Source organism: Phaseolus vulgaris, chromosome 1 (assembly GCF_051622355.1).
Source record: "Phaseolus vulgaris cultivar YP4 chromosome 1, ASM5162235v1, whole genome shotgun sequence".
Lineage (NCBI taxonomy): Eukaryota > Viridiplantae > Streptophyta > Magnoliopsida > Fabales > Fabaceae > Phaseolus > Phaseolus vulgaris.
Window position 1 is genome coordinate 6,975,614 of NC_143498.1, and position 144,179 is coordinate 7,119,792.

At 33.7% G+C, this 144,179-nt stretch overlaps 7 protein-coding genes and 3 pseudogenes across 48 annotated transcripts; 3 read left to right on the plus strand and 7 right to left on the minus strand.

Annotated features, from left to right (window-relative positions):
- Positions 1-11,154: 11,154 nt before the first annotated feature.
- On the minus strand, positions 11,155-12,060 carry LOC150029481 (uncharacterized). Its single transcript, XM_090298079.1, has 3 exons — positions 11,794-12,060; positions 11,459-11,598; positions 11,155-11,269 (listed from the first exon to the last, which is right to left on the minus strand). The coding sequence occupies exons 1-3, from the start codon at positions 12,058-12,060 to the stop codon at positions 11,155-11,157; spliced, it is 522 nt and encodes a 173-aa protein (XP_090154205.1).
- Positions 12,061-26,224: 14,164 nt separating this feature from the next.
- On the plus strand, positions 26,225-27,855 carry LOC150029482 (transcription factor MYC2-like; annotated as a pseudogene). Its single transcript, XR_016519010.1, has 2 exons — positions 26,225-26,886; positions 27,305-27,855. The product of XR_016519010.1 is annotated as a transcription factor MYC2-like (transcript).
- A 2,229-nt stretch (positions 27,856-30,084) lies between these two features.
- LOC137815371 (uncharacterized) lies at positions 30,085-34,680 on the plus strand (annotated as a pseudogene). Its single transcript, XR_016518419.1, has 13 exons — positions 30,085-30,158; positions 30,523-30,586; positions 30,641-30,789; positions 30,874-31,369; positions 31,529-31,660; positions 31,872-31,882; positions 32,443-32,879; positions 32,962-33,036; positions 33,119-33,394; positions 33,491-33,585; positions 33,651-33,658; positions 33,708-33,837; positions 34,010-34,680. The product of XR_016518419.1 is annotated as an uncharacterized LOC137815371 (transcript).
- A 3,360-nt stretch (positions 34,681-38,040) lies between these two features.
- LOC137815372 (uncharacterized) lies at positions 38,041-38,421 on the minus strand. The gene has a single exon (XM_068618515.1). The coding sequence runs from the start codon at positions 38,419-38,421 to the stop codon at positions 38,041-38,043; it is 381 nt and encodes a 126-aa protein (XP_068474616.1).
- A 1,490-nt stretch (positions 38,422-39,911) lies between these two features.
- On the plus strand, positions 39,912-69,428 carry LOC137813333 (P-loop containing nucleoside triphosphate hydrolases superfamily protein). 21 transcript variants are annotated; one of them, XR_011081416.2, is made up of 34 exons: positions 39,912-40,106; positions 40,181-40,270; positions 40,356-40,474; positions 42,354-42,467; positions 42,567-42,648; positions 42,958-43,025; positions 43,107-43,181; positions 43,336-43,481; positions 43,561-43,663; positions 43,975-44,055; positions 44,353-44,421; positions 44,539-44,598; positions 44,675-44,836; positions 47,445-47,501; positions 52,480-52,722; positions 52,804-52,872; positions 52,954-53,136; positions 53,806-53,910; positions 58,106-58,192; positions 58,319-58,468; positions 58,646-58,759; positions 58,828-58,914; positions 59,014-59,217; positions 59,310-59,483; positions 59,883-60,089; positions 60,904-60,993; positions 61,099-61,239; positions 62,053-62,106; positions 64,314-64,411; positions 65,812-65,893; positions 65,973-66,113; positions 66,254-66,364; positions 66,824-66,895; positions 69,030-69,428. XR_011081416.2 is itself a non-coding variant. In XM_068615492.1 (33 exons), the coding sequence occupies exons 1-33, from the start codon at positions 39,986-39,988 to the stop codon at positions 69,234-69,236; spliced, it is 3,912 nt and encodes a 1,303-aa protein (XP_068471593.1). In that variant the 5' UTR covers positions 39,912-39,985; the 3' UTR covers positions 69,237-69,428. The 21 variants fall into 21 exon arrangements, 13 of the variants coding, with proteins under 13 accessions (XP_068471593.1, XP_068471597.1, XP_068471595.1 ...); XR_011081418.2 differs by having other exon boundaries at positions 58,106-58,177; XR_016519022.1 differs by having other exon boundaries at positions 52,807-52,872.
- LOC137813334 (large ribosomal subunit protein uL16 pseudogene) lies at positions 56,379-57,094 on the minus strand (annotated as a pseudogene).
- Positions 69,429-72,305: 2,877 nt separating the features above from the next.
- LOC137813335 (uncharacterized) lies at positions 72,306-79,310 on the minus strand. 11 transcript variants are annotated; one of them, XM_068615503.2, is made up of 16 exons: positions 79,156-79,296; positions 78,405-78,522; positions 78,275-78,329; positions 77,946-78,034; positions 77,768-77,816; positions 77,619-77,643; positions 77,451-77,499; positions 76,923-76,961; positions 76,687-76,804; positions 75,929-76,056; positions 75,385-75,739; positions 74,948-75,066; positions 74,521-74,725; positions 73,209-74,429; positions 73,042-73,113; positions 72,306-72,877 (listed from the first exon to the last, which is right to left on the minus strand). In XM_068615503.2, exons 3-16 carry the CDS (start codon positions 78,280-78,282, stop codon positions 72,580-72,582), a joined length of 2,775 nt encoding a protein of 924 aa, XP_068471604.1. In that variant the 5' UTR covers positions 78,283-78,329; positions 78,405-78,522; positions 79,156-79,296; the 3' UTR covers positions 72,306-72,579. The 11 variants fall into 11 exon arrangements, with proteins under 11 accessions (XP_068471604.1, XP_068471607.1, XP_068471605.1 ...); XM_068615506.2 differs by having other exon boundaries at positions 77,608-77,643; positions 79,156-79,290; XM_068615504.2 differs by having other exon boundaries at positions 79,071-79,205.
- Positions 79,311-82,992: 3,682 nt separating this feature from the next.
- Positions 82,993-91,299, minus strand: LOC137813337 (uncharacterized). 7 transcript variants are annotated; one of them, XM_068615514.2, is made up of 15 exons: positions 90,799-91,299; positions 90,453-90,580; positions 90,305-90,359; positions 90,017-90,105; positions 89,698-89,722; positions 89,533-89,581; positions 87,925-87,963; positions 87,690-87,807; positions 87,001-87,128; positions 86,409-86,763; positions 85,974-86,092; positions 85,073-85,274; positions 83,810-84,985; positions 83,641-83,712; positions 82,993-83,521 (listed from the first exon to the last, which is right to left on the minus strand). In XM_068615514.2, the coding sequence occupies exons 5-15, from the start codon at positions 89,698-89,700 to the stop codon at positions 83,230-83,232; spliced, it is 2,553 nt and encodes an 850-aa protein (XP_068471615.2). In that variant the 5' UTR covers positions 89,701-89,722; positions 90,017-90,105; positions 90,305-90,359; positions 90,453-90,580; positions 90,799-91,299; the 3' UTR covers positions 82,993-83,229. The 7 variants fall into 7 exon arrangements, with proteins under 7 accessions (XP_068471615.2, XP_068471614.2, XP_068471613.2 ...); XM_068615513.2 differs by having other exon boundaries at positions 86,409-86,766; positions 90,799-91,064; XM_068615512.2 differs by lacking the exon at positions 89,533-89,581 and having other exon boundaries at positions 90,799-91,244.
- Positions 91,300-99,462: 8,163 nt separating this feature from the next.
- Positions 99,463-106,664, minus strand: LOC137813339 (uncharacterized). 4 transcript variants are annotated; one of them, XM_068615519.2, is made up of 14 exons: positions 106,562-106,664; positions 105,885-106,002; positions 105,731-105,785; positions 105,380-105,468; positions 105,049-105,073; positions 104,344-104,382; positions 104,115-104,232; positions 103,373-103,500; positions 102,796-103,147; positions 102,388-102,506; positions 101,636-101,840; positions 100,446-101,546; positions 100,280-100,351; positions 99,463-100,054 (listed from the first exon to the last, which is right to left on the minus strand). In XM_068615519.2, the coding sequence occupies exons 2-14, from the start codon at positions 105,960-105,962 to the stop codon at positions 99,748-99,750; spliced, it is 2,688 nt and encodes an 895-aa protein (XP_068471620.1). In that variant the 5' UTR covers positions 105,963-106,002; positions 106,562-106,664; the 3' UTR covers positions 99,463-99,747. The 4 variants fall into 4 exon arrangements, with proteins under 4 accessions (XP_068471620.1, XP_068471619.1, XP_068471621.1 ...); XM_068615518.2 differs by having other exon boundaries at positions 106,279-106,644; XM_068615520.2 differs by having other exon boundaries at positions 106,370-106,611.
- Positions 106,665-112,947: 6,283 nt separating this feature from the next.
- On the minus strand, positions 112,948-118,859 carry LOC137813340 (transmembrane protein, putative (Protein of unknown function, DUF642)). Its single transcript, XM_068615522.2, has 3 exons — positions 118,692-118,859; positions 116,823-117,323; positions 112,948-113,801 (listed from the first exon to the last, which is right to left on the minus strand). The coding sequence occupies exons 1-3, from the start codon at positions 118,762-118,764 to the stop codon at positions 113,275-113,277; spliced, it is 1,101 nt and encodes a 366-aa protein (XP_068471623.1). The 5' UTR covers positions 118,765-118,859; the 3' UTR covers positions 112,948-113,274.
- Positions 118,860-144,179: the final 25,320 nt, after the last annotated feature.

The following is a 144,179-nucleotide window of genomic DNA, read 5'->3' on the forward strand; positions in this document are numbered from 1 at the left end:
TGGACATGCTCTATGGCCTTTCACACTATAACCTGACAAGTTCTCATATGCAGGGAAGTCATTGATAGTACAAAACAACATCGCATGCAATCGGAAAGATTCATTTTTAAACGCGTCAAACACATCAACCCCTTCATTCCACAATAATTTCAAATCTTCAATCAATGGATTAAGATAAACATCTATGTCATTTCCAGGTTGTTTTGGACCAGAGATCATCATAGATAACATCATGTATTTGCGCTTCATACACAACGCAGGAGGTAAGTTGTAAATCACTAACAAAACGGGCCATGAACTATGATTACTACTTAAATTTCCAAAGGGATTCATTCCATCAGTTGCCAATCCAAGTCTTAAGTTTCTTGATTCTTTTCCAAATTCAGGAAATTCTTTATCAATATTCTTCCACTGCAAAGAATCAACAGGATGACGAAGTAATCCATCACATTTTCTATTATCTGCATGCCACCTAAGGTTTTTAGCGTCATCTGCATTTGCAAACAAACGCTTAAGCCTTGGAATTATCGGAAGATACCAAACAACCTTAGCAGGAGGACCTTCCTTTGTCAATTCATCAATTTCATCATTCTGACCAACCTTAACCTTATAGCGTGACAAACCACACCTGGGACATCTTCTTAAATCTTCATACTCATTTCTGTATAAAATACAATCGTTAGGACATGAATGTATTTTTCTATACTCCATACCCATTGGACAAAGTATTTTTTTCGCCTCATAATTTCGATTGGGCAAGGTATTTCCTTCTGGAAGCATGTCCTTAAGCAATTGAAGCAATTCTGTAAAACTTTTGTCGGTCCATCCATTCATTGCCTTCAAATTCATCAACCTTAACACTGCTGATAATCGTGTGAAGTTAGTTGAACCAGGATACAAAGGAGTCTCTGCATCATTAGACATATTTTCAAAAACTACATTAGCAAATGATTCTGCTCCCACGTCACGAATCATGTCTTCTAATCTATCATCCATTGAGAAATGAACTTCCTCCGAACCTCCGTGCACACTTGGCAAGTCTAACAATTCACCATGCCACGTCCATGTCGTATAACTTTTCAAAAATCCATCACACAAAAGATGTTCTCTAATTTCAGAAACAGTCAATATCCTTCCATTTAAACAATTGATACAAGGGCACCTTATCCTTACTCCATTATTATAACTAACGGCATTATGTTCTGCGAATTGTATGAACTCTTCCACCCCTTTTTCGTAAGTATCACTTATTCGTGATGTATTAATCCAACTCTGATCCATAGAACTGTTAAACTAAGAACCAGTGTGAACTCAGAATCAATACGCTCAATATGTAATCATTAAAAAATAAATCAAAATTGCCGAAGGTCGGACACCTCCGGACTCAGAACCAGGGCGTTCAATATGTTAAAACAATATAGAACCATTAAAAAATAAATCAAATTTGCCGAAGGTCGGATACCTCCGGACTCAGAACCAATGCGTTCAATATCTCAAAACACTATATAATCATTGAAAATTAAATCAAAACTGCCGAAGGTCAGACACCTTTGGACTCAGAATCAGTTTGTTCAATATATAGAATCAATAACTCCAAACAAACACTTCTAAAATATAGTAAAAAATAAATAAAAATATACTAACCTCAAAATGGGTGGCGGTCGCGGTCGAAGGTCACAATGTCGCGGCTTGGAGGGCACGGTGGGAACGGTGGCACGCCTTAGAGGTCACGGATTGCTCCTCGGCGGTCGCAGGGCGTGGGTCAGCGGTCACTGGAAGCAGGGGTTGGGCGGTTGCGCCTATCGAAGGTCAATGCAAGCGGGACGACGGTCGGGGGCGGTTGCGCGCGGTCGTGCAGTGGGGTGTGGGTCGCGGAGGTCGCACGGAGCAGTGGCGGAGGTCAAACGGTGGCGGAGGTCGCACGGTGGTGGAGGTTGTGCGGTGGTGGAGGTCGCACTGTGGTGGAGGTCGCACGGTGGTGGAGGTCGTGCGGTAGTGGAGGTCGCGCGGCGTCGGTCGTGGTGGTCGCGGTGCAGGGCAAAGTCGCGGCAGCAGATTTGGTAAGAGGGAAGAAAGGAATAGCTGTGTGAAAGAAGAAGAGTGAAGAAGCAAAGTTCAGCGCTGGAATTTTGAAAAGGGGACCCACTTTTAACGACGGTTCAGTGTGAACCGTCGTGGAATATCTACTTTTAACGACGGTTCCAAGGAGAACCGTCGTCAATTCCTACACGCTCCGCTTTTAACGACGGTTTAGGCGGCAACCGTCGTTAAAAGTGTAAAAAAATTTCAAAAAATTTACGAAGTTGCCACCGCCTCGTTTATTACGATGGTTCTTTCAAAACCGTCTTTAAAGACTGTCGTTAATGAGATATTTTGTACTAGTGCCTTAACACGATTATGCACGGGGTGATCAATCGTCACTAAAGAGGCTTATTAACCTTAAACAATTATGTACAAGGTGATATATCGATTACGAAGAGACCTATCTACATTAATACAATTATACACAGGGTGGCCTACTAGCCCCAAAAAATTTTATTAGCTTTAATACAATTATGCGTAAGGTGGTCCAATGGCCCCAAAAGCCTTAATTTATTTGTTTATGTACGAGGTTCTTATCGGTTTCGAAGTGGCTTATCAGCCTTAATTTATTAGTTTATGTGCTAAGTGGCCTATTGGCCAAAGTGACCTATTGAGCGTAACGTAGCTTCTCGATCGTGATGCATTAACTTAAATGCTTTGATTTAATTGTATTAATATACTTTAATGAGGTTTTGCTCCGATTCGTTCACATTAATCTAGTGTTCTTCCATAAACTTATGTGATTAGGAGCCTAACTGTCCTTCAAGAAGCTTAGGTATCGTGTACATAAAAAAGTGATGTTTTAATTTGTTTGATATTGTTTTGAAATATCATGTTGTTTTAAAATTGTTTTTATCTCTTTATTTTTCGTTTAAAATATACTATATTGTTTGACTTAACAAACTTTTAAGGCCTAACTCGCCAAAAATTCTATAATTAGACTTTTGTCTTAAAAGAATTGCATTGTGTATTATTAGTTAGTTTGATTTTAAGAAAAAATACAAAGTTTAAGTATTAGATAATATTAGTTAAGATCTAATGGATAACAAAAAAATTAATTATGCCTTATAAAATACATTTCTTTTTATGAACAAATATGCTTAATTTAGGACCTTCTAGCTAGAAGCCCTAAGAATTATACCAAGATACCTAGAATATATATATATATATAAATTTGAAAATATAAAAAATAATAATTAAGAGGAAAATTCATTTATCTATTAACATGACTGACTTAGATTTTTAACCTTTATGTCAACTCAAACTAACTTTTCTCGTTGAATCGGGTTAAAAAGAGCGGGGGTACATTCCGCTACTCCTAACCTTATTCACCTAGATCCTATGCACACATTGTTTGGTAAAAATGAAATGCGAATTAAAGCACAAAATAAAAAAATGAGTTGTGGATGATGATGGATCTAAATTGAAAGTCATGTGAACAGAAAATATATTTTTATTTCACTTGTACTTTTCAAATGGAGAATACAATTCACATGTTCTCTTATAACATGTATGCTATAAATTGCATTTAAAATCATACTATAAATGACATTCAAAACTAGAATTAAAGCTGATAATTATTAACCATTCAAATTTCTAAATAAAACTGATGATTGTTTTGAGTTTAATGTTTAACAAATTCCTCCATTTAACTCAAATCTTTCATATTCTTCATTTAACTTGCTTTTCTGATTGTCATTACCCACACTTCCAATTTTATGTTTTGTCTGACCCCAACGGCCTCCAACATATTACAGCAGCCACCACAGTGTTCTAGATTAGAAGTAACTTCAATCTTCTTCACTGCAGCAACCCATGCAGAGTTATGGTTTGAACTACTTTTAGTTTCCCAAACAAAATCTTGTGCACTTTTATCCTGAGAATTGAAATGATTTAAGGAAGGCACTGACTTCAATGAGCTTGGAGCATAATGATTAGACCATATATCCCTTTCAGATGATGTCTCGACAACATTCCATTTATTGTCTTTACCCTAATCAGAACTACTATTTTCAAGTACAACACATGAACCAAGTTTCTTATTGCCACAAAAAACTTTACTATACCACATAGTCAGACAATCTGAAGTATTTCCTAACCTCTCATCAATAATAACAAATATATGGCAGATACTTGTCATTGGCTTTTGGTTCTCTGCCCCTAGCTTCTTCATAAGGGGCTTCTAATTTGGATTGTAATTCATTCACCTTTTCATTTTGTGTCAAAAGTAGTAAATGAAGTTCTTCTACTTGATTGACTATAGTCTCTTTGTCTTTCTCCATATCAACATATTTTTCTTCCAAATTTGTAAACCTTCTTTCCAGGTTACCAAAATTTGCTTCAACATTCTCCAAATTGAGATACCAGGACACTCCTTTCATTTAGAAGATTCTACTTTTCATTATTCAGTAAATTGCATAATTCTTCGAAACTACTTGATTTTTCCCTTAAACCTTCAAGCTCAAGTTTTTCATCAATGGACTTCTCTGGCAATGTACTTTTTAAGTTGAGTTTGAACATCCGATTCTTCGTCATCTCCACGTGTGCGATAACTCGTCAATTTTTGTAGTGCAAAATTCAATCTTTCATGAAAATCGAACAACCTTTCTCCAGTAATTGTCCCATACTAAGAATATTACTTTTCAAGTCAGGTACATAATAGACGTTCTCCACAGTACCTTCTTTTCCGTTCTTTTGGGAAAAACATATTTTTCCTCGGCCTTTGTCTAAAACCTTAGTTGAGTCTCCAAAAGACACATATCCATCTTCTACGTCTTGTATATCAATAAAGAGGTGTTTGTGTCCACACATATGATTACTAGCACCAGTGTCTAGATACCATACCATGTCTCTATCCAGAGTGACGCCTTCATTGCTCATCATGAGAATTCCTTCATGTTTTGTCTCATCTTCCTCAACTAAATTTTCATTTTCTTCCACTTTCTTCTCATCATAACACTCCTTTGCATAGTGTCCATATTTTCCGCAATTGTGACATTCAACATTTGGACGATTTGAACGACCACCTATTCCACGATCACGACCCTGTCCATGTCAGTTTGTTGGTCCATTTGTCCCCTCTCTTCATTGTGATTAAAACCGTAACCTCTACGTCCATGTCCTTTTCCTCGGTTATGTTGCACGTACACCACCTTGTCTTCTTTGATGGTCATCTTCGTTTGTAAGGCTTCCTCCAAGACTTCTTGTTTCTTTTTCCTTCTTTTGTTGTTTATGTGCTTCAAGAGAACCTGCAAGATCATCAATGATTATCTCTTCCATATTTCTTGACTCCTCGATTGCACATACAACATTTTCAAAGTCATCGGCCAATAACCGAAGAATTTTCTCCACGACCCTTGCATTCGTGAGAGTTTCTCCATTGCATTTGAGTTTATTGACTACTGTTTGTACACGAGTAATGTAACTAGATACATCTTCTAAATCCTTCATCTTCATGGCCTCCAACTCACCTCGTAAAGTTTGAAGACACATTTGTTTAACTCAAATGACACCCTTGAACACCTTTTCCAGAATGTCTCATGCGTCCTTTGAAGTGGATGCACCAACAATCTTCTCAAAAATTGTCTCATCAACAACTCGATACAAGATGTACAAAGTTGTCTTATCTTTCGACTATGTCTCTTTCAATGTTTTGTTTTGGGTTGTTGAGTAAGTTGTGGTATTTCCTGCTTCTTCAAAACTTTCTTGAACCACCTCCCAAGAATCTTGAGATCCAAAAAGGACTTTCATTTGAATGCTCCAATTGTCATAATTGGTCATCTTTGTTAGTCAAGACATTGATAGATTAAATCCAATACCAATTTGTGAACAAAAAATGTATTTTTATCTCACCGCTCTTTTTCAAATGGAGAATATAATCTTTCTAAATAGTATCATATTCTTTCATATCATCTATAATATATATTGTATTTAAAATCATAGTATATAAATTACATTCAAAACTAGAATTAAATTCAACATCCAAATTTTCAAATAAAACGGATCAGGTCAGAGTTTAATGTTTAACAACTCATTCTTCTAAAAATTATCTTATATATGAATGTGTTCTTCATTCAATAATATTTTATTGATGCCGAGTAACAAACGCGTTGAGAAAAGTAAAATAAAAGAGTACCGATATTTAGACACCTCCATTTGCATTGCTCTAGAATACATCCCTCTGACGTGGCGATTTTAATATTAAACAAATAGTGTGTGGGTCCCAGTTGCTGAGGTGGAAAAATTGAAACGAAAATTGCATTTGAAGAGTGCATTTCATAAATGAAGAACGTTTGAAAGGTGCATTTCAAAGGTAGGATTCGGAAGGTGCATTTTAAAGGGAGACCATTTGCGTTTGAGGGTGTTGGTTGCGAACGAAGACGTCCGATTCTGTGTGTGCCGTTCAACGAAAGCACGAGCGAGATTTGGAAGGATTAGGGTTTTCGATTGGGGCATTTTCGATTGCGGCGGTTTTTGAAGGGAAAAGGAAGCATAAGAGAGGTGTGTTGCCATCTTGAGGTGTTTAGGGCTTTCGTTTAAGAGTGCGATTTCCATTTTGAGGTATGTATTTTGCTTTCCGTTTAGGGCTTTGGTACAGGGTTATTTGTTTATTGCTTTGCTTTCCGTTTTTTAGCATTGAGTGTAGTGTAATTTCGTTTGTTTGTTTGATGTGTGGTTTTTGAGTTTTGAAGTTTGAATGCATTTGGATTTCATTGTTTTTTGGTATGGGAATTTGGGACTGGTTTTGAAGTTTATGTTTCATTTGTAAAATGGTAGAGTGTGGACAAAACACACGCCAAATTGTACCATTATGATAAATTCATGGCAAAACACAATGAGAGCAATAATTGTTTTGTATCAAAGTTCAAGTTTGAGTCATGCCCTCAGTGTCGGACATACTTTATTTAGTACATCTAAGATTAAGTAAGCAACTAGATGCTTTGTGAACGACATATGCTTTGGAGTCAAAGGTATATTTAGTTAAGAGTAACCACAGAGTATATGAGTATAATTTTAATGAAAAATGAGGATTACAGCTTATAAGAATTCAGAAGTTGCATGGTTTAATCTTGAAAGATATGAGAAAGTGCTATCAAACCATGATTTGTGTCTGCAATAAGGAAAAGATTTCTTAAACAAAAAAAATTAAAACACCCATACATTGACAAATTATTATAATAATATAATAATATTTTAAATTAAAAAAAATTAAATATGATTAAGATTAGAATATTAGTTTATTGGAGTGTGAAGTATATGTTTTGTTCTGTGTATCTGGTGTTAAGATATCATCATCTAAAATGAAAGGTAGTCTGGTTAAAAGGATAGATTAAAACCTAAGAAAATATTTCTATTTTGAGAGATGAACTGTGTCAATAATCCGTGTCTCAAAACCTTGTCTATTGGGATTTTTTTATTGGCTTGATTGCTCCCATTTGTAAGTGTATGTTGTCCTGTTTGATGAGCTGAAGACAAGTGTCAATTGATGCCACTTTTCTGATGATACTGCTTACTAATTGCTTGGAATTAAATTGTAGTGTATAGTAATTGTGATCCTTAACTCTTCTTCCAATATTTAAAATTGATAACATCCATTCTGTAATAACCTCCTGACAATCTTTTACAAATTATTTGTTACTAGCGACATTGAAATAGAGATATGATTCCTCTTTGTATGGAGAAAACTTTATTAGAAGAAGTGTATGTTGGTTTGGTTCTGAACACGAAACATTCACACAAATTATTTTTTCTTAATTTTAAATCAACCAAAGTTAGGATTATGATAGTCATTTTTGTGTGTTGTTTGCAAAGTCCTAAAGGAGGAATTGTTTGGGGTATCATATGTATATATATATATATATATATATATAGGTTTATATTATTGTTTTAATTTTTTTAACATTGGGACTTCAACTGTGTCTATTTTACAATGTTCATATTTACCCAGGAAGATCAAAATATAGTATAAGACCACGACTGAAACTAACTAGGAGTAAGGTGTTGGTAGTCCTTGACATTATTTGGGTTGAGAAATTTAATCCCTATGATTTGGAAAGCCTTCTATTATTAAACATTCTACTTTTTAGTCCTTGTTGAGTGCAAAACAACAATGAAAACAGAGCTTAAAAAAAGTGAATGACTTTTTTAGGTCATCCAAAATGTATTTTGGTGCCTTCAGATTTTGAAATAAAGATTTAAAATCATTTGTAGAATTATGCTTCACTGCCCAATCCTCAAGGGCCTTTCTTTGAGGCACCACCACTGCCACAAAAAAAGATTAAAAACGTTTCAAGAGTGTTGTTTTGAAAACACCTTGGACCACATATTCAAGGAGGAAGCCAAAAAAACCCAAAAACTGATGCTTCATTAATGGATATGTTTTTAGGTGCTTTCTGTTTTTAAGTTAGTGGATTTATGCTTTATTGACATTGTTGAAACCATTGTAATTTGTAGTATTGCACCAATAATTTTGTTCAGGAGTAATTATTATGGAAACTCTGAATGTGTAAGTGGATTAATTTTGTTATTCATTAATAGTATTGTTATTGATTAATTATGTAGAATTGTTTTTATTATTGAACTTTGTACTGAATGGTGGCAATTATATTGTCAACCCTGTTTGCATCCAAAAAAACCCAAAAATTATATAGTCTTTCACCAATGAATGGGTTGAACCTCCAATGAGGTCCTTGGACTCCCATGTGAACCCTCTTTGCATCCAAAAAACCCAATAGTAAGCTGTCACTTGCAGGACCAAATGATAGTGCAAGAAGTTGAACATAGGTCCCCAACTAAAATCAAAGGGGTCACCACTTACATTAAAACACCAGAATTTGAGGTAGTCTTTCACGAATGAATAGTCTGAACCTCCAATGAGGTCCCTGGACTCCCATGTGAAGCATGTTTGGATCCAAAAACACCCAAAACTAATCACTCACTTCGAGGACGAAATGAGTGTGCAAAAAGTTGAACATAGGTTCCCAATTAAAATCAAAGGGGTCCCCACTTACATTAAAACACCAGAATTTGAGGTAGTGTTTCACCAATGAATGACATGAACCTCCAATGAGGTCCTTGGACTCCCATCTGAACCCTCTTTGCAGCCAAAAAACCCAAAACTAATCACTGAGTTGCAAGATTAAATGAATGTGCAAAAAGTACAATATAGGTCCCCAGTTAAAATGAAAGGGGTCCCCACTTACATAAAAACACCAAAAGTTGTTCTTGGGTCCCCACTTACAGTACAAGGGTTTCTATGACCACCACATCATGGTAAAACCCACCCAAATAACATTCATACACTGCAACTATGTCTCACTTACACATAACATTCACTTCCATTTACAGGAATCCAAAAAAATATTTCAAAACAATGACCATGCAGAAAGTTGTTCTTGGGTCCCCACTTATTAACACATGGGTCCCCACTTACAATATAAGGGTTTCTATGACCACCACATCATGGTAAAACTCACCCAATTAACATTCATACACTGCAACTATGTCTCACTTACACACAACATTCACTTCCATTTACAGAAATCCAAAAAAATATTTGAAAACAATAACCATGCAGAAAGTTGTTCTTGGGTCCCCACTTATTAACACATGGGTCCCCACTTACAGTATAAGGGTTCCAATGACCACCACATCATAGTAAAACCCACCCAATTAACATTAATACAGTCTAACTATGTGTCACTTACACACAACATTCACTTCCATTAACAGGAATCCAAAAAAATATTTTAAAACAATGACCATGCAGAAAGTTGTTCTTGGGTCCCCACTTATTAACACATGGGTCCCCACTTACAGTATAAGGGTTCCAATGACCACCACATCATGGTAAAACCCACCCAATTAACATTAATACAGTCCAACTATGTGTCACTTACACACAACATTCACTTCCATTAACAGGAATCCAAAAAAATATTTTAAAACAATGACTATGCAGAAAGTTGTTCTTGGGTCCCCACTTACACTATAAGGGTTCCAATTAATTTATTAACAAAGACCTTCACATTCATGTGCTCCAATGACAACTTTCTGCCCAAAATATGATATAAAAGAATACTTAAACTAAATAAGTTAAGTGAAATTGAGAATGCTTCCATTCATGAAATAAAAGTATCTACATTGTTCACATCAGCTCATAATAACTAACACTTTTTTTTTTTTTTGCTCAGCAATGAATTAATTAATTAAATGGGACACTTATGGGGTGTCCCAACCCTTGTACAAACCTACCGTGTTACATGTAAAACTAGAATTAGACCTTATACAGCACATAATTAGTTTAAAACTATTACACTTAGTTCGTACTGTAACACACAGGTGTAGAAGAAACCTCCTTCAAAAGCAATTTAACCATAAAAGTTAAAGTCTACTTAAATCCCAGCGTCCTACACAGGATACCCTATACCCTTCACAACTACTTCATACAGAATTATGCAGCACAAAGCACCCAAACAGGTCATGTTATGAGAGGTCTATGAGTGCCAACCATCCAAGTTGTTTCGTGGCCTCAAGTTCCAGCAGAAGATGAACTGCCCCCTACACTTTTTTTAGCATACTGTGGTAGTGTACTGCCGCCTAAGATACTTTAGTATTCCTCCCCTGTAATTCCTCACAGCAAGCAACGCACCTCGAGACCAAGAAACACACCCTTGGTCCTTCACCATCTGAACTGGACGTTGACTGCCTTAGCAACCATACCAGAAAAATTGTACCTGTGCTACACAAGCTGGGATGAATCCATCAAAAAAAAAATGACTCTGCACTTTTAGATAGCAGACCCCTAAAGCTTACTCGCCAACCACGTATCCTGCATGAGAATACCATAACCATAGAGAGAAGTGAACCGGACACGTCCCTGAACTCCTACCTCCTAAGGGGACTATACCTTGCTACCTCTTCGGCATTCCTCCGTTAACTCCCTACACTCTTGTGCTGCCCCTCAAAATGGCCGATTTAATACTCTACCACAGAGTACTCTTCCCATTCGTAATTTTACAAGTCCAGCATAGAGAGCATTCTACACATATGCCCTTGTTTCGTGCCTCGCAATCACTGGTTTATCATTGCAGCAGACCAGACCATGGCTCTTTTCATAAACGCCAAAGACAACCCCAGACCACTACAAAAGCGTAGAGATCCCCTGTTCCACTCCCTCCCACTCTTCCTGCACCAATAACCAACATACCAGACAAACTTACAGAGCAATGCTGTTAAAGCTAAAGTAACTCGTCCAGTACCTACTCCTGCAAGGCCTAACGAAGTTTGTAGCACTGCACCTCCTCTTTAGCAACTTTGCAAACACTGACCAGGGTTAAGAACCCAGTCCGAAAAAGCATAGCTTAAGGAAACTTGCCCGAACTTCAGTTTTAACCATATAGATAGTTGAGCAAGGTGGAATATCTCTTCAGCATCAGCAGTCCCTTGCTTGAATATAACCTGATTTCTCTGGTCCCAAATGCTTCGGACTATAGCAGCCCAGATGCCCTTCCAAATCTGATTTTGTTTAGCATTAAAATGAAGAAGGTAAAAATTCTCGAAGTGGTGAAATAAATCCTTATGTTGGACAAACAAAATGCCTATCCACCTTAAGCATAGGGACCAGACACGCTGCGCACAAACACATTCTACAAATAGATGCTGGTTTGTTTCTTGGTATTCATTGCACATCACACATAAAGGAGAATTTACAAGCACTCCTCTGTTTATCAGATTATCTAATGTTGGCAATCTACCAAGCAATATCCTCCATGCTGTAGTTAGCACTTTGGGTGTTGCTACTGCATGCCACAGAAGGGAGAAGACACTGTGATGGGCATAATTTCCTTGGTTATTCAGAGATGTGTAAGCAGATTTCACAGAAAACTTACCAGCTTGATCCTCCTTCCATATTAGCCTGTCCGTGCTTTCCAGGGACTCAATCTTTCCTGCTATAAGGTTTAACAAATCTTCCTCCATAGGACTTTCCCAACAAAACCTATGTCTTCTCCACCTTAGCCTCCAGATCCATCCTCCCAGTTTCCCACTTCAGCCACCTTCTTTCCTTGATCCAATGAAATAAAAAACAGCCTTGGAAACAAAGTTGAAAGTTTGTTGTTTTCCAACCATGTATCTTCCCAAAATCTAACTTTGTCACCAGCTCCAACTTTCCAAGCAATCGAATTCTGGAACCAGTCATCACCTTCTCCCATTTTGCAGACCTTAGACAGGTCTCTCCACCACCACGAGCAGTAACGATTCGACACTTGAAAACTTCCTCCCGCCAAACAGTACTTGGATGCAAGGATCTCCTTCCATTTCTCTTTTTCATCACTCAACAACCGCCAATACCATTTTGCTAGCAATGCAGTATTGAAAACACTGATATCCTTAATCCCCAAGCCCCCTTCCTCCTTATCCTTACAGACTTTTCCCCACCGAACCCAGGAAATACACTTTTGATCAACTCCCCAGGCCCAAATAAACCTCCTCTGAATACTAGCAATCTTTTTGCAAACAGATGACGGGGCTTTGAAGACTGATAAATAGAACAGAGGTATGGAAGTTAAAACCGATTTGACCAAACATACTCTACCTGCTAATGACAGTCTCCTCCCTTTCCAGGCACTGAGTCTAGCTTGGATTTTGTCCACTATTGGGTCCCAAAACTGCGTTCTCCTTGGGTTTCCACCTACTTGCAACCCCAGATATTTAAAAGGAACCTGCATTACACCACAATTTAAAGTTCTCATATAAGTTTCTAGCGCGTTCCTTTCAACCTTGATTCCTGCTAGCTTTAACTTATGGAAATTAACTTTGAGACCTGATGCCAGCTCGAAAACCCTAAGAATTGCCTTGATAGTGAAGATGTTAGCATAAGAGTCTTCACACATAAACAGGGTATCATCTGCAAACTGAAGCATACAACATTCGGTCTCAGCTCTCCCCACTTTCACACCCCTTAGAAGATTCTCCCTTAAAGCACTACGGACTAGGCCGGCCAAACCTTCAGCAACTACAAGGAAAAGAAAGGGAGCCATGGGGTCTCCTTGCCTCAGACCCCTAGAAGGTCTAAACTCTTCCGTCGGGCTACCATTAACCAGGACCGACACTGATGCCGACTCCAAGCAACCTTGTACCCACTTAATCCAGGTCGAATGGAATCCCATCCTATGTAACATATCCAGGAGAAAGCTCCACCTGACTGAATCGTATGCCTTTTCAAAGTCCACCTTGAAAAACACTCCACTCTTCCGACTTCTTCGAACCTCTTCAATCACCTCATTGGCTATCAAAACACTCTCCAACATTCCCCTATCTTTCAGGAAAGCTGATTGATTTTCATCAATGACCATTGATATAACAGCCCTTAAGTGACCCGACAACACCTTTGTAATGATCTTATACAAGGCTCCCACAAGAGAGATAGGTCTGAATTGATCTATCAGAATAGGATCTTTCACCTTTGGTATCAGAGCAATAAAGGATGCATTGCTCCCCTTCGGAAAACTTCCTAATACATAAAAAGTGCGTACCGCTTCCATAATGTCATCCTTTAAAGTTTCCCAGTTTGCTCTGATGAAGTTAAAGTTAAAACCGTCTGGACCCGGGCTCTTAGATCCCTCGCATTGCCATACTGCCTCCCTTACTTCCTCCTCAGAGAACACTTCTACCATCCTTAAGCTGACCTCCTCGGGCAAAGTTTTAAAGGCCACAGATCCGAACCTCACTCCCAAATCGGGTGTGGCCTTAAATCTGTGTTCAAAGACACGCTTTGCTTCCCTTCGTACTGCATCAGGTTCTTCACACCACTGATCATTTAGCTCAACTCCTTTAACTTCATTCCTAGTTCTTCTCCACCTTATGATTGAATGGTAGAAACGTGAATTAGAGTCACCAAATTTAAACCAATTTGACCTGGCTTTTTGTCTATAGAGAGATTCCAGCTTTTTCTCTAGTACTCTCTGTTGGCTAAGCAGCTCCATTCTTCTTAACTTTTCACCTTCCGATAAATCACGAAGGGCATCTTTTACGTCTAACTCCTCAACCTCCCTCATGATTTGCCTCTTGCTAACCTCAAGGTTACCAAAAACACTCTTATTCCACTCCTTCAGATCAAATTTTAAGAGCTTTAGTTTGTCCTTGACTTTGGATATGCCATTACCCTGTACCTCATAAGCCTTCCACTTGTCTTTCACCAACTCCTTAAAGCCAGGTTCCATTAGCCATGCATCAATCGTCTTGAAGGGTTTTGGACCCCAATCTTTTATCGAAGTCTTCACCAGTATTGCACAATGATCCGAAACCACCCTGGCTTGGACGTATTGCTTGCTCGCAGGCCACACTTGGAGCCATTCTTCAGATACCAACACTCTGTCTAACCTGCTCTTTGCGGATCCATCTGCTTTATACCAAGTATACTTCTTGCCTACAATAGGCAAATCATCCATCAAATTCCTTCCAATAAAGTCGTTGAAGCCTCTGATTTCGTTTTTATTACTAGCATTCCCTCTGATTCCTCTCCTTTGTTCAGCACACCTAACTGCATTAAAATCACCGCAGCAGCACCACACCTTATCCTGATGAAGACTTCTAAGGTTAGACAACGCTTCCCATAACTCTATTTTATCGCTTAGGGAGCATGCAGTGTATACATTAACTATAACACATAAGATGTTTGCTTTTACATGTTTGCCCGTAACAGCAATAAAGCCTCTCCCAATGATGTGAGAGCCATAGATGAACGCTTCCTTGTGCCACATAGATAACGTACTGCCAGCCCCATTCACGCCTTCGTTATGCACCCACCCCACCTTATTATCCCCCCAAAGAGAAAAGCATCTACTATCAGAGAAAACCACTGTCTTAGTTTCTTGTAGACACACAAACTCAACACCCTCAGTAGCAATGATATTCTTGATATAATTAGCTTTCGCTCCCCCCCCCCAAACCTCTGACATTGAGATTGGCAATTATCATGGGACACCTGCTCTAATCCCCCCCTCTGACTTACTCCAAACTTCGTTGTCCCTTTCCTCCAGTGTCTCCATTTCTTTAATTAGCATGCTGACATTCCCTGGACTTGTCGTCCCCAACCTCTTGCCGAGTTCCCATATTCTAGTGGCTTCTGATTGAGTAGCTTCCCTTCTAAGTCGATTATTGCATTCAACAATTTCAGAGTCAGACGTAGCATAGGTCTTAGAGTTTAACCTGGTTGAGTACTTGTTTCCCTGATGCAGGGATCCCAGTCCCCCCTTTGAACGCCACCGTCGCTGGACTTTGAGAGCTCCCTGCTCCCCGAGCAATCTCAGTTGCCGCACTCGCTCTGGTGTTAAACGGGTTTCCTCTTGAGTTTGTCCTTTCTTCCTGTTGACAGAGCTAGGCTTCTCGCTTCCCCCTTCACCTTCGTCGCCCTCCTCGTTATCCACTTCCCAGCTACGGGTTACATCAGTCCTGGAATCTTCGTCAGCCATGAGAGAGACTGCGTCTTCGTCGTTATGCTAGGTCCCCTCCATTGATCATAAGTTGATCTCTTTACTGCTTCCGCGTACGATTGCATACCGTTGTCTGTCCTATCATCATCCTTCCCCCTTTTTTCCCTCCACACCTCCTTACTCTTTCTCTGGATGCGATGGTGATATGCTCCTCCACTTGTCTTAACTTCACTCAATTGCACACCTCCTACTCTACGTACATCCCCGTCTCTTCTATACCTTGGAAGATTGACATAAAGCTTCATTTTTCCAATATAACTTCTGTCTAGCTCCCTTTCGAAGCTGACCGCATTTTCTACACCGAAAAATCTCACAAACCCGAACCTTCGGCCCCATCTATTCTGTTTCCTTGAAATGAACACTTCCTTGACTCTAGCCCATTTCTGGAAGAATTTCAGCATCTCGTACTCCCCGTGGCTATCCGAGAAATTGGAGAAGAAGAAAGTTGTGAAGGATTTGGCATATGATGGGTTGTTTCTCATCCCATTTTTCCTCCATGGCGCCTCCATTAAATCTTATGGAATATGATGATAAAAGATGTGTGATATCAGATCAAACTACTTGGTGGATTTCATACTGACTTAGCAGTAGAAGTGTAACTAACACTTTTTTTGTTACAATTGAAAGTGTACAATTACATTCAAAATAAGTCCAATAAAAATCAAGGGCAATCTACTTCCAAATCTGTTAATACGGCTTTTCGTTGAACGTTAGACTCATGCAGCACCCACGAAAATAGCATCTCTTGACGAAAGCGTAAGAGCTCCTTCTAAATAATATATCATGGAATCAGTTTGCAATCACCAAACTATAAATAAAACGTGTTAAGTAATCAAAATAACTCTTACCGTGGTGTAATTGGGAAAGGTATTCCCTTCCAAGTGTTGTGAACCATCCCACAACTCCATATATATCACAACTAAAATACCACAGTCATAATTGCATCAACCAAAATAAATTTAACCCTAAAGAACAATTCAAAATATTAACTCCAAACCAAATTAGAGAAAATATCAAATCAAAATAAATATGAATATTACTGTCAATACTAACCTATTCGGTTGTAAGGGAACATTTTCTTTTACCAATGAAATTTGAGCACCACTCTTTCCAGAAAATCCGTCAAGAATTTCAAAAAGGTGTTGTACACGATCAACCTACAACATGCAATTTAACAACAATGATAAAGAAATCCAAACCAAATATGTTCATAAGTATTCAAGAACATCCAGGTATTTACCATTGCTTTATCAATCTTGAATCGATCTTCAATTCCATGACCAATGGAGTCCAATACATGCAATTGCCTGGTTCGACAATTGAGTGCGTACAACCACCAGTGCTCCTTGAACACGGTTGGGACAAACACCTACAAAACGTTGCAAAGTTACAAACACCGACAAATTTCATAGAAAACATCAATAATATTAACCTACATAATCACAATAAGATATTCCCTGATATGGGAATAAAGCATTCTCATAAAATGACATGTAATCCAAACTGGACCATGAATTTTGTCCCCCATTGTTGATCATCTCCTCAATTACACGAGTCTGCAACAACAAACACTATTATTAGTAATAACAAAAACTTAAAAGAAATCAAAATCAATTTAAATCAACACTAACCGCAAAAAACGGATTGAATGAAAAGCGATTCACCACTCCAAAATGAATTTAAGAAGCCGGTTACAAATAGCATAACCTACAAACACATTCAACATAACTAAGTAAATATTACAAGTAAATAGAACAACTACTACAATATGTACATTTTTACCATATTGTCAACTCTTGACCGCGGCCTTAATGATTGCAAATCTAGCCTCGTCAACATGTTTTGTATATCCACAATGACACTACATCAACATTTAACACCAACTCAATAATCAAGCAATAACAACAAATGAAGTAATGGCTACAATTATATGTAATTATCGTTTCATGTCAAACTTGAATGCAAAAAATGTTTTATAAATTTTTGAAATATCCAAACTGCATGAGCTTGGACCAGCACTGGTTGCTCCATGAGAGGTTGGGTTGGTTCCACGCACAAATCCAACTGACCACTCGTTTTCTTTAACAAGCATTTGTCGGACCTCTTTAATTTGCTTATCCAAACGATCAATTTTTAATTCGTTATCTGCAACTTTCTTCTCAGAAAGTTTGTGTTGGTAAAGTAAGTCGTCCCACTCACTTTTACCACCACTACCTTCCCCAACACCCTCATCAGAATCTACTAAGGCTTCTTTCAAAATTTGGATTCCTTCCTCTTCAGCACTTACTGGTCAATCCCATACAATCTGAAAAAACAATTACTTTTGAGTTAATATAAATTTTCTGCAATAACATGCACCAAAAACTAAACAATTCGCAAATATACCTCAACAGATAAAAAAACTTCATGTAACCTTCTTCCACGATTATTAACACTCGACCAATGCAAAAATCGTGGAAAACCAATACACTGGGCACGGTCGCCAACACCCACATGGTGGACCGCCCACACCTATTTCCAAAAACATAATACACAACTAATTAACAATTAAACAAAATCACTAATAATTTAAGACAACATAATTTTACAAATTTTAACTAACCTGCAAAACAGCAACACAACCTGCCAAATATATTTCACTAGCATTCTTCTCTTCATAGTAAACTTGGGATGCCCTCGTCAAACTTGTAACTAAGACATTATACACTGCACCCCCCCCCCCCCCAATTATATAATTGTAATGCATCTAAATTGTCTAAACACTTAAAAGCAAAAGAAGTAAATGTTTTAGAAGTTCTAGGAACATAAAATACATATAACCCTAGCAATATGTATAACCTAACAAAATCATCAACATTTTTTTTTCTGTTCAAATTTTTATCCTCCAACTTTTTAAAAATTGTTGATAAATTCATTTCCTCCCCTTCATCAAACAATGTATTCACAACACCACCCCGTCATTCTCAATTTTCACCTCCTCCCCCACAACTGGCAATCCTAATGCAAAACACACATCAAGAGTTGAAAATGGAACCATACTTTTTCTAATCCTAAATGTTTCCTTATCGGCTGCCCATCTACTTAATAGTTCTCTCATGAGGCTGTTAGAAATCTCCAACACTTTGTCCATTTCAAGCATCCACTTAAATGGAGTTTGTTTAATCCTTTCTTGTTGAAACCTACTAAGTTTATGGTTGACATCAACAATATATTGAGTCAACACATTGTGCCTAACTCGTACCTACAACATCAGAACATAAACCAATAACAACAACTTTATTTATTCAACCATGTCAATTCACAAAATATTCAACTATTATGAACAAAATGTAAAATTAGTACCTTCACATCAGCTTTTGCATGAGGGACAGAATTCTTGGACTGTGAAGTTTCCATTCTCTAAACCTTCAAAAAACCAATGACCACCACATCATGTTAAAACCCACCCAATTAACATTAATACAGTCCAACTATGTGTCACTTACACACAACATTCAATTCCACTTACAGAAATCCAAAAAAAAATTTGAAAACAATGACCATGCAAAAAGTTATTCTTAGGTCCCCACTTACAGTATAAGGGTTCCAATAACCACCACATCATGTTAAAACCCATCCAATTAACATTAATACAGGTTTATATTGTTGTTTTAATTTTTTTAACACTGGACTTCAACTGTGTCTATTTTACAATGTTCATATTTACCCTTATAGTGTAAAGGGGTGGGGTTTGGCATGATGTGGTGGTCATTGTAACCCCTATAGTGTAAGTGGGGACCCATGTGTTAATAAGTGGAGACCCATGAATAACTTTCTGCATGGTCCCATTGTCTTAAATTTTCTTTTTGGATTCCTGGAACTAGAAGTGATTGTTGTATGTAGTTTGAACATAGTTGGATGGTATCAATGTTAATTAGGTGGGTTTTAGCATGATGTGGTGGTCATTGGAACCCTTATAATGTAAGTGGGGACCCATGTGTTAATAAGTGGAGACCCATGAATAACTTTCTGCATGGTTATTGTCTTCAATTTTGCTTTTGCATTCCTGTAAGTGGAACTGAATGTTGTGTGTAAGTGACACATAGTTGGACTGTATTAATGTTAATTGGATGGGTTTTAACATGATGTGGTGGTTATTGGAACCCTTATACTGTAAGCGGGGACCCAAGAATAACTTTTTGCATGGTCATTGTTTTCAAAAAAAAAATTGGATTTCTGTAAGTGGAACTGAATGTTGTGTGTAAGTGACACATAGTTGGACTGTATTAATGTTAATTGGGTGGGTTTTAACATGATGTGGTGGTCATTGGTTTTTTGAAGGTTTAGAAAATGGAAACTTCACAGTCCAAGAATTATGTCCCTCATGCAAAAGCTGATATGAAGGTACTAATTTTACATTTTGTTCATAATAGTTGAATATTTTGTGAATTGACATGGTTGAATAAATAAAGTTGTTGTTATTAGTTTATGTTCTGATGTTGCAGGTACAAGTTAGGCACAATGTGTTGACTCAATATATTGTTGATGTCATCCATAAACTTAGTAGGTTTCAACAAGAAAGGATTAAACAAACTCCATTTAAGTGGATGCTTGAAATGGACAAAGTGTTGGAGATTTCTAACAGCCTCATGAGAGAACTATTAAGTAGATGGGCAGCCGATAAGGAAACATTTAGGATTAGAAAAAGTATGGTTCCATTTTCAACTCTTGATGTGTGTTTTGCATTAGGATTGCCAGTTGTGGGGGAGGAGGTGAAAATTGAGAATGACGGGGTGGTGTTGTGAATACATTGTTTGATGAAGGGGAGGAAATGAATTTATCAACAATTTTTAAAAAGTTGGAGGATAAAAATTTGAACAGAAAAAAAAAATGTTGATGATTTTGTTAGGTTATACATATTGCTAGGGTTATATGTATTTTATGTTCCTAGAACTTCTAAAACATTTACTTCTTTTGCTTTTAAGTGTTTAGACAATTTAGATGCATTACAATTATATAATTGGGGGGGGGGGGGGGGGGGTGCAGTGTATAATGTCTTAGTTACAAGTTTGACGAGGGCATCCCAAGTTTACTATGAAGAGAAGAATGCTAGTGAAATATATTTGGCAGGTTGTGTCGCTGTTTTGCAGGTTAGTTAAAATTTGTAAAATTATGTTGTCTTAAATTATTAGTGATTTTGTTTAATTGTTAATTAGTTGTGTATTATATTTTTGGAAATAGGTGTGGGCGGTCCACCATGTGGGTGTTGGCGACCGTGCTCAGTGTATTGGTTTTCCACGATTTTTGCATTGGTCGAGTGTTAATAATCGTGGAAGAAGGTTACATGAACTTTTTTTATCTGCTGAGGTATATTTGCGAATTGTTTAGTTTTTGGTGCATGTTATTGCAGAAAATTTAGATTAACTCAAAAGTAATTGTTTTTTCAGATTGTATGGGATTGGCCAGTAAGTGCTGAAGAGGAAGGAATCCAAATTTTGAAAGAAGTCTTAGCAGATTCTGATGAGGGTGTTGGGGAAGGTAGTGGTGGTAAAAGTGAGTCGGATGACTTACTTTACCAGCACAAACTTTCTGAGAAGAAAGTTGCAGATAACGAATTAAAAATTGATCATTTGGATAAGCAAATTAAAGAGGTCCGACAAACGCTTGTTAAAGAAAACGAGTGGTCAGTTGGATTTGTGCGTGGAGCCAACCCAACCTCTCATGGAGCAACCTGTGCTGGTCCAAGCTCATGCAGCTTGGATATTTCCAAAATTTATAAAACATTTTTTGCATTCAAGTTTGACATGAAACAGTAAGTACATATAATTGTAGTCATTACTTCATTTGTTGTTATTGCTTGATTATTGAGTTGGTGTTAAATGTTGATGTAGTGTCATTGTGGATATACAAAACAACATGTTGACGAAGCTGGTTTGAAATCATTAAGGCCGCGGTCAAGAGTTGACAATATGGTAAAAATGTACATATTGTAGTAGTTGTTCTATTTACTTGTAATATTTACTTAGTTATGTTGAATGTGTTTGTAGGTTATGCTATTTGTAACCGGCTTCTTAAATATGAATCAAATTGTTCATTTTGGAGTGGTGAATCGCTTTTCATTCAATCCGTTTTTTGCGGTTAGTGTTGATTTAAATTGATTTTGATTTCTTTTAAGTTTTTGTTATTACTAATAATAGAGTTTGTTGTTGCAGACTCGTGTAATTGAGGAGATGATCAACAATGGAGGACAAAATTCATGGTCCAGGTTGGATTACATGTCATTTTATGAGAATGTTTTATTCCCATATCAGGGAATATCTTATTGTGATTATGTAGGTTAATATTATTGATGTTTTCTATGAAATTTGTCGGTGTTTGTAACTTTGCAACGTTTTGTAGGTGTTTGTCCCAACCGTGTTCAAGGAGCACTGGTGGTTGTACGCACTCAATTGTCGAACCAGGCAATTGCATGTATTGGACTCCATTGGTCATGGAATTGAAGATCGATTCAAGATTGATAAAGCAATGGTAAATACCTAGATGTTCTTGAATACTTATGAATATATTTGGTTTGGATTTCTTTATCATTGTTGTTAAATTGCATGTTGTTGGTTGATCGTGTACAACACCTTTTTGAAATTCTTGACGAATTTTCTAAAAAGAGTGGGGCTCAAATTTCATTGGTAAAAGAAAATGTTCCCCTACAACCGAATAGGTTGGTATTGACAGTAATATTCATATTTATTTTGATTTGATATTTTCTCTAATTTGGTTTGGAGTTAATATTTTGAATTGTTCTTTAGTGTTAAATTTATTTTGGTTGATGCAGTTATGACTGTGGTATTTTAGTTGTGATATATATGGAGTTGTGGGATGGTTCACAGCACTTGGAAGGTCTTTGTTAATAAATTAATTGGAACCCTTATAGTGTAAGTGGGGACCCAAAAACAACTTTCTGCATAGTCATTGTTTTAAAATATTTTTTTGGATTCCTGTTAATGGAAGTGAATGTTGTGTGTAAGTGACACATAGTTGGACAGTATTAATGTTAATTGAGTGGGTTTTACCATGATGTGGTGGTCATTGGAACCCTTATACTGTAAGTGGGGACCCAAGAACAACTTTCTGCATGGTCATTGTTTTAAAATATTTTTTTGGATTTCTGTTAATGGAAGTGAATGTTGTGTGTAAGTGACACATAGTTGGACTCTATTAATGTTAATTGGGTGGGTTTTACCATGATGTGGTGGTCATTGGAACCCTTATACTGTAAGTGGGGACCCATGTGTTAATAAGTGGGGACTCAAGAATAACTTTCTGCATGGTCATTGTTTCCAAATATTTTTTTGGATTACTGTAAATGAAAGTTAATGTTGTGTGTAAGTGAGACATAGTTGCAGTGTATGAATGTTAATTGGGTGGGTTTTACCATGATGTGGTGGTCATAAAAACCCTTATACTGTAAGTGGGGACTCATTTGTTAATAAGTGGGGACCCAAGAACAACTTTGTGCATGGTCATTGTTTTGAAATATTTTTTTTGGATTCCTATAAATGGAAGTGAATGTTGTGTGTAAGTGAGACATAGTTGCAGTGTATGAATGTTAATTGGGTGGGTTTTACCATGATGTGGTGGTCATAGAAACCCTTATACTGTAAGTGGGGACCCATGTGTTAATAAATGGGGACCCAAGAACAACTTTTGGTGTTTTTATGTAAGTGGGGACCCCTTTCCTTTTAACTGAGGACCTATGTTGTACTTTTTGCACAGTCATTTAATCTTGCAACTCAGTGATTAGTTTTGGGTTTTTTGGCTGCAAAGAGGGTTCAGATGGGAGTCCAGAGACCTCATTGGAGGTTCAGGTCATTCATTGGTGAAACACTACCTCAAATTCTGGTGTTTTAATGTAAGTGGGGACCCCTTTGATTTTAATTGGGGACCTATGTTCAACTTTTTGCACACTCATTTCGTCCTCAAAGTGAGTGATTAGTTTTGGGTTTTTTGGATCCAAACATGCTTCACATGGGAGTCTAGGGACCTCATTCGAGGTTCAGACTATTCATTCGTGAAAGACTACCTCAAATTCTGGTGTTTTAATGTAAGTGGTGACCCCTTTGATTTTAGCTGGGGACCTATGTTCAACTTCTTGCACTATCATTTGGTCCTGCAAGTGACAGATTACTATTGGGTTTTTTGGATGCAAAGAGGGTTCACATGGGAGTCCAAGGACCTCATTGGAGGTTCAACCCATTCATTGGTGAAAGACTATATAATTTTTGGGTTTTTTGGATGCAAACAGGGTTGACAATATAATTGTCACCATTCAGTACAAAGTTGAATAATAAAAACAATACGACATAATTAATCAATAACAATACTATTAATGAATAACAAAATTAATCCACTTACACATTCAGAGTTTCCACAATAATTACTCCTGAACAAAACTATTGGTGCAATACTACAAATTACAATGGTTTCAACAATGTCAATAAAGCATAAATCCACTAACTTAAAAACAGAAAGCACCTAAAAACATATCCATTAATGAAGCATCAGTTTTTGGGTTTTTTTGGCTTCCTCCTTGAATATGTGGTCCAATGTGTTTTCAAAACAACACTCTTGAAACGTTTTTAATCTTTTTTTGTGGCAGTGGTGGTGCCTCAAAGAAAGGCCCTTGAGGATTGGGTAGTGAAGCATGATTCTACAAATGATTTTAAATCTTTATTTCAAAATCTGAAGGCACCAAAATACATTTTGGATGACCTCAAAAAGTCATTCACTTTTGTTAAGCTCTGTTTTCATTGTTGTTTTGCACTCAACAAGGACTAAAAAGTAGAATGTCTAATAATAGAAGGTTTTCCAAATCATAGGGATTAAATTTCTCAACCCAAATAATGTCAAGGACTGCCAACACCTTACTCCTAGTTAGTTTCAGTCGTGGTCTTATACTATATTTTGATCTTCCTGGGTAAATATGAACATTGTAAAATAGACACAGTTGAAGTCCCAATGTTAAAAAAATTAAAACAATAATATAAACATATATATATATATATGATACCCCAAACAAAACAATTCCTCCTTTAGGACTTTGCAAACAACACACAAAAATGACTATCATAATCCTAACTTTGGTTGATTTAAAATTAAGAAAAAATAATTTGTGTGAATGTTTCGTGTTCAGAACCAAACCAACATACACTTCTTCTAATAAAGTTTTCTCCATACAAAGAGGAATCATGTCTCTATTTCAATGTCGCTAGTAACAAATAATTTGTAAAAGATTGTTAGGAGGTTATTACAGAATGAATGTTATCAATTTTAAATCTTGGAAGAAGAGTTAAGGATCACAATTACTATACACTACAATTTAATTCCAAGCAATTAGTAAGCAGTATCATCAGAAAAAGTGACATCAATTGGCATTTGTCTTCAGCTCATCAAAGAGGGCAACATACACTTACAAATGGGAGCAATCAAGCCAATAAAAAAATTCCAATAGACAAGGTTTTGAGACACATATTATTGACACAGTTCATCTCTCAAAATAGAAATATTTTCTTAGGTTTTAATCTATCCTTTTAACCAGACTACCTTTCATTTTAGATGATGATATCTTAACACCAGATACACAACAAAACATATACTTCACACTCCAATAAACTAATATTTTAATCTTAATCATATTTAATTTTTTTAATTTAAAATATTATTATATTATTATAATAATTTGTCAATGTATGGGTGTTTTAATTTTTTTTGTTAAAGAAATCTTTTCCTTATTGCAGACACAAATCATGGTTTGATAGCACTTTCTCATATCTTTCAAGACTAAACCATGCAACTTCTGAATTCTTATAAGCTGTAATCCTCATTTTTCACCTTGAAAACAATGTCAACTCGTTTTTCATTAAAATTATATTCATATACTCTGTGTTTACTCTTAACTAAATATACCTTTGACTCCAAAGCATATGTCGTTCACAAAGCATCTAGTTGCTTACTTAATCTTAGATGTACTAAATAAAGTATGTCCGACACTAAGGGCATGACTCAAACTTGGACTTTGATACAAACCAGTTATTGCTCTCATTGTGTTTTGCCATTAATTTATCATAACGGTACAATTTGGCGTGTGTTTTGTCCACACTCTACCATTTTACAAATGAAACATAAACTTCTAAACCAATCCCAAATTCTCATACCACAAAACAATGAAATCCAAATGCATTCAAACTTCAAAACTCAAAAACCACACACCAAACAAACAAACGAAATTACACTGCACTCAATGCTAAAAAACGAAAAGCAAAGCAATAAACAAATAACCCCGTACCAAAGCCCTAAGCGAAAAGCAAAATACATACCTCAAAATGGAAATCACACTCTTAAACGAAAGCCCTAAACACCTCAACATGGCAACACACCTCTCTTATGCTTCCTTCTCCCTTCAAAAACCGCCGCAATCGAAAATGCCCCAATCGAAAACCCTAATCCTTCCAAATCTCGCTTTTGCTTTCGTTGAACGGCACACATAAAATCGCACGTCTTTGTTCGCAACCAACAACCCTCAAACCCAAATGGTCTCCCTTTAAAATGCACCTTCCGAATCCTCCTTTTGAAATGCACCTTTCAAAGGTTCTTCATTTACGAAATGCACTCTTCAAATGGCGGCCTCTCGTCCGCAGACGCCACAATCCACCGCGTCAAGCATTATTCCGCTGCTGCACCAATCCCAATTTCTCCACGATCAAGCTTTCCTCCAACGCCGATTACAGATGATATTTGAAGGTGCCAGAGAGAGGTGGATGTATGCAATTTACTGGGTGTACTCCCCTGCCGATTCCCTTCTCTGTTGGGGTGACGGCTATTACAACGGCAATGGCAAACCCCAAAAAACGACGTGGCCCACAGAGCAGGCCCAGCGCAAGAGCGTTCTTAAGTTACTTAATAGCTTAATTTCAGGCCCCTCGGCCACCCATGACGACTGCGACGAAGACGTCACTGATCCAGAGTGGTTATTTTTGCTCTCCACGACTTACACCTTTGTCAACGGCAGCGGCGTACTGGGCCAGGCTTTCTTGAATTAGAACCCGGTTTGGCTCACCGGGTCAGCCCAGTTATCTGAATCGGCCTGCCAACGGGCCTGGCAGTTGCAGCAGTTTGGGCTTCAGACGATGGTTTGCATACCGTGTCCAAACGGCGTCGTTGAACTGGCCTCCTCTGAAGTGCTTCTGCCCAACCCTGTTCTCGTGATTAAAGTCCTAGCATTGATCAACCTCAACGGCCCAGTCGCGGACCTCACCTCTGCCGAAATCATACGACCACGGTAACTCCAGATCTTATACTATAACGCTGATTTTAAAATGCTAATTTAATCACTAAAATTATTAAAACATTTTTTTATAAATACTACGTTGCACAAATAATCGTTATATTTTATTAAAAGTTCTACGAAAAAACTGATAAAAATACATAACTATTTCTTTAAAATTACGATAGTGAACCTTGAAATATTAAATGCATATAGTAACTGAGCACATGAATTAATAAAAATCCATAAATATATATCCATATTTAAACAAATTTAGTTAAATAAATGCATTAAAGTTTAAGCTTAAATTTAGAATGACATGATTGAAAAAGAGGAGACCTTTGTTTAATGAAGAGCTTGAGTTAAATATATAGCGTGATGGGTCCAGAACCATTTTTGGTTTTATATTTAATCTACGAACACATGATGACAGGGAAGATAAAAGGTTGTATGAAAGAGGAAGTATGGAGATGCAACAAAATCATGAAAACGGGAACTTGTCTAAGCAATCTCGAGGGAAAGAAAAGGAAAGTGATTCAAAATGCTCATGGTCCTTGTTATCAGGAACTTCCGATGGAGGCTCTGAAAGCACATATTCACATTCGAACGACTATTCTGGCCCCTCGCGAATTTACCATGTATTATTTTCATTGATGAAAGCTTTTAACTTCATCAATGAGGAAGCACAAAATTATCTTAATATTGTTGGGAATATGAAGACAAGAAACTCAGTAAACTAGAGTCTACTCTATGTTTCATTGACACAATATCTTCTATGTTCTAGAATTGTTTATGTTTTCGAACGAGTGTTGGAATCTAGAGAACGATTGTTCTTCTACTCTCTTCGGTCGGTCACAGTCACTGTATATGTAGAAGGGACTTCAACACTCAAGTCAGTCAGCGTGTTGACACTAGGGTGTTAGAGTACTGCGTACCTGATTCTTGGAATCTGCACTATTTATATTATCTTAATGGACATTCGTAGATGGACCAGATTAGGAGGTTGGTTCATGTTTAGGGTTGTGTTAAACAACCTTTAATTGTGGATTAACTCTGCGACTTGGTCAACTCATGACTCAGTTGGTCGCGTGTCATCACGTGACCTTCTCATTGTGGTCGATTAGTTGAGTGGTCGAGTTCCTGAATGAATCACTGAATGAATCGATCGTCCCATTACCATGTATGCTTATTCAAAAAAATTTACTCATCTGTCTAATTTTTTTAATGAGATAGAAAATTTCATTCAAATAGTGGAACTGGACTTTAGGTTAGACAAATTCCTAACCAACATCAAAGCTTAAACAAAGACAGCAAGACCCATGTTCCTCCAAAGGACAACACTCTCCAACAAATAAAGAATAAGAGCACACTTTTTGTTAAAATCAAACATAACTTCGAAATCTCATACTTGATGGACTCCAAATCTCAAAGCGCCTCAAAAATAATCCAAAAGCATTGCCTCCTAAGTTGTTGAAATAGTTGTTAGAACAGTTTGGGAGAGACATGGCCTCCTTAAAAATTTCATCACTTCTCCAAGTGACACCTAACTCAATTAATTGTAGATGTTGGTTCTCTCTTATGCATTCTCACGCTTTCTTTCTTGTACAACCCAATTAGGCACATTAATCCACACATCGCCTTCCAGGAATACCAATATTGCACCACCTTCAGTTTTATTGACTTCTTTTATTCTTTATATTTGCCTTGCCTCATCATCATTGTTCATGTATAATTTCTTTTGAACCCTATAGAACTAACTATATTAGAGAAAATACAACACACTAAATATTTTAAATATTTTGATTATGTGTTAAAACAAACCTAAAGTTATTGTCAAGTCCTTCACTCAATTTATAATAACTTAAATTTAAATTTAAAAATAATAAAAATTTTAAAAATTGTATCAATATTATATGTGGAAATCAGAATGTAATGAACAAGGAACAAAGTACAAATAAATTAATTACAATATTAGAAAGAGGAAAAATCCCACCTTCTAAAATGAATTCTAAAATAGTTTCTAAACAAACAAATAGTCAAATTTATAAACACATACATAATTTTTTGTTTTGTAAGAAATTAACTGAAATAGATCATTCCGAAAATATTTCAAAACTGATACGATATTAATCTGTTTTTTTACTGATTAACTCAAATTCAAACTGAAAACATTCTGTCTAGAATTAAAACCATAAAAAAGATTACATTTCCACAAAATATTGAACCTTCTCACAACACAAATCACAATCCTATCATTCAGAGAATAAATACTATCTGTTTTAGTCATTATATCATTTTAATCTATTTTAGTTCTTATTCATTTTATTTTTAATCTCGCTTCTGATAAGATTACAAGAAATTAAAAACAACAATGATAAATTTTAAGTAAAAAAAAAAACCCTTATATATTGTCTTTAGTCCTAGTAAAATAAATGGTTTTGATTTTACTTCCTGAATTTGTTGTTTCCTTTAAAATAAAAAATTACTACTTTTTATTTTTAGTATTGTGTAATACTGGTTAAAGATTATTTTTATTATGTGATTATAAAAACACTAAACAAATTGACCCGAATAAATGAGAAACCCGACCCGACCCGACCCGACCCGACCCGAAAAAACAAGATAGCGATTTCCCGCTCCCATTTAAAACCTCGCCGTGGCAACCACCTCATCTGCTTGCCGCTTTTCTCTCCTATCATTCGCTTCACTCAACCGATAACAGCCTTGTATATTTATTATTAATTATTAAAAACATAAAAAATTAAGAAATTAAGCAAAATCTTTATATAGTGTAGGGTTAATCCCACTCTGCAGAACAGAAGAAGAAGAAGAAGAAGTAGAAATTTAATTGTTTTCATAAAGATGGATTCTCCAGAACCTTTCAAGAACAACAACAATTCACCGGATTCCCCTCAAGAAGTAGACTCACTTAGTTCAACATTCACACCCACACACACAAACACCATTGATTAAAAAAATTCGCTTTTCCTTTTCTTTTTTCGGTGGTCAATTTTGTTAGGGCTTTGGAAGCCTTAAGAATTTTGGCTGTTTAGTGTTTGTTTATTTTTCTTGGTTATGTTGAGAGGATAACTGAATGGAAGAGGGTTTGAGAGAATTTCGAATTGTTTTGGGTTTAGGAGTTGTTTTACTGCTTACTATTATGAATGAAACCTTGTTTGGTTTTGTCTTTCTTTCGTTTCTTGTTTGCTGATCATGGCATTGGATGCTAACGTTGGGTTTGGAAATCTTGGAATACGTGAATTACTCAAAGAAGCTTGCTTGGGAAGGTGTTTGTTTTAGAATTTGGATGGACCTCACTCGTTTACAAGTTTAAGGCTTTGTGAATCATACAAGTTTAAGGTCACAGCGACTAAAATTCAATGGCTTTGACTCGGTTTCCTAAATTTGCTTTAGTGTTGGTGTTCTACCATCTAAAAGTTTTGAAGCCACATGACATATTAATGTGTAAAGTGAATTATGCAGAGAAAGAAAAGAGCACCTATTATGTGTATATATATGTGTGTGTATATATATATATATATATAGAGAGAGAGAGAGAACCTTGAGGATTTTTGAATGTGTGTTGTATGGATTGTGTTTTACATGTTGAAAAGATATGATTTTTTAATTTTAACCCTCTTTGATGTGCAGAGAGATGTTTAGAGCATTGGCTCACTTTAGTAGTTTCAGACTGTTTTATCTGATTTCAATTGCAGTATCAAATAATGAATAATAAATAAATGAACACGTGTGAACCTTTTAATTTCAGGAATCCCCTTTTTGTAGATATGTAAGCTCTTTATCTCCAATAAACATCAAGGCTTCTCATAGCACACGAAGTTTTGTAGGGCTCAGTTCTCCACCCCTTGTATTCAAGTCTCCACGTATTAGTCACCGTGCAACACAGTTCATGCAAAGGTTTGTTTGTGACTTCAATTGTGTGTGTCTGTTTGGTTATTGACAATGCACTGGCTGTTTGCTTCCTAAATTTGTCCATACCAGGTCACAAGGTAATGAGTCAGTCTCGGAAGTGCGATCTCAAAGTGAAAATGGAGGCAACATTCTTGGTGAAGCTTTTGGGTATTACTTGAAATCAGATTCTCATCAGCCACTGCCAGAGAGGTTTATAACTGACACTCAAAAGGTTTTTGACCCCAAGAATGATGCAAATATGCAACACTACGGTGGACATTTCTCTATTTATAAATATTTGGCTGATCCCGGGGATATTGATCAAATGTATTCAGCTGACCAAGATGTGGAACAACAATCTACAGATGCAGCTGAAACATCACTTAGTTACCCAACTCAGTCAAATATATTAAATATTGGCAGGAAAGAGGGTCTTGGTGATAAAGCAGAAGAATCTTTGCCTCTGTCAGAGGATTCTAACAAGGTTCATCAACAGATGCCAGTATCCGGTGAAGAACCTAAAAGGATGGAACGGGAGCAAAGTGATGTTAAGAATCGATACAGTCATGATCCACTTCTTCCCCAGGTAAACTGTAGGTTTCTGCTGTCGGTATATATAATTTTAATGTAGGCCAGTCAGTATTGATACAATCACATCACTTGATGATCAGTGTGAGACATAGATGTTTCTCATTCCTTTGAATTTATATACTTTTTAAGGCTATAGCTTGTGGAAAATTATTGATTGGATCATGAAAATTGCACACCTCGGTGGATGCCTGATCCTCTGCAGGATGTGAAGTCTTTTACAATGAGATGCTGCTAACCTCAAATATAACTGCAGAGCATATATTTCTTTGTAGTCCTTTGGAGTTGGGTTAACATTTACTTGGATTTTGTTGTGCATTCATACTTTTATTCCTTTGCAAGTGTTTCATTGTGTTTGTCTGGGTTTTTCCCTATACTTTTTAGCAGAACAATTTCTTTCTAGGTCAGTGATTATATTCTTAAATGTCCTTCTATTGTTTTTACTTGGCACCTATTATCGTTGTCTGTCCGTGTGTTTCCTATACTTTTAATCTGAATAGATTCTTTCAAGGTCAATGATTATAGACGTAAATAAAATATACTTTACTGTTTGTCACCTATTGTCACCAACTAGGATTTAAGAGAAGATGACAGTATTATGTACTTTATTGACAGAGTCGATACTTATAATCTAATGCTTTTGATGATATAGTTTAAAGAAATTAGCAGCAATGTGTATACTCCCTCCTTATCTCTGGTGCAGATGGGTAATTGTAATTGGACATCTCTAGTTAAAATGTTTCCTCCACTTTTCTGCTTATTAAATTTTCTTCGGTTGTGGATTTAATGCTTTATAAGGCATCTCCTTGTGTAAGGAAATTTTCATTTATGAGTATCTTTGGCCTCTAAACTGAGGCTGTGGGCTATAACTTGCTCGCTAAAAGGTTTTAGTCCCGTGGGATGAAACTAGGGTGTTTCTAGTAGCTTAATCTGCTTGGCAAATGACTAATCTACCAGATATTTTTCGTAGGAGAAAGAGTTGTTGTCAGATTGTCTTGTCTGGAATTTACATTTTCTTCGAGTCTATGAAGATTTTCCAGCGATATATAATAATTACTACAATCCCTGTAGGCTACTCTAAAGTCCAATGATGTTGGAAGACGCCGCCTACAGTTTGAGGAAGGAGCTTCCAGTGCTCTTGAAAGTAACAAGTCTCGTGAGAAACTGAATGCAACTTCCTCCTTGTATCCTCAGCAAGGTTGTGGAAACTTACCTTTGCCAGGTTCCAAGCCATCAGGTATTGGGTTGCATTTAAATAGCATCGTAAATGCTATGCCAACTAATGAGGCTGCAACTACGGGTGTGAGATTACCAGATACTTCACCAAGGATGAAATCCACATCCTCAGAAAGGTTGCAAAGAAGGGAGATAATAAAGGGATCCATGCTTTCGTGCAATGTCAATGCGGAATCATCAGTTGATACTAGAACTGAGAGCCATGAAATTGATGCTACAGATGCTGGAAACTCCGAGGAATTCAACAAATCTCCTAGCCCCTGCAAGAAAAAGTCAGTTTGTTTGATCTTATAATTCATGATTTCTACTCTTTATATGCTAAGTTGCATTACCAAATATTGCATTGCTCTTCAGGAAGAAAACATCAGTCGCTGGTAGTCAAGATGGCTGTAAAGGGTGCCGCTGTAAGAAGAGTAAATGTATAAAACTGTAAGTGAATCTATGTATGTTTTGGTATCTCACTTCATATGATATACACAGTATCTGTCTTTTTGATTTGAGCTCTTTGCAGTTACTGTGAGTGTTTTAATGCCGGAGTCTACTGCAATGGCCCTTGTGGTTGCCAAGACTGCTTAAACAGACCAGAATATAAAGACACGGTTATGGAGTCTAGACAACAAATTGAATCCCGCAATACGGTATCTCAATCATATTTTCTTTAATTTTTTCTTTACCAAAGATGAACTGATAGATTTATCCTATATATCAGGAAAATTCGGCAAGGCTCAAAAGAGGTTGCAATTGCAAAAGATCTACATGTCTGAAAAAATATTGCGAATGTTATCAGGTTGTGTGCATATCTCAATTTCCTCATGCTCTAAACATTTCACCCGTTTAACCTCCTGAACTAATAGCACCATTTTCTTTCTAATATTTGAAAAAGGCTAAAGTTGGATGCTCTAGTGGATGTGGATGTCAGGGATGCAAGAATTCATATGGCAAGATAGAAGGCAAGAGTTTATATTATGGATGGCTATTGTAAATTCTTGCAACAAAATTTTATTTACTTTTCTGATGAGAGTGATATGAAATAATGTTGGAAGGTTTTGCTGCTACTCATCCTTGTAAGGGAAAATGTTGACACATTTTTTTGAATTCAGATTATGTGGCGGTTCAACATACCTGGAATATAGAAACGATGAGTGGAAATAATCAGGAAATGGTGGCAAGCGAGACAGATTATGATCTACGGCGACTCTCACCTATAACACCATCATTGCAATGCTATGAGTAAGATTGTTTTCACTGTAAATTCTCCAACATCAATATCTCTATACTAATATATACTCATGTACTAATATATAGAGATAGCTCTTACAGAAATGCGAACAAACGGTCGTTTCCAATGGTTTGATATAAAGAAATTATGGCAATGGCAATTTACCTATCTCCATTTGTGCAGCCAAGGCAAGGAGGCTGCAAAATCCAGAGTTGTTAACATGTTTGCATCTTGTTCAAACAACACTCAATCTTCTGAAGGTGACGAGACTGTGGTAACAGAGATGCTACGAAATGATCCTTATGATTCGGGAATTGAATGCAACAATGATATGTTACTTCAGGACACTCTTCCATCCAATCCTCCATTTTCATATGCAGCTAATCGGTGGAAAACTGTTTCTCCATCCCCATTCTCACGCGAACCTATTCGATCAGATTGCACGGTCTTTAACATGATAGTGCATGAAATGCATGAAGCTTCAACTCTCATGACGTCTGTGGAAGTAAATTCCCCAAGTCAAAAACGAGTTTCTCCTCCCCAGAGTGGTCTTGTCTCTGGAGGATTGAGAGGAGGCAGGAGAATTATATTGCAATCTGTTCCTTCTTTCCCTCCATTGTCTTCTTGCGTTGATTCCAAAAGCAATAACAACGAAGATCTGGGTAACAGTCAGAGCAAGGATCCACATTCTCCGAGCAGATGAATGCCCTCAACGTCAGTGTTTATACAAACAATGTTTTAGAATATTACTATTTTAGCGGCACTTTCTTCATTGTGCTAACAGGTTCCGAAATGGCTTATTTTGCGAACAATTAATGCTAATTGAAGTTATGGCCGCCATATTTTCGTTCTCTTGTATATCATTCGTCTTCTCCTCTTCAGTTCTATTTCTTATTTCTCTCTCTCTCTTTTATCTCTCCGTATCTTGTTTTTCATCTCTCGCATGATTCTCTTATCCATCTTTCTTTCCTCGTAAAAAGTGCTAGATTTTTGAATTATCGAATATCATATAATGTTTTATGATTATGGAATAGTTAAAAATGAACAAATCATTCAGTTTTATAAAATAAATTTATAGACATGGTAAAATAAAATTTTAAACATGGGCGATAACGGTCCAGTTTAGTTTTTTAAACAAAAATACTAACTTTTTTTTCTTAATATAATATATAGTTAAGTTGAATCCAAATAAAACGTAATATATTCATTGTTTAATATTGCGTTCTTCACATGTTAAAAGGGATAAATTTTGATTTAGTTACAGAATATAATGGAAAGTAAAATGTAATATTAAAAGGGATAAATTTTTATTTAAATATAATGGAAAGTAAAATGTAAGATAAACTGAGTGTTCTCGATCTATCCTTCCCAAAACATAATTTTTATTCATTTTTAATTTTCTTTTACTCAAAACAGAATGTAAGATAAAGTATATCGTCTAATATTCTGTTTAACACCAAGAATAGAGTTGTAAAGCCATGAATAAAATAGAAAGGAAACTTGCTTTTAAACGAAAAATGCAACACAAAATAAAATTTGTAAACGAAACAACTAAGTACAATTGTTAAACACTTTGGTTAGTAATCACTAAGTATAATGTCTAACCGTTCTAGATAGAACGAAAAATTGCGAGAATTATTACGAAGTGGACTTTAAGCCTAACTCAACCCCATAAAACCGGCTCAATGGGGTGAGGTTTGCACCCACTTATATACAATGAAAGGCTCTAATCTCTAGTCGATGGAGCGGCCTGATAGTGGGTGGCCTGATAAGGCCAACAAATACTTCGTAACATGGTACTATAGCCACTTCAAGCCTATCCTAGCGAGTATTTATTGGGCTTATCAGGCCACCCGCTATCGGGCCGCTATCGGACCACCCATAATATATAGTCCAACGCACGAGCTTCTATCTATCACTCTCGGCGTGGGGGGTGTGTTGGAGATCCCACATCAACTAGAGATTAGAGCCTTTCATTGTATATAAGTGGGTGCAAACCTCAATCCTATGAGCCAGTTTTATGGGGTTGAGTTAGGCTTAAAGTCCACTTCGTAATAAGAATGATAAATGGTTGTAAAATAAATTATAGAAACACATAAAACATGACGTCGTGAAAATATATGTAAATGACATTGAATTAAAAGGTAATTGAAAAAAAATAACTTCTAAACTAAAATTATAAAGTGAAGAAATGTAAACAAGCAAGAATTAAAATAATTCAAACAAGAAAAATGAAATTATAATTTGAACGAAAAACAAAGAACAAAAACCATGGTTAGTTTCATCTTTAATTCGCTAGAGACCAAAATCAAAATTTTAATCCTAAATCTTAAACTCTAAACCCTAATATATTTAAAAATGATTTAATTTAATAAAATTAAAGTTTGTGTTTGTTAAATTACAATTTAAACAAAAGAAAAATATATAAGTAAAATAGTAATAAGAAAGAAATTACTTTAAAAATCATAATAAACTTTATAATCATTAAATGTGAATGAGTAGTTATTTAATAAATAAAAAATTAAAAGAGAGATGAGTATGGAACTCATCCTTATTTATATACCTAATATAAAATTTTAAATATTATTCACATTCATATCTTTATTCATTAAGTACGAGATTATAGAAAAAAAATAATAATATTTTAAATATTTTTATCAATGTATTAGTTTATTTGATGTGACTATTACCTATTACATGTATACTAATATACATTTTTTATCAGCAATGAATTAATTAAATTTAAAAGGGACACTTCAGCGATGTCACAACCCTTATACAAAAGAACTAGTTTAGAAAAACATCAGACAATACCATCATCTTGAGCTAAAAAACATGAAAAGATAAATGTGAATTTTCCAACCAACACTAAACCAGATCTGCTGGAGCTAGGCCTTCCAGTTTTTCACTCCAAATTCCTCCTATGCCCCAATATCTGTATGGAGCACTCACATGGCTACTGCCACATTTGAGTTACCATATAAATACTCAAACCCTAATACCAAACCATACATTTCCATGTGGTTGCCATTACTAATCTCACACCTGCAAAGACCAGAGGCTGTACTAAATGCCTATCACCCCCTATTGTACCAGGACAACAACCCCATATTGAAGCAAGAATCAACCGAATACAAAACAAGCATATTCAGAACATGCCAACTCTCCTCCAATTACCATCATGACAAGGCTATGCAAACAGAATCTGTTAAGCCTAACTAAACTTTGGAACATCCATTTCTTCAGAGTGAGACACAGGTGCACCATAACTTCCACGCATACCTATTGGGAACCTACTAGACTTCATAACTTCTTAGCTTCAAGTTACGTGAAGGAACCTGCACCAAGATAGCCACAAACTAGCACCTTTCAAACTAGCCACAAACCAGCGCATTTCCCTTCTGCACAAATACAACTATATACTGCCCAACCTTCGTGACAAAATTCCAGCATATCCAAGAAGACAAAAATAAACCTATTACCCTGCATACTGGACGTCAAGCTTTCCCATAAGCACCAGGATATTCTCAGCGCACACATAAAATACACTGGATAGGATTTAAAAGCCAATCCGTGAAAGAGTAAGAGAAAGAACCTTCCCTATGTTTGAGCCAGGACCATGATAGAAGTTGAGTTGCTTGAAGAATTTCCTCAGGATCAGGAATGCCTTGTTTGAAGATCACATTATTTCTATGCTCCCATATGCATCGTGTAATCGCTGCCCATACTCCCTTCCATACCAAATTTTGTTTCTCGGATAAGTTAGGTAAGTGGAAATTCAGAAAATGATTACAAATATCCTTGTTCTGTGCACCCAAAACACCTATCCATCTGTAGTAAAGCATCCAAACACGATAAGCATAACCACAATCCAAGAATAAATGCTGGGTGGATTCCACTAACTGGTTACAAAAAACACAAAGAGGGGAGTTCACCACGATTCCTCGTGTCACGAGATTCTGGCTTGTCGGGATTCTATCCAAAAGAATTCTCCAGGCTGTGCATAGGACTTTTGGTAGGGCTTTGACCTTCCACAACATACTAAAAACAACATTACCTGAGTCGGACCCTTGGTTGGTTAAGAAGCCATATGCTGATTTCACATGAAAAAAAAACCCCTCAGGATCCCCTCTCCAAGTAATGAAATCCTTGGAGTCCTTATTCAAAACTTCCCTAGATAAGGTTGTTAATAATTCTGCTTCCAAAACTGACTCTCAGTTGAATCTCTCCCTCCTCCATTTTAGGTGCCAATGCCATCCGTAGTCATCCCAAAAGCCAGCCTCACCCACCGTCATCCCTTGATTCAAGGATAAAGAGAATAATCTAGGATATAACTCCTTAATATTACTGTTATTAATCCAAGGATCCTCCCATAAGTGTACAGAGTCCCCAGATCTGACATTCCATGCAACAGCTTGTTGGAACCAACCTACACCATCACCCTCCCTACATATGTTTTCTAAGTCTCTCCACCACCAGGATTGACAACAAGACCGAACATGGTTAACACCAGATAACACCGTATATTTAGACTCCAAGATATCTTTCCATTTCCCCTTTGCTTCGCTCATTAACCTCAATTTCCATTTCGCCATAAGGGCATAGTTGAACTTCCTGATATCTTTAATTCCTAACCCACCTTCCTTGAGAGGTTTACAAATGTTTCCCCAGCTTACCCAAGGTATGGATCTGTTATCTCTGCCCCAACCCCACAAGAATCTCCTTTGTATGCTCGTAATTCTATTACATACCAATATCGGGGCTTTAAAGAAGGATAAGTAAAAGAGAGGAATGGATGTAAAGACCGATTTGATTAAGCAAATTCTACCTGTCATAGATAAGCATCTCCCTTTCCAAGTACTAAGTTAGCACTGATCTTGTTGACGACAGGCTCCCAGAACAATACCTTCCTTGGATTACCTCCTACAACCCCAAGTACTTGAAAGGCATCCGCATAATGTTGCAATTTAAAGTCTTGGCATAGGTTTCTAAAGTGAACCTATCCACATTTATCCCTGCCAATTTCGATTTGTGAAAATTAATCTTCAATCTGGAAACTAGTTCAAAGCATCTTAGAATCATCTTTACCGTAAACACATTTGAGAAAGAGTCCTCAATTGTGAATAGGGTGTCGTCTGCAAATTGGAGCATACTGCATACTATTTCCTTCCTTCCCACCTTCACACCTGTAAGCATGTTTTGCTTAGTCGCTTGTCTCACTAATCCAGCCAAACCCTCAACAACCACCAGGAATAGAAATGGAGCCATAGGGTCACCCTGTCTCAGCCCCATTGATGGTTTGAATTCCTCTGTTGGGCTTCCATTAATCAGCACAGAAATGGAGGACGATTCCAAGCAGCCTGTAACCCACCTTACCCATTTGCTATGAAAGCCTAACCTTTGTAACATATCAAGTAAAAAGTCGCACCTTACCAAATCATATGCCTTTTTGTAGTCCACCTTAAAACAAAGTGCACTCCTCCAATTCCTCCTAACCTCCTCACCACCTCGTTTGCTATAAACACACTATCCAACATGCTTTTGTTCCTCAGAAAAGCAGATTGATCTTCGTGAATGACCAAAGAGAGAACATCCTTCATTCGACCTGCTAATACCTTAGTAACAATCTTATAGAAGACTCCTATAAGGGAGATGGGCCTGAATTGGTCGAGAAAAAGGGGATCATTCACTTTAGGTACCCAAGCAATAAAAGAGGCATTGCACCCTTTTAGTATCATCCAGATTTCATGGAAAACCTGCAAAGCCTCCATAATGTCAGTTTTAAAGACGTCCCAACAATTCATGATAAAAGTGCTACTAATATATATATATATATATATATATATATTATTTTACATGTATACTAATGGAAATATACAAGTGCTACTATTTCCAATTTTAAATAATAAAAACAACAAAAGTAATTAAAAATTTAATATAACTATTATTACAATAAAAAAAATCCAAAAATATAAAAAATAGAATTATATATAATATATATAAAAAAGAATTATAAAAACATTCTAATTTTTATTAATTATTGTAATTATATTATCAACCGGACTTGCCCTAATTCGTCACATAAGGCGGGAAAACAAATTGAAATTAAATTTGAGGTGTTGCAGAGAGGAAGGTGTTGCCATTTGGACTGTGATCGGAATGGAGAGGATTCACGTCAGCGTCCGAGCAAAGCCTCTCTCCCAAGATGATGCCAAAACAACTCCCTGGAGAATCTTCGGCAACTCCATCGCCATTCCCAACCTCTCCAAATTTGATTTTGGTACTCTTCTCTTACTTTCTCTTCACTTTCTTCTTCTTGCAAATTTACTTCTCAACCTGAGTCATGTTTCGCAGACCAAATATTCAGCGATAGTTCTGCAACCGCGCAAGTCTACGAAGCTCGCACCAAGGATATCGTGGAGGCCGCAGTTCGGGGATTCAACGGTTTGCATGCTTTGCTACTTCAGTTTGCTGTTGGTAATTACTTGGATTGGTTAACTTAGGGTTTGTGATGTTATGTTAATTGAAGGCACTGTCTTCGCTTACGGCCAGACGAATAGTGGGAAGACTTTCACGATGCGAGGCTCGAAAGCTGAACCTGGAGTCATTCCTCTCGCTGTTAACGATTTGTTTCGAATCATTCAACAAGTAACCACTCCGTACTTTCGTTTTTTTGGTCACAAAACCAATACATAATACTTGAAACGTTGAAACTGATTTCTAATTGATAAAAACAATGTTTGGATACACTTCTTATACACACTTATAGGGGTAAGAAAATAAGTGACTTGTGCTTTTCCATAAGGTAGAATCAACTTATGTACTTAGGTCTGTTTAGACACAGTACAACCTCGAAGAGTTTTTGGGGCTTCTCTGTTCTGAACAAACTGTTAAGGTTTTGGAGAAGTTAAACCGGATAGCTTTCATTAAAGTTAAGTTCAGAAGTTCAATTCACTCATTTTTTTGTCTTGTATAAATACTTATGTAGAAGTTTGTTTAAACTGGGCCAAAAAAATAGAACTCTAGACCTTAGAGGCTCTGGTATTATATATATGTATATCATGTTGAAAAGTTCAGGTGTTGGGTGAAAAGTAGATGAATAGTTTTATATCTGACATTTTTACATATCTTCTTCATAGGTTTTTGTTGCTGAATTTGTTTTACAGATAAGGATAACAGTTATCAGATTCATCCTTTTGTGTCTCCACTTTAGTCGTCATAGGGACAAATAAACATGGAATTTTAGAATTTTGAACTTTGGAGAACTAAATTCTTTGAAGGATTAATGCTGTGATACTGTAATTTGAATTGAGAGGCTGAAAACGTGAGGTGCGCCTAAATTGCTAAAACGTTGGATATTGTTATTTAATTTATACTTCATGGGGTCTTTAATAATTAAAGACAATCTTTGTTCTTGTGGGCGTCTCCTTGCAATTAAAGGTATTAGAGTTGGCGGGGAGTGCATCTGAATTCGCAACTAGTAGTTGTAAGAAGTGCTGGTTGTTATAACTCTGCTCTTAATGAAGCTTCATCATTTGGTAATCTAGAAATGATCCTGAAGTCTATCCTTCTAAACTGTTCTATTATTGCTACAATATATAATATTAAGATCTGGGAGTTTGGTTGCCCTTGAATTGGGTACGAGTGTAATTAGTAGATATAATGGTGGGTGAAAAATCAGAAAAGGAAGAGAAAAGAGAACTATTATCAAATATATCCCTGAGTCAATCACCCAAGGGTCCAAGGAGGGTGTGTGTGAGATGCAAACAATAGATTTACCCATGTGTGTGCAGCCGAAACTGTAGCACAAGAGTTCGAGTGGCCCTCTAACCTCTGGAGAAAATCTCATAGGCAGCAAGAATATTGGAAACAAGAGGGAGCTCTGTCTTGGAATGTGAAGAGGGTGTGGCGACAATTGTAGCTTGCAAACAAAAGAAACAAAACAGGAGAGAGAAGAGGAGTCCCGGAAGGCCAAGGTACACTGTTCTGTGTAACTAAATCACTGTTGTCAGAAAATTGCAGCAAAAGTTGTTGGAAAGTGAAACATCAGCGGAGAAAAGTGGCAGGGGGCCAACAGAGAGGGCGATTCAGACATATACGCAGTTGTCAAAAGGGTATCTTCTGGACAGTGGGTCCACTGGGTTGATACAGTATTCAAAGAATCTCTTTTTGGGCTCTCCATACCATGTTTACACGAGATAAATTAGAGGCACATTGAGCATAAAATCACGTGTTAGAATACACACAAATGCACAAGTATATAAGCTTATTGCATTCATTGCACATGATTAGAGGACATTTTGATTCCCCTAATGAGATATTCATATCTATAAATAAATTTATTACAAAAAAATTCAAAATATTACGATTTGATTATCAATTGAGACTATTGTGCTTGTGTAGACTACATTAACTGATCTACACCAACAATTATGATAATATTGTTAACTTTTATTATTTTTGCATTATCTCCTTTTGATATTGATCTCATACTGAATGGAATACTATTTCTTAATATTTATTTTAGGACGTTGATCGAGAATTTCTTCTTAGAATGTCATACATGGAGATTTATAATGAAGAGATAAATGATTTGTTGGCTCCTGAACATCGAAAGCTGCAGATTCATGAAAATCTAGAGGTTGTTTACAGATATATTTTTCAAGCTTGTCCATATCTGGTCACTGGTGTTATATTTGTATTCCTTAATGCTTTACATACTTTTTCTTTGAAATCACAGCGTGGGATATATGTTGCGGGGTTGCGAGAAGAAATTGTTGCCTCTCCTGAGCAAGTCCTTAATCTCATGGAGTTTGGAGAATGTAATTTATCTGTTGCATTTTACTTATGTTTTGCATTTTAGCTCTCATCATACTGAGATTGAAACGGAAGGGAACCTCTATTTCAATTTTGATTTCTGTGGTTCCTTTGTTTGCTAGCATTTTTGTGTGATTATGCATGCTTTTGGTTAACTTTGCAGTATGTTTATATTTGTGAAGTATCTTTTAGACTATTGCTTCATCTCCCTCAAGCAAACACCATATTTTATATCCATTGTACTTTTTAGCATATTTTATGCTATCTGTAATGGTTAACTAATTTTTTTTGTATGTTATTTACAATTGTATCAGCTCATAGACATATTGGAGAGACAAATATGAATTTGTACAGTAGTAGGTCCCATACTATTTTCCGCATGGTAATAAGTGCTATTTGAGATGGTAATTTTTTTTTCTCTCGTTTTATTAGATACTTCTAATTAATACCTTGTGTTTAATAGATAATTGAGAGTAGGGACAGAAGCGAAGATGAAGATAGTGGCAGCTCTTGTGATGCTGTCCGTGTATCAGTGTTGGTATGTTAATGTCACATTTTTAACTAACAATCTCTTGGGGGAAAAGTTTTTCCTTTTGTTAATTGTTATTTACATGCATTTATCTTTTCTGTTATTTAAGTGACTATTTTTGGGTAATTTTTCATATTGGTAATAGTTATCTTCTTACGTCTAGAATTTAGTGGATCTTGCTGGGTCAGAGCGTGCTGCAAAAACTGGTGCTGAAGGCGTCCGACTCAAAGAAGGCTCTCACATAAACAAAAGCTTAATGACTTTGGGAACCGTGATTAAAAAATTGAGTGAAGGTGCTGAGAGTCAAGGGTAAGTTTAAATGATTATATTTAACTTTCTTATTTAAATTTTTGAATAAGGAAAGAAGAACATATAATATCTTATGCAGGGGCCATGTTCCATACCGAGATAGCAAGCTCACTCGAATTTTGCAACCTTCTTTAGGAGGAAATGCTAAAACCGCTATAATATGTAATATTACCCTTGCGCAGGTAAGGTATTCCTGTGTTTCACACTCTTAAATCAAATATCCTTGAGTTTAACACCTACCACGTTTTACTATGCAATAACTGGCTTGGAGGTATAATATTGCGAGGTGTTTTGTATATCACTTGATTAATGCCCATCTAATCTAAGAATTAAATTTCCTAGCTATCACTGGTCAGACAGATCAATATCCTGTATTCTTTTCTATGCACACCCCACGATTACATTTCATATTTTTATGAAGGAGCATAAAAATTATCCTTTAATATTCTTTCAGTCTAGTTGTTTTATAACATTTGTTATTGTTACATGACAGATACATACAGATGAAACTAAAAGCAGTCTTCAATTTGCAAGTAGAGCATTGCGTGTCACAAATTGTGCTCAAGTGAATGAGGTTTTGTCTAACCCATTTCCCTTGTTTGTAGGGCTATTTTATTTTGATTTTTTTTTTATTGCTAGCCATTTCAAAGTAGTTTTTTCTGTTACTTTCTCTTTTCTCTAATGAAGTTATTCTTCATAGCAAGTATATTTTCATTGCATCATCTCTTGTCATGTTCCTTTATTAATATATAGATGTTCTTACAGTTTACTTTTGCAGTGCAGTTCTGCCTTCTGTCTTATTTTGTATCATTTGGTTCTGCAGTGATGTGCATCTTTCACAGTAATTTTCTCATTTTGTTTTTGCTCACAGATTTTGACCGATGCTGCTTTATTAAAGCGCCAAAAGAAGGAGATTGAAGATCTTCGTGCCAAATTGATGGTGGGCCTATTTTTCAGTTGCTATTTTATATTTGATGAGCTTATTGTTTGAGAGAAAGTAAACAAAAAAGTTAGTTCCTGAAGTGTTGGCATAATTATGCTTTTATCTTTTCTTTAGGGTTCTCATTCAGGGCATTTGGAAAAGGAGATTCTGAGCCTTCGAAATACATTATTACAGGTGTATGAATTTTCCTTTGGGGTTAATTATAATTTGTTTTTGTGTATTCTGCATCTTACAATGTTTATCTTGTCAGACTGAACTGGAAAGGGAACGCATAGCTTTGGAATTGGAGGAGGAAAAGAAAGCTCAAGCTGAATGGGAAAAAAGAGTAAAGGAACAAGCCAAGAAAATTGAAAATTTGAGTTCAATGGTTCTGTTTTCAAATAGGGATGAAAGTCGTGAGCATATTAAAAGGGTATTATTAAGCATGGCATGTTTTCCTTTTAAATTTCTTTCCTGGTCATTAAAGCTAATTTCAGTATGTTTTGGATACATCCTACAAATAAAGCATGAAATGCTGTGCTGTTGGGGGGATTTTGTTACTTGTCTTAAATATAAATATTACATTAAAGTGTATTCCTTGTTGAGATATTTTAGGAAGTTTCAGATTTTATTCTTAATTTTAATTCTGTATATTTTGCTGTATCTTGTTTTTATTACTAGCATAACAGTCCCACACTCTAAGGGATTCTTTTTTATTAGAATAGGTGTTCTTTATTTCCGAAAATATCCAACTCATCTATGTATATATATCCAATGTATGTAATGAGAAATATAAGAGAGAATTTATTCTCTTTCAAACTTGAGACTCCTTATTCAATGACTGAAAAAAGGAAACAAAATAAAACAAGTAATAATGAATATTTTATATATTTCAAATAGAATAAATAAAATCCTTGATGCATGGAGCAAAGCACACTGCTTACCTTTAATTCCCCCACCCCCTTCAAGTTGGTGCACTGACATCTGTCATGCCCAACTTGCTTATCAAACTCTAAAGCATGAATCTTGCTATTGGTCAAAGATGCCAGCTGTTTATCGGAAGGCACAACTGGCAAGCAGATAATTCCAGCATCCAATTTCTCTTATATAAAGTGGTGAGCAATCTCAATGTGATTTGTTCTACATGCTGGATGGGATTATTAGTTGTGCTTACTGTACCCTTGTTGTCACAGTGCAACTTCAGCGACTAGTCCTTCACAAATGTTTTGGACAATTGCTCTAAATTTGGTTTCTAGCAACTACTTGTTTCTTGCTTTTCCAAATTACTGTTTCTTTTAAAAGCAAACATTTGCCTATATTGCTCATCTAAGTGCCCCAAAGTTCAGTAATCTGCCTCAAGGTTTTCTTCACTAGGAGAGTGCACAAACTGACTTAACAATTTGAAAAAGCAATGTCAGTCTGGATATGAGACTAGTAAATTAGTTTACCAACTAACCTTTGGTATCTTCCAACATCAATGGGAACATTTCCTTCTTCACAATGTTTTACATTGTTGGTCTACACCCAATCATTTCCATTCTCTCCTAGAGTCATGGAATATAGTTCCATTAGGAAAAAACAATTCCTTTTTTTAAGCGAGCAACCTTCATCATAATGTGGACGGAGTTGTCAAAATAGTCTGTTAGTGCAATACCTTTCCCTAGCACTTGAATTCTATTAGGGCAAAATCGTTGTTTAATCCTGTTAGGAACTTGTAGATCTTGTCCTTCTCCTCGTAGAGTTTGAGTAGGTCAGCATTTTCATTACATTTTGCTTCAAAGTGCTCATAATGGTCCAACTCTGGCCACAAATTTCGTATTTCATGGGTGTACTCACTGACCAAGTAATTCCCTTGTGTTGTATTGGAGATTCTCATCTTAATCTCATAGATTTGGGCAGCAACACCAATTTTGGAATAATTTTCTTAACTATTCTATACCTCCTTAGTTGTCTTTAGAAACATGTAAGCATCACTCATCTCTAGTGTCATGGCATTTCACAACCATGACAGTACAACCACATTTGCCTTGTCTATGCTACCAAATTTGGGATCTAAAGACTTCAGAGGGTTGTCAGTGAGATGACTTAATTTGCCCTTCCCTTCTAAGAAGGTTTGGACAAAGTGAGAACCTTTTAGGTATTTTTGCCATTAAGCCTAAGGCTTGGTTGAATATTCTACGGTTCAACTTACCCAAATTGACTGATTGGTTAAGGGTTTTCTGAGATAGGACATTTTTGAGGTTTGAAGTATGGTAATGTAGGCCTAAAAGGACTATAGAGGGAGAAAGAAAGGGGTGTGGTGTTGCAGCAGTGCAGGTCGCACAGGTGAATACATGGGAAGAAAGAAACGGGTGTGGTTTAGGAATGCAGGCTCCCAAGGATTTTAGAGTGCTTATACCATGTCAGAAAAACTGTTATTGATGATATTCATAGCGGAGCAATTGCTCTAAAATAGAATACAAAAACCTTAATGACAGAAAATCCTAATTTATGATAGATACAATCTATCCCTATAATTCAGGATCAATGATCCTGTACAATAAATATAAAATATATTGTAAGCCTATCAGTCCTCCTAATTATGGAATGTAATAAAATCTCTTAATTATGTAATTAAAACTATACAAGGAAATATTATCTAGAGCATAAATCAAGGGATTTTGACAAAGCCTATTAACATATGCATACAATAATTGATAAATATGACTCTGAGCCTGAACCTGGATGCGGCCCATTTCATCTAAATCTAAAATACTAATCACAATTATAGAGGATGCCATAAGAACTAACAACATGCTTCTAAAGCAATAATCACGAATTTAGCCTACGCAAGAATTGTAGTGAATAAAACTTTGCTCCAGCAACTGATTATCCTAATCTCCTCTTTAATACTGTTATTTCCATTTCTCTTCATGCAATTGCTTAATTTTCTTAAGATCAACCTATGCAACTTTTACACTTTTGCATGATTTTGTTTTCCTTGTTTCTTATTCTGCTCTCACTACCATTAGTGATTAGGTTTTCATGCATATGCTCTGCAGGACAAGAGGCGGGATACATGGTGTTTTGGAAAACTTTCACAGGAGCATCCAGGAAATGTAATATTTCACCTTCTTGCTGGATTGTTAGTTTTGATGGGTCTTATTTTTTATGAATTGTGATATGAATCTGTCTCTTGCTGATTAAATTGATTGTTTTGTTCCTATCCTTTACTTAGGCAAAATTTAGTAATTTCTATGCTACAGTTTTATGCTGTAGCAACAGATACAAATTTAGAATTGCTAAGAAACATTTCCTTGTTTATAAAAAATTCTTAGGCAGATGGTTTACTAGTTGTTCTGGTCCAGTCAATATCTGAATTGTCTATACTTAACCTGGATTACTAAGAGTGCACTACATTCATGGAGCAAAAATAGAGTTGGCCTATAGCTGCTATTGTGACACTGCGGGGTTGTAGTTTATTATTATGGTTCTTTTGGCTACCTTTGGCCACAAATTCCAATGCCCTTGTCTTCATTCTGACAGGTTTAGACATTTTTGTTTTATGATTCATGATTATTTACACCATTTTCGTTCACTATTATTTGGTTTGTTTTCTGTCTTTTGTCAACCCATGATCTTTTTTAATTAGATTTGCTGTCTCTTTGGTTCAAATTATACATTATAAGATTAGAGACATAAGACTAGCCCCGTGGCTTTCCCAGATATATGTTCCGAGTCTTGCAGCTAGCCTAGAGAAACTAGTTTGGTCCTATATTTCCCAAAGACATCAATCTACTTTTTCAACTTTCTAGCAACATTATATGCCTAGTCTCATGGCTTTATTAGAAGTATTAGCTGGCCTTGCAATCTAGTTCCTTCATTCCAATCTCAGATTAGGTTGATTATTTTTAGAAGGCTTTATTTGAGACAAGCTAATAGAAATAAAAAAGGATAGACAATAGGTTTTGTAAATGTATTATTTTTATTCATTCTGATGAGTGATACAGAGAATACCCATTATATAGGTCGAGATATCTAACCAACTACGTAACTAACTAACAAATTGACAAATGTCATATAGTTTATACTAACAAACTCCGAGTACTTACAAAACAACTAAATAATTCAATTGTTAGAGATCCTATGTTGACTAGGAATAAGACCAAATTTTAATATATAAGTGAGTCGTAATCCTCATCTTACAAGTCGATTTTGTGAGGTTGAGTTAGACATAAACCCACTTACTAAGATGCAAGGTTATCAGACTCGTAGAAGGTCTATAAACTCAACTCGTAAACCTCTACGAGTCTACTTTATATAAAAATTCAATACAAAAAATTCATATACTAATTCCATAATATTGAATGTCTCTATTAAATGTTTTTAAGCATAATTACATTTCACTTTGACCAGTTTCACAATTTGAGTAGTAATTCCACAATTTTACTGTACTAAAACACCCAAATTAAAACAATAAAAAATAATTTTATCCCAATTTTATTTTAGAAAAAAAAATATGCCCAATGACTTAAAAATCACTTTCATGATAACCCCTAATTTGTCCCAATCAACAAACCTTGAAATTAAAATTTCCTAATCCCTCAAACCCACAACTGCATCGCCACGGTACAACCCAATGGCAGAGCCTACCTGAACGAGGTTGCGAAGGCGAGGCATGATAAGGTGCGGCGAGGTGCAACGATGTGATCTGAGGAGATTTGAGATTGCGACGTTCAACAGCGAAGCGATGACGACGAGGCAAACAATGAAGCGAAATGCGAAAACACAAGACGAGGCAACGAGTTTTGTTTTCTTTCAGAACTTGTTGACTCGGCCTCCAACTCGTGAGGTTTGGACCAAGTTTAGCGAGTCTGTCCGAGTCCACTCTGAGTGGGCCAAAAAACTGGTCTACTCACGAGTTAACTCGTGAGTCACCACTAGACTCTTAAACTCGAACGGGTTTAAGAGTGAACCTGTGAGTTTGATAGCCTTGCAGAGATGGTATTTGAACAATTTAAAACCTATCCCAATCAAGTTCTTTGGGAATATTATGCCATCGCTATCGGACACCTCTTGGACTTAAGATTTTCATTCCTCGGCGTGAGGGGATGCATTGGAGATACCACATCGATGAGGAATAAGACTGAATTATAATATATGAATGAGGTGCAATCCTCACCTTACAAACTGGGTTTGTGAAGTTGAGTTAGATATAAACCCATTTCCTAAGAACAACGTATTGATACTATCTTTTAACATTGGCATGAACGATGTAAGGAAATAAAAACTTATTTTATTGATAAGAATTACACATTACATTCTCGAAACCTCTTTTTGTAACAAACTCTCTAAAATAAGGAAATAAAAATATATGTTGAAATGAGTAGGAAGATTTTAAAGATATTTGTTGTGAATCGATATGGAAATATTGAAGATATTTTTATCCTAATAATCTGCTATTTATAATACTATCCCTCAAGTTAGTAAATGAATATTAATCCTTTCCAATTTGTTAACAAGATCTTGGAATTTGTCATGAGGAAGCTTCTTAGTGAAAATGTCCGCAATCTGAAGTCTTGTGGAGACATGGTTTGTGAATGTGAGAACTCTTTCAAAATTGTTGAATGTAACGGGCTTAGCCCATAGTTTCTATTATGTTATTATTTCCATATCTATAAATAAACTACCCTATGTGTGTATTTTACATAAGGATGTTAATCCTATATTTATTTTCTTTATTCTTAATATCGTATCTAGAGCATAGGGTTAGAGTTCAATTTTTTTCGTGTAAACCCACTGTTCATCGGTGTTTTACAGAGTCCGTCCCAGCTGCCAACTCTCCGCCCGCTGCCCTCTTGCCCTGCTATCGCGTTGTCGCCAATTGGGTTATCCTTGTCTTGGTGAACCCATTGCTCATCGATTTTTTTGTTGTTGTTGCCAATATCTCTCTGTCGACTCCGTCGATGTGTTGTCGCATCGACGAGATCGCCTTGTCATCCATGTTATGGATCTGGCCTTGTCTTGTTGATCAAAGCTCATTTGATTTTTAGGTTTTTTTGTTGTCTGATCTTTATCTATGGCCTCTTCTTCTACTCCCTCGCAAACATCTAATGTGGGACCTACTTCACCTAGTACTCCCTTATTTGATACCTTAGGACAACTTGCTATTTTCAATGAATTTCTTAAATGGTATGAGGATTGTCAGATCTCTAGTTGTACTCATTCTCTTGCACTCTGAGGTACATCTTTTCCTGGCCTCACTCACTCTACTTCCTTGGCATTGGATTCTACACTCAGATGTCACAGATCACATTATTGGTAATAAATCTCTTTTCTCTTTCCTGTCTACTACGAGTTATTTACCTCCGATTACCATGTCCAAGGGATCTAAGGTCTCATCGTACGGTGTTGGTACCATTAATCTTTTCCTTCTTTATCTATTGATAATGTTCTGTGTAAGTTGAAAGGAATAGATGAAATGTATTTTTGAGATGTGTTTACAAAGTGATTACAGTCTCAATTTATAGACTATTTACAACCTAATTAAGGAAAGAAATAATAGGTAATTAAAGCTATACAAATCAAATCACTAAAATATATCTAATCTGTCCTAATAAATAGAGAATGAAATCTGCACTTAATTATGGAATAATTATTTCCTAATTATGCAACATGTCCTTGGGTCTTCACTTAAGTTATTATTCATTAGTCGTCTCTCTCATTCCCTTGATTGTGTTATTTTTTTTACCAAAGATTCTATTTATTTACAAGACCGAAGTTCGGGGCAAATGATTGACACCGAATGTGAGTCTTTTGGTCTTTATCACCTATAAACCTCTGCACATGTTGGCACGATTATGGATTCTCCATCTCTCATTCATGCTTGGTTGGGTCATCTTAGCCTTACCAAGATGCAACAACTTGTTCCAAGTTTGTCAAATTTATCAAGTTCATCGTGTCAGTTGTCTTAGTCAAGGAAACACATTCGTAGTTCTTTTGGGACAAGGATTGATGCTATGTCGTAACACTAGCTGAAGAAGCTTTAACTTTGATTTCTATTTTATTTTACTTAAAAAAATACAAAAGAATAGAGAATGAATGAGAGAGTGAATTTGCCTCTCTTAAGATCTCATATTTATAATAACTTTGGAGATATTGGATACAATGAGTGAGAGGGAAGATAATATAATAGAATAGGGAAATACATATCTAGGAACTAGGTACAAGCACACAACAACTTTTTAATAAATTCTATTTAAGACAACTTATTCGAATAAGTTTTTAGGAGTGTGTATATAGGAAAATATCTTATTAGAAACTATTCTTTTTTATTACTTTCCTTATTTCCTTGCCATCTCTTAGGGTTAGTTATTGTGGGAGATCTATATTGACTAGAGATATGACCAAACTATAGTATATAAGTGACTATACACATTACCTTGCAAGCTATAGTATATAAGTGACTATACACACGATTATGGATTCTCCATCTCTCATTCATGCTTGGTTTTGTGAGGTTAAGTTAGACTTAAAGTGTACTTTCTCAGATGGTGTCAAAGCCCATTTCAACATAGTTTGTTGGGCCTATTGTGTTACCGTTATTAGACCACTCACAAATGTCTAGTTCCTTGCTTGAAAAGTTCAACCCTTTGTGTAAGTATGTTGGAGATCCTATGTTGATTAAAGATATGACTAAATTATAATATATAAGTGGGTGCAAACCTCACCTTACAAGTCAGTTTCATGAGGTTGCCTATTTACTAAGGACTACAATACAAAGTATAAATAAAGATTAGTACTCTAGGATTTATGAGCACATCAACATATGTACACGATTTAAGCACATTATAATACATAAGTAAATATCAATTAGTGTTTGATTCTCTTTTATCTGCCTTCCTTCTTTGATTCTTCAAACCCATAATATCAATGGTGTATTTATTTTTCTTATATATGTTTCTAGAAAAATAAAATGTTAGAAATTAAAATTATTACTACCATTATATGTGCATAATTTATTTTGGACTATGATAATTAACTTGTTGCTTTTATCTTATTTTTGGAATCCTGATTCATTTTGTTTTATGCACCTAGGTATACCCTATCATCCCACCTAGTGCTTCTACTGTAAAACCCATAAGACCTAATCGATACATGGGACCACTTCTTCCTTTCGAGGAACTTGTAAATGAAGCTGTTCATGTGGATGAGCCCTTTAAGCAAGATGACAATAATAAAGATGATGCTAACAAGGACTGTAATCTACCAAACCCTTGTGCTTTATTGCATGTGACAAACAGGAAAAAGGCACCATCACGGAAGAAAAGCTTGCCAATGGTTTGTTATATTAGATTTCTCATTCATATTTTCATTTCTTTAATTTTTAGTAATTTGTATTCTAATATTGAGCAAATATAGCAGGAGGACCACAAATTTCTAGAATTGCAGGCAGAATATGAGAGTTTGTTTCTAAAATTTGAAACTCAGGTTTTCCCCCTTAATTCTTGATTCACTTCCAGCACCAGAATTTGCTAGACTCAATATATGCCCACATGTTTCTTGTTGCAGAGAACTGTAAGTGATATACAGCTGGAATCATTGAGAAAACAGCTAATTGATTCAATTTCTCTCCATCCTAAGGAATCTGTTGAATCTTTAAGTTATGCCTATAATGGTAGCTTGAATGTTGAGAAAAATGCCAATTTTAGAGAATCAGATGCTATTCTTGTTATCAAGAGACTTCAAGAGCAGGTTTTGTTTTCTTTTCCTTTTTCACATTTTTTTTTATCAATTATTCCCTCTCTCTTTAACTTTTGGAGTTTTAAAAAAATTTGTTTTTACTTAATTATCATTTACAAAGTTCAAGACAATATTAATTACTCTTTTTGTCAAGTAGACCCCTTACTCTTCACTTAATATTTAGTTAGTTTACACATTGCATTTAATGTAATGTAAAAATGAAAAAGGGTAAAATAGAAAATCTCATACCTGCTTTGTTAAAATCAAGATAATTTATTACATTTGTTTGTCTCTCCAAAAGAACCATACACTTATAAAAGAAACAGAGGGAGTACTGAATTACTTCCAAAGTTTATATATTATTGAAAAACAAACTGGAGAATGGTTTTCTGAGATTTGTTCTAGTTATGAGCTTAGTCATCTAACTGACTGGATCAGTTATGAAAACCTGACAGTGACAACTGTAACAAACTACTCTAACTGAATATAGAATATAATGATGGCTATAACTAAATAACTATATGTCTGATGAAGGAAGTTATACCCTCACATGATTAAAATGTTTTTATAACCAGTTTTCTACTTTATGCTGCATTAGAATGTAGGCCCCCCCCCCACACACACACTCATGCTGTCATTTCTAGTTGTGTCTTGCTTATATTTTTACCTTGCATCTTGAAGATCAAGGTTTTGGAAATAGAAAACTTATCAGGCCAACAAAGATTGGATAAAGTTGTTGATCTGGCAACAGAGCAGAATATATGTGCTAGTGAGAAATACAAAGAGGTAATCACCGTTTAAGTCAACAATGTTTCTTTCTCTATGCCTTCTAATCTGATTATGTGATGCTAATTTCTAGATTTGATAGAACACCTGGAACTAGCTGTAATATTTATTGAAATACAGAAAACACAAACTACAGAAATGATATTGCTGTCCCAACAAATCTCATCTAAAGAAAGTTACAAGTACAACACCATAAATATCCACTTAAAGTGTAAACTCGAGAAAGCATAACTATCATGCTCCATTCACTAGAAAAGCATAACAGTTGATCCTAAATTGGGATCTAATTGCAACAAGGTCTGTGACTTGAGTCCCACTGAAAGTATGGGACTCTCGTGTGGGATTTGTAAATGCTTGGGCTTTCCAACTACAATAGTTAGACTTTTGTGTTTGTGGTTTTCAGGGTTCTAATCAATTGGTATCAGATCAGTGCTTTCCACCATGTCTCTTAGCATGCTTACCCAAGACTAGTCAAAGGGCTAGTGCACAGTCAGCTTGTTTGAGCTTAGCGGCTGTGAAGAATAGTGGGTGTTGGGTTTATAAGATCTTTGATCCCTAACCTAGCTTTTGCGGTGTGATTCTCCCAAGGTTCCTATCATTATGTGAGGCATAGCTTTCATTCATTACCAATTCATCAGTTATCCCTATTCTTAGCCTGTCTTAACCATTGTCTGAGTTGTTTACATTCATAACTTCTTTTTGTTACACAGTTGTAACTTTCTTTTGCTGCAACTTCCTTTTGTTATTTTTGTTACATTTTTCCTTTGCATATAAACCATTCATCTTCACATAATAAAGGAAAGGAGCCATTATTGATCATTCAACTATTTTGTTTTCTGTGATTTGCATACCTATGTTTTCTTTCTTGATAATGTATGGTATCTGAGCTCTTCAACATAAGAGCTCTGTTGTGCACTCTTCTCACGTGTATCTTCAATATTAGTGAAGAATTAGAACAAATACCTAGTGTTCATAGCCATTTGTATCTCCATGCTAGTGAAAATCCAACAACTACTATTGTATCACCTTTTCTTGATTCTACTCACTACCATTCTTGCAGTCGATCTATTTCAATTGCTTGTAGTGCAAAGAACATAATTGAATTTGTTAATGGAAGTGCTCCATGACCACCAGAATTGGATAAAATGTATTTGTTATAGTGTCAATACAACAATATGGTCGTTTAATGGATTGTTCATTCTGTATCATCTCTCTTGATCAGACAAAGTATTCTCTGAATGGACAAGGCTGATGAAATTTGGAAAGATTTGAAATTTCCCTACTCATTTACAACTAGAAGCATATTTGATAGAACAAGGTGATCTCACCATAATTGAATTTTTCGCTAACTTGTTATTAGTGTTATCACTTATCGGCCATGGCAGATTTCGGTGGCGGAATTCCTGACCACCGCCACAACAAGGCGGTGACGAATCAGATTTCTCATGGCGGCCGCTATTGGCATGTCGGAGTGCTAACGGATTTCAGATATATCGAAAAAAGCGGAGAAAAGACGGGAGTTGTGGCGGGGTTGCACTTAAGGAAGAAGGGCTTGCGGCGGCGCTACAAGTGAGGAAGACGGAGCCGCGACGGTGCTGAACGTAAGGAAGATGGAACCGGCGGCGCATGACCTAACCCTAATTTTGAAGAAACTTAAGTTTGGGCCTAAGGCCCATTTCAACTTTAACCTAATAAAATTTAAATATTTAAATGCTCTGCAACAGTGTGCCGCTGAAACCCTAATAAAAAATCACAAAATACTTAAATTAGGCTTTTTGGGCCTATTTAAGTTTTTGGGCCAAAGGCCCATTTCAACTTTAACCTAAAAAAACCCTAATAAAATTAAATATAATTTAAATATTGAATGCTTTGCAGCAATGTGCCGCTGAAACCCTAATAAAAAATCACAAATTACTTAAATTAGGTCTTTTTGTCCTATTTTTGGGCCCATTTAAAACATTATAATTACACACCACATTTTTTATCTATGTGACAGCCACTACACTTTCATTATTTTTGTATTTTTTTGAAGTTATTTATATATATATATATATTATATTTTTTTTAACCGTAATGCTTCCGCCATAACCCGTTATGTTGTTCGTTATAACTCTGTAAAGGGTTTTTGGGGTCTTCGATATGAACTGTTATCCGATATTGATAACACTGCTTGTTATATGGAATTATTAAGAAGTGAACTTTAAGCCTAACTCAACCCCATAAAACCGGCTCATGAGGTTGAGGTTTGCACCCACTTATATACAATGAATTATCCTCATCTCTAGTCGATGTGGGATCTCCAACACACCCCCTTCACGCCGACAGTGACAGCAGCTCGTGTGTGGGATAACATATTATGGGTGGTGGCCTGATAAACCCAACAAATACTCGCTAGGATGAGATCAAAATGGCTCTGATACCATATTAAGAAGTGGACTTTAAGCCTAACTCAACCTAGTTTAATGGAATATAGTGATAAAATAACAGATTAAATCTTTCAAATCCACTAAAATTCAATCTCTAACACTTGATATAACAGACACAGACTTAAGCAGTAGCACTCTCAAGGAAAGCTCTTCCATGCTGGTGGTTGGCCAATGGTCCATGGTTCCCAAGAATCTTTGCATTTACACCATCTGCAACAATTCTGTTGTCTGACTTGAACTTCAGATAATCAGAACGGCTAAACTTAGTGAAGCCCCATTTCTTGCTAACAATAATCTTTTGACGACCAGGGAATTTGAACTTGGCACGGCGAAGAGCCTCCTGTGCATGATGAAAGGAGGACCTGCCCGATAGCCACTCTAGCACAAGTACCCTGTGGCTTTCCAAAAGCACCTCTCATTCCAGTTTGGAGCCTATCAGCTCCAGCACATGAAAGCATCTTGTTCATCCTAAGAACGTGGAATGGGTGCACCCTAACTCTCAAGTGGAAAACATCCTTTCCAGCAAACTTTGCCATGTACTTGTTGCAAGCAATGCGGGCAACTTCCAATGCCTCACTCGACACATTTTCCTTCTCCTAACTAACCAGATGGACACATAAAGGAAACTCATCCACACCTTTCTTCTTCATGCCAACATCGTAAATTCTGATCTAGGGATCAGGAACACGACAGAAATGGGACTTGGGGTATGGCTTATTTTTAATTTGCCTATAACACCTTGCAGGTCTTCTCCCCATGGCTGCGTCTCTCTCTGCTCCAAACGCGTTAGGGTTGACGCTCTATAAAACCGGCTCATAAGGTTGAGGTTTGCACCCACTTATATACAATGAATTATCCTCATTTCTAGTCGATGTGAGATCTCCAACAGGAATGAACTTGAGAATTTCAGATCTGATCCAGTAAGTTCTTGTACTAAGAAATGCTCGTGCAATGTTTTACCCATTATTGGTCAATGTAAATTAGAAGATCAAGCAATACAAGTTGTACATATGTAATAGGTAATTAAAACTATACAAATCAAATCAAATCACCAAAAGATATCAAATTTGTCCTAATAAATAAAAAACAGAACCTGCACTAATTATGGAATAATTATCTCCTAATTACACAACACCATCCACTATAGTAATATCAAACGATGGTTAAGACTTGTTGAATTTTGAGTGAGAAAGTTGTATTTTATGTTAAACTTCAATTGTCATGGACCTAATATGAGCAAGAGATTTGCTGAGGTCATTTGGACTTCCAGATTTGTAAATTGTCTGATCTACCTTCTGAACTCTGGTCAAGTTGGTCTACCCGTAAACCTCAGTCTAATCCTGAGATAAACTTTCTTTATTCTACTGTCTTCTTTAAACTTGTTGATGCTGAAACTACTTCAAGATATCAAGGATAATTTCAATGACACAACAACCTCATCTCTGTATCTTGCTACTTTCTCACTCTGTAGCTGGAATAAAGGAAAAAACAGAGGATACTAAATATTACCTGCCTGTGTATAAGTTGTATTTATGTTTATCTTTTAACATATTTATGGTATTTTCCTTTTTTCGTTGACAAAATATGGTAGCAAGGATGGGTCACACTCCAAGGGTCAGGGCAACCATATAAATTGGACACACACGAGCATTTGTCTAATATATTTTTTTTTTGCAAACTTTAGATATGAAGCTTACTGGAGATATAAATCCGTGTCATCGTATTCCTAATTAAGATTATAATTCCTATATTTTGTTTCATCTGCTTAGATCTATGAAGAGCTTATAAACGCACAACAGGCAGCTCGACTGGCTAATGAACAACTTACTTCCACTAAAACTGTGAGCAACATTAATGTATGAAATTGATGATTCTTGCTTTCTTGTAATGTTTTTCTAATTAAGTATCAATTTACAATTTTATATGGCTTTGGTTCACACTATATCTTATCCTTTAAAGCTGATTCTTGAAGCTTTATGTAGGATGCAAATTTTGACTTTCTGATCAGTGTTTCCATGGAAATTGAAGAAATTTCATCTGAAATTCAAAAATCAAAAGATGCTGTTCAAAGTGTTATGTTTATGGTGGATGATTCTATTAAAAGTTTCTCTGCTCTCAGTGATACTCTCCTTGTAAGTGTATTGATAGAGCCATTGAGGCACTATAGGATCAATAGTTGCAAGTAAAATGAAATTGCAGAACATTTACTTCTTGTGATGCCTTTAGCGGTTATCATTTGTTTTCTAACTAATGCCTAAAATTGTGTATGCTTTTAGTTGAAGGGCTTAATATTTTATGGTTTGATACAGGTTTTCAAAACCTCAGTATCTGAGGATTCTGCAGACCACATTTTAATCTTGAATAATTCTCTGAATTTGAATTCTTGCCTCAGAAAGAAAATATTTGAGCTTGAGAGTGAGAAGGTAAAGCTTCCTTTCTATTATGAAATATTTCTAGAGATGTCTTAGTTGGTCTAATATTTGTGCGGCAGATTCTTCTGGACAACCAGGTAGCTGATCTTCAGAAGCATCTTCAGGAATCAAAATTAGATGCTCAGAATTCCCAAAATTCTTTGATGGTTGGCCTTTATTTTAGAAATGTTTTCTATCCCATCTGTTAATTTCTTTGAATGTGCAGTGCAGCAAACATGGACACTAACTGTTTATTATTGTTACAGGAAAATTTAGAACAACAGAAATTTGAAAATGTAGAGTTGATTTCTTATATTCAAACTCTTGAAAAGGATTTATCTTGTTTGACATCATCTACAGTGGCCAAGGAAAGAGAAACTATAAGAAAAGATCTGGAGAAGGCTAAAACCAAGTTTAAAGAAACTGAGTCTAAGCTTAAGATTGCCATACAAGAGAAAACAAAAATTGAGGTTGTTTTCTTGCCACATCCGATGATTTCTTGGTTTCATCGTAAGCTATTTACTTTTCAAATTTATGCTCTAACATATTAGGTGTACCTTAGGGTGAGAAAGCCTATGGTGAGCGAGAGATTAAACGATTGCAAGGTCAAATCTCTCTTCTTGAACGTGATTCACTTGCGGCTAGAAGACGTGATTCAATTGTTGAAATGGGTTCAAAGATGTCTTATCCTAAAAGACCGAAGGGTTTAGCATTTTCTCTGGAACAGACAGTACAGGTTGACTTTGGGACTTGATGTTTTATGCTTGCTGAAACTTCTTGATTGACATTCATTTGAATTTGCTGTAACCATTGTTCTTTCTCTTATTTGTATGTGTACACATGTGTTTAAACTTTAATTCCCTTTCCTAATTCATGCTTTTGGTCACAATAGGTTATGTTCAGTTATTCTAAATGACAGTACCCGTAAAGAATTGTAGATAAGATGTTACAAATTCTCTATGATGTTTTTATGCCATTCCTGAGCTCTCACCTTGGCATTCCTTCCTTTTGCCATTATAATGAAGTTATGATTATGATTGGATTACTTTTTATACATTCTTTGTGTTTATATATATATAATTTAAGTTGAATAATTGGTTATTTTCATATATATGTATATATTGGCATGCATCAGGAAGAGCAGAAAAAGCTGGAAGTTATGGCATTTGAATCAGAAACAAGAATTGCTTCATTGGAAGAAAAAATAACAGCTACGTTAAAGGAGAAAGAAGAGGTGATGTCTATTAATGAAGGTTTGATGTTAGAACTTGAAGGCTTGAATGAAACACTGAACACATCAAGCACTGAACTGCATCATTTGAAGGAGGAAATTTATGCTCTTGTAAGTTTTTTTTGTAAATTTTCCTAGTTTTTCCCTTTTAACTCAGTTGTCAGATGGCTGATAGAATTAAAGGGTGGAGGGAAAAATGATAGAAAGTAAAATATAGTTGAGATAGTTAGAGAATCTGAAGTTATTAACATCATTTTCAAATGATCTCTGTTGAGATCTGTTGCAAACATATAAAATTGGGAGACATGTTAGAAATATAATATTTTAAAAAATAAAAATTATAAAACCATTCATGTAATCACCTGGTCCTAATACCTAAAGCTTTTGGCATAGTTGGTTTTTGACATAGTATCATTAAATTCTCTATAGCCAAGTGGTATAGAGTTCATTACTGAGCCCATTCTTCTAATAAAATGCTGAATTTAAGCACAAGGTAGTTGGCTACCACATTGTGCATGCCCAAAAAGCTGTTAATCAAAGAAGGTAGATTATACACATGAGTATTCTTTTATATGACGAAGAGATACAATCATAAAGAACAAAATCAATACCTAATAATGGGAAATATTTGGAAGATATGTCCCTGTCAAATATTTCTCCCTATTTAGTGAGACCAAATTATATCTAACAATATTTAATGTGATTTGCTAGTGGTCTTTGTTGAGATGCATGCTAATTGAGGTATTTTTATTACCGTGGAATGGACTAATCAACAGTTGTCAGTTGAGCCAGAAATTGACTACTCTAACTTGCAGATTACAAACCACCATAAGTAGCGATTTACTGTAACAATGACAATATTTAATAGCCAGGTATTCTTTCTCATTCAAACCATAAATTTGGCATCTTATTTTTTTCATCCCAGAAACAAAGATTGGAAGAATCTGATATCAACCAAGAAAGTTTGAAAAGCTCTATCAAAGTACTAATGGAAGAAAAGGAAGAGTTGGCTATGGTAGTGCAGCTGCAGTTATTCTTTTCTTCTACTTTATTGTCAGTCTTCCCTTTTTAGGACATTTCTCTTGTTAAGGCGTTTCATTATATCTTCTTGATCTTGCAGCAACTCACTGATTCACTTTTGGAAATAGAGGAGGAAAGGGCTATATGGTCTGCCAAAGAAAAGGCAGCACTTCTAGCTATAGAAGAACAGTCAAAGTCAAACAATGTGCAAATTACATCATTATCAACAAAATTATCGGAAGTAAGGTTTACAACTCCACTATTTAGGAAACCTTTATTAGTACCCTTTATTTTTTTTTGTAATTTTCTTTCATTCATCGGTTGATTGAAGCTGCAGTATTTGTTTAGATTGTAACTTATCTATTGCATTTATGTGCCACTCATTCATCATTTTTTTCCAGTTATAAACAGGACATGAATGTCTGTAGTTATAGAACACATAAATCATATTGACTAAACTTGTTACATAAAAGTCAATTCTACGACCCTACAATGGCTTGGTGAAGATATTTGCCAACTGATCATTGGAATTAACAAAATGAGTGGTTACATCTTCAAATAAAATCATTTCTTGGAGTAAGCGCCAATTTATTTTGATATGTTGGGTTCTTTCATAAAATACTAGATTTGATGAAATATGAAAGGTAGCTTGGTTATAACTGTTGCATAATCAGGAGAATTAAGTTATAATTAAGTGCAGATTCCATTCTATATTTATTAGGACAAATTTGTTAGTGATTTGATTTGTACAACTTTAAACACCAATTATTTCTGGCTTTCATTACCTATTATTTCTTTCCTTAATTAGGTTGTAAAACAGTCTATAAATAGAAACTGTAATCACATTTGTAAAATACATCAGAATTACATTTCATCTATTTCTTTCTATTCCTTTTAACTATAACAAATGGGAGTCACTAGTGTAACTTCCTCAAATTTAAGGTCTTTAAGCAACTGTTCGAGCCAAATAAGCTCACAAGAGGTAGAAGCCATCACTCTGTTCTTTGCTTTTGCACTTCATCTTGTGACTACATTCTACTTTTTGCTTCTCTAGGAGATCAAGTTACCAATGCAAACGTGACATCTAAAAGTGGATCTAATATAGTAGGTGAGCTTGTCCAATTTGCATCTGAGTATCCTACAACTTTTGTATGATCATTGTGTCCATATCACAAGCCTTTTCATAGGGTCATTTAATATACTTTCAAATGCGAATGATTATATTTGACGATAACCTTTAGTTACCAAACAAGCTTTGAGTATATCAACTGTGCCATCAAGGCCAAGTGTGACAATGAAGATCCATCCACAACCAACAACTGGCTTTGCAAGAGTTAAGGGCACAACATCCCAAGTACTATTGTTTGAAGAGTACTAAAATAAAGGAAAAGGAAAAATAGGATAAATCCCTTTTGTAAGATACACACATAGTATTGTTTATTTATAGATGGTGTTTAGCAATCTAACAAACATCACAATAAAAAGATTCAATAAACACATTTCTAAATAAAACAAGAAATAAGGACTTTAGGGTACTAAATGGAGGATGACTGTGTTGAAGCCATATCTGAGAGGATGACCAAGATTTAGGGTCTGGCTGAAATTAGAAGTGAGTGCTTGCAGTCTGACACACTCTTTATTTTCTTGTTGTAAGTAGTATAACCTACTCTTTAGCAATTTCAATCGTCTTTCCCCGTGGCAAGATCCTAGAAAACGCAACGGGAATGAAAATATCTCGCTGCACAATTTAAATCTTGGGTAACCTTAAGAACAAACAAAAGATTATTAGATAGTTTGGGAACATGCAACACATTTTTTAAAGGAAAGGAAGGTGGAAGGTGGATGTTACCACAATCAGTAACGAGGGTATTCAAAACCATTAGCAACAATAATATGTTGGTTACTAGATAAAGCAGTGTAGGATGAAAAATAAGAGGAATGAGGTGTCATATGGTCAATAGTACTAGATTCTGTAATCTATATATTCTTAGTATTAAAAGCATTAAAGGATAAGAAGCTAGAACTCTTACCGCTCATGGATAAGGAACAAGAGCTAGATGTCTTGCTAAGGAAGTCCATGAGAGCTCAAGACCGACTGAGCTTTGTAGATCGGCAAAATCCAGTTCACAACACTCGCTGGATAATTATTCCGGTGGTGGCAGAAGGCGGTCAATGGCGGTGCGATCAACAGAAAAAAAAAAAAAAAAAGGTTGCAGCAATGAAGGCTGCCCAGAAAAAAGAAATGCCAAAGCAGAAAGAAAAAAAAAAGGTTGTAGCAATGAATGATGCATGGAAAAAATGCAGAAGCAGAGTCCCTTGGATCGGGAGCTCTGATACCAAGTTGAGAGCAAAATGTGTAATTTATTTTTAAATGTATTTGCAAATGTGATTACAACATGAACTTATAGACTATTTAACACTTAATTAAGGAAATAAATAATAGGTAATTAAAGTAATACAAATAAAAATTCCAAATGATACCAAATTTGTCTTAATAAATTGAAAACGGAATGTGCAATAATTATGGAATAATCTGCACTAATTGTGGAATAATCTACACTAATTATGGAATAATTATCTTCTGCTAATATTATGCAATAGAGGCAAAGCTCGTTTATTAAGACTATTAAGAAATGAGTTTAAGTCTAACTCATTCTCACAAAACCGGCTTGTAAGGTGATAATTGCCCCTAATTATATATTGTGAATTAGTCTTATCTTTAGTTAATGTGGGATCTCCAACACACTCCTCTCACTTTGAGGCATAAACATCTCAATACGTCAAACTAGATATTTGTGGATGGTTTCATACCGGTCCAATAGCGGGTGACACAATAGACCAAAAAACCTCGCTAGGATAGGCTATGATACCATATTAGGAAGTGAGTTTAAGTCTAACTCATTCTCATAAAACTGATTTGTAAGATGAGGATTGCCTCCACTTATATACTGTGAATTAGCCTTATCTCTAGTCGATGTGAGATTTTCAACAAAGACTACCAAGAAAAGAGTGATAAAGATGTTTTCCTAAATGACATGACTCACAATCCGATGTAGACAAATGTTTTTAAATTTAGAATGTCCTAATTGAGCAAGAATCATCATAGGAGATTGATGCACATATTGACTACGATCCATAACCTACAGTATGATACACATTGTTGTGAGACATGAAAAGTAATAAAGTAGTGAAGTAAATAGTAGATAAAACTGTGCGGTTTTGGGTTATTGGTGTTTTGATGTTTGATAGATAGATTTATTTCCTATTTTCATGGTTCCATCTGCTTAAATTACTCAAATTTGTCTATAATATTAGGTAAGGAATGAATTAGAATCTTGTAGAGAAGAATGCAAAATCCTACCGGAAAGATTGACTACTATAGATGAACATTCTCATATCAAGGAAAATTTCAGGTTTGTTTAGTGTTAATTAAATTATTTCTCTCTTATCCTTTCCTGTTACTACTTTCTTATTTTAAATGTTTGGTTTATCATTGAGCTTTATTACATCTGGTGAGATAAATAGCTTAGTTGGAGATTAACCTTTTTTAAAAAATATATATATCCACATCTACAAGCCAAGATCATAAAGTATACTATTGCATATTGTATTGTATAATTTAGGGAACGCCATTTCTTATTTTAAATGTTTAGTTTATCATTGCACTTTATTACATATGGTGAGATAAATAACTTAGTTAGAGATGAACCTTTTTGAAAAAATATATATCCGCATTTACAAGCCAAGATCATAAAGTATACTATTGCATATTGTATTGTATAATTTAGGGAACGTCATGTCATGAGCAACATCAGTCATGAATTTTTTAAATAGCATGTATGGAAATTATATAATTATAAACAAAAGGAAATGGGATAACAATCACATTATGTTTAGAATGAGAAGCAATGATAAAGGAATTGATTAAAAGTTTATTCTTAACTACTAGACATCTATCTATGGGATAAGTTGTACCACTTACAAAAATTTAGTTTCGCTTCTATTCCTTATATTTTTTAGTTGAACTAACCACCATAGATTTCTAAAGAGCCATAAACTACCCCTATTTTCCCTTATTTTATCATTGTAACATGACCGGATGAAATCAAATCATTCAAATTTACTTAAAACTGGAAATTATCCAATAAAATCAAAGCCATCTAGAAAGAGGACTTAGCATAATATCACACAAATATACTCTTCTATAATATACCAAATCATCCCATCACATTAATTTAGTATAAGACTCTGCAACTGTGAAGTTGTTCTAGTCCAAAACTTTTAAACAGGTACTACTTTATCTATTGCAAAATCATACAAGAGTTGATCCCATTTTTTTTGTTAAAGTTAAGCTCATCAATTTTATAAATAAGAAAATATTTCATCCATGGAGGGAGGTTTGCTATTTTTTTCCGATTTGAGCATATTTTCTGTATCTTTGACTGGATGCTTGATGGTAGAGTGGCACAGAAACATACAAAAGATATGCATCCTACAATTTATGTTTTGGATGTTCATTTACACTGGATTTTTATGAAGGCCTGAAACTGTTAATGCAGCTACAATTTATTCCCTTTGTCTTTTCGTATCTAAGTTTACCTGCGACACTTCTCAGCTTGTGTTAGTTTTTGCTTTTGGACCATTCTCATATTTGACTTGATTGGTTTCTATTTTTTACTTCCTGATTAGAAATGCTTGAGTACTGTATTCAGTCACCATGTCTGCTACTCCCTGTCTTTTTTTTCCTGAGATGGCTTGCCGGCTTTAACTGTCAAACAAATTAAATCACTATTCCTGTCATGTTATTTTATAGCTACAACGATAAGGTTTCAGAGTGGGATCAACTGGAAAATCACCTCGAAACAACCAATGCTGAAAGCAAACAATCTCTAGAAGTAAGGAATATTTATTGTTAACAATTTTGTGGTTTGAGTTCTGACCTACTGCAAGGCATAATATTAGCACGCATTTTAGATGTCAAAAGCCAATTCAGAAATGCAACCTTTGGAGAATGAGCTGAATGACTGTCCTGCGGAAGAAAAAGAAAATGAAATTCAGAAGGAACTGCATGTTCTTGATAAAGAAGATAATGTATCAAACTCGAACGTGTTTCAGGTTTCTCATTCATTGTTACTAGAAGATTTGTCCATGCGAATATCTATATTTATAATTAAAGGATTGGGATTACAGAATAAAGATCTATCTGAGACTCCACGTAGTATAAGTTTTACTGATCATGCCAGGTTACTTGACAGAATCTCAAGTCCAAACTTTCTGATGCGGCAAAAGAAAAAGACATAATGACGATTAAGATGGAAGATCAACAGACAGAATTGGAATTTCTGCGAAAGAATTTCCAGGATGAGGTAAAAGGAAAATGTTACATTTTTAAAGTTTCTAAGGGTGTGTTTGACTTACTATCATAAAAACTATTTTGAAGTTAGACCTCAATAAGTTTTAAAAATAAAGTAGAACACTGTTTGACAAGTTTTATTTCTTTAATAGCTAAAAAGAGATAATCTGAGAGAACTAAGAGGATGGGGAGAGAGAGGAGACAGATGGCAAAGAGTGATTAGGGACGAGAAAGCAAGGAGAGAGAAGTTTTTATTTTATTCTAGAATCTCCTTCACCAATCCTTTATAAACTGAAGGCCTAAAAATGTTGTTCAGTTTGAGTTTTTCAAAAGACGTGTTTAGATCAGTTTCTCTTTTTTTCAAAAGAAGCCTAAAAGGCCAGATACTTACTAATTTTATTAATTATATTATGGAATATTCTTTATGTTATCTTGATTTCAGTAATCACATTATGCATATTCTTTATATCAGTTATCAAAGGGAAAGCTCCAGGTTGAAGAACTAAGTCAGAAACTTTCCAGTATGGAAGTCAAAATGCATGCGGTAAGTACCTTATTGGGGTTATCAGTTCAAATATGGCTAGTATTAATCACATATACCAATTGCCTGTCAGAATTTCTTTCTTAGATGATTTCATTGATTCTGCTCGTCTATAAATAATACATATCCATTTACAGTAATTAAGACGCAACAATTCTATTTCTGAATTTATGAATCAAAAACAGGAAAGCTAATATTCTATATTGAATAAGTACATATTTATTCATAATATATACAACATATATCAGGAAACAAAATAATATTAGAATCCCTTGTTGACATCTTCAAAATGATGTTGCTGATCAAGAAACTAATGTTGAGGTACAGCCTTGGTAAAGATGACTGCATGCTAAAGTTGAGATGTGACATGAAGAAGAGAGATAACATGAGCCTCCACCTCTGTTTTTGTGCACTCATGCAAAACCAGATTAGCATCAAATTGGATGAACTAGTGTTGCCATCATAAAGAGGTGTGGCAGCATTTTAGGGAAACCTAGCTCAACCAAGAGTCCGCAGAGCCATATGGTACGACTTTGATACACTATTGCTTTTCACTCTTCAAAGAGATGAGGGTAGGACCAAGAAACATGCATCAACCAGTGATAGATCGTGGGTATCAAGGCAGCCAGTCCAATCTGCATCACTTTAGTCAACCAAACTAATAAGCTTCCCAATAGAAAAGTCTCAAATTTAGAAAGAATGATATTTCTTCTGTCTTTCAATAATGAGGTCATTGGACCTATAAATACACGAGCGTGTTGCTTATTTTAGGATATATAGAGAGCTAATTCTAAAGAAAAAAATCCCTGTAATTATGGGATTGTTTTTAAATACATAATCCCAGTATTAATAACAAGATGCACTTGTAATAAAGAATAAAATTTTATCAAGGATAAAATAAAAACTTCCTAAAATACATAATGAGTGGCATAGTTTTGTCACTCTCCGTCAAGTAAATAGCTTCTACATTCTTTTCTTTTCTCCTTCAAGTCACTAGGTTTCCACACAGGAAGGTATAGTCTCCAATAGTTGATCTCTTATCCACAACTGACCTCGCATAGTCTGCATATGTACATGCTTCAAGACTTGCACTCTTCTTTCGTTTAAATAGAATCCCTCTTTTTGGAGTTCCTTTTAAATATTGAACAATTCTAAAAGCAAATGAGCCTCCTTTGGTTGGTGCATAAATTGACTTACTAGACTCACAGTAAAAGCAATGTCTGACCTACTGTGAGATAAGTAAATAAGTTTGTTAACAAGTCTTTGATACATTTCCTTGTCCACTACAATATCGTCCTTTGCACTTTCCAACTTTATGTTTGGACCAATTGGAGTACTAGCTGGTTCGCAGGCTATCTTCCCTGTTTCTTTAAGCAAGTCAGAAATATACTTTTCTTGAGGTATGACAATTCTTCTTTGCAATGAACCACTTCAATTCCCAAAAAATATTTTAAGTCTTCCTAATGTCTTAATCTCAAATTCCGTGGCAAGGCATTGACTTAACATTTACTGCTCCCTTTTGTCATCTTTAGTTACTAAAATATCATCAACATACACCATCAATATTGTTATTCTCCCTGAAACCGAATATTTGATTAATAGAGTGTGATCCCTTGACTTTGTTTGTGACCCAAACTTGTCATAACCTTAGTGAATCTACCAAATCATGCTCTTGGGGATTGTTTTGGCCCATATATGAGACTTCTCAACATCTCGCCTCCCTTCATATCTGTCTGCCAAACCAAGAAAGTCGACAATTATCGAGATGAGTTATAGGCTCTAACAGCATGTGAGAATTTCTCTCTTTGATGATTTCATTGATTCTCCTCATGCCTATAAATAATACATACCCATTATAGTAATTAAGAATTAAGACACAATAATTATATTTAACTTATTTAATCAAAATCAGAAAAGTAAATATTCTACAATGAATAAGTAGATATGTATTCCTAATATATACGACAATATCTGGAAACAAATACTTAATCCCTTATTGATATTACCAAGCGAATAATAACTCTAAGAATAATTTAGCTGCAGTAGTTATTTAGATTGTTTGTGTTTGGATGAACAAGTATTGTCGAACCCCTAAATAGGCATAGTCGACACCAGTAAAAGCATTTTTTTATGACAGGATGGTGTAACAAACAACAAAGAAATGGCTAAGCTCAGAATGAGACTCCGTGGAACACAAGCAAAACTAGATGCTTTCCGTTGTAGATTCAGGGAAGCAATCGATGAATCAATTCAAACAAATAAGAAGTATAAACAGCAGTTGGCTTCAAAAGGAGTAGAAGTGCTTAACCTAATGAAAGAGTTAGCAGCAGTCAAAGGGCATTAGGAAATTTGCATGGTATGTTAAAGGATGTAATCTCGCGTCCTGGCTCACCTTATTCTTTGTTTATTAAAATTACAGATGACCCATCATTCCAAAAAGGGTCCCACTAATTTGTAATCTCACGCCAGTAGTGAAATTAAAAGTAATTTAAATGTAAATTTTTAAGATTTCTGAAGCTAAGTTTATTTTCTTGAATGTATCTCTTTTATGATATAGGATCTTTATTATATTTATTAAAGATAAGTGAATAGTATCTAAAAATTAGTGACAATTGAGCCTTTGGAGATTATGTAAATAATATTGGTCTTGAGGCCTCAGATGTCTTCATAGTGTTAATAAATATTTTGAATCATATAATTATGAAAATCAAAATTGCTTGTTGAATCATTAATTCTAGAAGAGTTTAATCAAATCTCTTGTTTTGAAAAAGTGGATTAAAAAATGTTTATATTATGAAAGAGTTCATCCGGAAATACAGTTGTGATGGAAATTTTGTTGCCTATATAGGAAATTTTGATGGGGTTTCATGATGCTTAATCGATCCTTTGATAGTATTTCATTAAGGTAAGGGGTGTGATAAAAATAATTAGTACTTTTTAACTGAAATATTTCATCGTAATCGAAGGATTTTAATTAATTTTAATAATAAATTATAATTATAATTCTATATCTTTATCAATTAAATTTGTTATGTATGTACTTTAAGAATCAATTTTGTTTTCATTTATTAAAATTTATCATATTTTTAAACTTTTGCAGATATTTTTTTATAATCAAGAGTATTAAAATTTTATTTTTAGTTGAAATAATTTTTTTACAATTTATAAATATTAAAATTCTATTTTAATTGAAACAAAATATTAACAATTTTTTATGTTTTAACAATTTCATACAATTCTTATTTTTTTAAGTTCTTAGTAAAATATATTGAAAACAATGTTTTATTAATAAAAACTAAAATGTACTAGTAAAGAACTCAAATTTATTTTTTTATTATTTTTAAATATAAGAGCAAAATTATAATTTTATTTTTTATTAATTAAAAAAATTGTAATTACAATAACATTATTATATCATTCACAAACTTTTATAAATTTTTCACGTCTCAGTTTATTTATTTTAATTCAAACAACTATTTTTTTCAATTTTATATCAAATCATTCATCAAACCATCCCAAATAGAATCTCTTCCTAGAATTATCCATAGCTAGCATTCATTGTCCTTAACTACACATTAAATAGTCTGATTGGATTACGTATTTTGTATTTAATGCCGATACCAATACAAATACAAAACAAATACAATGTATCTGAAGAAGTATTTGAAGATGGTCTTTCAGCTTTCAATTACGTGTATAGTCAATACACGTGGCATTGGGTAATTGGTGGCATGCAGAGGGGCAACGCAAAGGAATCGGTGCAAAATAATAGGTATGAGGACTTCTTTTTGTTAATAAGAAATGCTCAAACATACTTTTTCTGACTTTTCTGATTGTACCTCTTTTTTCTGTTTCTCTTCCTTTTTGTTTTGCTTCTCCAAATTCTTTATGTCCATGTCCCTCACTTTCCCAACCATAGAGCCCTCCTTTTATGCTTCTGCCCTCAGTTTACAAGACAATCCCCTTATCACTGTGAGACCAGAGGGTGAGACTTACATAGTATAATTTTCTATTTTTTATTAATAAATCATATTTAGTGTAAATAAAATTTTTATTTCAAATTACAAATATGATTTATTATACATTTATTATTATTTTTTCAAATTAAATAAAAACGTATTTTTATTATAAAAATACATTTTTTCTATTTTTTTCATTTTACTTTTTCTAATATGTTTTAGTATCTTTTTAAATTTTATAACTTTTTGGTTTTTTTTTTAAATCAATTTACTTTATTTTGTTCAATATTTGTAATTATTTAAGCGGAATTGGTTGTTGACATTTATGAAAAAAGAAAAGACTAAACTTTTCAATAAATAAATAACAGGCATAAATTATATCCAAAATTTTATTAACAGTGTTATAAAATCAAATTAAATTTATGATAAGCCAAACTAATTTATGAAAAAACCTCTCACTTTTTCCGAAACATACGCCAAAGTTAAACTCTAGTTGAATCTAGTGCTCAAAAGCACCTTTAGTGTGTTTGCTTTTGGGGTCATGGAGATTGAAGGTGGAGGTGAATGATTATCACCCTTATTTGCTTTTATGAGAGGGGGAGGTTGAGGGTGAGAGTGAATGAAAAATTGAGAGTATTTAAGATCCTCTCATAATTCAAGAGAAAGGAAAGTGGAATGAGATGAAAAGACCATGGTACCCTTCATACAATAATATTAATAATAAAAATTATTATTAATAATAATTATATATATATATAACATAACATAATTTAAAAAATCATAAATAATATTAAAATTATCTAAATAAATTAACTTAAGTAACAAAATTAATAAAATGAAAAATAATAAAATTATACTTACATTTAAAATTATATTTAATTATTTATTTGAATTTTATTTATTTTTTCTTTATTTATAAATGAAACTTTAAATTATTTTAATTAGCTAAAATATGCACAAAATTAATAATTATTTATTCTTTTTTTATATATAAGAGTAAACTTAATCATACAATTTACGCTATTTAAAATACTCTTATAATCATCACATTACTCACGTATCTCAATAAACTTTCTTCACACATCAACTCATAATCATCACATTACTCACGTATCTCAATAAACTTTCTTTACATATCAACTCTAACTTACCATAAACCAAACACACTTTTTTCACACTTTCTTCTCACACTCTCAACTTTCCACTTCCCAATCCAAACAAAGCCTAAGTGTATCATCCAATACCACAACTCGTCCATTACCAGTCTAGCTGGATCCATTAAACACGATTACTTAACTTGGGATAATTGCTGATTAAGAACAAGTTTAACTGGAAAAGCATTATAGCCATGTGCTGTTCAGAGTAAACTTTTGTTTAAGGTAAAATTTTGATTATATGATATCAGTAGTCTAAAAATAATATGCTCCATTTAACAAAGACAATAGATAACAAAATACCTGAAATGCCCAAATATATAAATGGAAATACTAATCAATTACTGACTACGAAACAAGTTCATAGGTAACACGTCCCAGCCATTTTGGATACACCGAAACAATACAAGTATATTCTAATACTAGTTAGCAAGGCATTCCAATTTAATTAAAGAAAATATCAAAACAATGGTTCATAAAGAAAAAATAAGAGATGTTTGCCAATTCCAGCAAGCAAACAAAGCAAGAGCAAAATTAAACCCTCGGGTGTCTAACTTAACCTAGAATTTTTACCTTAGCTTGAATCTGGAGAACCATCTCCGTAAGATACAAGGCCTTTCTTTCCATCTAAGCTTTGGGACCTTGACCTGCTCTTCTTTCCTGGAGATTGTGACTCCACTGAATTCCTGGATCCTGATGGACTCCTGCTCCGGGACAAAGACCTGCTACTACGGGACAAAGATCTGCTCCTCTCAACACGAGGTCGATATGTGCCCACAGGTGAACGCCGAACAGGGCTTCGACTGTATCGTCGACCTCTATAACGTGGGCTCCGTGATACAGATGGTGTCCTGCTCCTCCTACTCCGGAACCTACATACACATTTTCAATAAATGACCCAGAAAAACATTTCGCATCAGAAAATAAATTCATACAAATAAAACAAATCAGATGAGAAATAATTCATTCCGAAAAAAAAATGGAGAAATGTAGATGCTTTAGGAGGATGGAATAAATAAATAAATAAAAGAAAAACCTTGATGGGGTTCTTCTGCGTGGTGGTGGGCTCCTGTTACGCCTAGGGGAGTACCTTCTGTAACCTGAATATCTGAGAGCAGAAAGTGTAAGAAATTAATTTAACTCTCAACATACCACCTTTTAGTACGATGACTAATTAGAGTATAAACAATTTTATCAATTTACCTGTCACGGTCATTTCTTCCATTATAACGGTATGATCTCACAGGAGATCGAGAGGGAGTCCTATACCTTCTAGCATAAGAGTATCGTTCACTGAAACCTCTTCCCCTTCTGATTAGTTTCGGGGAAACATCAGGTGACCGACTTCTAGACAAGCTCCTACCACGAGGACTCCTAGAATAACTGCGGTGATTGACTCTGCTTGGCCCTCTAACTGGACTCCGGCTATGGCTTCTTAAAGGGACTCTGCCAGAGCTTCTGCTCAAGCTTCTGGCAGACGATCGAACAGGACTCCTGCTTAAACTCCTTCTTGACACTCTTACTGGGCTTCTACTGATCAATCTTCGTGATGATGCTCTGGGTGAACTCCTTCGCCGGTCCGATGAAAGCAATCTAACAGGGCTAGCACTCACACTTCTGTGACCACGAGATCGCAAGGGGCTTCTACTTATACTTCTACGATTGTCAGTTTTCACAGGGCTTCTACTGATTGATCTTTGTGAAGGTGCTCTGGGTGAACTCCTACGACCGCTTCGAGAAAGGGATCTTACAGGGCTTGCACTGCTAGTTCTATTACCACGAGATCTCAAGGTGCCTTTATTGACACTTTTATAGTTGCGAGTTCCGACAGGGCTTCTGCTGATTGATCTTCTAGATTTTGCTCTAGGTGATTTCCTATGGCTTGGAGAAAGGGATCTTACAGGGCTTACACTGTCCCTTCTACGACCGTGAGATCTTACAGAGCTTCTACTGACACTTCTATGATGGTGATTTCTCACTGGGCTTCTGCTGATTGATCTTCGTGATGGTGAACTCCTCCTTTGGCTACGAGAAGGGGATCTTCCTGGGCTTGCACTGACACTTCTTTGACCAGGAGATATCGTAGGGCTTCTGCTGATCGATCTTCGTAATGATGTTCTTGGTGAAGTCTTTTGGTAGCTCCGAGAAAGGGGTCTTACAGGGCTTGTGCTGACACTTCGATGTCCATGAGATCTCACAGAGCTTCTGCTGATACTTCTACCCTTCCTACCTCTCATTGGGTTTCTGCTGATGCTTCTTCTGTTTGGACTCCTCCTTGTGCTTCTAACAGGACTCTGGCTCAAACTCCTCTGTAATGGAGAATGAGGACTTCTACTGCCACTTGGACTTCTGTTCAGCCTCCTTTTTGGACTAATGCTTAGGCTTTTGCTCTTGCGCCTGGGACTAATACTCGTGCTTTGACTCCTGTTCATCAACTTCTAATAAAATACCAAATCTTGAAGAAATGGTAAGCATAAGAAATAACTGAGGTGTGTGACAAGAATGGAAAGTAGACCTAGATTTGTCTGGTTGATCATCCATCACATCAGGCTGCCTCCCTTCACTTCTTTCAGATCTATAGTTGGCTCCAGTGCCATTGCTACGCCGCTCTCCATTTTCCTTTGGTAATTCTTCCTCTTCTTGAATATCCAGTTTCTCCCTCTTATTAGGGTGCATCGGTGGTAGTTCTTTCCCGACAACTGAGGAAGACTGACCTTCAGCTGCAACCAAATAAAAAGAATTAAGATATGATATCACACACTGGCCAAAAAATGAAAACTGAGATTAAAGAATTAGAATCCCTTCATGTAGGTACTCGACCCCAGTTTGTCTTTATCTTCAGGTAGTAACTATATACAACACACAACCAAAAAGTAGGCCAGTAGAACCACAACAATTCACTATTATACAAAATTCTAAAAAATGAATAACTAAAGAACTACCATGTCTTTGAGAATGGTCTTCATGATTCTGATCATTCACTTCAGCACCAGAACTTTCACTATCAGAGAAGTTGTTGCTCTTACTCTCACTATCTGAATCAGTATGACTGGGCAATTCCCTATCACCAAACACAATCTCAGTGGCAGCAAAAGTTTTGAAATCGTGTAGGAGTAGCACTTATCATATAAAAAAAGCATTTATAACTCCTTCAGTGCATATATATGTTTATGTCAAGAGCAACAAAGGAAGCTTCATGTAGTAAGACAATGGCTATGATATTCAAAAACTAAAAAACACACATTATGCTTATAGAATAGAATAAATAAAACAAAACCACATGAAACCACAAGATCTATAAGTTCTTCACAAGTAATTATCTATAAGTGGAATGTGGAATCTATGAAATCATAACCAAATATTTAATCAGAATCAATACCTTCTTGATCTACGCTTTGATCTTTTATCTTGTTTCCTTCGTCTCTTTTCTCTGTGTTTATCTCTTCTTTTTCCACGCCTATGTTTATCTTTCCTAGACCTCTTTCTCTTTCTCCGTCTATCATCGCTAGAGGAACTTGTGTAAGATGATGAAGATATATCAGAGTCAGAATCACTGTCACTTTCTGAAGATTTTGTGTCTGAATCTGAGGAACTATCAGATTCTGAAGAGTAGTACTTTCTCCTTTTCCTTTTGTCACCTGAAGATTTTCGGTGCTTTCCCTTAGGAAGTTCATGACTATTGGTTTCAGAAGATCCATCTCTTCCCTTTTTTGATTTATTTATCTTCTTTTCATCTACAAAGGTATAGACTCAAATATAAAGATCAAATATAATTGAAAATTACTTAACCAACTGGGATATAGCACATTCACATCAAATGAACAATACATTATACTTAAACATTACAACAGTGGAACACGAAATTTAATTTTCATATTAAGGGTAGAACTTAGATTTCTCCATAACGGGCAGTGAATTCTCACCCTCATTATGTTCACCACAATTAATTATTTTAACAGTTACGCTTGGAAGTCCTTCTTTATCACCCACATCTTCAATTTTCTTCAATATGTCATGTCCTAGTACAAGCTTGCCAAAGACTACATGTTTCCTGCAAATTTAACTCAGAAGTAAACAAAATAAGCAAGTTGATTATTTAGCTCCACTCAGAAGTAATGACTAAACATAAGGCAATTAACCCTTTCCTACACAATAATAAGAATGAGATAGAGAGACCCATTCAGAAAAACAGTACTAAAAACATGGCCTTTAATTGAGAAAACCCTGCAACAAAAGGTCCAATGCTCCAATGTCTCAAGGGCATTCTAAATTAAGCCAAATCACATTTCAATGTGTTTCGAGAAACACTAAAGCAAAAATAAAATCATGACAACACAACAACAAAGCCTTGTCCCACTAGGTGAATTTTGACAATACATTACGGTTTATTTAATAAAATCAATTAGTTGTCTAAAATTAGCTACCACTTAAACTGATTTTACCTTTCACAAAGGCATGTGTTCATTAGGAATAACTTTTAGTTTAGAAAAATAAACCAAAAACAACTTATATGGGATTCAAGAGCTATTTTAATTCATTTAATCTAAAGAGTGTACTAAAATACTTCACAATCGCCTATTGCAGTAGATAAGTTCAAATAAGCTGTAAATAAAATTATCCAAATATCTAAATGGGACCTAAGTGCTAAATGCCATTATAGAAAAGAACCCAATAAGCAAACCTATCAAGATGGGGATCAGCTTTAAAAGTGATCATAAAATGAGAACCAAGAGTGTCACGATCAGCAACTGGCATTGAAAGAAGGCCTGGAGCATCATGCTTTAGCCTAGGTGATTCATCTAAAATAAATCACAAGTAGAATCTGTAAGAACTCTATAAACTGAGATGTAAACAAAATAGTTCCAAATCCACCATGCTGTAAATTATGAGCTCAGGACCACAACTTAGCATTCTCACCTGGGAACTTGGAACCATATATGCTTTCTCCGCCAGTCCCTGCAAAACACAGACAAAATGTGATGTGAGTATAGCATAATGTAGTACAGTGCTGCGTTTGGGATGGCATACAAAGAATAAGAGATGACTGTCAATGAGGTTTAATAGATTTAAATACAAGCCTACTATTCAGCCACATAATACACGAGATTGCTACATGTGATTATTACAAACTCCTTTTGCTTTGTATTGGTTCAAGATCATTTGTTAAAACAAAAAAAAATAACAACCAAAGCATAGCACATTGTAACAGATACAACTAATTAAAGGAAGAAAACAAATGAAGAAGTTATGCAACAGATAAAAGCAAGCAATAGTATGGCTATAATTTCAAAATTACCACATTCCACATCATGGTAAAATAAAATAAAAAATAACTGAAATAAGATAATTACATCCCTTTCATACTCGCCACTGACTAACAAGCCAATCTACATACATTCACAGGTGCTTTGTTAATTTCCTAATTGACTTAGTAAAGGAATTTACCATGGTCACAGCAAACATGAAAATGGAACATGGCTTGCAACTCGGACAACTGAATGATCAAATGATAAAACACAAAGAAAAGTGACCATGTATACTATATTAAATGCAATCTTCAAGAACTGGAGAAATAATTCATAATAGGAGGCAATGTAACTACCTAATACGTACCATTTCGATTGACAAAATCACCACCCTGCAAAAAGAAAACCAACCATTAACACACGATTACAAGATAGCTATACATACAAATTCTGTTGGTCATCACAAGGCTTATTAGAATTATGAGGGTGAATAACATATAACTTAGTAAGTACAACCTTAAAACTATATCACAAGAAAGGAAGTCGTGACCATCAGCCCTGTATCCTACAGAATAAACAACGGTAATTGGCTAAAAGATGGACCACTACTAAGCCATTTTTAACCACAAAAATGCGAAGACAAAATAAACTACCAATGTACAGTCTAAATGCAAGAAAAACTATAAACACACACCCGGGCAATGGAGCCTTTCACAATTCGATGGAAGAAAGAACCCTTGTAGTGCAGTGATTTTCCAGTATTTGGACCAACTCCCCTTTCTCCTGAACATATAATGCCATATTTCAGAAGAAAAAAAATAGTAGAGGGTAATCAGTCAATCATTGATTAGGAATTCCAATTTCCCATGCACAATTCATGGTAGCAAAATGCAATTGGATATCCAAGACTAGCTCGGATGCCAGAAGATAAATGATAATGATTTTATGTGCAATTTAATGTAAGGGTACGATAAACAAATTGTCAACATTCAACAATTTTTTTCTGCAAGGTGAATTTATTACCTGTACATAATGCACGGAAATTTTCAGCAGTCTTCGGAGCAACATCATAGAAAAGCTGAGATGGAAGAACAACCAGGAATTAGAGCAAATACTGCATAAATAATGACAAGTCATAAAGACAAAAAAGTACCTCAAAAACCATCCTTTCAACAGGATCCCCATCTATGGACACATCCATAAACACCAGAGAATTCTTCTTTTTCGCCATCACCCCTCCACTTAAACTTAATCCGTCTTAACAAACTGATCTGAAGTGACAAAACAAAACACAAACACCAATTAGCCACTGATATTAAGCAATAACCCATCACTAAGCAAACAAACACCACTCCTAGTAACACATCAAACTACCCTGCTGCACTTCCAAGCTTTCACAGTACAGTTTCCCAAATTCTACCCAATTCACTTTTAACAGTTACAAATTACAGTCGTGGACACGGTTATGTCGCAACATATAAGGATTGTCGAAAATTGCTAACAAATGAAGCAAATGTGGTCCCAATTGCGGTGACCATGCGGTGCAGGTAACAAATCGCAGTGGCAACTGTATTCTAAAACCCAAAGAACACTAAAATAGCTCAACTAAACAAAAAAGGAGAGAAAGCGAGCAACATAGAGATCACATAAAACTCTTAGCAAAGAATTTCGCACTTGGTAGCATCAAAACAATAACCGTGCACAGAGAATTGAAGAAACGCAGATCGAGGAGAGCGCAAAGCAAGCATTAACTGTAAAATGAATGAGATTGGAATAAACGGCGTGAAACCTAAAACCCTAGCTAGAGTTCCGAACGTACGGAATTAATCAGACAGAGAGAATAGTGTTGTTGGAAGTAATCTGACAGAGATGTAAGGAAAGCGGAAGTACAGGGTGGAACTCACCTCATCTGATACAGAAATGGAAAATGAAAATCTAGGTCTGCATAAACAATGCTTAAAAAAGGTTTTCGTAGAAGAACCTATGCGTCCCTGCTTGCAACAACACACTACAATGCTGTTGCTTTTCTTATTATCGTTAAACTTGGTTTGCTGGTGTTGTTCTTATTATTATTATTAGATATCGTCTTTTATTTTTTATTTAATTAGTATACTCAATTATTTTAAGCAGTTAAATTAAAATGATTTGAATGTAGATAATCAAAGATAGTGTTAAATAATCTAAACACTGAAAAAATGATGGTATAATTTTGGTGATATGACCTTAAGTTGTTTTTAAATATATCTAATTAAAATAGTATCAAAAACTTATCTATAATCAAAATAATTAGAAGTAAAAATAGAGTAGGATTAAGTTTGTTGAGAAAAAATAAAGTATATGATCAAAGTTAGAAAAAAAAATATTTCAACTCTCAATTTCTTTTAATAATGAATTATTTATTAGTTATAAATGTATTATTCATTCAATTATCTAAACATAATTGAATTAATAAAAAATGTCAACCAAACATAATCAAGTCTAATTAATTAAACTAGTAAAACATGGATCCACTAATTTATTTAGTACTTTACTGATCTTGATCTTCATGTGTCTACTCATAAGGTGTTTAATCTTTTACCTTTATTATGTGTCCAAGAAATTCTTTATAAAACTAAACTAAGAGTTTAATTAAAGACGTAAATGAATTATCAACATGTGTTCAAAAATAACAATTAAACTAAGAAAAAAGACCACCATTTTAGCACAGTCAAATATTGAAGAACAAAAGTCTACTGTTTTGTTTTCCGAATGTTGCAGTAAAGCTTCTTTCTTCCTAAAGCTTCTTTCTTCCTAAAGCTTGCATCTTCTTTACTCCAAAGATTTTAGAATAATATTTTGGTTCAGATATTGTTCCAACTTTCCCGAATTCTCATATTGTGTTTCCAATTTTATCGTGAACTCGGTCTCTTTGTAATTTGCAGAAGATTTGCTTCCAATTCTGTTGATCAGATATTGTATATTTTATTCTCTAACTCCCTCCTCATATTTTGTTTCCACTTTTGATTCAAATAAACAACTCAGACTTTCATGTATTCAGCACACTCGTAAAGGTAGATACTTCCTTCAAACTAAATATAAAAAACTCCTTTCACATCGGGTTTTAATTTCCAACCTTAGTACTTTTTCTGCTTCTCTACTCTTATCATGGTGAGTTTCGAGAACTCATGCCATTCCACCCCTAATTTTGTTCTTTTTTGCATTATAATTTTTTTTCTGATTTTAATTTCCTACTATAATTTTTGTCTTTTTTTCTACTAATTTTAATGTTTTTTCTTTTTTAATTATTTTTTCTAAAGTGTTATTTTTCTATTTCATGTTTAGTTTCATAAATTTTACTATGTTTAGAAGTAGGATTGGTTCAAATTCTTCTGATCCTAAATCCTTACTTCCTAGACCTAGAAATAAACATATTGTATGAAATAAGACTCAGGTTAGATGGAGACATGGAGTAGATGTTTTGGGCAACGAAAAAAATTAAATATAATTATTGCTCAAAGATAGTCACTGGAGAAATTTTTATATTCAAGCATCATCTTATTGGTACTAGATACGATTTTAACTTGTCCTTAGTGCTAAAAGAAGTTAAGTTGTAATGATGAAAGCTTTGGTAGAGGCTAAAGAAGTCTTAATGAAGAAAAGAAAGTTGAATAACATTGACGAGTTTGATGTTGAGCAAAGTGAATAATTATATACCACTCAAAGTAGTAGTATGGTGTTCAAAAATAAAGGAAAAAAATTATTCATGGTGTTCAAGCTACTTTGAATCAATTGTATGAAAACAAAGATAAAGAAAATGTTGACACTCAAGTTACTAATTTTTTTTCTAAAAAAAATGTCATTCCATTCAATGTTATTTTGAATTTCAACTTTAGAAAAAATCTGAGATGATTATGAAATATGGTGTTAACTGTAAACTTCCATCATTATGATGTGAGAGAAAAACTTTTGAAATAAACCCTGCAAAAAATTGATCTAATCCTTGAAGAGTATAAGGAAGAGTGAAAGAGAACAAGTTGCACAATTATGTTAATGGGTGGGCAGATAAAAAAAATACATTCAATTTGTAAATTTTTGGTGAATAACTTTAAAGAGACCGTGTTTCTTTACTCATTGGATACCTCAAACATCTTAAAAGCCATAGATAAAGTGTTGGATGATGTTTCAAAATTTGTTGAAAAGGAGAATGTGGTACAAGTGTTTAATGATAATTCTGGAAATTTCAAGGTAGCTAAAGATTATTGATGCAAAAACAAGAGCATTTATATTAGACTTCATGTCATTAATTTGATCTTTGAGGATTTTGATAAGCTTTTGAAGGTTTATCAACTTAATATTATGAAAGGAAGAAGGATCACCACCTACATTTATGGTAGGGCAATGCTAAATATTATGTTGAAGAAGTTCGCAAAATGAAGAGACTTTATAAGGCTTGTTATGACTACAATTGTCACAACTTATTTGACTCTAGCATATTTTAAAAAAGCATCGTTGAGGAGCTTGTTTAGCTTAGAAGAATGAAATATAAGCAAGTTTGAAACTTTGGTAAAGAGAGAAAATTTAAGAATGTAACCACTTGCCTCAAAGTTGTTGCCCCTATAATGTGATCCTTTAACTAGTAGATTCAAATCTAAAATATGCAATAGGTTTCATATATGAGAAGATTGATTGTCCATAAGAGAATATCATATTTAACTTTAATAATGTATATAAACCTTCTCTCTATATGGGAAATAAGTAATGAAAGTTACGATAGTTAACTTCATAAGCATTTGCATGCATATGTATATTACCTTAACCCCTACTTGCACTATAAACACTTAATTTAAAAAATTACTATTTTAAAGTAAAAGAAAAATTGTATATGTGCATGAAAAGATTAGTCAAGGATATTGCACAAAGAAAAAAAAATTGCAACTTATTGACCTTCATTATAATAGATACATTTTTCTTTGAAAAATGCAAGAAAAATTATATTTTTTAAAACTCTAGAATTGAAGAGATTTACTATTCGAGATTTCAACTTGACTTACAATTCTCGTGTATGAGTATAATTGGAATTCATTTAAAATAGTAATTTAAGTTTGACAAATTATTTATAATTTTTATTTGGTTTATATAGTTTTTAAAATTTCACATTTATTCGCATGTTCATACAAAAAGAAGGAATCATTTGTGTAAGAACAATACAAATGACTTTATTTATGTCATGTATAGCTTGAAGCTAAAAAGTAAACAAATTAAAAAAATTATTATTTTCCCATTTGATAATATTAAATTAAATGATGACTAGATAATAGAAAATAGAAATAATGTTGACCTTGAACAAGTTCAAAGTTAAGGTGATGACATAAAGTTCAACTAACCCAGCTCTAATGTATTTAATATTAAATCTTAATAATATAATTTTTAAAACCAATATTGATGATGCACGCTTGTCATCTAAGAAAAAGCTTAATAATGATAAAGATGATAATAGTCATAAAGATGGTATAATTAGAAGATTGAAGAGAGAAACTTCAAGATATTTCTCTACTTTTATTATGACCTTAAGAATTTATGTTGTGATGGTATTTGTTTACTATCTTGATTAATTATAGTGTTAAAATTTTGAATTAGAATCATACTATATTTTATTTATTGTTTTCGTATTTTGTTGACTCCAAGGAGTATGCTAGTGAGGTCTGCGAAACTATCTGAACCATGGTTTCAATACATACAAAAAAGAATACTAAACAAGAGTATTTTTAGAGGCCAAAATTTGTTCATTCAACTCAGATGGAATTACTGACTACGAAATAACTAGTGAAACAACATACAGTTTTGGCATATTCTAATACTATTATATCTCTCAGTAAGCATTTTCAATTTAATAGAAGAAAAATCTAAACCTGGTTTATAAATTAAAAACATGAGATGTTAAGCGAATTTGAGAAAGCAAACAAAACATTGAAGGTGACGATTTCACAAGTATTTCACCATTAACCTGAGTCTGGAGAACCATCTCCGTAAGATACAAGGCCTTTCTTTCCATCTGAGCTTTGGGACCTTGACCTGCTCTTCTTTCGTGGAGATTGTGATTCCAATGAATTCCTGGAGCGTGATGGACTCCTGCTCCGGGACAAAGACCTGCTCCTCTCAACACGAGGTCGATATGTGCCCACAGGTGAACGACTGCGAACAGGGCTACGGCTTGGACTTCGACTGTATCGTCGACCCTTATGGCGTGGGCTCCGTGATACAGATGGTGTCCTGCTCCTCCTACTCCGGTATCTACATACACATTTTCAATAAATGAACCAGAAAAACACTTCGCATCAGAAAACAAATTCAAACAAATAAATCAAATCAGATGAGAAATAATTCATTCCGAAAAAAAAAAATGGAGATACCTTGATGGGGTTCTTCTGCGTGGTGGTGGGCTCCTGTTACGCCTAGGGGAGTACCTTCTGTAACCTGAATATCTGATAGCAGAAAGTGTAAGAAATTTATTTAACTCTCAACATACCACCTTTTAGTACGATGACTAATTAGAGAGTATAAACAACTTTATCAATTTACCTGCCACGGTCATTTCTTCCATTATAGCGGTATGATCTCACAGGAGATCGAGAGGGAGTCCTATATCTTCTAGCATAAGAGTATCGTTCACTGAAACCTCTTCCCCTTCTGATACGTTTCGGGGAAACATCAGGTGACCGACTTCTAGACAAGCTCCTACCACGTGGACTCCTAGAATAATTGCGGTTATTGACTCTGCTTGGCCTCCTAACTGGACTCCGGCTATGGCTTCTCAAAGGGGCTCTTCCAGAGCTTCTGGCAGGTGATCTAACTGGACTCCTGCTACTCTTTCTTGACACTTTTACTGGGCTTCTGCTTATTGATCTTCGTGAAGGTTCTCTAGATGAACTCCTCTGGCGGCCCCGAGAAAGTGATCTGACAGGGCTTGCACTCACACTTCTATGACCATGAGATCTCACAGGGCTTCTACTTACACTTCTATGATTGTCAGTTCTCACAGGGCTTCTACTGATTGATCTCCGTGATTGTGCTTTTGGTGAAGTCCTCTGACGGCTCTGAGAAAGAGATCTTATAGGGCTTTCACTGACACTTCTATGACTACGACCACGAGATCTCAGAGGGCTTCTATTGACACCTCTATGATTGAGTGTTCTCACAGGGCTTTTGCCGATTGATCTTCGTGATGATGCTCTGGGTGAACTCTGGTGGCTCCGAGAAAGGGATCTTACCGGACTTGCACTCACACTTCTCCGACCACGAGATCTCGGGCTTCGACTGATACTTCTTTGATTGTGATTTCTCACAGGACTTCTGCTGATTGATGTTCGCGATGGTACTCTGTGTGAACTCCTCCCGCGACCCTGAGAAAGGGATCTTCCAGGACTTCTGCTGATTGATCTGCGTGATGCTGCTCTGGGTGAAGTCCTCTGGTGGTTCTTAGAAAGGGATCTTACAGGGCTTGCACTAACACTTCTATGTTCGCGAGATCCCACAGGGCTTCTACTGAAACTTCTCCCCTTCCTACCTCTCACGGGGCTTCTACTTATGTTTCTTCTGTTTGGACTTTTGCTTGTGCTTCTAACAGGACTCTGACTCAAGCTCCTCTGTGATGGAACACGAGGGCTTCCATTGCCACTTGGACTTCTTCTCAACCTCCTTTTTGGACAACTAGGGCTTTTCCTCTCGCTCCGGGGACTAATACTCATGCTTGGACTCCTGCTTATCAACTTTTAATAAAATACCAAATCTTGAAGAAGTGGTAAGCATAAGAAATAACTGGTGTGACAAGAATGGAATGTAGACCTAGATTTGCCTGGTTGATCATCCATCACGTCAGGCTGCCTCCCTTGACTTCGGTCAGATCTATAGTTGGCTCTAGTGCCATAGCTACTTTGCTCTTCATTCTTCTTTGGGAATTCTTCTTCCTCTAGCATATCCAGTTTCTCCTTGTTAAGGTGCATGGGAGGCAATTCTTTCTCCACAACTAAGGAATAGTGACCTTCAGCTGCAACAAAATAAGGATGATAAAAGACCACATGATATTGCACATTAGCCAAAAATTGAAAACTAAGAAAATTAAAAAAAAAATAGAATCTATACAACACCCTTTTACACAGGCAACGAGTTTATTAACTTACATGACAGACATGACAAAAAGTACAATAGTAATTGCTTTAAACTGCAAATTCTAAGGAAAACTTTACATTTTGTTCCTAGCTTACAGTTACTGATCAATTGATGTAAGGCAAGAAACAAAAGTATTCACAAATACGGTATGAACAAGATAATAGTACAAGTTTAGGAAAATCAAAGTCCCCATACCCTCGAAGTAGGTACTAGACTGTCTTTATCTTCAGGCAACAACTCTATGTACAGTGCAACCAAAATCATATTGATGTAAGGCAAGAAACAAAAGTATTCACAAATACGGCATGAACAAGATAATAGTACAAGTTTAGGAAAATCAAAGCAGTCCCCTTACCCTCAAAGTAGGTACTAGACTGTCTTCATCTTTCAGGCAACAACTCTATGTACAGTGCAACCAAAATCTAGACCAGTAGTACATTAAATTCTCCATTTTACAAAATTGTAGCTAATATTTCAGGATTTTGTTGTTTTCAGAGACATCATAAAAGTATATCCAAACTATAAACTATATTTCATGTACAGAATAAACTAAAGCATGAATGACTAAAAAGGTTACCATGTCTCTGAGATTGTTCTTTAAGCTTCTGATCTTTCGGTTGAGCACCACAACTATCACCATCGGAGCTGTTGCCACTCTTACTTTCACTGTCTGAATCAGTATGACTGGCCAATTCCCTGACACCAAAAACAATCTCAGTAGCAGCCAAATATTTGAAACTGAGAAGGACTCAATACATTAAAAGAAATCATAATCCCTTCAATGCATACAAATGTTCATGTCAATGCCAAGAATGAAGGGCTTCATGTAGTAAAGTAACACAACATCAATGATACTTATACAACTAAACAACATGCAATATGCTTATAGAATAAAATAAATAAACCACAAGACCTACACTATACAGCCATTATAAGTTCTTAACAAGCAACCATCTATAATTGGAATGCGGGACCTAGAAATCATAATTAAGTATTTAATCAGAATCAATACCTTCTTGATCTACGCTTTGATTTTTTGTCTTGTTTCCTTCGTCTCTTCTCTCGATGTTTGTCTCTTCTTTTTCCACGTCTATGCCTGTCTTTCCTGGATCTTTTCCTCTTTCTCTGCCTGTCATCACTGGAGGAACTTGTGTAAGATGATGAAGATAAATCTGATTCAGAATCACAACCACTTTTGGAAGATTTCGTGTCTGAATCTGAGGAACTATCAGATTCTGATGTGTAATACTTTCTCCTTTTCCTTTTGTCCCCTGAAGATTTTCTGTTCTTCCCCCTATGCAGTTCATGATTATTGGTTTCGCAAAACCCATTTCTTCCCTTTTTTGATTTCTTCAACTTCTTTCCATCTACTAGGCGAGGTAAAGATTCAAATCATCAACAGACTAAAAATAATTGAATATGACATTACCAGCTGGCATATGGCACATTCACCTCAAATAAAAAATACATAATGTTATGCTTCAGCATTTCAATAGTTGAACATGAAATTTTCAACAGATGATTAATAAGTTAATTATCCATATAACATAGTTCATATTGAGGGTAGAACTTAGGATTCTCCATGAATGGCAGAGGAATCTCACCCTCATTATGTTCGCCACAATTAATTATTTTAACAGTTACACTTGGAAGTCCTTCTTCATCACCCACATCTTCAATTTTCTTCAATATATTATGCCCTTGCACAAGCTTTCCAAAGATCACATGTTTCCTGAAAAAATACATCAGAATTGAACAAGATAAGCGAGTTGATCATTTAGTTCCGCTCAGAAATAATGACTAAAAACATAGGGAATTCACCCGCTCCCACTCAATAATGATAGAAAGACCCAATTCAGAAAATAAGCACCATAAACATGTACTTAAAATTGAGAAAATTCTGCATCGTAAGGTTCACTGCTCCATTGTCTCAAGTGCATTCTAAATTAAGCCAAATGGCCTTTGAATATATTTGAGGAAACACTAAAGCAAAAATAGAATTTTGACAATACAATACAGTTAAATTAATCAAATTAAGAAATTGTTTAAGAAAAGCTACAATTTAAACTGATTTTAACTTTCACAATGGCCTGTGTTTGATAGCTTTTAGCTTATAAAAATAAGCTAAAAACAGCTTATGGGTTTCAAGAGCTGTTTTTGACAAGTTCATTTAATCAAACCAGTACTAAAACACTTTGATGCTTATTGCAGAAGATAACTTAAAATAAGCTGTAGATAAAATCACTCAGGGTACCTGAGTGCTAAATGGCACAGAAAAGACAGATAAGCAAACCTATCAAGATGGGGATCAGCTTTAAAAGTGATGATAAAATGAGAACCAAGAGTGTCGCGAACAGCAACAGGCATAGATAGAAGGCCGGGAGCATCATGCTTTAGCCTAGGTGATTCATCTGAAATGAATCACAAGTACAATTTGTAAGAACTACATAAACTTATAGACATAACCATAACTGTTCCAGATCCACACTGTGGATTATGAGATCAAGGCCACAACTTAGCATTCTCACCTGGGAACTTGGAACCATATATGCTTTCTCCACCAGTGCCTGCAAAATACACAGGAAAATAGTATTTACATAGAATAATGTAAATAGTATGTAACATGGTGCTGCATTTGGGATGAGATACAAAGAATAAGAGACGACTGTCAATGAGGTTTAATAGGTTTAAAGACAAGCCTGCCGATCAGCCACATAACTAACTATAAAGTACAAGAGAAGGCTACAAGTGAGCAAGGTTATTGATGCAGACTATGTAAATTCATCTCATAAGCTAGACTCAAACTCGTTAGAGTTTATTGAATATAAAAATAATATTAAAATACTTAAAAATAACATATATTAATAAAATATAAGGCTACTAATACAATAATCAACCAATATTTCAACTCCATAATAAAGAAAGTAGCAAACTACAATAATAAAGCAGCAGAGTAACTCAATGGGATACCATTGAGGTTAGACACCCTACACTCATAACATTGTGGAACCCCAACGGCGGGGAACCCGTGTTCAATCCCACCATGTGAAAATACTCATCAAGCCGTCAACAGTGACAATAGCATGAGTGAGACAAGTCTTTGATCCAATGAGTTGGAGGAGACTTGTTACAGCAAAATAAAGTCAAATTACACTCAAATCATACATAGACATAATATCATATAAATATAAAATTACAAAATATGATTTCATATAATGTAAAAATAATATAAGTATATCACTAATATAATTAATGTCATAAAAATATTTTAGATATCCCTAATATAATGTCATGAAAATATAATCATCACACAAAAAATGAGCCTGGAAGTCAGGTTGCAAAGATCAAATATTCACTTAATGACAAAATCACAATAGACACAAATGACAAAAAATTGCAAAAATTAGAGACTTGAACTTGCATTGAACTAGGAAGAAGGATGGGTGTTGCTAGTCATTGCTGTATATTGCCTTCAACGGGTGTTGCTGAACAAAGTTGTCTTCGAAAGGATGAAAATTGGGAGACTATAAATCAAGTTTGATTGCAAGAACGGAAGAGATGCCCCCAAACACTGTTTTGCAAGGAAAAAAAAAATTCAAAATGGCCCAACAGATCACCACAGTGGACAAAAATATTTCACCCAATGGAAATCGCTAACTCATTCATGAATTAAAGAGTTTGGCCTAGTCTACAGGATTTTGCTTGAGTTTGCCCGATGATACTCAAAAGCAAGTCTCCTTGCAAGTTAAACAGGTTGGGGCATGTAAACTCTAGGTTTTTACAAGTTGACATGCGATTTAATAACCATACACGTGGTTATTCAAAGACTCCTTTTGGTTGCAATTGTTCAAAATCCTTTGGTATAAGAAGAATATAACAACCACAGCATAGCATGTTCGTAACAAATATACACTATGAAAAAGAAGATAACAGATGAAGAATTTATGCAGCAGACAAAAGCATATGATAGTATGCCTACAATTTCCAAATTACCACATGCCACATCACGGTAATATCCAAAAACTAACCAAAATAAGAATAAAATTCCTCTCATAATCCCCACTCAAATACAAGCCAATTTATATAAATGCAAAGGAGTTTTGTTAGTTTCCTAATTGACTTAGAAAAGAAATTACCATGGTCACAGGAAATATGAAAATGGAACAAGGCTTGCAACTCGGACAACTGAATAATCAAATGATAAAAAAAAGAAAGTGACTACTTATACTGTATTAAATGCAATCTCAATAAAACTGGTGAAATAATTCATAATAAGAGGCATGTATCAACATAATACATACCATTTCGATTCACAAAATCTCCACCCTGCAAAAAGAAAACCAACCATTAACACACAATGACATGATAACAATTCATACAAACTGTGTTTCGTCATGACAAGGCTTTTTAGAATGATTTGGTAATAATGTATAACTTAGTAAGCACAACCTTAAAACTATATCACAAGAAACGCAGTCGTGACTATCAGTGTATCCTACAGAATAAACAGCAGTAACTGGCTAAAAGAGGGAGTACTAAGCCATTTTTCACCACAAAAATGTGAAGACGTAGAAAACTACTTAAGTACAATCTACATGACAAAAAAATTAAACCACATACCCGGGCGATAGATCCTTTTACAACTCGATGGAAGAAAGACCCCTTGTAGTGCAGTGATTTTCCAGTATTTGGACTAACACCGCTTTCTCCTGCACACACAATGACATTTCAGAATAAAAATAAAAGTGGGAAGGGGAATCAGTTATTCATTTATTAGGAAGACAATTTATAAAGTTCCAATTTTCAATGCACAATTCATGCATGCAAAATGCAATTTCATATCAAGAACTTGTTCAATAAGCAAATGTCAACATTGAATGAATTTTTCATGCAAGTCAAATTTATTACCTGTGCATAATGCACGGAAATTTTCAGCAGTTTTTGGAGCAACATCATAGAAGAGCTGAGGGAAGCACAACCAAAAATTAGATCAAATACTGCAAAACATTACCGCATACATCATTAAAAATAACAATTCATAAAGACAAAAAAGTACCTCAAAAACCATCCTTTCAACAGGATCCCCATCTATGGACACATCCATAAACACCAGAGAATTCTTCTTCTTTGCCATCACCCCCCCGCCCCTTACTTATCCAAACTTAATCCGTCTTATCAACTGATCTGAAGTAACAAAGCAGCATTACACAAACATCAATTATCCATTGATGACAAGCAATAAGTCATGACCAAGCAAACAACAGCAGCACTACCTGCTGCTGCACGTCCAACAACATACTTTTCCAAATTCTACCTAATTCACTAACATAGCTCAACTCATCCCTAAAACTAAATCAAAAGAAGAGAAAGTGAGCAACATAGAGATCACATAAAACTCTTACCAGAGAACTTCGCAGTTCGTAACACCAAAACAATAACCGATTCATGCAAAAACAAGCTGGAAACCAGAACAAGTTGAAGAAACGCAGATCGAGGAGAGGGCAGAGCAAGCATTAACTGTAAAACGAATCAAGGAGAACAGAATAGACGGTGCGAAAATGCAGTAGTTGCGTGGAATTTGAGATGAAACCCTAAAACCCTAGCTAGACCCCCAAAACTAAGGACTACGCTGAACGTGAAACGCGGGTCACTCAGACATAAGCGACACAGAGAAAGCGTTGCAAGTAATTTTAACAGAGTAAGTGAAGAAATGAGATGAGAAACCACCAAATTACGCTGTGGAACTCACCTCACTATGCCACCTAATTACTCTACCAATGAGAAATGAAAAATTTCAGTAGGGTTTGGATATTAGTTCAAACATTTTCACTATTTTTTAGTTTCATTCAGTACTCTTTTAATGTAGAATTTCTTTTAATCTAGTTCCAACTTTAGATTTCTATTGACTTAAAAGTTATTCTATCTACCCGTCTTAAGGTGAGATGGGTAAGAGTTTGGAAGGACTACAGGTCTTTATTGTCATTTATGACCATCATGACTTAATCAATGAATCTTAAATGATGAGCGGATATTTATGAAGCAATGAATAATAGTTATAGAGTCAACTCAAATGACTCGTAACTATTAACCTAGAGAATACCAGCTTGAATCTATCAATATCCACTCTTAAAAAAGTACAGTTTATCTTATCTCATATCCTTAGCTCTCATACCGTTAAGAACTTACTATTTTTGTTCTTCTGCTGATTTAAGTATCGAAAAGTCATTTTCAGGTGGACCTCCCCGTTTCATTGGAGACCAACTGAAAGCACGTTCCCTGAGGAACATCCTGTCCTCGTCAAGTCGCACTCCCTGAGTTCATTTCCGGTCAGAATATTTGGCATCCACTGTGGGGCCCTAGCAAAACTTTTCTGAGGACCACCAAGTCCACCATAACAACTAGACGCACACTCTCAACATGAGTTCTCCACAAAGTAACAGAAACCAACAGCTCGAGGCTCTTCTCCAAAGGAGCAAGGAGAACTTGCAGAGAACAACGAGGGAGGTTGTAGGTCAGATGCAAGATAAAATGCAACAAGACATGGTGTCCCTGAAAAAGCAACACAGGGTAGAATAGCTGGCACTACAAGACCATATGGCCCGCACTCAGGACAACATGGACTACTCGGGGCACACGACGGAATCCCAGCGGGGCTCCCTTTGGCTTCCACTCGTCGGTAGAAATCAGCATCTCACACCCACACAAGAAGATCATCTTGGAGGGGGACCCTGACGAGCACTACTCAGGGTACTACGAAGCAAGAAAGTCAGGGGCACGAGCACCAGCCCTTCAAGACGGTTCTCAATTCGCTGATTAACCACACCATGAAGACCAACTTGGAGGGCTTTCATCCCTTCACCCCCAAAGTCATGGGCACCAGTTACCTCAAAGGTGAAGGTGAACCAACTTGAAGAAGTACTCGAGAACCTCGGATCTCGAGGCCCATGTTAAGGCCTACATGAGACCCACTTGTTCTCGGAAAATATGGTCGTGCACTGCAAGTTGTTCCCCACCATCCTGGCGGGAATAACCCTAGAATGGTACTACTCTCTACCTCAAAATTCAGTGGACTCTTTTGACACACTGTGTGGTTGGCTCCTAGCCCGGTTTGCTGATTACAAGCCTATCATCGCCACCTTCGCATCCTTGAACAACGTCATACAAAGGGAGAGGGAGGGCTTGAAGCAGTACATGGCCAGATTTGCCCGAGCCAAGTTGAACATACCGGACCTGCATCCAGCAATGTCCATGCCCTACTAGTAGGGTTATATCCAAGGAAATTCCTAGATACCTTGTATGTCGAATCACCGGAAGACATGGACCAGCTACAAGCCAGGGCAGCGAGGTACATGAGCATAAAGGAGAACACTGACACTCGCAGAAGGATGATGAAGGCACCAGTCACGACGGTCTTCCCAAATTTCAAGAGAAAGAGGCCAGAGAAATTTGAAAGTTACACCCCCCTAAACGCCTCGAGGAAGATCGTACTGCAAAAAGTTTGTAACTTGGAGTTGGTTCACCTACTGTCACCAACCCTCAACAATCCTCTAGGGATCAAGCTAAGCATTGTAGTTACCATCGAAACCAAGGCCACAATACGGAAAAGTGCTTCAAGGTGAAAGACCTCCTGGAGGAGCTTGTGAGATCGGGGACCTTGAACCGATTCATCCACTAGGTTGACAACAACCGTGGCAAGAAATCAAATGGAAGTCGTGGTGGGGGAAGGTCAGGCCAAACTATCACACCAAAAAGGAGCAGGACAAGAACCACCCAACTGGATAAGTTCGGGGTTAGCATCAGCGAGGGAGAAATTAACACTATTGCTAGTGGTTTTGTTGGTCACCTACCAGCTCAGCAGGAAAAAGGCATCTCAGGAGTGTCAATTATGTCACCCTTCTTTCACCACGTTTTTACCCAACATCCTCTTTACAAACGAAGATCGATCCTTCTAGGATCCTAAGCAAGACGACCTTGTGGTAATCACGACCACTGTGGCTAATTGGAGGGTCAGGCGAATCCTGATCGACCAGGAAAACTCAACCGATATGCTAATCTGGTCGGTATTCAAGAAGTTGGAAATCTTCAAGGACCATATACAAATCTACCATGTTCCCCTGCTTGGTTTCGTGGGGGAAAGGTCCACACAAGGGGGTATGTAGACCTCCTCACGACTTTTGGTACGAGGGATGAGCACAGGTCCTTAACGTTTCGGTACATACTGGTTGACGTCGACACCTCTTACAACGTTATCATGGGCAGAAGGACTTTGAACCAATTGATGGCGGTGATATAAACACCCCATAGGGCCATGAAGTTCCCAGATGAACGGGGAAACATAATCATTGTTAAGGCTAAACCAAACGTGGCCCGGGAGTACTACGCTTAAAGCCTGAAGGTCACCACATACTTTGTTTCAAGTTCAGACAAGGCAAGGACGAGCCTAGACCTAAACTACCCGGAGGGAGCTGAGGAACCTGCCGACCAAGATAAAGGTAAAACCCCCAAAGTATGCCACATAGAGACATTGGAGGATCCAAACTCCCTCGACAAGGTATTAAGGGTAGCTCTCCCCTACCTAGATGATATCGACCTCGACCCTAGGGCGGAGTTTGATGAAAATCATTCATCTTTTGACGAACCCATCAAACTACAACTAAGAGTCAACACGAACCAATGCACCAAGGTTGGGCGTCTAACAGGCCCTTCCTTGAGGAAAGAAGTCGAGAAGGTACTGAAGACCAACACAAACCTCTTTGCTTGGAGCACCTCGAATATATTCGGGATAGACCCCGAACTCTTAGACATTCCCGACCTTAAGGCGGGTAGCTACAAATACGAAAATGGCTATCTTCTTATTTTAATCGTGTACACATCATACATTATAATATACCTCAAACTTATGAATGCACTTGTATAAGAAATAAAAGTCATGTATTCTTTGTCCTTGTTAATCTCACTAGTATTAGGTTCATAAATATGTATAAACATTGCTTACAACTTTAGCATTTTTTATCCCAAAACATCTCAACATCTTTTAGACATATTTCCTTTAACAATTCTTTTTTTTTTGCTCTTGATTTTCATCCCCGAAATCATTTATATTATTCTCATTCATCTCAAATTCAATATGAAACAATGACCTCAATTGTTTGATCTTAGCCTTGTATTGAGATGTTATCAACATGTTGTCTACATGTAACAACAAATAGACAAACTCATAATGTTCTCCACCTTCTTATGATAGACACTAGGGTCATAAGTACTTGTATCATAGTCCTAAGATACTATGAACTGATCAAACCTTTTATATATTGTTTCAACTCGTGCAATGACCTATCAACTTACACACCTAGTCTTTATGACCTTCCATCTTGAAACATTTAGGATGACATATTAGAATGTCTTCCTTTGAGTGGTCATGGAGAAAAGTCACATTCACGTTTAGTTCTTTAAGCTTCATGTCTTCACTTGCAACTAAGGCAAGTAAGACCTGAATTGAAGTGTGGTTGTTTGACCACAATAAAGAAAATTTCATTGCAGAACACCCTCCTTCTAACAACTATTAGTTGAGCCTTGAATCGAACACATTTTTTTGTAGAGATATCTTCAAATGCTCTATTGTTATATGCCTTTTTTTATGTAGACGCTTCATTAGGCAACCTACCATCAGATGCTTTTCTCAATATAGAGGCATTACCACCCACTGTACCAACATACATTGACATAGAATCCTCATTAGATCGTTTACCATTAGTTTGAGATACAAGATTGGCTAGCGCTCCAATGATCTTCTTCTTGAAGATCCACTTGCACCCAACAATACTTTTATCTTTAAGTTGTTTTACCAGCTCCTAAGTCTCATTCTTTTGCAAATACTTTATCTTATCATTCATGACCATAATCCACTTGTCTTATTATCGTCCTTGAGACAAGCAACTATCTCATGAAAAATAATTGGTTCAGACGTCTCCACTTCCTCCGTTGTAGCTAGTGTATAAGCAAAGTACCATCAAATCTAGATCCACTCAAGTTGATGTCTTTACCTTTGAGAGCTTCAGACAATGGTTTGATGATTGTTGCAATACACACATTTATATAGATTCCTCAAGTCTATCATACGTTTATTTCAAAAAGAATTTCACATATTCGTGCACTCTCTTAACTCTCTGACCATACTCCTTAATGCCTTTTTAGACTTCTTCAACATTGAAAATTCTTCATGAAACATGGCATCTCTACTAAAGTCACCCTTGCCTCAAAAGGTGACCAAATTTTAAAACCCTTCACTCCACTCCTATAATCCAAAAACACCCACTTCAGACCTTGGTTTGAGATTACCATTGTCTATATGATAGTATATTGGACAATCAAAGACCTTGGGCATCACTTTGTCGACTCCCCGACTTTACCTCAACTAAAATTCTACATTCAATGGTAATGGATGGAAAACAATTTTTTGCTCACCTCTTAAGAGTGTTTATCAAAATCAAAATGTGACCAAATGCTCATTGTTCTTTCTAAGAATGTTGGTTTTATCCTCTCAGGCACTCTATTCTATTACAGAGTAAGAATATCAAATATCAAGAAAAAAATTATAATTATATAATTATTCAATAAAAATATCAAATAATAATTAGATAAAAATCAAATGATTATAAAAAATAATAAAAATATCAAATGTATGACTTAAAAATAAATTACAGAACTAAGAAACAAATAAAAATTAATATATAAGATTTTATATTACCTAATAAACTTTTAATAATTAAAACGGAATGACAATATGAATATAGTAAAATTTATGCAATAATTGACGAAGAATCCAATACAAAATTGAAACTTTATTTCACTTGTTAGAAAACTCATCATAAGCATACTAAGTTGTTTATTTTATAATGATTTTTTTTACAATTTTATTGGATATAATTTATGTTATTATGGAAACCACATTTAAGAACTTTTGTAATCTATAAAAATATATGTATATATTTTTTTAAATAGTTACTATTTAAAAGTCATTATATTACTAGTAGTTATATGAATGTTTTTCACATGAGTGCGATTGAAAAATAAATTTTGAAAATATAAATAAGGTTAAAAGAAATTTTAAATTAAAATAAAAATTATAATAAAAATTATAATAAAACTTTAATAAATAAAAAATAATATTTTAAAATAAAAGTATATTAAAATAAATCATCAAAATTTAATTTAATTTATTTATTATTTTAATATTTTCTTTTTATTTATTTATTTAACACTAAACATATATTAATAAAATATTAAATTTTTTATTTTATTATTTATTTATTATTTTAGAATAAAAGAATAAATATTTTGTTATATTTTATTGAATGTAATAGATTAGTTTAATCGATTATAAGTTACTTTCTTTATATTTCTTCGCACTTGAGAGTGGAAAGTTTCTAATAATTTTCTTTATTTTCCGTAATTTCACGTTTCATCTTTCAAACTTTCTTTGTTTGTAACTTTTAGTCGATAGAATCAAACAAAGTGTTAATAATTAGTATAATCTGCATTTTAAATGAATTTTAATTTTAATACTAGTCCTCTATGACTTGACCTATATAGATAAAAATATAATTAAAAATAAATTTAATGTACTTTAAATATATTTTAAGTGTTTAAATTAGATTAAATTCAAATATAAAGTATATTAAACATTAAATTAATTCATTACAGAAAAATCGTAATATTAATGGTAATTTTAATAATAATAATAATTCATTAGTTTTTTTTTATTTCATCCTTAATGTGGTAGATTTTTCTAATTATTTACTCTCAAATTTTGTCCATTTCATTTATAATACAAACAAAAAAAAATTACTTTAATTCATAATAAATAAATAAGAAAATACATTAATTTTTTTAGTTCAAACTTTAAAAAGAATTGTTTGTATCTTTTACTTTAAATTTCAATAACCAATGGTACATGTAAAAAATTGTATATTAAAAAAAACAAATACAGCATTTATTTTGATGCAGATAAATTTATATAGACAAGGATTTATATCTATAGATCGATACAGAGGAGTAGCAGTACAAAATTGAACAAAATAATTTTGAGTTTAAATCAAAATCATTGAGGATGTGAGATCAATATAATGTGAAAATTAGATGCAAATCGAAATGGAACAACATGAAATTGAAAATCTAATATGTTTATATTACCTTTTGTTACATTGAATGTGAATAGTCGCACACATTATGGGTAAACTTTGTTTAATCTATAAGTAAAACTTGTTTTGATCTATGAGTAAAACTTGTTTTGTGTGTTGCAAACTTTTATCAAGTACTCATCTCTAATTATCTTCTTTCGGTATTCGATTTATTTATCAAAACTCAAGAAAGTTTCATTTGAGTTGAACATATAAATATTTGAACCAAACTAGACTAATTTATATGTTGTGAAACTTTTGAAAAAAATAAAATAAAATTATGTTGCATTGAAGCCAGATTGTACAAACTAAAAATGTAACACCGTTGAGGAACATCAGTTTGCATTCGATATGCATTTACTTTAAACAAACTGGATTGTACAATCCAATATGTATGACCGGTTTCAGGGATACATACCAAATTGAATAATTCACAAAAATAGTGCAAAACAATTTATATCAGTCATCACATTCACACTGTCACCTCAACCATCATATTCACATCATCAGTAACAACAAAGACAACTGACCACCATAATAAATGCACCAACCACCACAATCAAGAAATCGTCTCCTTCAAAATAAAAAAAAAACACAACACTATTTCCACCAAAACCACAAAACCCTAACATACAAAAACAGGGATAAAAATGAAATTAAAAAATTATATGGAGGTACATTGAAAAACGATGGAAGGAGATGCGTTTGAGGTGTACGGAGAATCACCATATTTAATTTTCACTTAATGACCGCAACTTAAAATCTTCAAATAAATAGTACTAATATCCAATTTATACACACGTCTTTCTCAAAGCATCAAATGAGAGAATAATCATAACTTACATAATGTTCAAGAGTAACACTTTTATATTTTAAAAATAAAATGATTTTTTTTCTTCAATATAAACATAATGTCTAATCCACCCTTTCAAAAGAGAAAATAATAAGTGTAACAAGAACATTCAATATAGTATTAGTGTCAAATTTACACACACCTTTCTTGAACCAATTAATAATCAGAACTTGGAGCAATTAATACATAGTATTAACACCCATTTTACACACCTTTCTCGAACAGAACCTTCAAATACACAGTATTCCAGTTCAATTTATAAACACCTTTCTCGAACCAATTAATAGCACTTATAACATCTTCTTAGTAAGAATATTAAGTTCAAGAGTTAAATATTGGAAAAAACTTTTAATTATACTTGTTGATATGATATGATAATAGTTTTAAAATTAAGACTTAGATCTTGCATGTGATATGATAATTTTAAGATGAAAACTTAGATCTTGTATGAGACCTCGAATCTTACGAGCATAAAGTCATTATTTATATATATATATATATATATCATGTGTTTAAATCACCAATTTAAAAGGAAAATAATTATCCAGGTAAACCATATGAAGAACGAAAGTATAAGAATACTCAAGAACGAAACCATATAATCAGTACAAATATCTATTTTGTATTCATATAAAAACAGTATTTGTTGTGTACAATAATATTACATAAAAATTTAATTATAATATTATAATATATTTCTAATTATAATATTAGTTTTTCATATAATTATAATCACATTGAATTAATATTTAATAATAATTAAATTATTTTCTGAAGTTAGTAAAAAATGAATTGCAAAAAAACATTAAAAATGTATAAATCCTATAAAACCTCACAATTAGAATATCTTACAAAATCCTTGTATTGAAAATAGTCATGGGTTGTTTGGAGTAACCTTTTACTATATGCAATTTATATCACAGTAATCTAAACATAATATTATCCTCCATTAAAAAATGACAATAGATAGCAAGGAACCTAAAATGTCCAGTATATAAAAAATACTGACCAAGAGCATGTTTGGAGGCCAAAACTTCACAATTCAACTCAGGTGCATTTAATAACTACGAAATAACTTCATAGATAACACGTCCGAGTCATCTCGGTCACTACACCGAAACAACACAACTGCATTCTAGTCTCTAAGCATTCTAACACTATTACTGTTTGCAAGCCATTTCAAGTCAACAGAAGAAAAATATCCAAAGAATGGTTTATAAAGGAAAAATAAGAGATGTTGGTGAATTCCAGCAAGTCAACAGAGCATATTAATTAAAGGTGCCGATTTCACTAGACACGCCAGACATAGTATTTCACCTTTAGTTTGAATAAGGAGAACCATCTTCGTAAGATACAAGGCCTTTCTTTGCATCTGGGCTTTCAGAAGGGGACGCTGACCTGCTGTTCCTGCTCGCCTTTTTTGGAGATTGTGATTCCACTGACGCCCTAGATCGTGATAGACTTCTACTCCGGGACAAAGACCTGCTCTTCTCAACACGAGGTCGATATGCACCAACAGGTGAACGACTGCGAACAGGGCTACGGCTTCGGCTTCGACTATATCGTCGACCTCGATACCGTGGGCTGCGTGATACAGACGGTGTCCTGCTCCTCCTCCTCCGGAACCTGTATTCAGATTGTCACAATCACATGAACTCTACGTATATGCACGGTGCTATCATATTAAAAATTGATAGGAAAGATATAACACTCGGCCTCAGAAAACAAAATGTCTTGCCAAATAGATCGGTGAGAAATAAATGATGCCTTTACAATATTTACTAAGAAATTCAAGGAACGTAAATGTTAAAAGGATGTTGGAATAAATAGATAAATAAACAAAAGGAAAACCTTGGTGGAGTTCTTCTACGTGGCAGTGGGCTCCTATTACGCCTTGGGGAGTACCTCCTGTAACCTGAATATCTGAGCAGAAAGTGTACAAAGGTTTATTTAACTCTCAACATACCACCTTAGCACGATGACTAACTAGAAATTATAAACAACTTTACCAATTTACCTGTCACGGTAACTTCTTCCATTATAGCGGTACGACCTCACAGGAGATCGAGAGGGAGTCCTATACCTTCTGGCGTAAGAGTACTGTTCACTGAAACCTCTTCCCCTTCTGATACGTTTTGGGGAAACATCAGGCGACACACTTCTTGACAGGCTCCTACTCCTACCACGAGGACTTCTAGAATAACTGCGACGATTGCCTCTGCTTGGCACTCTAGCTGGACTTCGGCTAATGCTTCTTAAAGGGACTCTGCCAGAGCTTCTGCTCAAACTTCTGCTCAAGCTTCTGGCAGATGTTCTAACTGGACTCCTGCTTAAACTCTTTCTGGACACTCTTACCGGGCTTCTGCTGATTGATTTTCGTGATTGTGCTCTGGGTGAATTCCTCCAACGGCCCCGAGAAAGCGATCTTACAGGGCTTGCACTCACACTTCTATGACCATGAGATCTCACAGGGCTTCTACTTGCATTTCCAGTTTTCACTGGGCTTCTACTGATTGATCTTCTAGATGGTGCTCTGGGGGAATTCCTCCTACGACTCCGAGAAAGGGGTCTTACAGGGCTTGCACTGACACTTCTCCGACCACTAGATCTCACAGGGCTTCTATTGACACTCCTATGATTGTGTGTTCTCACAGGGCTTCTGCTGATTGATCTTTGTGATCGTGCTCTGGGTGAACTCTTGTGGCTCCGGGAAAGGGATGTCGCAGGGCTTACACTGACATTTCTATGATCACGAGATCTAATAGGGCTTCTACTGACACTTCTATGATTGTGATTAATCACAGGGCTTCTGCTGATCGATCTTCGTGATGGTGCTCTGGGTGATGTCCTCAGGTTGCTCCGAGAAAGGGATCTAACAGGGCTTACACTGACACTTCTATATCCACGAGATTGCATAGGGCTTCTACTGACGCTTTTCCCCTTTCTACCTCTCGCTGGGCTTCTGCTGATGCTTCTTCTGTTTGGACTCCTGCTCAAACTCCTCCGTAATGGAGCACGAGGGCTTCTACTACGACTTGGACTTCTGCTCAACCTCTTTTTTCGACTAATGCTTGTACTTCTGCTCTCACGCTTTGGACTAATACTCATGCTTTGACTCCTGCTCATCAACTTTTAATAAAATACCATATCTTGAAGAAATGGTAAGCATAAGAAATAACTGAGGTGTGACAAGAGTGGAAAGTAGACCTAGATTTGCCTGGTTGATCATCCATCACATCAGGCTGCCTCCCTTCACTTCTCTCAGATCTATAGTTGGCTTCATTGCCATTGCTACGCCGCTCTCCATTTTCCTTTGGGAATTCTTCCTCCTCCAGCATATCCAGTTTCTCCCCCTTTGAAAGGAGCACGGCAGGTAATTCTTTCTCCACAACCAAGGAAGACTGACCTTCAGCTGCAACAAAATAAGGAAGAATAAAGACATGATATTATACTGGCCAAAAAATGAAAAGAAAAATATAATCTGCACAATAACATTGTCGTTTTACAAAAGCTACACGTTTGTAGATGCTGCATTTAAGTATGACAGAGAAGACAAAAAGTACAAAAGCATTTGCTTTACATTGCCAATTAAAAGAAAACTTCATATTTCTTTCCAAAAGCTTAAATACTGATCAATCAGTAAAATACTAAAGTATTCACAAATACAGTATCAACAAGGCAAAATAATACAAGGTTAGGCAAATCAAAGCAATCGCCCCTCCCCTCCAAGTAGGTACCTGACCCAGATTGTCTCTATCTTCAAGCAACAATTCAATATACAATGCAACCAAAATCTAGGCCAGTATAGGCCCGCAACAATTCACTATTTTTCAAAATTCTAGCTAATATTCCAGGATTTGACATCTCTAGAGACAAGGTAAAGTAAAAGAAAACAGTTTAATAGATAAAATATATTTCGTGTACATAATAAACTAAAAAATGAATGACTAAAACATTACCATGTTTCAGAGAATGATCTTTATGCTTCTGATCTTTTGCTTGAGCATCACAACTTTCACCACCAGAGCTGTTGCCACTCTTATTATCACTATCTGACTCAGTATGACAGGTCAATTCCCTACACCAAAGACAGTCTCAGTGTCAGCCAACTTTTCGACGGTGTTGTACTAAAGATTACATCTATAACCCCTTCAATACATATAAATGTTCATGTCAAGAGCAATAAATGCAGCATCATTTAGTGAGATAGCAGCTATGATACTCATAACCAAACAACATGCAATCTGCTAATAGAATAAGTAAAGCACAAGATATACGTGGCTATTGTAAGTTCTTAACAAGCAAGCATCTATAACTGGAATGCAGAATCAATAAATCATAACCAAATACCCAATCAAAATCAATACCTTCTTGATTTACGCTTTGATCTTTTGTCTTGTTTCCTTCGTCTCTTGTCCCGGTGTTGGTCTCTTTTTTTTCCACGTCTATGTTTATCTTTCCTAGACCTCTTTCTCTTTCTCCGCCTGTCATCACTGGAGGAACTTGTGTAAGATGAGGATGTATCTGAGTCAGAATCACTATCACTTTCTGAAGATTTCGTGTCTGAATCTGAGGAACTATTCGATACTGATGAGTAGTACTTTCTCCTTTTCCTTTTGTCCCCTGAAGATTTTTTGCGCTTTCCCCTATGCAGTTCAGGACTATGGGTTTCAGTAGATCCATCTCTTCCTTTTTTTGACTTATTTATCTTCTTTCCATCTACAAAGATAAAGATTCAAATCAACAGATTAAATATAAATATTACATAACCAGCTAGGATATATAGTACATTCAAATGAACAATACATAAATGTTATGTTTCAGCAATTTTACTAGTTGTATATGAAATTTTCAACAGATGATTAAGAATTTAATAGTTCAAATAATATATTTCATATCAAGGATAGAACTTAGTATTCTCCCTAGAGGTCAAAGAAATTATACCCTCATTATGTTCACCACAATTAATTATTTTAACAGTTACGCTTGGAAGTCCTTCTTCATCACCCACATCTTCAATTTTCTTCAATATATTATGCCCTTGCACAAGCTTGCCAAAGATTACATGTTTCCTGCAAAATTAACTCAAAATTGAACAAGATAAGCAAGTTAATAATTTAGTTCCACGCAAAAAAAATGACTAAACATAAGGCAATTCACCTTCTCCCACTCAATAATTAGAGAGAGACAAAGATCCCATTCAGAAAAATACCACAAAACATGTACTTTTAATTGAGAAAATCTTGCATCATAAGGTTCAATGCTATATTTCCTCAAGTACATTTTAAATTAAGCCAGATGGCATATGAATATATATTTAGAGAACACTAAAGCAAAAATAGAATTTCCACAATACAACAACAAAACCTTGACCCACAAGATGAATTTTGACAATACATTATGGTTAATTTGATCAAAATAATGAATTATTTAAACGTAGCTACCACGTAAACTGATTTTAACTTTCACAAAAGCCAGTGCTCATTAGGTTTTAGCTAATAAAAATAATCCAAAGACAGCTTAAACCGGTTTTTCAAGAGCTGTTTTATTAAGTCATTTCATCCAAACAGTACAAAAATACTTCATAGTCACTAATTACACTAGATAAGCTCAAATTAGCGGTAAATAAAATTATCCAAATGGGACCAAAGTGCTAAATGTCATTAAAAGAGCCACATAAGCAAACCTATCAAGATGTGGATCAGATTTAAAAGTGATGATAAAATGAGAACCAAGACTGTCACGATCAGCAACTGGCATGGAAAGAAGACCTGGAGCATCATGCTTTAGCCTAGGTGATTCATCTGAAATATCACAAGTACAATCTGTTAAAATCACATAAACTTAAATGCATAAACATGATAGTTCCAAATTCATGATTATGAGAACTCTAGACCACAACTTAGCATTCTCACCTGGGAACTTGGAACCATATATGCTTTCTCCACCAGTCCCTGCAAAACACACAGAACAATGTGATGTGGGAGTGTAGAAGGATGTAGTATACAACATGTGCAGCAGTTGGGATGATATAAAAGAATAAGAGATGACTGACAACGAGGTTTAATAGGTTTAAAGACAAGCCTGCTGTTCTGCCACATAACTATAAAGTAGAAAAGAAGACTGAATGTGATTATTAAAGACTCCTTTTGCTTTGCCGTGGTTCAAGATCAATTTGGTTAACAGAAAAAAAAAAAAATAACCACAGCATAGCATGATTTTAACAAATACACACTAAGAGAAGGAAGAGAACAAATGAAGAAGTTACACGACAGATAACAAGCATATGATGGCATGGCTATTAAAAATTACAACAAGCCACATCACGGTAATATCCAAAACCTAACCAAAACTAAAAAATCAAATTCCTTTAATACTCCCCGCCCCATGACATGCCAATCCATATACTTGCAAAGAAGCTCTGTTAGTTTCCTAATTGACCTAGGAAAGAAATTACCATTGTCACAGGAAACATTAAAATGGAGCAAGGCTTTGTAACTAGGAAAACTGAACAATCAAATGATACAGAAGAAAGTAACTACATATACTGTATTAAATGCAATCTTCAAAAACTAGAGAAATAATTCATAATAGGAGGCATGTATCAACATAATACGTACCATTCCTGTTTACAAAATCTCCACCCTGCAAAAAGAGAACCAGCCATTAATACACACAATCACTTGATAACATTTCATACAAGTGTGTTGGGTCATCATGAGGCTTATTAGAGTTATGAGGGTGAATAAGATATAACTTAGCAAGTACAACCTTAAAACTATATCACAAGAAAGGTAGCTGTGACCATCAGCCCTGTATCCTACAGAATAAACAACGGTAACTGGCTAAAAGAGGGAACACTACTAAGCCAATTTTAACCACAAAAGATGTGAGGACATAGAGAACTACTAGAGTAAGAGCTAAATGCACAAAAAATTAAAAACAACATACCCGGGCAATGGAGCCTTTTACAATTCGATGAAAGAAAGAACCCTTGTAGTGCAGCGACTTTCCAGTACTTGGACCGACTCCTCTTTCTCCTGAACATACAATGACATATTTGAGAAAAAAAACGGGGTAGGGGAATCAGTTATTTATTGATTAGAATAGGAATACTATTTATAATGTTCCAATTTTTCAAGCACAATTCAAGGAAGCAAAATGCAAATGCATATCCAATAACTTGATCAGTTGATGGCAAATAAGTAATAGTAATCTAATCATACATGGAATTTTATACTGAAAGGCCAATAAACAAATATCAACATTACATGAATTTTTCACGCACGTCAAATTTATTACCTGTGCACAATGCACGGAAATTTTCAGCAGTCTTCGGAGCAACATCATAGAAAAGCTGAGGGAAGTAAAATCAGGAATTTAGATCAAATACCGCAAAATTACTGCATTCTGCAAACATAATTAAAAATGACAATCCATACAGACAAAAAGGTACCTCAAAAACCATCCTTTCAACCGGATCCCCATCGATGGACACATCCATAAACACCAGACAATTCTTCTTCTTTGCCATCCCCCTCCGCTCACTAATCAAAACTTAATCCGTTTAACAACTGATCCGAAGAAACAAAACACCATTAGACAAACACCAGTAATCCACTGGAATCAAGCAATAATTCATCACAAAGCAAAGAAAACCAATCCTAGTAACACAACAGAACTACACTGCTGCACTTCCAAGCTTTCACAATATATTTTTTTCCAAATTCTCCCTAATTCACTACCATTCTCAACTCAACCCTAAACTAAACCAAAAGGAGAGAAAGTGAACAACATATAGATCACATAAAAAAAGAAAAAACTCGCAGCAAACAAGTCGCACTTCGTACCACAAAAACAACCGGCTCATTCAAAAACAAGCAAAAAACCACAACGAGTTCAACAAACGCAGATCGAGGAGTGCTGAAGGAAAGCATTAACTGTAAAATCAATTAGATTGGAACAAACGGCGCGAAAACGCAGTAGTTGCGTGGAATTTGAGACGGAACCCTAAAACCCTAGCTGGTTAGAGACAGCAACATAAGGAATACGCTGCACGTGTAACGCGAGTCACATATGCATAAACAACAGATAGAACAGAGACCGTAAGCACGCGGTGGAAAATCACTTTACCTAAGCGACGTAAGTGATTATCTTCTTGAGAAGAGAGACAGAAGAGCGATAGAAAGTGAAATACACTGAACTCATGTATTGTTATTTTATCAACTTACGGGGTGGCACATAGTTAAAGAATAAGCTAAATTTCTAGCTTAAATCATTTTTACTCCAATAATTCTATAATTTTATAAATGTGTGATTGTGATTTTATAATTAGGCAAGTTTAGTTCATTAATAATATATCATTCAATTACTAACATTTTCGATTAGCAATTAGATGAAAAATCAATATATCTTGTTTTAGAAATTTGGAGAACTAAATCTACCATTAAAATTTTATATAAACTAAAATTGTACATGCACAAACTATCAGGAATAAAAGTGGATTTAAGCGTAAAATTTTATTTTGGATTATGGTAAATAAGATAAAAAGATCATTAATCTAATTTGATATATTAAAAATTTAATTAATTCTTTTATCTATTTAATAAAAAATAATTGATTTGTTGTTTTTTTTCATGAAGGGGTTTTTGATTTGTTACGTACTAACTAATACCTGCTACCTTTTACCTATTACATGTTTCATGTTACCTCTTACAAGTTTACCTGCTATCTGCTACATGTTATTTGCTCCTTGTTACCTGCTACATGTTATCTGCTACCTGCTATCTACTACCTGCTACCTGCTATCTGTTACCCATTAATTGTTACCTGCTACCTGTTATCTGTTACTTGTTACCTCCTACTTGCTACTTGTTACTTGCTACCTGCTACCATTTACCTGTTACCTGATATTTGTTACCTTCTACCTGCTACCTTCTACCTGCTACCTTTTATCTACTACTTACTACTTGCTACCTGCTATCTGCTATCAGTTACCTGTTTATGTACCTGCTACTTAGTACTTTTTACTTATTACTCGTTAACTATTAGCTACCTTTTATCTACTACCTGCTACCTTTTATATGCTTTTACATGTTACCTACTACCTTTTATCTACAATCTGTTATCTGTTACTTGTTATCTGTTACTTGTTATCTGTTACTTGTTATCTGCTACATGTTATATGTTACTTAGTATCCGGTAGCTGCTAGCTGTTACCTGTTACTATTTACCTGCTATCTGTTATCTTTTATTTGCTACTTGTTACCTGCTACCTGTTACGTGTTATCTGCTACTTGTTACCTGCTACCTTTTATTCGGTACCTTTTATCTACTACATGTTATATGCTACTTGTTATTTGTTACCTTTCACCTACTGCCTTTTACCTGTTATTTTTTATCCGCTACTTGTTATAAGTTACTTGCTACCAACTACTCACTACCTACTAGCTGTTACCTGCTAACTGTCACTAGCTACCTATTATCTGCTATCTATTATTTGCTACTTGTTACCTGCTGCCTACTACCTGTTACCTGCAACCTCTTGCCTGCTACCTGCTACCTATTACCTGTTACTTGTTACTTGTACATGTTACCTACTACTTGTTACCTATTACCTGCAACCTGGTACTTGTTACCTATTACCTGCTACTTGTTACCTATTACCTGCTACTTGCTACCTGTTACTGCTACCTATTATCGTTACCTGTTACATGTTACTAGTTACCATTTACCTGCTACATGTTACCTGTTTCTTGCTATCTGTTACCTGCTCCTGCTACATGTTACGTGTTACCTGCTACCTGCTACCTGTTATCCATTACCTGCTACGTGCTACCCATTACCCGTTACCTGTTACCTGTTACCAGTTACATGTTACCAGCTACCTGATACCTATTACCTGTTATTTGTTACCTTTTACTTGCTACCTGTTACCATTTACCTGCTACCCGTTACTTGTTACTTGTTACCTGTTACTAGTTACGTGTTACCTGCTACCAGTTGCCTGTTACCTGCTACTTGTTACCTTTTACTTGTTACCTGTTACCATTTACCTACTATCTGCCACTTGCTACTTGTCCCCTTCTACATGTTACCTAATAACTGCTATTTGCTACCTGATATGTGTTAGTTGTTACCTGTTACCTATTACCTGTTATCATTTCCCTATTACCTGGTACCTGCTACTTACAATCTGCTACCTGTTACCCGTTACCTTCTATCTGTTATCTGTTACGTGATACTTTCTACCAGATACATGTTACTTGTTAACTACTACCTACTACCTACTACCTGGTACCTGGTACCTGCTGCCCTTTACCTACTACCTTTTACCTGCTACCTGCTATTTGTTATCTACTACATGTTACCTACTACATGCTACCTGTTACCTGCTACCTGCTATGTGTTACATGTTACCTGCTACCTGCTAGTTGCCACCTGTTACCTGCTACTTGTTATCCGCTACTTGTTATCTGTTACTAGTAATCATTTACCTGCTACCTGTTATATGCCAACTGACCTGCTACCTGCTATATGCCAACTAACCTACTACTTGTTACCTGCTACCTGTTACGTGTTACTTGCAACTTGCTACGTGTTACTTGCAACCTGCTACCTGCTACTTGCTACCTATTATCTGCTACCTGTTATATGCTACCTGTTACCTGTTACCTGCTACTTACTAGGTGTTACCTGCTACCTGTTACCTACTACCTATTACTTGTTACATGTTACCCACTACCTGTTACCTGCTACTAGTTATGTGCTACAACATGCTACCTATTACCTGCTACTTGTTACTTGTTACCATTTACATGTTATCTGCTACTTTCTACCTGTTACATGTTACCATCTACCTGCTAGTCATTACCCACTACATGTTACTTGTTACTTTTTACCTATTACCTGCAACATGTTACCATTTAACATTTACCTGCTACCTACTACCTGCTACATACTACCTATTACCTGTTACTTGCTACCTGCTACTTGCTACTTGTTACCTGCTACCTGCTACCTGCTACATGTTACATACTACCTGCTACATGTTACCTGATACTTGCTACATGTTACCTGCTACCTGTTACCTACTACATGTTTTTTGCTACTTGCTACGTGTTAGCCGATACCTGTTACTCGTTACCATTTACCTGATACATGCTACCAGTTACCTATTAACTTTTACCTAGAACTTGCTACCTGCTACCAGCAACCTGTTACCTGCAACTTTCTACCTGTTACTCGCTACCTTGTACCTGTTACCTGTTACGTGTTACTTAATACCTTCTACCTGATACTTGTTACTTTTTACCTGTTATCTACTACATGTTACCTGCTACCTTCTACCTTTTACCTGTTACCTGCTACATGTTATCTGTTACTTGTTACCTATTACTTGTTACCTGCTACTTGTTACCTATTACCTATTACTTGTTACTTGTTACCATTTAACATTTACCTGCTACCTACTACTTACTACATGTTACCTATTACCTATTACCTACTACCTGCAACCTGCTACCTGTTACCTTCTATCTGTTACTTGTTACGTGTTACTTGATACCTTATACATGTTACTTGTTACCTATTACATGTTACATACTACCTGTTACATACTCCTTTTTACCTATTACATTTTACCTGCTACCTATTATCTGCTACTTGCTACCTGTTATCTATTATCTGCTACATGTTACCTACTACCTGTTACCTGCTACTTGCTACCTGCTATCTGTTACTTGCTACCTGCTACCTGCTACTTGTTACCTGTTACCTGCTACCTGTTACTTGTTACCTACTACCTGCAATCTCCTACCTGTTACATGTTAGCCGTTACCTGTTACCCGTTACACATTTACCTAGTACATGGTACGTGGTACCTACTACTTGTTACCTACTAACTTTTACCTGCAACATGCTATCTACAACCTGCTACCTGTTATCTGCTACCTATTACCTATTACCTTCTACCTGTTACATGTTACTTGATACCTTCTACCTGATACATGTTACTTGTTACCTATTACATGTTACCTACTACTTGTTACCTTCTACCACTGCTACCTTTTACGTGCTACCTTTTACCTATTACCTGCTACCTACTATCTGCCACCTACTACGTGTTAGCCGTTACCTGTTACCTGTTACCCATTACCATTTACCTGTTACTTGGTACATGTTACTTGTTACCTACTACCTTTTACCTGCTACCTACTACCTACAACCTGATACATGCAACCTACTACCTACTACTTGCTACCTGCAACCTGCAACCTGTTACCTGTTACCTGTTACCTGCTACCTTCTACATATTACCTGTTCCTGTTACGTGTTACTTGATACCTTCTACTGATACCTGTTACTTGTTACTTGTTACCTGCTACCAGCTACCTATACATGTTACCTATTACCTGCTACCTTTTACCTGCTACCTTCTACCTGCTACCTTTTACCACTATCTTTTACCTGCTACATGTTACTTGCTACTTGTTATATGTTACCTGTTACGTGCTACCTGCTACTTATTACCTATTACCTGTTACCTGCTACTTGTTACCATTTATCATTTACCTGTTACTTGCTACATACTACCTGCTACCTACTAACTGTTACCTGCTACTTGCTACCTACTACCTGCTTTTTGCTATCTCCTACTTGTTTCCTGCTACCTGTTACATGTTACTTGGTACCTGCTAATTGTTACATGCTACCTGCCACCTACTACTTTTTACCTGTTACCCGTTACCTGCTAGCTACCTTTTATCTGCTACATGTTATATGATTCTACTTGTTACCTTGAAGAAACTTCAAACGACCATAACTTTTGATAGATAAGTTGGATGGAGACACGTAAAAAACAAAAGTTGCTCAAAACAAGGTAATGAAAAGGGCATTGAAGTCCACCAAATTCCAAAAATCCACCATTTACTATTTTTTTTATTTTTTTTAAGTATTTTTAGGTATTTTGAGGTTTTGGTTCTCATACTTACAGTTGTCAGAAAATTCTGAATTTTTGCATCATGTTTCCTAGTATAAATTAGAGATTTATCAAACCATTATGATTATTATATTACATTCACAATTTTATTACTCATACATTACATTATACATAATGTTATGTGTTCTAATATGAAATTTTATTATTTCAGTATTTGTTCAGTGGAAGGGAAAATGCAAATGCAAAAAAACTCACTTGGATGTACCTTAAGGTATTTAAAGTATATTTGTTCTCTCACTTTAATGTGTCTAATTCATTCATTTAATTGAGGTTGACTATGAGTACGGTTACTATGTTATGCAGTATATGTCGACTATTGTGCGAGCTGGAACTCATTGAGGTTGGGATCAGGTATACCTCAATACAAAAATACTTTAAAATTTGGGTTTAAAATAAAATAGAATAGAACTTTTTCATATATTTGTAGAACTTTTTGTATAATGTTATATATACTAATTTATTGTATGTAGAGTTTCATATATAAATTATGATATTACATGTATTATTGTTTTGGAAATTTGATATTTTATGTAGGATTAAGGTATATATATTAATAAAATATTTTTATTTTAAAAAATAATATTTATAACGATGGTTCCCAGATGAAACCGTCTTTAAAAGTCTTTTTTTAAGGTTATAACAACGGTTCCAGTCTAGAATCGTTGTTATAAATACATTTTTTAATTTATTTTTCCTTTATTTGGCAGGATAAAGACAGTGTTTTTACTAATGTGGTTTTATAACGACAAGTCTAGAACTGTCGTTATAAATCACTGATTTAACGACACCCACAATAACGACAGTCTAAGAAACGTATCTATATGTCATTTGTAATTGTCGTTAAAGTACTATTTTATACTAGTGTAAGGTCATACAAACCACTTATATTAGGGGACTATAAGATAATCGAGTTCAAAATTTGAGGGTATTAACTAAATCAAAGATGTTATAAATTTTTTTTTCCTTCTCAAATATTATTTACTCATTAAATCTCACCATTGCGTTTTTCATCCAATTTAATTTATTAGTAAGTCATGATATAGAATAAATTTAATTTAATTGCTTATTCTATTTTAAAATTAATCAATTCCTACGTTAATGATCTTATTTTATCTTTTTTTTTTTATCTTTTTGTGACAACGAGGGTGTGTCTCACTTGATTTACCAGAAAAAAAAATTAAAATACAACTTGAAAACATTTAAGTTTTGTTCTGGTTTTCTTATTTTAGAAACAAGTTTTCTAAAACTTAGAATGAAATTAATTTTATAAAATTTTCTTAAAAAATGTTTTCAAAACAATAATCAGTCTTTAAGTTCTCAACCTACTGATTTTTTAAAAGAAAAAAAAAGTATAAAATTTCCCCAGGAACTTTTCAGAGAAAAAATTACTACCAAGTGGGGGGATTTAAAGATGTTACAATAACCTTTAAAATGAATTGAGTAAGTTGGAAAATTTAACCTTGGTTAAAAAAGTCAAACTATGGTTTAACATCAAGAACAAGACATGACAGAGAATCAATTAGAGTGAAACATGTTTTATTTATGAATAATCTATATTTTTCTGCATAATTTATTCAAAATACATGAAAGGGTTTAGGAACACTCCACCGTATACTATACGTCTATAGATGATAATACTTACACACTTATTTTCCATATTAAAATGAAGATGATATATAGTCATTACTCTCAGGCCTCTCAGTAAAAAAGAAAAGACAGAAATTAAGAAACATGCTTAATTATTCCCTAATTAACTATATATATAAAATAAACTCAAAGGCTAAGAAGAACCCTTGTATAATACTTCGATTCATAGCCTCACTCACACCTTGGATGGTCCAAATTCTTATGGTTTACGCAGGCTTACCAACTTGACATCATCAACCACAGGTCCACAGAGTGAAGAGAAGTCATCACTTCTCATAGTGTAAAAAGTGCTGAGGAACATGACTCTTGTTCTTGGTCCAACAGCCACAAACTTGAGGGCTGCACGTTTGAACCCTCCTTTGCCTTTGGACTCATAGGGCACTTTGATAGTGTCTTTGCCTGCAAATGCTTCCACAATCATGGACCCTTCACAGTAGTTGCTGGCATCCCCTACAGAGAATGAGAGCACGTAGGTTTTGCCAGGGATGGTTCTGGCCACTTGAGCAATGGCACTCTCTTTTCCTGCTATTAGCTCCACTGCTCTTTTGCCTTGAGGGACTGAGAAATGGTCTGAGTCTATGTACTTCACTGCCTTTAGGGACTCCACCATCCACCCTGGGAGGGGAGAGTGGTCATCCTCAATGTTGGGTGGGATGATCACACCCCATGATGAGTTGGGGAACACATAGGGTCCTTCTTCAAACCCACCATTCTTCAATAAGTTCTCTGTGGAGTATGAGATGAGTTAATTAAGACATTATATAAGAAACCACTTTACCTATCACATCAATGTTGTATACAACTCAAAAAAATGTCAAACTATCAATTTTTTTACACTTAACCATAACTTTTGATCAGTTAACAGTTTTACATTGTCACTTCACTGTATGCTCCTTATATATACTATTTTTTTTAATCCCTAGACCTATGTTCTTCACTTAGTCTTTTAGGAATTTTGTTCAAACTATTCTTTCATGATTTAGAACAACATTTTTTAGAATATAATAATGATAGAACTGCCATTTTGAGTATTTTTTTAGAAGAATGTTTGATCAGCAACTAATTTATTGGAAATCTCTTTGTGAAAGTGGGTGCAAAAGAAGCTAAAAGGGTAAAAATGAAAGTTTTGTATATATAATAATGCCATGCTATATCATTGTGATCTCCATGTCCTTTCATTGGGAGTATTTGATGAAAATTGATTCCCTAATCCCTATCTATGTATTTCCAAAAATATATTATGGGAATAATATATAAGTCCATAAATTTAAAGGACTTTTTTATTCATAGAAATTCAACACAAACACTAGAAATTTACAAATAATTCACACACACAAAATCAACCGAGCTTGTTCCTTATAACAGAAACTGATTTTATGAAACAAAATTCACATTTAATAACATCATATATATAGGCATAATTACTATCATTAATGCATTTGTATAGTTGAAATTCTGAGTAAGACTCATTGTGCATAAATACACCTAACTGAATCCAACTATAGTGGATAGTTGGTTATTCATTGCCATGTTGTGGTCCCATATATACAATTTGACACAAACACATACACACTTATGCACAAACACTCATTTAATTTTCAGTAGCAGTATTTTTTTCTACTTTTAAGGGAGCAATGTTTTGTGAAATCAGAACCCTTTTATTCACCTAGGTAAGTAATGAACAGTGAACTGATTCCACATCACACATGCAATGAAGACCAAGTAAGAACACAGATGTTATATTCCAGTCTCAGACATATCCTGAATTTGAATTTATGCTGCTTTTTGTACAAGCTCCAATTGCAGCTTCATAGGGATAAGATGCATAATTGCATTTCATAAATATGATTGTAACACCCTACCTACCTAGATAATATGCTGAACTATGAAAGTAGGACCACATCCAACCTGTTTTTAATTAATTTTCTGACATGTCTATATATATATATATTTAACCTGTTTCCTTTGTAGGTATTAATCCATCTTCTTTCTCTTGAACTATTGATGTTTGTTCTTAGTTATATATTGTGCTTTCTATGATTAATAAGCCCCAAATAACAGCTATCTAGCAATAATCACAAGGAATATTACATCAAATCAAACTCCCTGTGTGCATGTGTCTGTGATTATTTGCTATAGCCAATGAAATAGTTAAGATTATAATTAAGGAGCAATATAACATTTTAGTGTCTTAAATAAATTTTCTTAAATTCACTTTGTTTTTGCCTTGATATTTTTTTTTTCTTGTGATTTCTAGACCCATCATTTTGTAAGTAGTGTTGTCCAGCTTTTTCTGTTTTGTCTTTTCTTCTCTCAAGAATACGTTGAACAAGATATTTTAGAAAAAAAAAATCTTAAGAAATAATATTACTTTTTTTATATAAGAAACGTATTTTTTCTTTATAGAATCTATGAAAGTAGTTTTTTTTTAAATAAAATAAACTAACATCCCTCTTCACATCTCATATTAAATAAATTAATTTATTAAGTCAATTATTATGGGAGTACATGAAACAATATATTTTTAGCTAATAAAGACAAAAAAACTTCAGTTTTATTTTCAAAATTTAAAGTTGAAAACAACTCAGCGTGGAGATATATTTAGATAAAATTTGGTCGAGTTACACTTCAAGATTAACCCGAAGTCATATTATTTTAAAATATTCACTTTTAAAAAGATTACTAAAAATGGTATGATTCCTAAACTTACAATAATAAAATTGTTTGATATAAATTGTGGAACATATTTTTATTTTCATTACTCTTAAAGTGTTGTAACTTGATTATGCATAATGTGTAAATATTACAGCATCAGCATTATGTTGATTTAGGACCATTTGAACTGAAAAAACAACCTAATAAAACAAGACAAAGTCAAACGTAGATTTTTTTAGCTGCGTTTTCTTATAAGAATTAAAGTTTTACTCATCAGGAGAAAGTCAATAAATGAGAAACAAGACTTAATAAAATATACAACTTCTAAAAAATTTCAATCAATACTAAAAGTGTTTGAAAGATATACTAAAGGGTAACACCATTTAAAACAAAACTATATATATAGTATTTGATTGTAGAGAAATAAGGAGGAGTTTTTATTTCATTTTTTCATTCATTTTTAGCAAAACAAAAGGAAGAAATGTTGGAGAACAAAATCTATCATTCAATTTTGGTTTCCTTCAACATTGGAAAGTTCTAAGAAGAAATATTTAAAATTGTTCCAACCTCAAGTCCGAAAAATAGTATTACTAGGATCAATCATTGCATTCAAAGTACTGTTTGGTTTGGAGGTCAGTGTTCCATCATGATTTTGTCTTTAAAAGATGTCTCAGTGGATTGAGGGAGGATGAAGTATATAAATTGTCCTTGACCTCGACTCCTGAGCAATGTGAGACTATATTGACATATGTTCCTTAGTCCCTCAGCTAGAGGGAATCCACTTCTCTTAGATCTCGACTGGGAGACTTGTCCCGATATGCCAATATAGTTTCACATCGCTCAAGAGTCGAGATCAATGACAGTTTATATACTCTCTCATTCCTCAATTCATGGAAACGCCTTTTAAGGACAAAACTGTGACGGAACACCGAACATGGGAAGAAAAACATTTGAAGTCTCTTAAAAGAATAATCTTATTTGTATTTTGAAAAGAAATTGAATATGTTATTAGTGATTGTATGAATTGAGTATTTAATAATAATAATGATAAAAGTAAAATTAAGAAGAAGAGGAAGAAAAAGTGAAACTTACGGTTAGTAGCTTTGGGAGGGTAGAGAGTTCTGAGAGCAACAGAATCAATGAGGGGCCCACAGGCGGGGTCCTCCTCCTTGCCAGGGTTATGAATGAGCATCTCCACCGTCTCGCTCTCTGCTCTGAACCCGAACGCGATGGGGTCCCACCCGCTGCTCGTGTACAGCGTCTGGATCGGAATCACGCCCCAGTCCGGCGTCACCGAGATGTTTATTCTCTCCTCCTGCGCGCACGTCCGAGCCACCATGAACGTGATCGAGTAGTACATCCCCTTCATCACCTTCAATGTCTGCTTTATCGACGCCTCGTTCCCCAGCCGCACCGCATACGCCCCCTCCGGCACCACCAGCAGCATGTCCCCCTGCTTCTGCCCCGACTTTATGTACTCCACGAAACCCGATATCTCCCACTCCGGAATCGACTTGCTTCCTCCCACCACCACCGTCCCTTTCAGATCCGACGCCTTCGGACCCAGCTCGAAGTTCCCGTTCGCCACCAGTCCTGCATTCACCGGTCACCGGAGAGGTTAGGTTAATGCACATTTCAATATCCTTTTATTTGAAATAAAATATAAAAATCAAAATTACGATTTTCAATAAATATAAATACAATTACATTAAAGTGCTATAATTTTATTTCTATTTTAAAATTATTTAACAGTTTTTTTTATTTAATTTAAAAAAGTTGCTACAGACAGAGTGAAATGCAAAATTTGGCAGATGCTATAGGGAAGTTGAGAAAGTGCATCTTTGAGGTGATGTGGTGGTGCAGACCACCACCACCACCTACATGTCCCTAGCAACACACAGGGCCATGTGAGTTTCCAGAGCAGCATGCATGCATTGTGCATACCCTAAACTGTGGGTCCCATCATGAATTTAAAATCAGGAATTTATGACAGCCGTGCAACATTAAGGTCACCGTCATATAGCTATAGGGTAGTGTCCCCAACAGTTAAGGGAAGAAAGATTATTAAGGGTGTGCATGCATAAATTACATCCACATCAATGAACAACACCACAATAAATTCATCCCTTTGGGGATATTGTAATACCTACATTTTAATTTCTACCTTTTCAGTCTCTAACAACATGCATCAAACCACATGCCACATTAATTAATCATCACTGTTCAAACACTTTGGTCTTCAAATTTTAGTAGGTTTGACATAAAACTAGTGAATCCACTCTAATGATTCATCATCAGGTTAATTTTTTTTCTTAAAAACCTTTTTTATTCATACATAACATACTAAATTTGAAAACCCACATAAGTTTTTAAAATGTAGAATCCAACCAAATTATATTAATTTTGTTTCTCCAATAATATTGGACTTTGGATTTTTTTTTAAAGTTAATTTGATATTGAAGACTATTACGAAGTGTACTTTAAGTGTAACTCAACTTCATAAAACCGGTTCATGAGATTGAGGATTTACACCCACTTATATACTATGAAAGACTCTAATATCTAGTTGATGTAGAATCTACAACCAAGACTTAAAAATGGAGATTTAGACTACATTCAATAATTTAGATTTTTCTAATGAACAGTCTTATACATTATACATGATACCTACAAGTATATAGATTTAGACTTTAGCTCAATTCAACTTACTTTCAAAATGAGGCTTGTTTTTCAAGTATATAGATTTAGACTTTAGCTCAATTCAACTTACTTTCAAAATGAGGCTTGTTTTTTGTATTTGCATAATCTTTTATATAACTTGTGTGTTTTTTCTTTCTTATATCTAGTAACATGAAATAGAGATAAATGCAATTAAATGAATTAGAAGCAAAGACACTCTAAAAGTATATAGATGTATGTGTGTAAAATGGCTTATAAATGAATGATTAATTTGTAGCTTACCATCGATAATGGAGAAGGAGACATGAAAGGTGGAACACAGGAGCACCGACAGAAATATGAAGCTTCCCTTCATGTTTTCTGGAATGTGAAACTCTGCACTTTTGGGAAAATAACGAGGTGAAAAAGGAAGAAGACGAAAGAAGGGAGAAAAAAGCGTAGTGGATCAGTGGTGAGAGGGGTTTAGCCTTATATGCATGCTTTGTTACCATATCAGACTTAAATTTGACGTAAAATATCAAATGTGCCACTCAATGTTTATCTTCAAGATCATTGGGTTTTGTTTTGACGGATTTGCCCCTGCTTTTTTGGGGTTTTAGAATATAATCTGAATCTCACTTTTTTGGGAGATGTTTGCTAATAAAAAAAGCCAAGTACCTTTGAGAATAAAATTCCATAACTTGCACCCGTTAAAAAAAATACAATAAAATATTTATTCGAAATCATACACAAATAGGTTAAAAAAATCAATAAAAACACTTTTCTTTGTATTTTAATACTTTGTCCCCCCTATATAGGTTTTTCTTTCATAAAACTTTATCTTGATTACTATGTTGATTATTTGTATACAAATTCATAACAAACATTCTAATTTTGTATATATTAAGTTTAATCAAACACGCGTTTTATTTTTTAAACTATATATTATACATACATGGATCTCCTTTTCCTATTATAAATTAATTCATATTGTATTCATTTGAAGGTTTGACAATTTTTGTAGAATGAGGATTGGTTGATTTGATTTTTGTCAAGAGATTAAAGTGTGATTGATTAAAAAAATAAAACAAATAACAACATATTAGTAATAAGAAGATCCATAGAGTAATTATTGTAAAAACCAACACACTTCTTATACATAATCATTTATGACCCGAAATAGTTTTATACGATTTAGATAGATCTTATTTTTCATCCCAAAATGTTTTAAGTAATTAATCATGTTATAAATGTAAAATATTTACTGATTTTGTAGATAATCAACATCAATCCATATAAAAAGCACTATAAAAAAATAAAAATAATTAGTGTTATACTGACTTAAAAAAGATTATTGTAGAGATTAAAAAAAATTGTGGTTTTTAAATTAGTTTTTATTATTGTTAAATGACTTATAAATTGATATATAATTAACTATTAAGATTTTTGTTACCAAATTTAGAATCTAAATTATTAGTAGTTAAAATCCTGATAACTAATTAGATATCAATTTAAAAACTATTTAATAATAATATAAACTAATTTAAAAATGAAGAGATGTTTTATATTATGATGAGTAGTGTATTATGTTATGATGGAGTAAAGGGAAGAACAAAGATCCTATACTTAGAGGCGAAAGCATTAATGGTGCATTGAAAGATGAAACATTTGCATGTTATTAGAGTGGAGGGAGAAAAAACACATCACGAGGAAGGTGGGGAAGAGGAAGAAGAAGAGAGAGCCCACAAAAAGGATCTAGGTGGAGTGTATTGGGCATTGTTTGATGATGATGGGATTGGTGCAAAATAGTCACCCACCTATAATTGGGAAAGATCACACACACACACATTGGTTTTGTTTATGGGCTTTCAAAATGTGGGCCTTTTCACATATGGAAAGTGGTTATGCTTTCACTCTCACCCTCATGCATGGATCACCTCCATTTCAATCTTCCATCCTCGTCATTCAATTCTAAATTACACACACTTCCCTATGCTAACCAATGTCTTATTATAATCTACCGACATGCATTTCCTTCTCCTATTATAAACTATTTTATATTCTTTTCATTTCAAGGTTTGAAAAAACTTGTACAATGATGCTTGGTTTATTTCATTTTTCTCTACAGATTATAGTTAGACAGGGAAAAATCACCAAATTTAACGTGGTTTGGTCACTAAGTGCAACATATATTCATATAGGTCATTAGATTTTATTTTTGTCCGGTTACACATCAATTTCAAGTACAATAATTTTTTTAAATGAAAATTATAAAGAAGACACAATGATTAAGCTCATTCACTAAACATTATGTCTAATAAGTCAAATCCAATTGATCCTGATTTCATATCCAACTAAAATGATTTTCAATCTTACGCTGAGTAAAAATAAAAAAATAATTATCACAAGAATTTTTAGATTATAATAATGTTTGATTTTTTATATGGATTTATCCATAACTAACATTGTATTCTCTTTCAAATACAATTTTTTCTCGTATCTCTCTTGTGTTATGATATGTAAGATAAAGATTGATACACATAGAAAGAAACAAAATTATATATCCTAATAAATATATTCTTAATGTGTTTGGTTTGATATTTATACTATAATAAAATTACTAAATAATAAGTAATTTTATAAAATAATAATAATAATAATATTAATTAAATTATATATTTAAAAAAATTATTAGTATTTAAAGTAGTTTATATTATTAATAAAAATTTAAGAACTGATTTCTAAATTTATATCTTAAAACTTAAAGTTTTAAATGTTAGACAAATTTAAAAACTAAAGTTTATAAATTTTTATTAATAATAAAAATTATTTTAAATATCAATAATTTTTAATTTATAAATTAATATATAACTTACTCAATAATATAGTAATTAACTGAACAACAGTAACCATTTAACTTAATTTTGACTTAGATGTATTATGAATTCACTTGACTTGATATGACGCGAAACCTAATTTGTAATTATATTTACATAATAAGTGACTAAGCCAATACATTTTCATAACCTTTTTAATTTATATATCTATTATTGTAAAATACAATGAATGATATATCAAAGAAAGATAGACATGTTGTAGAAAATGTTATAAGAATTTTAAATATAACATTTTTTAAGAGAAAACTCAAATACATAAAAAATATGAGAAAAATAAAGGAACAAATATATTAAGGAAAAATAAAACTCGTACATAAATTTGTATATGTTTAGTGTGGTGTTAGAAACTTCATATTCACGTTTTTTAATAAAAAAGTAAAAACTATTAAATATATATGTTTGACTTGATGAAATTAAGAAAACATTTTATATTTTGTATCATAATTAAATAGGCTGAATGAAGAATTTTCTGTACTGGACATTACAACCTAGCAAGAAATTTTTATTTCGGATTTTTGGTAGAAAATACAAGATCTAAATTGTAGGATTATTATGATATATATATATATATATATATTTATTGCGTATCAAAATTTAAATTTGAGATCAATGGTGTTAGGGAATTAATCTCTAGTGATTAGTAGTTTTAGTCACTCAAATTCACATTCTTAAAGGGTAATGAATCAAATCAGTGAAAAAAAGTAATCAATACAAATTATTAGTTCAAATATTTTTGGGGGAATATTAAAAGAAAACATTTTAAAACAACATAGCAGGAGTGAACATTGAAAATATATTTCAAGAAACATAATTGAGTGGATAATCTTTAATGAATTTTTGTATGTCCTACAAGTGTTAGCACTTCCCTTGATGAAAATGTCCCAACTGAATTTTTTCTCTTTATTTTAATAAATTTTTGGTCATTTTAGTCAACTAAGAAATTTAATTTATTTTTGTGACATGAAAAGAGGGAACATTTAAAAGCATATAAAAACGAAACGTGTCTATTTTTTTTTAACCTTTTTCAAAAGGGTTTTCATGATTTGGCATGCCATTAAGTCATATTTTAGGTTTGTGAAAACTCATTTTCACTTACTTCTTTTGGTGAAATGCAAATTGAAATGAATGAGGAAAGTGAAAAATGACATGTGTTTGTTTAGGGCACTAATATCTCTCATTTAAGAAGTTGGTAACAAATGTTGAGAATATCATCATTTGGAATTATAATAATTGATAATTAATACATGCAATGAATGTCATTAGCAGAATAATGACAAAATTAAGCTTTCTAAAAAAATCATGGGATGAGTCATTTATAGGAAAATATGATATAGAATTAGAATTTAGGTTGTTGACAATGAAGTTTTAAGTTTGGGCAATTATGAGGGGCAAATTCTACTGTGTGAACTCATAATTTAAATGCTACTTAAAACCTTTTTTTAGTGGATAATACATTATAAAGCTATTAATATTTATTTTATATATTAGTAATATGTCAATAACTTGTTATCTTTTTAATTGTTAAATGACATATAAAATTATTTTTACTGTCCAATTAAAATTCTACTTGTAATGTTCAATAATAACATGCCCCTCTTTTTTTTTTTTCTTAAATTGTATTCTCTAAGATCTAAGCATTTTTTTTAGGTCCTTTTAAAATTTAAAGATATTTCTTCGAGTCTTTGTTAAGAATACGATACATGGTAAATGAACTTAAATAACACTTTTAACAGACAATTTATAATATATATTATTTATAACTAAAATATTTCTTAATTATAAAATTAATACAACTTCCTAGGTCAATAATGAATAAACATAAATTATCATTAATTAGTCACTTTGTATCAAAAATATGTTCTCTTTGATAATCATCACAGTTCCTTTAGACTTGTCCAAGCATTCATCTAACTATAATTGATTATGATTTTAAATATTTTATTATTTTTTCTATACAATTGACTAAATTATAAATTTAACTCATAATTTTATTAGTAATTATACTATTAATACTTTATTAATATATGTTTTTATATTATAATAAAATAAATATTTGAGTAATAAGTACAATAAAATAATTTAATATATTAATTTAAAATTTATTTATATATGATTTTATATTACAAAAATAAATAATTAAAATGAAAATATCAAAATAAAAAAATATTTGAGATTAAATTAGTTTAATATTTTATTAATATATACACTTTTATATTACTATAAAATAAATAATTTAAATAATAAGTAAAATTAAATTAATTAATATAAATTTTCTATGTTTTATGAAGTAACATATTACTATTTTAATATATAGTTTTATTTATTTATTAAGATTAGATAATAATAATTTTATTTTAATTTAAAATCTATTATATATATATAAAATGTATTGTATTACATAACAACATTTATTACAAAATTTTCAGTTACTTCTCACTTTCATTCCACAATCCAAACAATTTTATTTTTCAATATATTTTTTTTCTTTTCTTTTTCACTCTCCCTTTAATCCAAAAAAAAAACCTTAAAATATATTCATTTTTTATTTAAACAATTATCTTCACATTTTCCATTGTAAAAAATTTGTACAAAACCAAAGAAAAATAAATTATTTAGAATATAATAAAAAAATGAAAATAAAACAGAAGAAAACAATAATCCAAGTATAAACATCTCTTTATATGATTATTTTTGTCTACTCATGCATAATTTTAATAATGAGGGTATAAAATAAAACTCAAAATTATGGTTAAATCTACTCTCTTTTTTTCATATATAAACCCAATATTTGATTTGTAATAGAAAATCCTATGCCAGAAAGAAGTTGTAAGTGTAAATGATTGGAGTATAGAAAATAATGAAAATATGGATCTGGAATGTCCCATCTGAAGAAGAGGGAAGTACAAAGCTACATGGATAGTGATAAAAAAATGAAAATGGAGAGTGATGAATGTGGGAATGTGGAAATGTGTTGAGCTTTATATTGATTGAGACGTTGCATCAGACAGTGTTATGCTGCATATCAACCAAGGCCATTCACATGCCCACGTACCATGCTTTTAATAAACTTGTCTCCTGCTTCTAAGATAACACACATCAATCTCTTCCACCTAATATCAAAATTTTACTCAATTATGGATAACACATCCTCAAGATTAAAAAAAAAACTAAGTATTTTATGAAAAGTTGGTTAAATATGTTAGTTATTGACTTCGTTGTCACAAGACAACATGTAAATGAAATGACCTTAAATAAAAAACTTAATTAGAAATTTAAAATATCACAATGATTAATAATTCTTTTACAGTAATCCTACAAAGTCAGAAGGACTAATTTGTCTTTAAGAACGAATATCGAATCCATAAGGAATAATTGAATAATAAAGTATAAGATTTACTAAATAGAAAACAAAATAATAAAGTTTATTAGGAGTTTGTTATATTGATTGCAAGATTGTAAAAAAAAGTAAGTCAAAGAGTTTGTTGGTTCAATTGGAAAAATTGAGATTAAGGTCCGTCATTCTTACTCTTTTATATTTTGAATTAATATTTTATCTTTTGATTGATGTTGATGTCCAAATAAAAATAATTTATATTGATTCTTTGCATATAAAATTATTAAGAGAATCTCATAAATATTGATTTCTCGCATATTTATAAAAACTCTTTAACATTATGATTTGATGTTGATAACAATTAATATTTCAAATTTATTCCTAACATTCAAATATGTTAAGCATTATCATTTGGGTTAGAAACTTGAAAAACATTCCAACCAAATATAAGGATTTTGATAATGGTAAACAAGCATTACAAATAAAATGATAATACTAATCATCAATCAAGAACAAAATATTATATTTAAATATCACCTCAATACATAAGAGTTTGAATAAATTACTCTAAATCCCAAATGATAGAATTAATCACTCATGTTGGCCATTACTAGTATGAAAAACAAGAAAAGAAGATCAATGATGTTTCTCCTCGACGACTGCCTCCTCTAGGGTTTTCTATCACCTTTTATTCTCCCTATTGATGTCTAGTGTTGTGTCTCACGCCTCATATTTAACTTAGTTGGGCTTGGGCGCTTGGGCGTAATTGGACTTGCTTGGGCGAGTTGGACGAAAACAGGTCCAACGTCACTCGAGTGATCTCGCCTGAGTGAGATTGGGCCTGCTTGGACAAGATCCTCTGGAAGTTTCTGGCTTGGGCGAGTGCCGAAGCGTTCCAACTTTCCCTTTTTATCTTTGTCTATTCTCCTTTTGCCCTTTCATCTCCATTCTTCCCTAGAATCCTGAAATTAACACAAATTTGAAAATAAATCGTTCTTTTCCAAATTATAATCACAAAATATGTAAAAAAGTTTAAATTCATAAATTAAGGATTATATTATAGTTATTTTATCAATTAATATCCATAAGTGTCTATATTTTAATATGAATATTATTGAAATATGTCACTTATCAATGATGCAACAACTAACAAAAAAGACCAAAACCACAAGCTGTCTAGAGAACTTAGTTGCCTTGTAGTTTGCAATTGTGGCAACCAAAACCCAGGAAGCACTACACTTCAATTTGCTATGTGTTCCAAATGCACAACAATAAATACATAGTAGCAAAAGTGCAACAACTTAAGACCCAAAAGTGCTTGCAACATCAACCCTCTGACCTCACCAAAAAAATCCAAAAGTATGTTTGTGTTGGAACCAACATGCAATGTTGTTCTCCAGAAAGCAAACTCCACAACAGATACAAATTTCCACGCGTGAGTTGCTCCGAAAACCTCCAAGAAGACAATGTAACACAAACCAATTATCCTTCCAAAAGTCTCCATGCCAGATGTAGTCTTTCTTTTATCAGTTCCTCCATATGATTTCGCCAAAAGAATTTGCAAAAAAACAAGATTCTTTCCCTGGTCTGGCCAAGGTAAGAAAAGAGAAGAGGACCAAGCTACAAATAGGTTTAAAAATGTTTAATATTACACGCAAACCGCATACCAGACATTAAAGAAATAAACCTGCTACCGCAAATACAATTATAGATATCAATCACAGAATATTGACCATCCTCTTCACCTTTCCATTTTCAATAGTCATGATAATTCCTGTGTAATTGAACCAAAATGATTTCATTATGCTTCTTTTAGTTTGGGTTCTTACAATGTTATGGTAGTAATTGAATTTGGTATCAATTATCCTATAAGTTGTGCAAATATTTAAACCAACAATGCTAAAATTATGACATATGTTATATCCACATTTGTTATTTGTTATAAAATACAATACCCACCCATTTACAACATCATTTTTATGAAATGCATTTTTGGACCATCAAAGGAAGTTTTGTGTATTGTGTCGAATAGAGTACACATGAATTAAGTTTTGTTTGGTCCAACCACTCTCTTGTTGCGAGTATGGAATCTTGATAAACTCGTGGTGATTCAAAGTTATTATATTGGGATGTGACATACCTTCGTAGGTTCCTTAGAAAAAGAACTAAGAATAAGTAATCTCACCTTCAACTACAATAAGCAATTAAAAGTATCTTGTTTAACCCATCTTGCACAACGAATACCAATAAAATTCCTCTATATTTTTCATCCAAAAAATTTACCCACTTCAACCAATGGAGTGGAGCAGTGGAAAAAAGAATGCATGGTTTAAAAGTAAAAAACAACTTATCAAAAAGGATTTTATATAAAGATAGCTACCTTTGTTGATACATGAGCAATATATAAACACACAATGTCATGACATTTAATAGAGTCAGTAATTTGTGAAATTATTCTTCCTAATTTCGTACATATTTTCAACAATCATTTCTTTACTAGCCATGTCTTTTTGTAGATTATGGTGTATCCCACAAATGTCTTTATGTGGACAATTATTGTTACATCTAGCGTTGCTGGATAAACTACTTCAATTTCACAGATGCTTTGTGATACTATTTATTATTTTAACTTGTTGTAATCATGTGATATTATATTAGCCATATGCAGAAGTGTGGATACCTTCCAATTTTCTTATCTCTTTCATTATCAATATTGTTGTACATCACTAGTCGCATTGGTCATCTACACATTGACTAACATACTTGAATTGATTTCTCAATTGTGCCTTATAAGTCCAATGATATATCATATAAAACCAATTGATGACATCTTGCACTTCATTATTAGTGTTAAACATGAGATTTAAGAGATAATAATATGTTTCACACAAAGTTTATGTGACAATAACGTATCAAACGCATAACTTAAGTAAGAATAACATGTTTGATGCACAAATTTAGAATGATCAATGCATTAAATGTAATTCATAATAATAAAAAAAAACTTTATAAATATCATTCTCCTAACATCCAAAACAAAACACATTCCTATATAACTAAAAAAAACAATGATAAATATTAGAACTCGACATATCAACACATAAAAAAAAACAATGATAAAGATTAAAACTCGATATATCAACACATAAAAAAAAATGTGCAAGAGTTAATATATTAAAGACTAAGAAACAAACTTAAAATGAGAATACATTTTTATATTTTTTATTGAGTATTTGTAGTTGTTCATATATTTTGTAATTAAAGATTTTTTATAAATATTATTTTCTATTAATTAGTTAGATGACCTTATTGGATGATTCTATACGTGCATGAATCTAATACTCCCAGCTAATAATATAAATAAGCTTGCAAAATTTAAGTGAAGTTTAAGTTTGAAGAGATTCTTTTAGGATTTTAAGTAATTTTTTTTATTAATTTTTTAATCGTTGAGTGAAAATGGTATGAAACTATTCTCTCTTCCTAATCCTTATTAGACGTTCATCATTTAATAATCAAACCTTGATTCTAACATTTCTCAAAGTCTTCGTAACATTTCTGGATTTTTTCAAGAAGCATCAAATTGATGGCCAAATTAGTATGCGAATCAGTTTTGTTTTCTTGTGTTTCTTTAGGTGCTTTTGGTGAGTGCAGTTCATGATCTTCGTTATCTTGAATCGGAGGCATTTAAGTTATGCGTGATCCTATCAGTGAAGTAGCTGTTTGTAAGAGTTGATTCAACTGATCAATTAATTTAGCTGAAACAGGAAATTACGTTCGGTGCAAGCAAAATTGAATCATTCGATCGGTGTTGAATTGGTGAAATAGCTCAAATTCACTGCAAAGTTTGAATCGAATAGCAAGAATCTACATATGCCTTTCATTTGAAGCGGTTTCTGTTTGATCCGAACGATACACATTCTGCCAAGCAGTTTCGGTGCATTCAAAATACGAACAATCGTTGAAGCATTTTCATTTGATGATTACGTGAATTTTAGCAGCGAATTTCCTTATTCCAAGCGGTGCATTCAACAAAGAAATTATGATATTAAGCGTGACGGCATTTGGTGATTGTCGCAAAGCAATTGGTGAAAACAATCCTTCAGTTTTGAAATTCACTGAGTTCGGAAGCAGGAGCTGGCGTTGTTGGATAAGCATTTGGAGGTTAATTCAACAAGCAGGTACGACCATCCAATCCGAGTTAGTTTTTATAATGATGCCTTGAATTGGTTTGAGTAGCAGAATCAAGCGATTCTTGGTTCAATTACGAGAATTGGTATCGATAAACAAAACTGATTTGTTGTTTTTGTTTGGGGAATTTGATCAAACAACTGTTGTGTATTGTGCTTCTTTTATTCAATTCGTACAATTTTGGAAGAGCTGAACCATTTGTTTCATTTAGCGCATTTCACGTGTTGGTCGAACCTAGTGTTTTGATTCAATTACTTAACAGTGAAGCAGCTGAAATTATTGGGTGATTAAATTGGATTTTCGGAGTCTATTTGCTTCAGGACTTCATTGGTTATTTGAACGATGCCTAGGAACCTGAATTGAAATTGAAGTGGTGCTTGTGCCTGCTCTTACTCCAAAGAAGCGCAGTTCTCTTGAGGTGAAAAAAAAAAAAAACTTCGTAGATTGATACCGAGTTGATGATAAAGATCAAGCAGAGATTTATCGATAGAAGATTTTTGGACGCTGAGGTCATATGAGTATTGAGTGAGAGAGTTTATTGACTACTCCATATGCATCAATATGTATTTTTATGTATTTTTAGACTTTTGATTTTTTTTTAGTAACAAGACATTGGTAATAAAAAATATATAATGCGTTATTTAGTATTTAAATATAATTTATATAGTGGGTTATTTAGTATTTAAATATCACTTATATACTTTAATTTATCGAGTAAATTCAAATTATTTTGAGTATTATGGTGTTAAATATATTTTCACATATATCGAATATGTGTAAGTACAAGTATTTCAAACTTGAAATCCATAAATGAGATGCAAGTACACCAATTTGTTGGATGAATGAGTTTAAGTGTTTCTCGAGTATCAATTTGAATAATTAGTTGTTGTATTTTCATAACCAAGTTTTGAGGTAGATGTTTTGTGACCTTTGGTGGGATCGAGTTTTATTCGACTTTTATAGTCAATATAAAGTATTAGTAACAAAGTGATTCTCAATCACTAAAATAATTTGTTTTACATGTAATAGTACTAAAGTTATTAAAGTTACTATTAACATTTTGCTGCAAGTAGAAGTTGAAAGAATCATTGAATACAACAACAAACCACTAAATACAACAACTTGTAACCACTAGGCAAAAGATAATTAGTGATCAAGTTATAATTATTATTAATATTCTTATTATGTTATTAATTAGCTTTCAGATTATGTAATTCAGAATATTTTTCCAAATCGTGATTAACTTCTGGATTACATAGTCTGAAAGTCTTTTATTGATATGAGATTAGCTTCGGGATTATGTAATCCGAAATATATGCGGATTACATAATCCATATGCTACTCTCAAATCTACAAAAAGACTTTCGGATTATGTAATCCAAAATACTATTTTTAGAAAATATATATTTCAGATTACATAATCCAGAAGCTATTTCTGGATCCGATATTAGCTTTCAGATTATATAATACAAAATATAAAGGATATAAGATTTTAAAGGTTAATCTATTTTTCTATAAAAAAATAAAAAGGTATTTTCACATTAGTATGAAATGCCTCAAGAGTATGAAGGTGCATGAAGAAGCAGTCCCAAACTTCTTTTGACTCCATAGTAAAAAAACAAATAAACCCGACCTAACTTAAACCCTTTATTAGCCAAGTTAGTTCACAAGTTACAACTCATTTTCACATGTCTATCTGAAATACTTTTAATAGAGAATTAATGGTAATCCAAAAATCATATATTGTCTAACTACAGTAAAAAAAGACTTTTTAACTTCTAGATTATTTTAATATGACTAGTGCAAAAAAAGACTTATTTCGACATTACATGTTAGGCGCTTTTACATTTAGATGTTGTCATTTAAAACGCGGTGACATTTTTTAAATTAAATTCCTCTAAGAGGGCGACTATTTGTACTCTTTTTTTACCCTAACTCAGAGCGTGCACTTACGCTTTCATACTTCCTTTCTCTGGCGCTTCGTTTTCTCTTATGCTCTTATGCTCTTCTGCTCTTATGCTTCTTCTTCGTCTTCCTTGAGCCTGCATTGTCTTTTTTGTGTCATTGGTAAATTGGTTTCGAGCTCTCTACTTCTTCACCATTGTTTTTTTTTTTGTTTCTCTTATTTGTTTCTTTTCTGTCAATGCTCGAAGGTCACCTTTTGTACTGTTTCATTGCCTTCAATGTTGGTGTTTGGGTTTTTACTGTGCCCCATTTGATCAGTCGTTGTTGTCGTTGTTGCGCCGCTCTTCACCACCACCGTTGCCTTCACGCACAAGGTTGGTGGTGTTTTAAATTTTTTAAATATTTTTGTAATGTTATTAATTTGCTTATTTTTTATTTATTATAATTTGTATTTTTTAAAATTTATATTACTTTTGTTTTCAGGTTAGAATAAAATTATTAAATTATTATATGGTAGATAGATTTATATTATTTAATATTTATAATTTATAATTTATATATTTAGTATTTATTATAATTTGTATTTATTATTAATTTGTATTATGTTAGTTGTTAGGTTAGAATAGAATTATCGTGTTGGTATTGAGTCTGAGGATGTTCGAGCCGCGACAATTGATACGTGTTGGTATTGATGGCGAGGGTGTTCGATCCTTGACAATTGATACGTTTTGGTATTGAGAATGAGAGTGTTCGACCCTCGGCAATTGATATGTGCTGGTATTGAGTCCAGGGGTGTTCGACCCTCGACAAACGTGAGATTTCACACTAATTAGTAAACACCTAAATGACTATTACAGAATATAATGGATCGAATTTGGATTAATTTTGTTTGCATAATTGATGAGTACGAAAGAGGAGTAGAAAATTTATAGAATTTGCGCAACGTAATGCGAATAATAATGGGAATGATGGAACAAAGATTAGGTGTTCGTGTGTTAGCTGTTTGAACGGAAGGATACTGGATGTTAAGAAAATCAGGGAGCATTTTCTATGTGATGGATTTCTTCGATCTTATACAACTTGGACATGACATGCTGAATTATTAAATTTACCACGTGTTTCCGTAATTGAAGAATATTTAGGGTCCACCATGGATGATGTAGTACATGGTGAAGTACATGATGATTGATTGGAGAACATGATTCGTGATGTGGGAGCTGATTCTTTTGCAGAAACGCATGGAAATGGAAGTATGTCAAGCGATGCAGATACTCCATTGTATCCTGAATCAACTAACTTCACACGGTTGTCGCCAGTGTTAAGATTGATGAATTTGAGGGCAATAAATGAATGGACTGATAAAAGCTTCACAGAGTTGCTTCAGTTGTTGAAAGATATGCTTTCAGAGGGAAATACTCTACCTAATCATAATTATGAGGCCAAAAAGATTCTTTGTCCAATGGGTATGAAGTATAAAAAGATACATGCATATTCTAATGATTGTATATTATACAGGAAAGATTTTGAATTGTTGAAAAGTTGTCCGAGGTGTGGGTTATCACGTTATAAGTTGAAACAAAAAGATGATGATACTATTGAAGAGATAGAAAAGCATGGACCCCCAATGAAGGTCATGTGGTATCTTCCCATCATTCCAAGGATGAAGCGTTTGTTTGCAAACCCAAATGATACTAAGAATCTTAGATGACATGTAGATGAGAGGAAATGTGATGGCATGTACCAACATCCAGCTGATTCTATTCAATGGAAGAAATTTGATGACGAGTTTCCAGAGTTTGGTAAAGAATCAAGAAATATTTGACTTGGTTTTGCTATAGACGGAATGAATTCGTTTGGTAATATGAGTACGAATTACAGCTCATGGCCTGTTTTACTAGTTATTTACAACTTACCTTCTGAATTGTGCATGAAACAAAAATATATGATGTTGTTGATGAGCATATATTTATTCATACACAATAGCCTTAATCATAGATTATTGGACTATAATAATAAATAAATCCATTGTTTTAATTAATATTCATATAATTGGGTTTATTCGGGCCTTAACTATTATCTTTGGTAATTTTGTGTTTTTAGGGTAAATTATTTGAAGCATCTACCTTTGTGAATGGACCAAACATGCAAAAGTCCAAGTTGCTTCTTTGAATCAAAACATAAAACAAATTTTGAGGAGAAGAAAGAGAAAATAAAAGCTACAAGATTCCAGATACAAAATTGGAAGTAAATCTTCTGCAAAATAAAAAGAATTATGAAAAGTGGAAACTGTTTACAAAATCTAAACTGCAATATTTTCCCAAGATCCTTGGAGCAGAAAAGCCTATAAAAGGACACAAGCATCAAGGAGAAAAGAGAGAGCTTCATAGGATTTTCTTAGTTTATTTTCTTCTTAGTAATTCTTTTGTTTTGCCTTCGCATGGAAGGCTAAACCTTTTTTGTTGATTCCTTTGTAATTTCCCATTGAGTTATGAGGTTTTGTTCAATAAAAGTTTCGATTTTTAATTCTCTATAGCAGTTGTTTTTATTGTCTAATTTCCTGGAAAACTGTTTTTTGTGAGAGGTTGTACTTGAACGCATGATTGAAAGTCTTCCTTATCTTAAACTTTGGTTTCTTAGTTAGTTCGCATTGTTCTAATTAATTTCTTGGGCGCATGATTCAAGGGAGAGGAGGTAAGTATTCCCATGGAGTATACGCATGGAACAAAGTGGGTATTGATTAAACCAGTAGACGCATGTTTTAGTGGTGAGTTTCAGTTGAATTAGATTGGCGCATGTTCAATCTGGTTTAGCTCTGTTGGAGGATTGAGAAAAGATTCATCTTTAGAGAACCTGTGAAGAATTCAATGGTGGAAGAACTTGGGGATCAACCACTTTTTATTTGTTATTTCAATCTCTTTTATATTTTCTGCACAACTATCTCAAACCTCCTTTTTATCTTTATTGTTATTGCTAACTTTTGTTGCTTGCATATAGATTTTAAACCCTGATCAACTGATTTTACTATTAGATTCGTTAGGAGACGACTTGGGGTCATTTGGCCACAATTATACTATCATCTCTCTAGTGTTAGACAAGTCTACGCTAGATGTTATCTAAGTCTCCTAATTAAAGATTTGAAGTTAATGTGGGATCAGGGTGCTGAAGTATTTGACGAATTTGCTAATGAAACTTTCAAGATCCATGCCATGTTATTTTGCACCATCAATGACTTTCCAACATATGGTAACTTATCAGAGTATAGTGTTGAGGGTCATAAAGCATGTACAATATGTGAAGAAGACACCGGTTCTCAATAATTGAAACATGGAAGAAAGACAATATATCTTCGGCATTAGAGGTTTCTTATAAGTCATCATCCTTATCGGAGGTTGAAAAAAGCCTTTAATCGACATCAAGAGACTAGTAGTCCTCCAACTCCATTAACTGGTGTTGAGGTTTACAAAAAGATAAATAACATAGACCACACCTTCGGTAAGTTGAAAAAGAAATCATCAGTGACAAACATATGGAAGAAAAATTAATCTTCTTTAATCTTTCGTACTGGTCGAGGTTAGAAGTCGGATATTGTATAGATATTTGCATGAAGTTTCTATCAATGATGGGAATAAAGATGTCTATGCATTCTTAGATCCCTCATATATTAATCCCTTTGGACAAAGAAATGTGAAACCCAATCATACATCACTAACACCATGAAAAAAGAGGGAAAACAAATTTATTTATGCCCTTATATTAATGAGTAAGTTTAATTATAAGTCGTCAATTATTACTATTTCATGTTTTAAATATTTACTAACTCTTTTCATGGATGATATAGGGGTCATTGACAATTACTTGTCTTATCCACAATTGATAAGACTATTGTGTGGTTTTGTTTCCTACACAAGAGGCCATCCAACATCTGAAGAATATGATTGATAAGTAAGTACACTATAAACTTAACTTCGTATGTTACTAATTAAACATCTTCTAACGCGGTTTTTTTGTATTAATCAGTTCATGACGTGGATATAACATCATAAAAGGTTTATCTAATTCAAATTATCAAATTTGAAGTGGATCACATTGAAGGTTTGTAATTTTTGTCTTTCTCTTTTCATTGTTCATCAATATTAACTTTTACTTTCTATTGAATTATAGTGTAATATACAACCAGGAAGTTATGAATGTGGCTATTACGTTATGCAATGAATGGTTACCATTGTAAGTCTAGGCCTTAAAAGTGATTGGGAGCAGGTAACATGATGGTAAATTATTTTTATAATTCTTTAACATATATGTATCTTAACACTAATTTATGTGAATCTTATTTTGTAATGCAGTTCTTTATGGATGAGCAAGCAATGCCTTCGGCTGCCATAGAATATGTGAGACATGCTTGAGCCACATATTTCCTAATTTTTTTTAATTCTAGGATAACTAATCAATAGTGTAAGAATTAGATAGATAAATAGGAATATAGGTAAGATATACGTTATTAGTGTTTGTAATACATTTTTATCAATATATATATATATATATATATATATATATATAATTTGATTCTTTGAATTTATGTATTTGTGTGGCTGTGTTATAATTGAACAAGTCTATTTAGATGACAATTAACATTAAACAGAATGCACTAAAAAAAATATCATCTACAAGAGCGACTATGGTAAATAGTCGCCTTCTTATATGCTTCAAAATGCTTTATAAGGGCAGCTTTTATCATAGTTGTCCTCTTTGTTTAAATGCGTACAAATTATAAGGGCGGCTTTTACCACAGTCGCCCTCTTTGTCTGAATCTAAGAAGACGGATAAATAGTTGCCTTCTTCTCTTTTGAAAAAAAAAGGACTACATGTACATCAAAGACAGTTAGAAAGTCGCCATTTTGCAGTGAAAATAGTTATATTTTTTAACCTTTCTACACCTATGTATATTAACTAATATAATTATAAAATGACTTAAATGTTAATGTGATGAATGCTATACTTAAAAAAATTGCATTAAAATCATTAGAAGTTATTGAAGTTATTAAAAAAGGTTTTCTTTTCTCAGTTTATTGAGAAAGATATAATAAAAGAATTAGTCTAACAAAATAGCTTACTTCTCTCACATCCTATGTTATTTATAACTTTCCTCTAACAAAAGAATCATGAGGGCAAGAAAATAGTTAGAATTGATAATAAAGATCAAGAAAGACTCAGAAAAAAAAATCAAAAGTAAAAAATCTCTAATGAATAGGGTAAATATGCTATGTTATACAACATTGTATAGTATATATAATTAATAATGCTGATAAAAATATATATATATATATATATATAATTAATAATAATTTGAATCCTAAGTTACACATTTTGAATGCTTAGACTTGAAAGTGACATCTCCATCCGAAGGTAGATTTTGAAATATTAATTCTATGTACGTGACTTGCATCATTCGTACTTGCCCTAAGATTTAACGTTTCATGTGCTTATGAACCGTATAGCCACTAATTTATGGGGCACCCACCCCTATTCATCTTCTACAGCTATGTACCTCTCACTCATGTACCACTCTCTCTATATATATAACTACTAGAAATGCTGAAAGAAAATGATGGAATATGTATCTATTAATTGCTTAATTATTTGACATGTGTAGAGGGTGGTTTGATTAGTGTAGGAGCAACCTTCTCATGTATCCACATGGAAATGTCTTGTACAAGTACATGTATGTGATAGTGGATACACTTTCACATGTTCTCTTCTAAATATATGTAAAACTACAAGCTTCAATTCATTAGACTATAGTTATTTAATGAATAGTATAGTAATATTTAATAAACTCCTGAATTTTATATCTTTGCTCTTCAATAACCTTTTCTTTATTTTTCAAAATTCTTTTATTTATATTTTGGGTCCTATTATATATCGATTAAATAATGAGTTGATAATAAAAGTTTACTTATCATGATATATGTGTTTTTTTTTTTAAAGTTTTCTTTGTCTTCAATTAATTTATGTTAAGTTGTTAATAATTTTCTTCTGTTTTAGTTTATAATCTCTACTGCTTATTAGCTAGTATCCTTTTAAGTAATGAGTGATCATCTTAACAACAGAGTATAATATATGTAATTTTTTTTGTCTAAGTTCTTTTATTTAGAAAAAAAAATACAATTAATGCAAATGTGTTGTTTTCCCTTAATTAGAGTTTACTTTTTTTTTATCAGCAATAAAAAATAAAATAAATGGGAACCACTTCAGGGGTGGTCCAACCCTTATACATAAAGAGTTAACACCTTACCAACCTCCAATCAAGAAACACCTTACAACTTAAATAAGGAACAACCAAACCAAACTCAAGAAAACATTAAACAACCAGTCTCATACAATTCACTGGGTTGAAAACTCAATTGAAATACGTAAAGGAATTACAACAGGACTTTGCAATACTTTCCTTATTTCTTTCAACCTTCTTATTCAATAGTGAAGTTAAAAAAAGATGAAGATAGATTATAGGGTTTTCCCCAAAGATTCTTCACATTGATTTTTTTTTCCTTTCAAAGTTATTTAAAAAATAAATAAATGTGATAATCCTTCTTAGTAGCTAATATAGTTAACGGATAACTCGTCCTTTAAAAGGTCAATAAATAATATTAATAAAAAAAAATCACAACTTTATTGCACATCAAAAGTTTATTTAATTGAAAAGAAAATACATGGAACTTGATGACTTAAAGAAGGACATGGTCAACAACTCATCACTTAATCCAAACCCAATGGATGTCGAATATCTAAAATTTTATTGAGAATATATATATATATATATATATATATATATATATATATATATATATATATAGATATAGATAGATATTGATATCGGTTGCATGGAGTAAAGTGTGTTGCCCTACAGAAAATGGTGGATCATGGGTCATTTATTTTACTATTCTAAGCAAAGTTGTTTTGCTTAAGTTGACTTAGGACTTCATTTTTCTCTTGTTCTCAATAGGTCAAATTCATGTGTGCTGTTCTTTAAGAATGACAAACCTTATATAAATATATCCTCCTTTGTTTGGGCTACGATATTGTCTCTTAGGCAGGAGATTTTAGAAAACACTGGTTGGAGATTTCAATGGTTCTGAAATAAAATTTTAAACTAAATATACATGGTGACTTAATACCTATATTGCTGAAGTTTTGAACATACCTAGTTATATATAAGACCTTAGTTTTGAATTTCTTTCATAATAATCATACCAAAAGTATCCCTCAATGGATACCTATTTGCATGACATAGTGTTTTTTCTTCAAGTTATGAGTAATGAAGATATTATGTGCATTAAAAAAAATTAATGGAAGTTTATTTTACATTATTAAGGATTAAAATTTCACTTAAATCATTTATCCGAAGTAACATTTTTCGTAGTCAAATCATTTGTTGAGAACGCGTTTCTCAAGATATTTTTTTAAATTCAAGGAGAAGTCGTAATAGAGGTTTCAAAATCCTCCATTAATTTCCATGAGTTTCAAAATTTTTGTAAAATATTATGAGTTTCAAAAACTTTCGTAAAATATCATGGGTTTTGGGATCTCCATAAAATATCATAGGTTTCAGAGCCTTCATAAAATACCATGTCTTTCAAAATTTATCTGAAGTACCATACATTTAAAAAATGTGAACATTTTTTTTTTTTACTCATTTGTCATTTAAGCATTCATTGCTTTTTCAACCACAATTTTTTAAATTTATTGTATTTATTTTTCTATGTTTTATAAAATTATTTTTAGATAAATAAAACAAATAAATTGAAGTTCTTTTTAAATTTATACCAAAATATATTAAGTATACACATTGAAATTCAAACTCAAGCATAAAATATGATAAAAAAAACCCGGATGAAATAGTAAAAGAAGAATACTACTACATGAAGTACTATAAATGAAAACCTAACATATTGCTCACAAAACACAAAATAGGACAAATCATTTCCACATTATACTATATTCTTCAACTATCACATGTGCTCGTCTTGATGTCCAAAATTTGTTCTATTAGTTGACACACTTCCTTGATCAGAAAACTACAATATAAACATGTATCATAATTAGAAATGTAAAATCTGAAAAATAAAACAAGTTATTTAACCATTTTAAACACTATCGATGAAGGATTGAACATGGTCAACTCATGAGACAAATGACCTTGATAATTTTGAACAAAAAAGTTCATTATTGCCTCAAATCTTTTTTCAAGTTTCTTAAAATCATTTGTTTTGTTCAATCATTGTTCTTTTTTGTTCATCCAATTGTGACTTTAATGCAATAACTTATATTAGAACACAATTTATAATGAAAAAGAGTGAAAAATTCATACACAATAAAAATAAACAATCTATCAACAAGTTACATTGCATTTGTTACTCCTATTATGTCAAAGCATAACTTCATAACATTTATCAAAATTGTTAATAGTTCCCAATAATGTTCAACACAACAACATTTCCAATCTTGGCATAACAATCCCAAGTAAAAAATACTAAATTGCTAAATAAAAAATGCATGTTCAACAACCTAATTCTCAAATTCTCTATAAGAAGGAGAAGATGAAGATATCCTAGTGTGAGAATTCTTAGTATATCCAAACACATGAGAAGGGAAAGGTCTCAATCCCATCCATTGGACACGACCACAATATTCTTGACTTTATAAAGCATGAGCTAGTGAATCTTCAATTGATATATCTTGTGAAATGCAAGATGTATTGGACTCATATGCTTGAATTTTTTTCCTACAAATAATAAATAAAAGTCATGAATGAAACTTACATCCAAGTTGTTGAGTTTTTGTCTTTACAAAAAACATGCTTACTCCAATCTCTTGCTCCATCATTAACAAATTCTCTGTAGGAATTTTTATGTGTTGCTACCCATACTTATCTCCTACTAACTTTGCGACCAAGTTTTGCTCCTATAGAATTTAACAAAAGCATATGAATCATGATATAACAAAAATTATTGAAGAATGAAGTAATTTTTTTTTTTTACAACACACTTGAAAGCTTGGACATAACAAATAGAATAAATAAGACAAATTTATCTTGTATATGTGTATACAATTTACTCCAATTATTTCATATAAATAATATTTTTTTATCAATAAAAAAAACCTTTAATCGTTATTTATTTTTCTTACATTTTTTTTTTCTTTTATCTTTCTTCACTTTCTTTATAAAAATAATGAGAATATTTATAAGTTAATATCATAATTCTCTATACACAAATATTTGTCCATAAAATCACTTTGGTGACTATGTGTTTCCAAAACCATAAGAGATTTATTTTAAAAACAAAAAACAATTAATTATTATATTAATTAAATTAGATATTATTTTATAAATTTAAAAATTATTGATATTTAAAATAATTTTATTATTAATAAAAATTTATATATTAATATTTAATTAATTACTAGTATTTTTTAAATAGGTATTTATCATTTTCTTACTTTATAACAAATGAAAAAAATCCCTAAACTTTAAATAATTTATTTTAGAAAAGAAACCCTAAAAAAGAATGCCTTTGTGTTTGAGTGTGATGATGAAATGAGAGATGAGAGGATCTATGTTTATCCATTATTGGTTTGTGAATTAAGAAAATATTTAGGCCCCTTTCCCCAAAAGACACATAACATTAATTTCCCTTTCCAAAAAAGTTTACATTAATTTAGTCTATAAAGTTTTGAAAGTGACAACAAACTAACTCTCCAAAATATTACCAAATAGATCATATTCATTCATTTCCATTAAATGTCTATAATTTTTTTTTATATCACAGCCATAATATTTTAAGTTTGTGAGATTCGATTACTACCAAATATATTTTTATTTACATCTATCATTTATCAATTACTAAATTCAAATCAAATTTAAAAATTAAAAATAATTAATCATTATATTAACTAAATTGAATATTAATTTAAAAATTAAAAACTATTTATTTTTTAAAAAAAATCTATTATTAATAAAAATTTATAAAATAATTTTTAAATTGATATCTAAATTATTTATCTAAATTTTAGTTACTAATATTTTAAAGACTAATAATAAAAACTATTTTAGAATATAAAGTATTAAATAGTTAAAATCTTGGTAATTAATGATTAAATATTAATTTAGAAATTATTTTATAATTTTTTATTAATAATTAGATTAGATACTAATATTTTTTAATTTATAAAATATTATATAATTTAACTAAATAGTAATTAATTATTTTAATCTTTAAAATTAATTTTTATTTAATAATATTGTAGTGTAAATTTTTACTTTAGTCTTATTTTGTTAGTTATCTTACAAACCCCAGTATTTGTGGCGTAATGACTTGATTTTGGACTAAAAAAATTATGGTAAAATTTGGTTTAGTTTAAATTAACTATACAATTCAAATTAAATGAAACAAAACTTTTAAAGTTTAGTTCGGTTAATTTTTTTTAGTTTTAAAACAATTACAATTATACAGTTTTAAAAAAATACTAATAATAAACATAGTGAACAAATTTAAAACAAAATATTTTCATCACATAAATTTTTAGTTCAAATATTTAGTAATCAAATTTATAAAATTTAATGTATATTATACAGTTATTAAATAGGAAAAGTAAAATAACTATAATTAAAACTATTTCTAAGGTAGTTTCATTGTCACCATAATCTCAAATAATAAGAAGATAAGATGAAATACTAAGAGGTCTAGTTGAATTGATGAGTGGGTAAATAACTCTAAACTTTTTTCCTTAAATTATGCTCTAACTACCTGCAGGTGCTCATGAGTTTATTTGTATGATGAAATGATATTTAGATATGAGTGGCATAATAGGGGAAAAATTAAATATAATTCATAAAATTGAAAATAGAAGATTATGACATAGTTTTTTTATATATATAAAATTTCATATTAGATATTATTTTATATTTTTTATCAATAATAAAGAACTAATAAATAGAATCATTTCAGGAGAAGTACAACCTACACTGACACATACACTAATACGACACGAATACAGACACAAAGATACGTACGTATAATATCTAAAATGTAGGATATGGGGACACGAATCTATATATTATATAATTATAAATTATATAAATTAACAATAAAGATTTATGTGCACAAGTATGTTCCAGATTATTTTTTGGAACAGAAAGATGTTTTTCATGACTGGTTCAAAAAAATTGTTTCTTATTTTTATAATCATAATAAAAATTTATACAATAAGTTTGAGTTTTTAGAAAATTAATATATTTTTCCTTTTTAAAATTGTGTTACAACCGTACTAGAATTATCATAAATCCAACAAATACTTTTTGAATTAGACACTTTACGGATACGTGTTCTATAAGAGTGTCATATGAGTGTCGGCTTCTGATAGAAGTATCTGATACCGACACGTCATTTAATAGAAGTGTATGTTCATAGAGTACACCCTTTATACAAATTAGATATTATTATAAAATTTGGAAATTTAATTAAATTGATAAAATTATGAATTAGTTTAAATTATTGTATTATTTTATATCTTATTTATTTATTTTATATAGATTATTATGAAATTTGATATTTTAATTAGTCTAACAAGATTGGCCTAATTTAAATTATCGTATTATTTATATTTTATTTATTTATTTTATAAGGATTGAATTGCAACCAAAACCTCTGATGGAAACTATCCAGTTTTTGTTTTATCTATAATATATATATTTTATCTCTTATATTGGGATAAAATATCTATCAATCTCATGAATACTTAATGTTTATAAAATACCTAAATTATCACCTATAATAATTTTAAAAAAAATATATTTATAAAATCAAATTCAATACGTTATTTTCAAAAGTTGAATATAATTTTGTTTAAATCCTCTACTCGTTACTAGAAAATAATTAAATAAAAAATAATTTTTTTTTAAAAAAAATATTTAATTATTATATTAATTAGATTAAATATTATTTTATAATTAATATTTAAATTACGTTATTAATAAAAAAATATAAATTATTTTTTTAAATTAGTATCAATTAGTAAAATGAATTTACATACCAATAATTTTTAATTTATAAAATAATATATAATTTAATTAATATAGTAACTAAATGTTTTTCTTTAGGATAATATATATACGTTGCTCCATATTTTATTAAATTATATTATCTTTCTTTATTAATGTACCCTCACTTAGTTATGATTATATATTATCTACATATACTTCCCCATTCCATCATCACATGCCATGGCAACATCTTATATGATGTTTTATCATTAAATTTCATGAAAAACATAAAATCATCATAGCATGTGGCATTAATTTCCAAGATTGTGGAGAGACTAGTTTAAATACATTTTAGAGGAAACATAGTGTGAGATGCATAGAAGACTTTATAATTTAAGGAAGAACAACTTAAAATGAAGAGCTTAAAGAAGCTTATCACATACACACAACTCTTTACTTTTCCTACAACAAGTACAAAGATCCTCAATTTGCTAGATGTAGACATTCACATATACAAACACTAAATGTTCCTTTTAGATATTTCCTTCTCAAATTTTCCAAGAGATTTCTCACAAAAAACAATTAGAGCAAATATTGTAATATCTCCCTTGGTAAATGAAAAAGTTTTAGTAATATTATTTGACTCATTATATATAACTTCAAAATTGTGTGATGGAGCTTGTAAGTATGAAAAAAAAAAGAGGTGGTATAAATCATTTCAGAATATTAAGATGTATTGATGTTTAGAATTTAGGGTTTATGGTTATTTATTTTGAAACATTGAAGATTATATTTTGTGCATTTTGCATAAAATTGAAAGTTTATTATCCTTCAACATGGACATGTACTACATACATGTTTAACTTGTGTGATTAAAATAAAGAACAAGTGATAGGATCACAAGTTTTATGGTATAAACCAAGTGGAGACCAAAAGCAACTGACCCTAAAGTCTAGGATCTTGTCTAGGAATATTCTACAACACAACAAATTAAAATCAATTATTAGAAGCATTTGATAATGTTATAGATATATATCTTTTCTACTCTCTTTTTTCCTTCATAACAATTGTAATATTTTGATCTATATCTAAATTTTTATAATAGAGAATTACAACTCTTTTTTTATATATACACATTTATTTTTAGTATAAGTTTTTTAATTTAATAGGGTATAAAGAGTATGATCCATGATTTAGAAAATGTTTCACCTTCTTCAAGATTTTGTAATCTCTATTTTACTATCAACTTCAATCATGTTTTATCATCATATTTCAGAGAAGCCTGTGATAATTTTTTTTGCTACGATGTTAACAGTCCAGTGGTTATTAAAACATATATTGGTTGTTACATCATTTTATTTAGACTCTCCAAATTTCCTCATGGTTTTTCTCCTAACCAAGATCACGATCTTAATAATTTAAATCTAGAT

Coding starts and splice junctions, on each gene's coding strand:
- LOC137813340 (XM_068615522.2), bottom strand. CDS start 118,764: ATGAAGGGAAGCTTCATATTTCTGTCGGTGCTCCTGTGTTCCACCTTT. Junction 117,324..118,691: donor CTCCTTCTCCATTATCGATG/GTAAGCTACAAA, acceptor CGGTGAATGCAG/GACTGGTGGCGAACGGGAAC. Junction 113,802..116,822: donor CCCTCCCAAAGCTACTAACC/GTAAGTTTCACT, acceptor CATACTCCACAG/AGAACTTATTGAAGAATGGT.
- LOC137813333 (XM_068615492.1), top strand. CDS start 39,986: ATGGAGAGGATTCACGTCAGCGTCCGAGCAAAGCCTCTCTCCCAAGAT. Junction 40,475..42,353: donor TGTTTCGAATCATTCAACAA/GTAACCACTCCG, acceptor TATTTATTTTAG/GACGTTGATCGAGAATTTCT. Junction 43,664..43,974: donor GTAATATTACCCTTGCGCAG/GTAAGGTATTCC, acceptor GTTACATGACAG/ATACATACAGATGAAACTAA.
- LOC137815372 (XM_068618515.1), bottom strand. CDS start 38,421: ATGGCGAAATGGAAATTGAGGTTAATGAGCGAAGCAAAGGGGAAATGG.
- LOC137813339 (XM_068615519.2), bottom strand. CDS start 105,962: ATGGCAAAGAAGAAGAATTGTCTGGTGTTTATGGATGTGTCCATCGAT. Junction 105,469..105,730: donor TTTCCGTGCATTGTGCACAG/GTAATAAATTTG, acceptor TTGTATGTTCAG/GAGAAAGAGGAGTCGGTCCA. Junction 101,547..101,635: donor GATCAACCAGGCAAATCTAG/GTCTACTTTCCA, acceptor GTTGATGAGCAG/GAGTCAAAGCATGAGTATTA.
- LOC150029481 (XM_090298079.1), bottom strand. CDS start 12,060: ATGGAGGAAGATTTGTTAAACCTTATAGCAGGAAAGATTGAGTCCCTG. Junction 11,599..11,793: donor TGATAAACAGAGGAGTGCTT/GTAAATTCTCCT, acceptor AAACAAAATCAG/ATTTGGAAGGGCATCTGGGC. Junction 11,270..11,458: donor TGGTTAAAACTGAAGTTCGG/GCAAGTTTCCTT, acceptor TTATTGGTGCAG/GAAGAGTGGGAGGGAGTGGA.
- LOC137813335 (XM_090299402.1), bottom strand. CDS start 78,482: ATGGCGAAAAAGAAGAATTCTCTGGTGTTTATGGATGTGTCCATAGAT. Junction 74,726..74,947: donor AGACCATTCTCAAAGACATG/GTAGTTCTTTAG, acceptor ATTTGGTTGCAG/CTGAAGGTCAGTCTTCCTCA. Junction 72,878..73,041: donor CGCAGAAGAACCCCATCAAG/GTTTTTCTTTTA, acceptor ATGTGTATGTAG/GTTCCGGAGTAGGAGGAGCA.
- LOC137813337 (XM_068615510.2), bottom strand. CDS start 90,530: ATGGCAAAGAAGAAGAATTCTCTGGTGTTTATGGATGTGTCCATAGAT. Junction 89,723..90,016: donor TAAAAGGATCTATCGCCCGG/GTATGTGGTTTA, acceptor TTCTTTTTGCAG/GGTGGAGATTTTGTGAATCG. Junction 83,713..83,809: donor GGAAGAAATGACCGTGGCAG/GTAAATTGATAA, acceptor TTCTGCTATCAG/ATATTCAGGTTACAGAAGGT.